The sequence below is a fragment of the Diplotaxodon limnothrissa genome, linkage group LG22 (assembly GCF_057381915.1).
Source record: "Diplotaxodon limnothrissa isolate DT_005_m linkage group LG22, D_limnothrissa_male_GT1.1, whole genome shotgun sequence".
NCBI classification, from domain to species: domain Eukaryota; kingdom Metazoa; phylum Chordata; class Actinopteri; order Cichliformes; family Cichlidae; genus Diplotaxodon; species Diplotaxodon limnothrissa.
Genome location: NC_140616.1, coordinates 10,044,297 through 10,173,189, shown reverse-complemented (window position 1 = coordinate 10,173,189; position 128,893 = coordinate 10,044,297). Strand labels below are relative to the sequence as shown.

General features: G+C 41.0%; 4 protein-coding genes across 13 annotated transcripts in view; 3 read left to right on the top strand and 1 right to left on the bottom strand.

The window, feature by feature from the left end:
- fhl3b (four and a half LIM domains 3b) overlaps positions 1 to 24,264 on the top strand; it is a 24,755-nt gene extending 491 nt beyond the window's left edge. The window contains exons 2-6 of the mRNA XM_085346721.1: positions 13,684 to 13,867; positions 17,875 to 18,049; positions 18,909 to 19,078; positions 21,061 to 21,247; positions 23,996 to 24,264. Of these exons, the coding sequence (XP_085202847.1) occupies positions 13,712 to 13,867; positions 17,875 to 18,049; positions 18,909 to 19,078; positions 21,061 to 21,247; positions 23,996 to 24,147 (840 nt within the window). The 5' untranslated portion in view covers positions 13,684 to 13,711 and the 3' untranslated portion in view covers positions 24,148 to 24,264. The remainder of the gene's footprint in view (positions 1 to 13,683; positions 13,868 to 17,874; positions 18,050 to 18,908; positions 19,079 to 21,060; positions 21,248 to 23,995) is intronic.
- Positions 24,265 to 35,927: 11,663 nt separating this feature from the next.
- On the bottom strand, positions 35,928 to 43,398 carry meaf6 (MYST/Esa1-associated factor 6). The gene is made up of 7 exons (XM_085346199.1): positions 43,301 to 43,398; positions 42,526 to 42,641; positions 42,105 to 42,192; positions 41,972 to 42,017; positions 41,683 to 41,875; positions 39,177 to 39,210; positions 35,928 to 36,000 (listed from the first exon to the last, which is right to left on the bottom strand). Exons 1-7 carry the CDS (start codon positions 43,388 to 43,390, stop codon positions 35,986 to 35,988), a joined length of 582 nt encoding a protein of 193 aa, XP_085202325.1. The 5' UTR covers positions 43,391 to 43,398; the 3' UTR covers positions 35,928 to 35,985.
- Positions 43,399 to 43,677: 279 nt separating this feature from the next.
- On the top strand, positions 43,678 to 45,983 carry stpg1 (sperm-tail PG-rich repeat containing 1). Its single transcript, XM_085346788.1, has 7 exons — positions 43,678 to 43,746; positions 43,840 to 43,941; positions 44,528 to 44,698; positions 44,789 to 44,897; positions 44,976 to 45,144; positions 45,228 to 45,418; positions 45,910 to 45,983. Exons 1-7 carry the CDS (start codon positions 43,678 to 43,680, stop codon positions 45,981 to 45,983), a joined length of 885 nt encoding a protein of 294 aa, XP_085202914.1.
- Positions 45,984 to 52,975: 6,992 nt separating this feature from the next.
- Positions 52,976 to 116,885, top strand: LOC146609422 (uncharacterized). 10 transcript variants are annotated; one of them, XM_085346805.1, is made up of 17 exons: positions 52,976 to 53,294; positions 85,168 to 85,386; positions 90,544 to 90,612; positions 93,462 to 93,625; positions 95,593 to 95,701; positions 96,490 to 96,594; positions 103,020 to 103,139; positions 105,296 to 105,447; positions 106,324 to 106,466; positions 106,955 to 107,208; positions 108,016 to 108,328; positions 108,640 to 108,820; positions 111,711 to 111,815; positions 111,926 to 111,976; positions 112,070 to 112,124; positions 113,022 to 113,300; positions 116,194 to 116,885. In XM_085346805.1, exons 1-17 carry the CDS (start codon positions 53,228 to 53,230, stop codon positions 116,202 to 116,204), a joined length of 2,397 nt encoding a protein of 798 aa, XP_085202931.1. In that variant the 5' UTR covers positions 52,976 to 53,227; the 3' UTR covers positions 116,205 to 116,885. The 10 variants fall into 10 exon arrangements, with proteins under 10 accessions (XP_085202931.1, XP_085202933.1, XP_085202930.1 ...); XM_085346807.1 differs by having other exon boundaries at positions 103,020 to 103,145; positions 105,320 to 105,447; XM_085346804.1 differs by having other exon boundaries at positions 103,020 to 103,145; positions 106,955 to 107,202.
- Positions 116,886 to 128,893: the final 12,008 nt, after the last annotated feature.

The window sequence follows — 128,893 nt, the reverse complement described above, 5'->3', positions numbered from 1 at the left end:
AAAAGTGAATAACTGCTTAGTTGAATTAAAATGTGATAATTCAATGTACTCTAAAGCTGCACTGTTATCTTTAAAATGTGCCTTATTAGAAAGTGGACTCTAAAGTTATGTGGGACCGATATAAACCAAATCTTTGAAGCCAAAGGAAGTTCTTTTAGTGTGAGGAAATAATGATGCTATTTGGGGGTTTGGGAGCCTGAACATGGTCCAAATGAGTAACTGATACTGTGAATAAGTGCTTTTGAAGTCAGATTTATGAGAAAAAGAACAAGGAGACCCTTGAGGAAACACTTCCCCCCTCAAGAGCTGAACTGGCTCAGATGCCGGAGGCACACAAAGTAATATCTGGCCAATAAAATCCCACACAAACAAACATGTTTTGCACTCTAGTCTGTTTCGTGTTAACGAGGCCCTTCGGTCCTGTTCTGTTGGAGTGATGTCATGTCTCCATCAGATTACAGATTTTGTTCTGGAGACTGAGCAAACAGCTGCCCCCCCTGCCTCCGGCACTCATAGTTTCCATCACCGCACACCATCCCCATGTTCCAATCCATTAGGTCAAATTAATACATTCATTGAAACAATCATCTCTGATTGCGCTCTCACCCTGAAGAAAAGTGTTTTTGTTTCCTGCTGAATGGAATTCCTGACCTTTGTCTTTTTTTTAGAAAACAGAGGGCAGAAGAAGAAAAATGCCTTTTTCTTTTCTTTTCTTTCCCCTTCCCTTCATGGTGGAACCACACAGTGTTGCCACGTTTTGACCACAGTCACATTCCTCTGAAATTCTTGTGTTGGGTGAAGGTTGGTTGGCTCCAGCTCAGTGGAGATAAACCCCAGACTTAGAAAATAAAGGGAAAACTGTCAGAGAGGAGATGATTTTTACGACTGTCTGCCACACGTTCAGACCGTCAGTGTCATCGTGAGTCAGTCTCACACACATGCCTGTCTTTTCCATTTCCTAGTCCTGTTGTGCAGCTTGTGATGAGTTTGTTGGAATTTCAGGAAATTCTTCTTGCATAGCTCTCCTAAAAAAAAAGGTTAAGCCAAGAGGCAGCTATCACTGTCATAATAATAAAAAACATTTAAAGTGTTTCACATAGATACATTAAAGAAGTGGACAAATCTCTCCATAAAAAAACACATTTAAGTACATGTTCATACATAAATTCATAGAAACAAGAAAGTGTGTGAAGAAGAGCCAAAAGTAAATGGTCTGGTTCTTATATAGCGCTTTTCTACTCTATTTGAGAACTCAAAGGACTTTATATAACTAACTCATTCACACAAGCACTTTTTCTAATCTGTTAGTGCGTATCTAACATTCATACACATTCACACTCCGATTGATGCATCAGAGAGCAACATGGCCAAGGATAGTTGACATGCAGACTGGGGGGAAGCCAGAAATTGAACCACCAACCTTCCGATCAGTGGATGACCGCCTGAGCTCCAGCCACCCCAAGTAAAGCGTGAATTATTTGGAAAATATTTGGTTCACCTGGACGCAGCGTTTTCAGCAGGAGGAACATTTCCTCACCCATCCACGTGACTTTTTCAGTCTCATCTAACTGCAGGCTTCACCAAACATAACTAGATCAAAACCAGCACCGTCACATACAACGTGAGCGATGAGATCAGTTTCACATTTGCTGATCAATGGCCAAGAACTGGAGGATGGATTAGCTCAATCGTTCTAAGATGGTGAAAGATACACTTTCCCTTGGTTCACTCCCATTTCTATGGCTTCACTCACTGCTGAAACCAGTGTTTGTCCACGATGTGTACAACCCCATCACTGACAGAGTGGCCCCTTGGCTGTAGGTGTAAATAGATATCTGGGGAGTCCTGACACAATCAGGCATCTTTTCAGTGTTGTCCCATTTGTTTAGCACAGAGGTGTCAAACTCATACAGCCCACTTTCACCAGACCAGTGAAGCTCCCTTGACTGTCAATGTAAAAGAGTTTTTAACTTTTTCGTTAAGTTGCTGAAGAAGAGAAAGAAGTCCAGTTTTAACATTACGTCTCAATGTTGCTGTATTAAAGAAAGAAATCTGTGAGCACATCTCTTTTGGGCTTAAATTATAAGAAACCGTTGTGTACAATAAAGCAAAAAGTATCTGTTAATTCACAGAAAATGGCCTTTTTTAAAAAATCATTTTGAAACTAAAAAAATAAATAATTTATATGGAAGATAGTAGAAAATAAAAAAAAGATTTTTACTGTCATTTAATTGTTTGTCTATTACTCTGATGCAGTATGGCCATGGGTGAGGCTTTGACAGGTGGATTCTGGTCCCTAGACCTTATGTTTGACACCCCTGGTTTAGTCAGTGGTTGCTTGATTTCTCTTTTGTATAATTCAAAGCAATTCTTCTGCCACTTAACTACACAGGTATTTAACAGTTTACTACAACAGTTGCCTCATGGCAGTTAATATCATGAGGAAAAGAGGCTAAAATATCAGAGAAGGAGCCACAAAACCTGTGAGAAAGGAACTGGTGACAGTGAGAAGGAAGAACTGGCTTTTAACAGGAAGAGGCTTCAACCAGAACCAGGCTCAGAGAGGGGCTGCTGTCTGCTGCGACCTGTTGGGCAGTGAGAGGAGAGAGAAAAGAAGAAAGGAGGGTGGCAGCATTTCAATCAGGTTCAGGACTTTGACTGGAGCTTTGTAACTTCCTAATTCTTTTCATTTTCAGCCTTTCTGTTTTGTTCCTGCTTAGGATCATTGTGCAGTAGGACGATCAAATATGAGCCAAGCTTCAGCTGTCAGACAGATGACCTCACTGTTTGTTCAGTCTTTTTCTAATTGTTCTGTAACTTTAACCTTTAACATGCTAACTGAGGCCTGCAGAGTCTGAGATGTAGATCTGACCGGCTGCTACTTATCTTCTTAATTCCTGTGGAAACAGTGAAAGTATACTGAGTTTATACTGTCCTGGCTGTATTTAGTTAAGTGATGCGTATGACATGCACTTATGCATCAATGCTGCAAACAGCTAGCTTTGAGGCTGTGAGACAGAAAAAATACTTTTGACTATAACTGTCTCTACTTATTTACTCCGCAACACAAAGATGGAGCCCTGAACAAATAAATCCAATCCGTTTTCTTTTAACTGCTCATCCATCTCAGAGTTGCAGGCGTGGCTGGAGCTTATCCCAGCTGTCAGAGGGCACAAGGAAAAGCTAGACCGTGGACCGGCTGCCAGTCCATCGGGACAAATAAATCAAACAGTAAATATGAAACAGAGACAGCAGCTTCGGCACTCTGTCAGAAAACAGTTGTTACATTAACACCCAGGACTTGAACTCGATGTCCTCTGCTCGCTGACAGCTGATGGGAAAGTGTTTACTCGTGTATTTGTGTTGGATTATAGTCTTCTGTAGACTATTTAAGATCAAGCTTACTGTTTATTTTTTTTTCAGTCTTTTTCCAAGTTAAACAACCGCGTTGCCAAAACAAACCTAGTTTTAAGAGACTCCACAGGTCCACTTGATTGTAATCTTTGTTTTGAATCCTTCTTTCTACTTTCTTTCCTTTCATCTTTATTTCAGTGTAATATTTAAATGTTTTAAGTCGATTTTGGGCCGTACTGCTCAGCTCGGGGGTTTGCAGTTTCAGTACAGACACTGATGTTTCCTGAGGGATGAATTATAATGTCTCTTTGATGATCTCCTGACTGCTGTACAGTCAGTTTTAGTTAAATATCTCACAAACTGTTCAATTAATTGTCAAGACATTTGGTACAAACATTCATTTCCTCTCAGGATGAAGATTCCTCAGCTTTCTTCCAACTCATCATTCATTGTTTTAACCGTGTATGAATATCAGAGGTTCACAGGTACTACATCAGGAACAGGTTTTGATACAGGTGAGACTGCAAGTCCTCAACAAAATGATGCGGCAATGGGAAAGGAATGTAAGCTGCACCTTTAGCAGGTGGTGCGCAGGTGGGTTGATGTAACTGGGATTGGTGAAGCCGTTTGTGGGCATTTGGTGGTGGATGAATGGGGCTGTTGAAACATCCATCCATCCATTCTCTTCTGCTTATCCTTGTCAGGGTCATGGGGAGGCTGGAGCCTATCCTAGACCCTGGACAGCTGCCAGCCTGTCACACGGCTAAACAACCATTCGCACTCAGTTTCACACCTATGGGCAATTTAGAATGACCAGTTAACCTAACCCCACTAACTGCATATCTTTGGACTGTGGGAAGAAGCCAGAGTACCTGGAGAGAATATGAAAACTCCACACAGAAAGGGCCCAGCCAGGTGGTGGAACTCAGGACCTTCTTGCTGTGAGGCAGCAGCGCTAATCACTGCACCACTGTGCTCCCCACACCATAAATGTACAGTTATTTAATCGCAGAGTCATTTAGTCCATGTGGATCCCCAGTGATCTGGAGCCTGTAGCCACTGGGTCATAAAAATAATTTGGAATAACTCATAAAAATTGTTTAATTTTATTAAATAGTGCAAAAGTCTTGCACCATCCCTAATTTCTTTATATTTTTCTTCCAATTACTTTCTTGTATTTTTGAAAGTGTTGTTGAGAAATATGTTTCTTTCTGAAGTCTTTAACACTTTTTCTTTAGACGCTGGCTGTTTTAAGTCCAGGCCGTGTATCTGACCGCTGATCCCTGACAGATGAATTATTCAAACAGAAAAAGACACCTAACACAAGGGATGAACCAGTGTGTCTGCAGTTTTAAATGATATCTTTAGGCACTTTGTTAATAGCGGCCTGATGCAAAACAACAACAACACATGTTCCCATTTCTTTAGCTTCTGTAAAAACAAAAATGTCAAAGTTAACCCATTTAGACAGGAATGAAAGAGTAATTTTGGACAGCTTGACACGATTGTGACACATCACATCATTCTGTTGTCAAATCCTTCTCAGGGTGGAAAAAAGCTTTCTTGCTGTGTAGCAGTAAAGCTCTGAGTCAATCGACAGAGACGATGATGCTAACACTTAATTGGTGTTAAGCTTTTGAGGGGGACCTTATAAGGGATCCCTGGCCACAAAAACTTTGAGAACCCTTGATTTAGTCTGGCCAGCTGTAAAATCTCCAGAGACACCAGCAGAAGGCTAAAAACAAACTGATGCATTGAACTTAAACTGCATTTTTCCACTGTTCAGCAACATTTCCAGAGTCTTGTCAGTGGTTAAAGTTTGCTTGCGTGAACTTAAAGGAACGGAGTGGAAAATGTGGCTAATTTAATTTTTTGAGTAAAATTTAATCAACAGTGCTCATAAAATAAAGCACTTTAAAGGTTAAACTGGTTAAAATCATGCAATATTTAGCTAAATAATTACAAAAGGTTTGATACAAATATATGTAATATATATAAGTATGTGTATCAAACACCTCTTAAGGAGTGCAATCCCTGGAAGCACTCGTGTGGCCGTCACAGACCAAACAGAGTCACTAAAATCTGAAGAATTAAAGCAAAGAGAGGTAAAGTAATCTTTATGAACAAGTGATTTTATGTGACTGTGAATGGCAGCATAACACTGAGTGGGCTATGACAGAGTGGGAAATATAGAGCCAGAGCCTGCACCGTCCTGCGTACGTGGACAGGACCGCTCCTTTGTGTGCGAGTCCTTCAGGTCCGAGGGTGAAACACGTTTGCAGTAGTGACTCTTTCAATTGTTTGACTGTGAAATGTTTGTCAGCTGAGTCGACAGTAGCAGCTGCGGCCCACATTGTTTCCACAGATAAACAAACAGCCAGCTGGAGACTGAAAACTAAGCTACACACATCTTTAAAAGAACTTTATTTCCTCGTGTTTTTGGATTTAATGACGCAGGCTGGGTGGCATTAATATCTAATGATGCCTAATTAAATCACAGGTTTGAATCAAACGAACCAGACAAAGTTTACCTCACAGGAAATGTAGCTCTTCAGAGTTTAGCTGGAACTAAATGTATGATCTGCAGAAAGACAGACATTTATCATCCATACCAATCGTGTCGTTTTAATGGAGTTTAACCGATTACCAAAGACACAGTCACAGTTTGTTTATAATCCCCTTGAGTCGCTGATATTGAATCTGACCTTTCAAGGATTTCACAACTGAAACTGCAGCTTTTTTCCCTTCTTCTTCTTCTTCATCTTCTTCTTTTTTTTCCATGTGCAAGTAACCAAAATACTGTAACCGATCTGCCAGCTCAGTGTCTCAAAATAACATCAGTGTTTACAGCAGCAAGGAGCAATTCATCCTGACGAGCTCTTTAATCAGAGCCAACACAAACGACAATATGTGTTCATGTTGATTTGTGTGCCTGCAGCCGAAATTGGCCATGTGATCTGCAGGAAGCCACGCCACATTGAGCGTCTTTGTACTGGAGATGAAAGGAAGCAAAGTCATCTGAGAGACCGGCCTTGTTCTTTTTCATTTTACTTTCTATCGGGCTATAGTTGAAACCAAAAGGGTGTCGCTTTGTTTCCGTGCTGCAGGGCTCTATTGTGGGTGCTGTCAATATTCTCATTCACCTCAGACAAATCCAGGTTGTGTAATGCAGCAGTCGCACAATATGAGGACTGTTTGGAGCTTTGCAGGCCGTTAAAGCGCCCTAATCCATTTCGGGGGGGAATAAACACTGAAGTGGGGTGAGGTAATTGAAAACCAACTTTGTCACACACTTTCTTATAGTCTGTGGATTTTTAAAGGGTGTTACTATACAGAAGAAAGAGGCTATTGTATTGTTAAGTTTATAAGAGGAAAAAAGGCAAACCTGATATATTTAGTGAACTTTCTTTAGGATTATGAGACAGGACTATATACACTATATTCACATGGTTAGTTGCTGGTGAGACACAAGTGTTCACAGTTAAACCACTTGTGAAACTGATGAATGTGGGGTAGGAGATCACAAAGGCGGGAAAGAGAGAAAAGCAGGAAGTAAGACCCATGAGAAAACTAAAAGGAAGTAGCCAAAAGAAAAATAAGTAAATAACACCGAGTCATAAAGAGTACAAGTGTACTCACACTTGGGCTACCTGAGCGTGTTTAACCTCTAAAATCTAAATATGGTTAAATTATCTGTTCCGTTAGGATGGCTGTGGCTCAGGAGGTACAACGAATCATCCATATTGGAAGGTTGGTAGATGTATTCCCTGGCTACTACAGTCTGCATGTCAACGTACCCTTAGGCAAGACACTGAACCCCAAGTTCCCCCAGTGCATCCATGTGAGTGTTTCTGCGACTGACAGACAAAATGCTTGGGGATAGAAAAAAGGCTCGCATTAATGTGTGTGTGTGACTGAGTGAATGAGGCTTGTAGCTTTTGAGCGCTATGTAAGAATACCAGCCCATTTACCATTTACCACTCCATTGCCTGCTTCAATAACTGGACACGAGCATTGTTCAGCTGGACTTGGGCACAGTCTGCAGGACGTAGCATGATCGCTCCAACTCTTCCTCAACTCTGGCTGCCTCTAAAAAGTTTGTCCCCACTTATCCAATCAAGTGACAGCGTGCATAAAAGCATCATAGCATAATCTTTTATATTCAGCAAAACGACTTTTCAATGTTAAGATTCTGCGGTGAGCGGAAGTGTTTTTGGGTTGTTGCAGTGCAGCTGGGTGAGGCAGTCGAGTGTGAGTACAGCCTAGCACTAAACATTATAACTCAGATAGGAAAGAAAAGATACACAAATATAACAGGGACCATGGCAGGGTCAGTTTGTTGAATTGTCCAGCAGACAAACACTGTCACCCTAATGTTAAACCAAACTCAAAGGTCAACATTATTTTGGTGCTAGAGGAAAAGGCACCCGGGTCATACTCTTTAGCTTTTTTTAAAGACCTTTTGTCTGTTTGGCACAGCCTAAAGAGGTTTATGTATGAGCCTTGATTTGAAGGGAAATATTCTTCCAGTTTCTGAAACTGTGCTTGTTTAGTGTGCGACTAAAACAGAACCTAAACGCTGGCAAACTGTTGGCTATTAAAAGGTTAAAAATTTTATGCGCATTTTAGTCTGGAACAGTTTCTCGACCATCATCGTCATCTCTGGAGCCACTAATTTAAAAAAAAATTGCCTGTTTTCTTAGCTGCTTACCAGTTTGAACTGTTGAAAGAGGCTCTGTTTTCAAATGTGGAGAAAGCGGCGACTGTAATTTAAAATAAAACACATTAAAAACATCCTTCTTTAGACACACTGGAGGGTGTGCCGGTGAGTTTCAGGTGGCTGAGGGGAAAAATACCCAAAAAAGGCTCTGAGCCTCTTTTATATGGCATGACTTAATATTTTTGTGCCTGTGACAGATTTAACACGTTCCTCATATATGCTTTGCTTGATTTTATTGCATGTGACAGTGGTTTTCATCATGGAATAATCTGGTTTGAGAACCCCAGACATAAGTCTAAATTCCTCCGCAGGGAAAGTAAACACTAACAACCAGACGAGCAGATTTCCTGGCTCCTGTCGCAAGAAACCGTCACATTGCTGAGGAGTAAAACGACAGAAGCAAGCCATGAAGGGACTTTAGACAGGAGGCTGATCCTCTACAAAGTGCCGCGAGCCGCGAGCCCGGTAAATCTCTCTCCAGGGCAGACGGCGTATCAGTGAAAAATTCAACATGTGCAATCACCGAGGTGAATTGTGGGTTTAAATGGTTTAAGCAGATGTGCTACTTGAGTGTGAGTTAGAGTACTCAGACAGGATGGATGACTGTTTGGTTTAATGTGTCATGAAGAGAACAGCGTGACATGAATTCCCGGGTGCGGTTGCAGAGGACACCTGTAAATTGATTACCTCTTAAACAAGGTAATTACTACGAAGTCAGTTGGTGTTTCAGACAGCTGAGTGTGTCAGCCTGTCTGGATGGTATGCAGATAAAGTCATTCTTGTCTGATTGGTTATTGCTACATAAGCATGGCGTTTCTGGAGGCGTTCAGAGGAATCTTGTCTCACACCTCATTCAAAATGGTTTGACATCACTCCTTATGAGATATCTACCTGCTTTCATTTTATATAGTTAATTTGTCATTTTGTGTCAATTTTGTGTCAATTTTGTGTTCAGTAAACGAGGTAAAAAAAAGAAAGAAAGATAAAGTATGTGTATATCTGTGCAAAGGCAAGAGACAAGTCTCTGCAGTTCACAAAAGAAGGGAAAGGTCTGCGCGCCCACAGCTTCCGTTTGATGACGTTGAATCCCTTTTTAAAAAGCCTTGTGAAGGCGGCATTCCAGTTCATGGGCTCTCCTTCAGGCATGGAAAATGTTATCTGTGTAAATCAAAATCCGCCTCTTAAGAAATCAAAAGTTACACAGAAAAAAAACCCTCCAGGTTTTACTTTGTGGGTTTACTTTTCTTTACTTGGCTTCTCGTTCTATTTATATATGACATATAAGGTGTACTTAATATACACTTATTTGCATTAGACTAGTGATTTGGTCACTTGGTATGTTGGTCAGCTCTGGTGCCTCATAGCAGGAAGGTCCAGGCTGGAGCCTTTCTGTGTGGTGTTTAGATCGGTTCTCTCCGGGTACTCCAGCTTCCTGCCATGGAAACCAAGACATGCAGGTTAATTCTAAATTGGCTGCAGGTCTGAATGTGAGCGTGAATGCTTCTCTATCTCTAGAGTGGCGACCTGTCCAGGGTGTACTCCGCCTCTTGCCTTATGACCACTGGGATGGGCTCCATCCCACTTTGAATTGGGTAAGTGGGAAAAAATGGATGGGTGAATGGACTAAAACGATAAGAAGTCCAAATCTCAAAGCACTGACTCTGTAATGTTGCTGATAATGGCGCTACTCAGCTCTTCAGCTCTGCAGCGTTATTGGAGACTGAAATTAAAGAAAATTAAACTTGGTGGTGTTGCTTTGCATTTATGCCTGATGCAAAATGCACTCGAACACTGAATTCAGTCTTGGTTTGCAGTTATAATCCTCTGCATTTTTCTTTGCTTTTGCTGAGATGATGGTACCAGCCATCTTTTGCATTTTGTAAAAACTTATTCCCATTATCTGCTGTTTTTATTTCACTGGTTTTTGCTTCTTTTCTGGACACATAAATATAATGGAGTGCATTTATATAGCGCTTTTCGGGGCCCTCATAGCGCTGTACAATTCCACTATTCATTCACTCTCACACACTGGTGGAGGCAGCTACAGTTGTAGCCACAGCTGCCCTGGGGCAGACTGACAGAAGCGAGGCTGCCATATCGCGCCATTGGCCCCTCTGGCCATCACCAGTAGGCGAAGTGTCTTGCCCAAGGACACAACGACCGAGACTGTCCAAGCCAGGGCTCGAACCGGCAACCTTCCGATTACAAGACAAACTGCCAACTCTTTGAGCCACTATCACCCTAAATATGTATGCAGCCATGATGATGAGCATCTCCTGTAGTTGCTAAAAATCTTGCATTTCTATAGAAGTCTACACCCTCTGCCCCTTTGATCTGTGACCTCAGTGAACACCTTCATAATGACTTTACAGGCTCAGTTTCTAGTTTCAGGACACATTGCAAAATTAATTTTATATCTTATCATCATTAGAGTGGCACCCCATGTGACTGACAAGACTGTGAGTTTCCAGTCAGGTCTGCCTCTGGCTCATCACATCTGGCCTTATGATACCAAGGCGGCGATGGTGATGGTGAAAACATTCAGGTTGAGGCTTCACTGTGGGTCACTCCAGTCACTCCAAATTATTCTGTGCCACTCTCATGTTTGTGTGTGGATCTGGAACAGAAAGATAATACATTCACTAAAGAGACCGGTTGTGATGCCCCGGCAACCACTAGTTGCTAGGGAAAGATGAGTAGTTCCACACTGACCACGTAATGCATGAAAATGTGAATTTGAGTCACTTAGCAGTTACTGGACGTCTCTAAGCCTGTGTGAGTGAGGCTTTAAATATTGTGAAATGGAAGCAAGGCAAAACATGTTTGTCTCATTCTGTATTCATAGCTTGTTTAATCCACGTTTGATGGTGTTTGACATTTCTCTTAGTAAGGAGATATGCCCTAACAGGTTAGCTTTAGGCATGTTCTAAACTTTATTTGCACATGCTCCCACTAAGCTGAACTAATCCTGCTGGTCCCACGTGCATTCACAGCCTGTCTCACCCTGTTTTCTATTGTATAGATGACAATACAGCTTGAGAGTTGTACTGTCCTACAGGAGCCATGAAATCTTGTTTCAGCAGTGATGCATTTGAACACCGGTCCCATTAGAATTCCCGACTGGAAGCCTACAGGAGAATTTGATGAAAGACAACAGCTGGAGACTACAAATGTGTTCACAGATGTTGTGGTCCAGGAAGAGAAACATGAAGCGCTAAAATGCGGAGACTATGTCCGGAAGGAAAGCTATTGTTCTATCACTGCATTCAGCGCAGACACGAACGGACGAGAATAGAAACTAAAGCCTCTTTAGACGATTTAGGAGGGAAGTTGAGCTGATTTCTCCATCCAGACAGAAATGTGACAGAAGCCAGACGTTGGGATGTAATGGTTTTTTTTTATCAGTTTGCTTTTCCTCCATGTTTTGTTGACCCGGCTTGGTGGCCTTTAAGAGGAAGCGGCGCTGTTATCTGCGAGGAGGGAAGGGGTCCTCCACGTTCCCCTCCTGGAGAAAATGTCCTGGAGGAGCGGGAGTTTCTGCTTCTGGCATCTTTGCCGACCATGACCGAGAGCAGACAGTGTTTATTCTTTTCACGTTTATCTGAAATTACTGCATCGCTGGTTATTTGAAACAAAATGTTTGATAGCGCTGGACACGAGGAATGTAAACTGCACTTCCACCATCACTCCTTAACAGACCAGATGCAAATACTTGGAGGTTACAGAGCGTGAAGCAAAAAGCTTCAGAACAACACTTAGTTCATGCCAGCCGAACACTAAAAACACTTGCGAGCGGCCTTCTTTAGTTCGCGTGAGCTCTGGGTCTTCTCATCGTTACGTCCGAGTCGGTGATGAAGAGAGGAAGAGGGGGGCTTGGCTCATTCCTTGATCCCTCGGGGAGATTTGAAAGTCTCTCAGCTGCACTGTGTTGAACCTTTCCGACTTTACAGAAACATGTCAAAGCCACTCTTCGCCCAAAATAGGTTAGGCCTCTTTAAGTGTTTTTTTTTTTACGTGCAGTGATCCTGAACACGACCATATCCCCAAACTGGAGACCTTTTCTTATCTGTGATCCTCATTCACACCGCATATATCTTTTCAAGCCCACGTCTGTCCTGTCTTAAATGTTTTCAAGAGGATATTTAAGCCTCCCGCACTTCATTTCCTCACTCATTTCCTTTTGCTGCTGCAGAAAATAAGGGTCACATGCCCTCCTAATGCCTGTCTGTGTGCTCAGTAATGACAGCGGGATGTCTGTGTGCCCGGCCTTATTTCCACCTGTTCTTCCTCTACACTACGACCTGCCACTCTAGTCATTTGTAGATTCAGCAAACGGTGAATGTAAGTTCATCATTTAGGGACTGATGCAGAGCTCAGAAAAGCCGGCTGAGCACAGCTTTAAAGTTGGAGTTGAAGTTAGAGGCTCATTCCACACAAAATCCATCTAATCTGAACAAAAATCCTGAACTGAGCCCTCCGAATAAGCCAGTTTTTTCAAAATTACAACAATTTTGGTCTATTAGATAAAGCCAGGTAGGACCTTACCTTCATACTGTGAGCATTTATCATGTTACAGACCCTCAAATTTAACTTTGGAAACTTTGAAAGCTTCATGCGGCTCCTGTGCTTATGAAGTTAGGAGGGCTCAAATGTAACACAAACTAAAAACGGTAAAATTTCAACCTCTTCAAAGGCTTGCAACTGAGGAATATTCACGCTGAATGCAAAGTTTTGCACGACTTTATTAAATATACTAAAGTTCTTGCTGATTTATAGAAGTGCCAGGTATATTTTTAACATGAGACGTGTCACATTTTCCAATGATGATTAAAGCTTGTAAAAAGATCAGATTTATTGCAGGAGTGCTGCAAACCCCACAGTTTTCATGGTTCACTAAAGAGCCAAACATAGAGCTTTGCAGTTTGCCAGTGTCTTGTCACTCATTCTTTTCTGCCTTGTGTGTATTTTCCTAGTTTCTTGCGATAGATGTTGCGTGTCCGAGTCTGCAGAAAAACAGTGTTCATGAGGAAGCTGTTGACAGAAGAAACAGACCGGACAAATGAGCTGTGTGGCCCTTGACACACAGTTCAAACGCAGATTAAAAAAAAAAGGGCTTGAGAGCCTTTGAAACTGAGAATGTCGTGTCAGTTCGCCTCCCAACAATTAATATTGTTTAGTCCCTCTTTTGTCAACGCCAAAAACGCCACAGGGGGTTTCATGCAGGAGCGAGTTGGGAGTGAGCTTTTACTCTCTGTGAGTAATGATGAAACGGGAGAAGCTTGTATATCATTACGGCAGTGAGTTACAGTATATCAACATTAACTGTGTGCTTATTCAGCCCATTCTGTGCTTATAGCAGCTGAAGCACGGAGAGGTTCCTGAGTAATGTTTAACCTCAGACTGCAGTCTAACATTTTTCAGTAGATTAGCTCTCTCCTGTTGGCCTTTATTTCCTCACTGTATATAAAAAAATGAAAACCTTCTTCCTGCTTTCTCTCTGTGGCTTCCTAATCTCACTTCTCCTCCTCCTTCCTGTGCTGCATTCTTGCTGATATTGAATCCTAAACTGCGTCTGTGAATCATCTGTTTTTTGTTTCGTTTTTTTGCAGGAGGTCGGCTTAAGGAAGAGGCATCATCATGAGTGATCGGTTCGACTGTAAAAACTGCAACGAGTCCTTGTATGGACGCAAGTACATCCTGGCGGAGGACAATCCCCACTGCATCCCCTGCTACGACCGCCTGTACGCCAACACCTGCCAGGAATGCAAAGAAATAATTGGACACAATGCAAAGGTGAGCTCGCATTATACACTGTTGAAAGATTTAAGTATATCTGCTCAACCTTGTACTGTTATTTTAACTGCAAGTTACCATCAGACATAATTTAGAAGGACTTTTATACTGCCTGACTTTACTTAGATGGAGCATTAGGCTTTTAAATGGAAAATATGAGAGTATTTTAAAAGGCAGAGCTGCAGCTAACTAAATGGATTGGTTATTTAGTCTGTTAAACTCCCATCACAGTTTCTTGGAGTCCTGGAGGAAGACTATCTGAAGAAAAAAGAAACAGGAGTTATAGCTGTGCATCTTTGTCCAAACTTTATTGGATCTATGTCACACGGTGTGGATTGGAAAGAATTTATAAGTCTGCTGAAATTGCAGAGTTTCAGGGTCTATGCACATACTCATAGAACCGAAGTTACATCCAGTAACAACTATGTTTCTTGCTGAGCTTTTGTTAGGTATATTTTCTTTTGTTAGGAATATTTTTTCCCCGTTACACTACTTCAGGTAGGCTGTGACATCATTTAAAGGCCAATGCCCATTCCATCTGATGGTTGCTTCCTGAAGTTCAAATCACCTGAAACTGATTCCATGAACATGAAAATGAATTTACCAGAGTTCACCAGATCTCAATCCAATAGAGCACCTTGGGGATGTGAACAAGAGATTCACATCAAAAGTTAAGAAAAGCAACTCAACCTGCTCTGTATGCTCCCAGTTTGGTCTATCCCTCCATCACTCCCTGCTGTTTCAACCCCCTCACCACCCCCACCATCCACCCCTAGGCTCCATCACTCATCACTCCCCAATTTACAGTGTAACATACTTGTGGGAAATGATAAGCAAACATCTCCCTGGAGCCGGCAGGCAGACGTTTGGGTGGTGGAGGAGTCATAACTCCTCAGTTTACTGTGCATCAGGTTTGTGGGAAGTGATGGAGTCTAGATGGTAAACTATAACGATGTAATGTCGCTCTAATAAATCAAGCATTTGATCTACTATTTTCAATCTGCTCTGTCATAATTAAGATGCACATAAAACCTGAATATGTACGTAAATAAAACAATTTATATATGTGAAAAAACTGTCATACTATCCAGTAAAAGTAGTTTTTACACTGTAGCGTTGCCGCTTTTACTTAAGCAAATGTTTCTTCGTCCAATAAAAATTGTGCAAGTCGGAGTCATTTACAATAATTTTTCCAGCTGCTGTGCCTGGAAAACATAACTCTAGTTACAGACCACCAAATTGTCAGTAATCCCCTTTAAGTTGTCCAAAAGCTTTAGCTGAGTGAAAATTAAAAACACTGTCCTGAAGGAAACACCCACAGACGCCACCAGGCCACCAGTGTCCTGTGAGTTATGGACTCCCTGTGAGGGAGCGCAGTAAATTACAGTCCTGCTTGCTTTGGCTGCACAACACGTAACAGCACGCATCGCTCATCCCGTTCCCTGCTGTGAAACCCCATGCCTCAAAAATACGTTTTTCACCCACCGTTCAATGGAGCCATTTATCACAGAGCTCGCGTGAACTGCATGTGAACTGGAACACAAGCAGCTGTTACGGAGAGAAAATACAAAGTGAGTTATTCTGATTTTTAAGAAAATAATGATGAAGAAAGGGGGAACGCCTCTGTTAACTCTTCTGTTTGGAGACAGCGGGGCGCTGTGGGCACATGATCTCTTGTCTTTTTATAAGAAACAAAAACAAATCAAGTCTAAACTTGTAGCCTACATTGTTTTAGTTCCCTGCTTTTGAATCAAACAGTGAAGCGGGACTACTGTATGTCCAGACAGGCTCAAGAAGTACAATTATTTTCAACTTAGCTGCTGCTGCACACTTACATCTATAAAAGAGTGCAGAAATACACTGTGTCACTTGCATTAAACAGTAAATAGTTTAGCACAGATAGTTGTAACCAAGACAAAATGACTCATACCTCCATAAAAGTATGTTTTGAGCTCTCTTGGCTATAGTGAGGCATCTTTCATCTGTCCATCCACAGTTTAAAAGAATAATTACTCCTCAGCATTTAATCAAATATGCATGCAATGATAACATAATGCAGAGGTGTCAAACGTAAGGCCTGGGGACCAGAATCGGCTCGGCAAAGGCTCCAATCGGGCCTCACTTCACAGCTGTGGAAAACGTGAAGAAAAGAGCAAATTTGAGACTTTTAACAGTATTTTCATAAGTTTTAGAGCTTTACACATTTATTTCTTACAATTTAAGAGTCAGAGTGACAGATTTCTTTTGATAACTACCACAGCATTTTGTTATGGTGTAGAAACACTGAGATGTACTGTTAAAATTGAACTTCTTTTCCTTATACAGTGGAACCCTGGCTTACGAAGACCCCATTTAACGAAAAATTCAAGTTACGAAGGCACTTAACGGCAATATTTCTGCCCATGGTACGGCAAAATGCCCGCGTAACGAAATAGATAAAATAGAAAACTAAAAAAAATTAAATTCCATAATGTTATGTACATATACACATACATATGTATGCATGCATACGTATGCTTTCTTCAACCTCCGCCACCTCCTCCTCCACCAAGAACTTTGTCTTCAGCCAGCATTGCCTCACTCAAAAGGCGATGGAAAAAGGTGCTTCGACTTACAAAAATTTTGACTTACAAATTAATTTCGGAACGAATTAATTTCGTAAGTCGGGGTTCCACTGTATTGACAAATATCAAGGATTAAATGTATAAATAACACTTCTGTACTCTGATAAAAGGGGAGTTTTGTTGGTCTTTCCAATTCAGGATCAAAGTGGGATGCATCTGGCCCATGACGTAAAGTTGTGATCGAGATCAAGTAACATTTTTAAGAATCATCCACCCCTGTCCACACGTACCTCACTGTAGATATCCAGACAAAAGTGTTGTTAAGAATCTCAAGTTGAAAAATCTCTTTTTTTCTTTCAAGACAGACCTGACCAACAGGGCTGGACAGTAAATATAACACAATATAACACATTTACAGTATCATATGCAGTATTGTGTGCAGTAACAAGAGCAAGATCAAAAGCAGTCACATTAATGAAGTGTTTTCTCACTCCTTGAAAATGGGCTCAAACTCCCTCGTCGAGGCCAGTTCTCACAGTTCCAGCTCCTTCTGTAGAATATTCCTGGGAGAAAAAGCGGAATATTTAAAAGTCTTTTTTCCTAATTCTGTTCTGACTCTGCAGACAAACATTTACAACATATTGCAAGACCGTAGGTAGTACTGGATGTGGTTTTTACACTTACAGGCACACAAATAAGCAGGAAACAACCCAAGCAGAGATTTAAATGCAAAAACCAACCAATAGGAAAGAGAGAACAGGGATGTTCATGGTTTTTACAGCCAGTAATAAAAGATAAAGCAACATGGTAAACAATATCCAGCCTCTATAGGTACTGGCCATGTTCATTCACAAAGAGCAGGTCCCTGTAATCCAATAAAGGTAAAAACACTGCAGACATGCTTCTCACAGCACCTAATTTGAGCTTTTGGGACATCCATGTGCCAGGAAATAAAAGTGGAAGCTCATTTCATGCCCAGATGCATTTCTTGCCACAATAAAAGCAACAATTTTCCCTTTGGAAGAATTCATACTGTTTATTGTGTGCAGTTCAACAAGCAAGTGAAGCTTTCTGCAGAAAGCTAAGGGCCATATCATGCATAAGAAATGATCACTGAAACTCTTTTTTTGGTATCCACTTATTTGAACTTTTCACCATCTTGTTTTAAGTAGAAATGTTCATCCATCCACCTCTGTTTATCCAACTCAGCCTATCCCAGCTACCATAGGGTGAGGCGAAGAGCAGGTTTAAACCCAGTTCATCATCTTCATCAGGTTTCATTTTAGCTTCTTATTGTGTGCCTTTTTAAGCAGATAACCAGCAGATGTGTGTGTGCCACAAGAGCAGAACAGAAGAGAACAAAACTGCATTTTCGATACCCCGAGCTTCTTTAACCAATGACACGCTTTAATCTGAAGCTTCACATCTCTCGTCTTCCCTCAGGAGCTCTTCTATGAGAACAGACATTACCACGAGCATTGCTTTCGCTGCTTCCGCTGCGACCGCTCTCTGGCAGACGAGCCCTTCACCAGCCAGGATGACGCTCTGGTGTGCAGCGACTGTTACCGCAATGAATTTTCCTCCAAGTGTGTGGCCTGCGACAAGACAGTCATGCCAGGTAGAGACAATGTAGACAGGCTGTATCACTTTTTTTCCTTTCCACTGAACCATGTTCATAAGCCGCCTCCTCTGCAACAAATCGCTCAAACTCGAACGTTCACTGCCTTTCAGAGCCGATACCGGAAAGTTCACACCCTCTCTTTGCAGTAGTTATCAGGGAGGGTGACAGCTTAGATGTGACAGCGTGATTGTTTCCTCGCTCTGCTGAAATCCTCCCAGCAGAGTTCCTGCCGCTGTGAAGAAAACACGCAAAGTATCGGTGTCAGATGACTGAAAATTACACGGGCTTGTGGGTTGTGGATGTTACACCAGTTCTCTTCTTTAGTTTCTGATCAGACTGGTGTGCCTGCCCTCTTACCCCATTTCTTACATGTGCAGCCAAGTTCATGTTCAAAACACCGTCATGCTTTTGGGCTGCCTTTCAGGTCCCAAAAGTTGTAAAACAAGCTCAGTGATTAAAGGATCTGATGTCCAGTTTCATAAGCATAAGCATGACTGGCTGCCAGCTTCTCTAAACCTCAGTGGTGAGTGATTCTGAACTAAAGGGCGCTTACAAAATGGGTAAAACTGTGCTAGAAGGCCGGGGACATGTACGCAGCGGCTACGTTACTGCTTATCACGCTGTTTTGATGCACTGGAGCTGCAGCAATTTACCAGTGCCAAAAGAGGTTCAGCCATCACACCGAATCACCACTTTTGGTTTTCACAGACTTCGTATGAATGTTATCAGATTTCATTCCAGTTTGTATTTACAGCAGAGATCAAAGAGGAGCCAAGAGTTACACATGGAAAAACAACAACAAACGATCAAAAGTTTTTTGCTTTCGGCGTTGATTTTTTTTTTTTCTCTCTTACAGGATCGAGGATGCTGGAGTACGACGGCTCCACGTGGCACGAGGACTGTTTCGCGTGTCACGGCTGTGAGAAGCCCATCGGTACAGAGGCCTTCATCCCAGACAAAAACAACTACTACTGCATGCCCTGCTACGAGGGCAGGTTTGCTCCTCAGTGCAGCCACTGCAAAAAGGTGCAAAAATAATCTTATCGTTAAAACTTTCCTTTGGAAAATACCAGAATACACCAAAATATATCACTACAGAGTCCAAAATTACATTTTTTTCTCTCTTCCTGACAATTTAAACTCCTAAAATGTATAATCTACCACAAAAAATCTAGATGATCCAGCTTCCTGAGTAATCAACGCTACACAACCACTACACAACGTGTTTACAGAGCACCTGATGTCAAAAGGTTATCTGGAATGAACCCAAAGAAGGTGGATCATACAAAATAAACAACATAAGGGAAAGCACATAGAGTCCAAAATGCAAAACAGGAGAATACGAGACAGCAGGAAGCACACAGTACAACACAACAAGTAAACACAGGCAGCCTTAAGCTACTTAATCACACACGGTAATGTGGGAAGTGGAGTCAGCTGGGACAAACTAACACAGGCGTAGGTGTTTGCAGAAACGAGATGAAGACGGGTAAAAGTAACACAAGGAAACAAACAAACGACCATCAAAATAAAGCAGGAAGTGAAACGTGATAACGGAAACACAGACAGAAATGAACCTAATACAGGGGTACTGACAAATTAGGATGAAACTAAACTCTAAAACAGAGAATGAGACTGAAAAGGAAAAAATACACGAAGAAAACAAAAACTATAACCAGGAACTAAGAAAAAGGGAAAGTAAGACGCATAGTTTAAAAGGCTGTATGTAGCGCTGTACAGCAGATCTATCAATAGAGATCAGAGGTCAAATATATGATAGTTTAAATCTTTATGCAGTCCTTTCTATATTTTCACTTTATACAGCACACTCGTAAGAATCACAGTTTCTATGCAATGCTTTTTTTGTTGACCAATAAATCATTAAGTTGACCTTGAAGACCTCAGTGAATGTCTGTCAGATTTTAATGGATTGTTAACAGGATCCCACTCTACACCTCTACAAAGTTTTATGAGAATTCATTCAAAGCTTTTTCTGCTATTGTGCTTATAGACAGAATGCATGCATGCAAACAAAGGAACATAAGAAAATATTCAAATAGACAAAACTAGAAAGTCATAACTCAAAAATACGTTGTCAGCAACACACGACGCGACCATGAAAGCGCAAAGAAGTGATTGCTTATCCTGAAAAATGTATGTAGTGTGAACAAGTTTGTTAAACAAGTTCGCTTAGATTGAATTGAACAGATAAATGCACATATGTGTACACAATACAGCTAATCTAAATCTAGCTTGTTACAGTGAAGTCAGTGGTTTACATCCACCCATCGTGGGCATGAATATCATGGTAATTTTGGGCTTTTGAATTATTTCTTTGAACTGATCTTTTTCCAGGATGGAATGATTGTACAGCTTTAATGACTTTAAAAAACAAGAATCGGTACACAAGTTTGATTTATTTTGGATTTTCTCTAAATGTTTCTCCAGGCCATACAGTTTCTCACAACTGTGTGGCCTGAGGGCCACAATCGGTCTGGCAAAGAGTCCAAACCCGGCCACTGGACGATTTTGCAGAGTATAAAAAGAAGGAAGCCAAAATTTTGGACTTTTTATTGTATTTTGCGTCACACAGTTGGAAGTTAAGAAGGAATAACATCTTGATCTGTTCTTAAGTGGTGGTCCAGACTCATTTGTTCCCAATCAGAGGTCTTAATTACGCTAAATTTTACAGCCCATTTACCGACAAAGACATTACCTCTGACGTGCCATAATACAACAGCACCCAGTGATGCATGCTGATGGGTTTCTTTAATTTACTGTAGAAGCATTTCTTTGTAATAACATTAAATGGGCTGAATGTGGAAAAACTGAGATGTATTGTTGAAATTCCACCTGTATGTAATCTTAAAAGAAGCATAAACCCAATTAAAAACAAAGCCCACAGAAAAAGTCCTGAGCTATGTGCCAAATGTGTGGCAGGATCAGGAGCTTTAGAAGCAGGATTTTAATGTGTTACATGTCTTACTGACCCAGTTTGTGTCTCTCAGGCTCTGACTAAAGGAGGGGTGACCTACAAGGACGAGGTGTGGCATAAAGAGTGCTTTTTGTGCACGGGCTGCAAAACGCCGCTAGCTGGCCAACCCTTCACCTCGCAGGGGGAGAGTCCGTACTGCGTCAAGTGTTTCAGTAACCTGTATGCTAAAAAGTGCGCCGGCTGCAACACGGCCATCACAGGTTAGTAATAAGTGCATTCCCCCAGAGCTTACACAACGAGTTGGGGACTTGCGAAACGATGTGCATGCAGTGCTCCTGGTTTCATTTCTTTCAGGTCGGAGATACCGTGCGCCTCTCCTTTATCTGTTTTTCGTGTGTCTTCATGATCTTCTGTCAATAAAGGCCTAAACAGTTATCTTTAGCAAACAGGTTTCAGCAGGTCTGGTGACTCAGGGCTTAAATTCTGAGCCTCTCTGTGTCCTCTGTGTGGATTCTCCCTGTTATTCAAACAAATTAATTCACAGTGAATGCTTTTAATGTCAGACAGCAGCAGAAAAAAAGTCCAGTTTCCATTAGAAATGATTTAAACACATTGGATATAGCTGTGGATTGGAGAGTGAACCTTCAGCAGAGATGCTGATCTAAGGCTGGATGCTCCACTGGAACGGGAATGCTGCCATTACGTAGTAAACTAAATGCTGTAAACACTTGTGATGGATATAAATGATAAAATTGTACTATAAACACCAGTAAAAACATGATTTTATTTACTTTAATCTTCAGAAACTGATTTTCTTGGCCAGTTCCACCAAGATTTGATCACATAGCATTCTTATGATGCTCATTTTGAGCTCCATGTGTTTATTCTTGGACTCTACTGGAGTAGCTTTGCATGATTGATCTTCTAAAGTAGTCCTCATTTATTCTGTGCTGAGGCCTTTTGGCCTCTGTCTAGCAAAAGCTTTTTAACTCCTCTCCCTTTCATCCAGTGTGTAACCCGTGTGCCTAAAATCACCACATTAGTAGCATCCTCTCTCTGTGACATCATACAGAGCCAAGAGTAGATAAACTGTGCAAAACTTGGCGCTTAGAGCAGTCTGAAGCCTGAACGTTTGGCTCACAGGGATTACATTCACATAAACTGAGCCATAATCACTCAGGCCTAAAGAGCAGCCCACTCTCAGCCACAGGTGACCATGGAAAACAGTGATTGGCAAGTAGTTGCTGGAAGTTGCTAGCAGGTGAAAGTGGACATAAAGAGAATGCTGCAACAAAAATTTCTTTGTGATTTCTTTGGTCACTGGAAATATGGAGCAATCATTTTCTTAGTAAAAGCTGCACCTTCTGACATGAATTGGTTTCACTTGTAAATCACACCAGTTAATGTGAAGGTGAAAAGCTTGCATCACACTCAGCGAGTACATGGCACATTCATTTTTCCTCTAGCAACAAGAGGTTGCCAGATGATCCCATTATTTGAAACTTTGACCATCTATAATATGGGCTTCCACCACTGGAACTGTATATAAAGAAGAAATAAAGAAAAGTGTCCAGACAGTTAGCAAACACTAAAGAGCATCACACACACATCTGATTTATTTTGTTTTCTCATGATTAATGTAAACAGTCATTTCCTTTAGCTCTGCTGTTGGCCACTACTAATTCATAAGGGAAATATTTCTCAGTTAATTGCAGCATTATGTTTTCTAGCTAGGCCAGCTCATGCTTTGCTCCATGTGTGCAGGAGTCTGTATATACTAAACACATAAATGCCTATTTCTTCAAACACCATCTCCACCAATGATGCCAAAATTTTCCAGAATTCCTGTGCTGTCCGAGCACATTGGTTGAGATCAAAATGCAAAAAATTATGACACAAAATTTAATGAGTCTTTGAGTTGTCTATAAAATTATGGCCAGAAAGCAAAATATTAACTGAAACTTATCATAAAGCTTGGTAAATCTAATTAAAAAGCTGCAGATTTAGGTGCTAGTTCTCTGCAGTATGAGTCAACTCATTGACTGTATTTAAGAGATGTAGCAAAGCTGTTGTGACGTCACCCACTGGTTTGAGATGTGGTATTTTGAAGCCTTACATTAGTAAATGAAGCTGTATTCAAAAGGCCTCACATTGACCTAAAGGCTCGTTTGTGACCCCCTAGCAACCTTGGGTTGTTAGGGAAAATATATATTTCCCAACCTTTTTGTGAGTGGTTGGTTGCTAGGTTAAATCAATGAAAAGAGAGTGATGGAAAAACTGCCATCACCAGTAGCTTGCATGGTAGATGCTGACTTGTCTGCAGATACTTTCAAACTAAAATGGAAATGGAGACTTTCCACCTTCAAACTAAAAGTTGAAGATGAAAAGTCGCTAGGTTGTTGTGGTTGCTAAGGGAGGTCACTGACTGGTCTCTTGGCACAGGGGAGTCTGTGAGGACTGACTCACTTTAGGAGTCAGCCCCAAGTGGCCACTAGGGGAACTGCATGTTTTTTTGGCCTCGGCTTAATTTTTCCAGCTCGGGAGCTTGCCTCTTAATTTAACCTTGGTTATGGATAATGTACACAAGCAATCCAAAAACAAGCTACTGACTGAAGCGTCTTCATTTTCTCAAAACACACATTTAAAAATAATTTTAGAGACAACCACAAAGCTAAAAAAAAACAAAACAAAAGATCTACACATGGTGGAAACAAAGTACAAGAAGACTCATTATGAACTTTATCTTTTTCCATCATTAACTAAGATGCCAGAGATAAATGAGGATTTCAATTAAATGCTCTTGACCGCAGCTATGAGCTGCAATACTTGAGGGCACACAGAGCTGGCAGTGCTTTCCTTGTAGCTGCCAGCTGCTGATGTTATCACGAATTCACGAACGTTATTTCCGCAGTTTTACGAGGCTGTTATGAAAGCCTGCTTTCCACCCCGAATGAAAGAAAAAAAATCCTTTCATTGGTTGCTCATGTGCTGCGTGTTTGTATTTGCAGGGTTTGGAGATGGGAAGTACGTTTCTTTTCAGGAGCGGCAGTGGCACCAGCCGTGCTTCAAGTGCTCGCGTTGCTCCGTGTCGCTGGTGGGCTCTGGCTTTTTCCCAGACCGAGATCTGATTCTGTGCACAGACTGCAACAACGAAGACTGACCCTGCAAGGCCACGGCGAAATATCAAAGTCTGCAGCCGCCAGCAGAAGAAAACTTCTAACCCTCAGCTATGCACATGCCGTTTCAACCATCACTCAGCCTAAAGCTGGACCAAAGCTCAGTTTTTACAACTGAAACCAGCTCTTAGCACACGGATGTGTATGTTTAGATGCAGAAAGTCTCGTGTATTACTTACTGTTTTTTTCTAAATGTTTCTGTTTTGCACATTAAAGAATTGAAAATATGCAAAAGATCTATGTAAACATCTAAATTAATGTCCCGTGCTTGGCAAAATTGTTCCTACTTTTTTACTGATTCTTTTTTAAGCAGTCTGTCTCTCACTATGTTAACACCTTTTCTTTTCAGCTTATAAAAAAGTTTTACTGCTGTACATGCAATAAGATGTCATTAAATAAACAGTGGATTGTAATTGGTCGAGTCATCTGCATGAATACACAGATAGCTTCAGACTGTAGAAAATGAAGGGCATCCTCATTCCTGCAGCTGTTTTATTCTGATCTGAACTGGCTAGTGGATAACAGGGGAAATTGTAGTAATATTTGTACTTTTCCAGGCAATTTTATTCATTTTAGGGTCCGTTGTTACAGTTTGTGTATTCTGCACGTCTGTGGTACTCTACTGCATTCCCAGAATATAAAGCATACCTATCTATGGGAAGGCATTTAGCTCTGACATGCAGCTGGTCGGTGGGTCAGACTGTAAATGAACCGTTCTGGAGTTTATTTTGAACCACACTGACACCACCTCCTCTAAAGGGTCTCAGTGCTGCTGTTTTAGACAGGAGGTGGCAGTGGCAGAGCTGAAGATGATGACATTTTCATTGGACGTCAGCAGAATAGTCAGGATGAGAAAAGAGTGTATCAGAGAGATGGGTCAGGCCAAGTTTGGATATCTGCAGAGGAGTAAAAATGGACATATTGGATAAAGGATGCTGAATATGGATCTGCATGGGCAGGAGGAAAAGATGAAGACCACAGAGAAGGTACATGGATGTAGTGACAGAGGACAAGCAGAGGGTTGGTGGTGACAGAGGAAGATGCCAGGGTGGGGTGAGATTGATGACTTGCTGTGGGAGCGGCTAAAAGAAGAACACCTGAGTTCAGTTATTATTCACATCTGCACAAACAAAGCAGTATTTTTCTATTAGTTTCCATGTTACAAGGAAAAGAAAGATTTGTCTTCATACTTAATGAAAACCATTACGTCATCCTAAAATGTCATGGCAACCCGTTTCTTAAAAAAGCACAAAACAATCACAGAATAATTTTCTTTTTGAAAACTCCACCCATTTCCCAAAGAAAGGTTCACGGGGGTCATCCCAGGAAGACTTTCCCTCACTATTACTTACATAATTTGGATAAATATTTACAGTTCTGAGCTCATCTGCTTTGATTGTGTTTATATGAATGCTATGCCAAGCTGGTGTTCATGGCAGGGGAAGCAAACACAAGACCTCCTCACCAAGCTGATTATTTCCTGCAAGGTTTTCTACCTCACCGAAACCCCTTTAACTAGAAATCTTCAGTTTTGACATTGAAAAGATAATGATCCAATTTAAAAACTCCAAAACTTAAAAATAAAAACGCAAAAAGACAAAATAAACATGTGAAGTCCGCCTTAAGAGGCAGTAATGTGAAAATCTGACTGCACTTGCCTCTCCACGCCTCTGATTTTTCTCCATAAACTGAGACATTTTAGCTGTCATCCAATGATAAATGTTCCTATCACTTCCTCCTTTTGATCATCGTTTTGTTGACTTGCTGCGTCAGATCACAAGATCAACTCCAGATGAAAATAAAAGGGCCATGCGTGCTGTTATTTGTTTCAGCTTTTCCCATGACTCTTCCTGAAATATGTTTGACCTTGTTTTCGGGGATGTAGGAGAGTCTTGTTTGGTCCCAGGAGGAGGAGGAAGGAGGCCGAAGGATGGGATTGAAGCTCCTCGGTGAATAGTCAAGATTTCACATCACCCTGCTCAGCCTCTGCTGGGACTCAGGCTCAGCTGGGATCTGCGAGCGGAGGCTGCTAAAGTAATTAAACGACGCTGCGCTGATGGATGGACCACAGAAGAAGAAAGCGGGCTACGCCTTGCGCATGATCCTAAAGTATTTTTACTGCCGACTTCTTCAAGTCATCTGAAGTCCTTGGATGACTGTTTGTGTCTACGGGGATTGATTTTTAAACGTTTGCCAGCTCAATACATTCTCTGTTTCCTCAGAATTTCCCCCGTTTGAATTGTGGGGACAATTTTAACCCTGTTGTGACATATCCAAATTAAAAATGGCTGTGGCGCCTTAACCATAAGGCATCCATAAATCTTTCTCAAAAGGAAACGTCCTCGAGTTTATTGTGAAATTATCTGAAACACAGTGGCTGAGGAATAATGTCAAATAACTATCTGTGGGTTTATAGATGTCATCCACATCAGTGCAGCAGTTGACTGACTGACTGCTGCTCGCTGAGGACGGCTCTCGACTTCACCTGCTGAATAAGCTGAGCTTGGGGGGCATCTTATGCCCTTTCAAGTCATGTGCCGAGGCAATCCTGCTCAGTGGGTCTGACTCATGAACCCTGACCGTATCACAGAGAGGGAAACTGGATGGAAACTACAACTGCATGCTTTGTCCCTTCTTAAATGCTTCCTGGAGGAGCAACACCGCCAGCATGCAGCTCAGCAGCCGCCTACAGAAGATCTCAATCGTCATCTGCGATCACTGTCTTGCTCTTCCTGGTCATGTGATGTGTCAAGAGGACATAGCTCCTGCTGTGGGAGCCAGACGCTAAGAGGAGGTGTGGTGTACCATCCCTGAGCCTCTAAAAAGACATCAAAGAGAGCTTAGGACTGCAGAATGAAGGGCTGCTGTCTGGCATGCTTAACAGAGATGTATGGAAGGATCTCATAGTCTCACCAGCTCTATAATGATTATATAGATATTGACATTTTGTGCCAGAACAATTAAATATATGATTAAACACACGCCTCTGATATGATAACAGTTATACGCAGAGTTTAAAATCATATAATCTGCAAATAATCAGCATCTGTGTAAACGTGAAAATCAGAATAAACAGTCACGGTTAGGTTGCTGTTTGTAAGATGTTTATCTCTCGTTATGCCTCGTTGACTCTAACATGTAGACGACATGACAGCTTCTAAAGAACCGAAGCCAAAATATCTTGAGCAACCCCCTGGTTGCTTTATGGGCCATGGGCTCCACCCTGTCTGTGTTAGGGGTTGGGACACGAGGCGCCTGGGATGGATGAGTGGTTAAGAAAATGGATGGACTGCAGTCTGTACTTTCAGCTATGAGATAACAAGAGTAACAGATGCTATTTTCATTTAACATGTTGAGCAGATTGACTCATGAGATTCATGAGAAGAAATATAATTTCAAAAAGTCTTTATCTTTGTTTTAAATCAAGCATAGTCTGTGAGTAGTTTTTGGTTCTGGCTGATTCATTGTAGTCAAAAACCAGTGCATGCACGTCTTCATCAGGGCCCAACTGACTGAAGCTGATCCAGGCTGGGATACTGACATGCTGGAAGCTGGCATCCATCTCTGAGCTGCTGGTGCTGGAGCCTTGCAACATCTCTGATCCCCATAGTGGAAATCTGTTCTTGTTCTCACACATTCTCCCAGCAGCATCCAACCTTGCTGTGTCAGCAGGACAGAGCCTCCCCAACACTGCCAGATTAGTGTAGACTTTTCGGGATCAGGAGTATAACCAGACACCTTTCTGGATAATATTTAGTCCCAGTATGTCTCATGTTGAACATGTCAGGGTCCTTGCAAGCATCTCCACAGCATGCTAACACAAAGCTAGCCAAGAGCCCAGAGTGATGTGTAAATGGAGTGAATGCCAACCCCAGCCCAGCGGCCAGAGCCTGAACTTCAACAGGAACAAAAGCAGTGATGAGCAGTCAGGCTACCTGTTTATGTTTGTACTCTAGAATCACTGCGGCGATCGCCTTGAAGTCTCTTCAGGCTGTTTTTCTTTCTTGCTTTATGCGTCAGCTTTGTGTTGATGCCTAAAAACTATTTCTGTCCTCATTAGGATAGGAATTTAAACTGTCAGCTGGTAATTATGTGATAATTACCAACTGCAGCCGCTTCTTTCTTCTTTCACACTTGCAGGTTTTTTTCATCATTTCCAAGCATGCACTCTTCAGGCCCAGCTGGCATTCACCCAAGCACATACCTTTGTGCAGCTTTTCACATACGTGGTTATACAAAGATTTAAATGTGATGTGTCGATAAGCCTGTGCAGTTTGAAACCTCCTCGCAATTCAACCTTCAGTTCTCAACAGACTGTATCTGCGATTACCTCATGGTTACATGAGTTTTACTTGGTGTACCAACCTTAAGAGAGCACTATTTTATTCATGGTTCTTTAAGTATGCATTCGTATCATCTAAAACTTTCTGAGTAATCCTGCAAACAAACAGAGATAAAGCAAAAATAAACAGATAAAGCGAACCAATTACATAACCTGGATGTCAGAGATAATTTTACTCCCTGTAATAATAACATACTTTATGTGGCTTTGCCTGTGAGATAACAATTTAACCCCAAAACGCAAGAAGATTTAGATGCATGTGAAGAAATGCCTAAAACTTTTAATTAAGTGTTTCACGAGTAGTTTGAACTAATGCTGTACTTTATCTGTGTCTTAACTGTGTCTGAGGCTAGTTTCCATATGGAGATGCAACCACAAGTCCATTGTTTTCACTAAGCTCTGACAGGCCGCCTTCAGGGAGCAGAAATGGAAAGACAGAAAACAACGCAGCAGATAAGAAAGGCTCGATTTCCAGCAGAGGTCAGCAAGGTTGAAATTAAGCTTCCAGCAATGCTTCACTTTCTGCTAAAGGAGATGTTATTTAACACTTGACACTTTGACAACTTGCTGGTTTATAACAGCACAACGAAATCATTCATTCAGATCTCGGAGCGGCCCAGGCAAGCCACAGTTATCCACATTTGGACACGAATCATCCCGTGTCGATCGTTTTTAGGTTCAGAGTTGTAAACCAAATCCATTTAAGCCCCAAACTGCACTCTCGTTGCTGTAAATCACTAATCTAAAAATCAAAAGTACAAGAGATTGCTGTAGAACAGCCAGGCCTGTTTTGTGTAGTAAGACCGTTATCTCTCACAATAAAAAACACCACACTGCTGAGTTTAACTTCAGGAATCCAGCTCGATCTCCAGCAGCTGAATTAATGCTTCGCCTTGGTCCGTATTTCCAAATCGTTTCCTGAAGTGACAGGAAATGAAGCTCAGATATGCTGTTAAGTGGCACAGCACACATTGCTCATTCATGCTTCATTATTCACACACACCCCAAGGTTGAACATGTGGAATGTATTCTGGTGCGAGCCTGAGTTTCCAGCCAGATCGCATTACGTACTCTGAAGTGTTTCTGGATGTGACTCTGGGCTGAGTCATGGGCTGACATGTAGCCCAGGGCCCAGACGCAGTCACTTTACTATCTATCTGTCAGACAGCTCATGTAGCTCATGAGGGAATAACACTGCTGGGAGAAACCTGCGCGCCATGTCTGCAAACTGGTGCAAAAGCATGTCATTCGTCATAAATCAGCAGCCCAGGTACGGACTGAAAAACAGGAAATGAAACACACGCCTGCAGGTATGAAGCACGGTTTATAGTAGCTGTCTAATGGTAGTGCTAAAAATAAGAGACATTCTCACTGCGTTCACTAAGAAAAGGTGAGTGAACGCAGGCACCACATTGGATGAGTGGGCGACCAATATGCCAAAGGTCAGTGTAGGGGCCACTCCAGACCCCTACCCCCACTCTCTCCCTGCCTTCCTGTACATTCACTTTAATGTTCTATGAAATAAGGGCAGAAATATCAAAAATAAATCTTCATTGTGCTGATAAAAATGTGACTAAAGGGTTATTATATGGAAATGTCTGTTTTGTTGTCTCAGGCCTTCATAGAAATATTACACTTGAAATAAACTTTGTAGATTATAAGTATATCAGTTGTCGGGAGATTTGGAGTCAACAGTATCCATGACCCACAACGTAACGTTCGATAATGTGTCATGCGCAAAAGCAGCAGTTCTTGGAGACTGTTTGGGATATAATATATCACATGTAACCCTTCTGGAGGATATCCAACAATTTTGAAGCAGAAATATTGTTTCAGTGACAAGATATAGGCGGCAATCACTTTTTGGCAGGCTGAAAATGGCATATTATCAATGTTAATGTTCCTTTAAAAGTTATTCAGCAGTTCTTGGAGAGTGTTTGGGATATAATATGTCACATGTAACCCTTCTGGATAATATCCAAAAATTTTGAAGCAGAAACATTGTTTCAGTGACAAGATATAGGTGGCAATCACTTTTTGGCAGGCTGAAAATGGCATATTATCAATGTTAATGTTCCTTTAAAAGTTATTCAGCATTTCTTAGAGACTGTTTGGGATATGATGTGCCACATATCATCCTTTTGGATGATACCCAACAGGTTTGAAGCAGAAATATTGTTTCAGTGACAAGATATAGGCCACAATCACTTTTTGGCAGGTTGAAAATTGCATATTGTCAGTTTTATTGTTCCCTTAATGGTAATTTAGCAGTTCTGAGGGACTGTTTGAGATGTAATATTTGACATATGACCCTTCTGAATGACATCCACCAAGTTTGAAGCAGAAATAGTATCTCAGTGACAAGTTATAGTCCACAATCACTTTTTGGAAGGTCGAAAATGGCATATTATGGGTATTAATGGTCCTTTAATAGTTATTCAACAGTCCTTAGAGACTGTTTGAGATATAATGTGTCACATGTAACCCTTTTGGATGATATCCAACAATTTTGAAGCAGAAATATTGTTTCAGTGACAAGATATAGGCGGCAATCACTTTTTGGCAGGTTGGAAATTGCATATTATCAGTTTTATCGTTCCCTTAATGGTTATCCAGCAGTTCTAAGGGACTGTTTGGGATATAATGTGTCACATAGGACCCTTCAGAATGACATGCAGCAAGTTTGAAGCAGAAATAGTATTTCATTAACAAGATATAGGCCACAATCACTTTTTGGCAGGCTGAAAATGGCATATTATCAAAGTTAATGTTCCTTTACAGGTTATCCAGCAGTTCTAAGGGACTGTTTGAGATATAATGTGTCACATAGGACCCTTCAGAATGACATGCAGCAAGTTTGAAGCAGAAATATTGTTTCAGTGACAAGATATAGGCCACAATCACTTTTTGGCAGCTTGAAAATGGCATATTATCAGTGTTATTGTTCCTGTACAAGTTATTCAGCAGTTCTTGGAGAGGTTTTGGGATACAATATATCACATGTAACCCTTCTGGAATATATCCAACAAGTTTGAAGCAGAAATATTGTTTCAGTGACAAGTTATAGGCCACAATCACTTTTTGGTAGCGCTAAAATGCCATGTTCTCAGTCGTTATTCTGCACAAACAAGAAAGAGTCATGGTGATACTGGCACAATAGGTCTTTATTGTTTTAACTACTATTCGACAGTCTTATAACAAATATGAACAACGAGAGTAGACATACTAAACCTGTAGGCATTAATTAATTACTCCTCACTTAATTTCCTTTCGCTGCTCAGCTCTCACACAGTGGCACAGCTATGCTCCAGTTCCTCCATATTGTGGCCAATCACATGCGAGGATATATATCATTATGTGAAAAACAGAGAGGGTGAGAGACGCGACAGTCAAGTGGAGCGTGCGTCTGTCCTCTCAGTAAGTGAGACAGTAGACAGCGGTGAGGAGGGCTGTGCGAGTGCATCGCAAAAACACATAAATATGCCTGACACCTGTAAATGAAGCAGCATCTGGCTGCAGTTTAAAGACTTTTTTGTCTCGTCTCGACTTTGTTTTGGTCTTGACTCGGTCTGTCTTGGTCTGGTCTTGGTCTCGATACCCTCTGGTCTTGGTATTGTCTTGGTCTTGGTTTAGGCGGCCTTGACTACAAGTCTACATATACGTTCCAAGATGGTGAAGATTTTTGCTGGTGTTGCTCTGTGTGTGTGGAATTTTTTTTTGACAAGATAACAATTCAAATAATACATAATGAGTTCAATAATTTGCGTTCAGTAATTTTTTTATATGTAAGAGTTAAGATATAAAGAATTACATAATTTTTACATTGCCAAATGTTCAGGTAGTGAGATTAGGGAGGAGATTCTTAGTGGGACTGAACAGGACTGACAAGATTAGAAATGAACAGATCAGAGGGACAGCTCAGGTTGAGTGGTTTGGAGACAAAGTTAAAGAGGCGAGGTTGAGATGGTTTGGAAGGATAGTGGATATATCAGACAAGGGATGTTGAATATAGAGCTCCCGGCCAGAGAGAAAAAGGAGAAGACCACAGAAACCTCTGAAAATGTGGGATTGTGCATAAAAATGGTTCTACTTCTTAAATAGTTCATGCAGGATTTTTGTAAACCTCCCTGAATCATACCGAAGGTCAATCAAGTCTTCAATCACATTTTGATTGTTCGATTTCTAATCCACTGTGGTGGTGTACAGTGTTTGGACAAAAATTATGTCTTTGTGTCAAACATAATAGAGTTTCAGCATTTTCAGTCTGAAAACCCTAAATGTCCTTTATCGAAGTGGGACTTCCTTAAATAACAAGTCGTGGGTCATCATGACTTTTCCAGGATTTATCCTCTGAGAACAGAAAGGAGTAAAAAATAATGCCAGTCCATCTGGTAGATGTTGAAGTATTTAAGTCATGAACCAAAACATTGGCTTGGCACAGACCCTGGTAAACACATTCATTTTCCATCTAGTTTTTGTTGACCAGAAAAGAAGTGTCAGCTTCACAACAGCACTGAAGAAAAAAGTCAGCCGCATAGTTTTCAGACTATACGAATGTCTCTGCAAAAAATATTGATATTCACCTAGCAGATGTTGAAATATTTCAATCTGGACCAAAGTGGTGGAACGACTGGCCATCAATAGCCGGCATCCAGAGTCCAGCTAAAAAACTGCCCGTTACAGGAACGGAGCAGTAAAAACAGTCAGTGTGTCATTTCTACCAGATGAAATGTGACTGTGGGATGGAGCTGTGGTGGAAACCGAGGAATGTATTCCAGGAATCTTCCCAGTCGGTCTCTCCATCATATGTGTTTGTCAGCAGCTCTGTTTCCTCAGAACGCCGGACTCCATCTCTCCCGTGATGTTTCAGTAAAGCATGACTAATAACATTGTCACAGCAACACTCAGGTATCCAGCTTTTGAGTTACTCATGAGGTATTTAAATGTGTGTTTTTAATCGAAATATCCATATAGGGAAGAACTGAGTGGAGGCTCGCTAAAAGAGCCTCAAAGGACCAGTTTTGTTTGGTTTCTACAACAACAAAAATCCATGACGCTGAAGGTAAAGGAGCTCAGATTTGTGCAATTCACACAGTAAAATGTAACGAATGTGGTATTAAGCATGGACTAACTCCTTCAGAGGCCCAAAATAGTCTGTTAGGCTAAAATGTTTCAGTTTTTTACTTGGGAGCAAACAAATAACATCTCAGCATTTTTACCAGAAATGCTGAGATGTTATTTAAAAGTCATACGCACCGTTTCCTGTTACATTAAGATTCCCTTTGACTGGAAGTATTTTTATTGCATTCCACATGTTATTATCATGAAATCATAGTATGTCAGTATGTCCCTGCAGTTTAATCCAATGATCATGTTCAAACAGAATCATGCTGATCCTGATGTTTTGCCTCGTCCTTAACCAAACACCTGTGAAGCACCCAAGGGGCTAAAAGATGACACCACTTAAGGGTCGTTCTAAAAGACAGTGAATCCCCTATGACTCCCATGATAAAATATATTTTCTGTAAATACCTTAGACGCTGTTAAATTGGCTCATGCCAATGAACTTCTATTTAAGCCTTCAGTCACACAGGCCTAGGACTGGTCAGCGATTCCCAGTTGCTGGGAAAACGTGTGCATTCCATGACCAGTTGCGGAGTGATTACTGAAGGTTGCTGGCAGTCACTAGTATCTAATTAGTCAATAAGAGGTATATGGGGCTGCACCCATACCTTCTTGTGATTGCTTTTGTTGCTTGCACGAAGTTGTGGTTATCAGTAGTTTGCATGGAAGACGCCAGCTTGTCTACAAACCTCTTTCCTGTCTGTAAAGGTGTGTACTTCAAAGGTGAAAATTCTCCATTGACTATTTGCATGCACTTCTTTAAGTTTCATTCCTCTTCAGAGAGTAAGTAGCAAGTGTTTGCAAGCAAGTCGGTATCTTCGATGCACACTGTGGGCGACTGCGACAGTCTGCTAGCAACCAAAGCAATCCCAGTGAGGCTTTTAATGCAGCATCCTCTTCACCTGGTGGTAACCAGGAGCCTGCATGAGAAACGCGCATTTTTCCTTAGCAACCAGAGGTCAGCAGGGAGGTCGGAGAGTAGTCTTTAGGCCTGCATGGCCTTCTGTGCATTCTGAATCTAATTATATTACAAATAATGTGGATGACACAGCCTGTATAAGTTTGTGCTTATGGATGGCCAGAATTCATATTCATAGACAGAGGAATTTGGGGACATTAACACAAACAAACATAAGAGGACGTGTGTGGAGTCTTCTAAAAAGACAACAGCATGTCGCTTTATAAAATGCTGATTAGTTGAACCGGAAAGAGAAGTGATCAATGTCAGATATTTGCATTCAGCCATCTCCCAGCAATGCATTGCTACAGCTTTAAAATATATAACAAGGTGACTTTACTTTACATTCATAAACTTAATTAGCATAACGTGAACTTGTCTGGTAAAAGTAGCAAGTGAAAGCTAATTAATGTTTAAATCCTGCCCTCAATTTCCAAAACTTTCTGACTGGTTCTGCACTGACCCCTGGATATGGAGTAATTGTACAGCATTTGCTCAGCCTGGTATGTTTATGTATAAAAGCCCAACCTTAACAGGGAAATAACCACGACAATGTCAAGTGTCACCCTCCTCCTGTCTTCTAGCACCACCCAGTGGAAAAAAGGGATGCTAGATGGTTCATCTTTCAAACATTTCACAAAATACCTTAAAAGTATTCAAGTATTTTATCAAGTAAAGCCATTCAAGTTTAGGACTAAGACAATCTGAACGACCATGTGCCCGACAACCACCAGACTGTGCTCTTGTGTACTTAAATAAACATTTTAAAACAAGCTGAGAACTGACAGACGAAAATGTGCCGGCTATTTTATGCACTAGTCACATAAACACTGTTGATATTTGCACTCATGTATGTGCTGTATGTGTGGGAATGTTAGGCTAAACGAAGCTTCCCGTCATGACATTTTAATAACAGTCGCATACCTCGATAGTTTTAAAAACCAAAACATATTCTTGAAGTATTTTATTTTTTTGTCAAACAAACAATGTCATAAAAGAATTTGGGGGATTTGAGGGTAATCCGACCATGTGATGCTTAACAAAAAAAGATTTTCTTACAATGGGAAACAAGAAAATTAGCTACACAATAAATACAGTCATTTTCTTTAAAAAACAAAAAAAGAAAACACTATACAAGATGATGTGTTACTGGCAGAGAGCGCCAGTAGGCGACAAGTAACAAGCAACACCGTATGTCTACTGAAGGTAGATCAAAAAGTGAACCCCATCCAGTGGTAGGCGGTGAGGGGAATGTTTCAACTGATGTACACAGTACAGGCTGAAATATGACGACGACAACAACAACAACAACAACAACAAAAAGTGATTTAAAAAAAAAAAAAAAAAAAAAGTCCAGAAATCTCATGTATCCTCATGTGTCCAGGTCCTCCAGGTGTTTTAAGTCGAGTAATCCTGCACATAAAAATAGGAGCCGAGTCACACTTAACAGTTATTCATCAATCAGTCGACTAAAGTAATTATTACTTAAATTAAAAGAAATACCTCTTTCAGTTATTTTTAGGGTAAGGAAGACAAAAACGTCATAGATGACAGGAATCTGGATTATTTAAGGTTTCAGGCTGTTGGTCAGATGATCGAAACTTCTGAATTTAAACGATCAGCTGCCATTTTATTAAAAGATAAAATGATTAACATCATTTTTTTTTTAAATACCCAAATTTGGAAAATTCATGTCGCAGCTGCCAAAACGATACAAACACAACCTGTAATGTCTAAAACAGTAGTTCCCAAACTACCGTACGCGTACCCTCGGGGGTACGCAAGTGGCTGTAGGGGGTACGCGTGGGTTGGGGTTGGAGTGGGGATCAAAAGTTTTAAAAGCCGAAATTTGCGCTAATGCAGTTTTTTTTGCCTGTCAAATACATGACTATATACCACCCTCTGGTGTTCAGCAAAAAAATAGCTCTGACAAAATACATGGGCGTGATTTGCCCAAATGACTGACACCTAACAGTTGAAGTTGCCTCCAAGCATTCAGTGCAGCGCGAAAATGGACAAGTGGTTAACAAGAAAAAAAGGCCCTACCACAGAGACACCGGCCACAACAACCAATAAGCTCATATCTGAAGATGCATTTTCCAGTGACCGCACAGGTGATTGTTCAACAACAATGTGTTCATCAGATTTGGATGCTAGCAGTGCTAGCAGGGATGTATCTGTGGTTACTAGCCAAGTGGCTAGCATAGCTGGAGCCAGCCATGTGGAAAGTGATGAAGTGTCTGATGCGGAGCGTCAAAGTGGGAGAAAGCATGACAGCACGGACTGTAACACAACCTCATCAAAGAAGCGCAAATATGATGACAATTATATTTCGCTGGGGTTTACGTGTATAAATATTGGTGGATTTCCCCGGCCACAGTGTGTTATTTGTGCAAAAGTATTGTCTCAGAACTCAATGAAACCTTCACTTTTGCGCAGACATTTAGAGACAAATCATCCCCATTTGAAAAATAAACCAAGGGAATATTTTGAGCGACAGCTAAAATCACTTTCAACAAGTAAAACCTGCATTCAGGTGCCAGATCTTATGAATAAAAACAGACTACAAGCATCTTACATGGTCAGTTACAGAGTGGCTAAAAACAACAAACCCCACACTATTGTGGAGGACCTCATTCTCCCTGCTGCTTTAGATATGGTAGGGACAATGTTGGGGGAAAAGGCAAAAAAGACGATACAGTCCATTCCATCATCAAACAATACTGTCTTACGGCGCATCAATGCAATGTCAGAAAATGTTTTACAGCAGCTACTTCTGCGCATACGCCACAGTGAATGTTATGCAATACAGCTAGATGAGTCCACGGATGTGGCTGGCCTGGCGCATCTTCTCGTATATGTGCGCTACATTCATGAAGGAACCATCAAGGAGGACATGCTGTTCTGTAAACCGCTGGAACAAAGGACAACTGCCGCAGATATTTTTCAAAAGCTGGACACATTCATGAACACACATGGACTCGTGTGGGACAGATGTGTTGGCATCTGTACTGATGGCGCACGGGCCATGACTGGGAGACACGGAGGTGTGGTTTCGCGTGTGCAAGCAGTCGCGCCAGATGCCTCCTGGGTACACTGCAGCATCCACCGAGAGGCTCTTGCTGCAAAGGGAATACCTGTCCGTTTGAAACATGTTTTGGACACGAGTGTAAAAATGGTTAACTTTGTGAAAGCCAGGCCGCTGAACTCCCGCTTATTTGCTGCGTTGTGCAATGAGATGGGCAGCGAGCATGAGACATTATTACTCCACACAGAGGTTCGCTGGCTATCTAGAGGGAAAGTGCTGACCCGTTTCTTTGAGTTGAGGGATGAACTTAAAGTTTTCTTCAGTAACCATCCCTTTGAGCTGTCTGAACATTTGCATGATGAAGAGTACCTTACCTGCCTGGCTTATCTGTGTGATATATTTTCTCGTCTGAACGAGCTCAATCTCGGATTACAAGGCGTTTCTGCAACTATATTCAATGTTCAAGATAAAGTTGAGGCCATGATAAAGAAGTTAAACCTTTGGAAGAACTGCTTGGATACAAACAACACTGAAGTCTTTCCTGTGCTGCATGATTTTCTGTGCTCTAATGATCTCACACTATCTAAAAGTGTAAAGCGCGAATGTAACGTGCACCTTGAGGAGCTGGCGGTGCAGTTACGCCGATACTTCCCAGAGACGGACGGCTCAAATGATTGGATACGTCACCCGTTCACCGCCGTGCCTACTTCGTTATCACCGTCTGACCAGGAGAGCCTAATTGAAATCGCCACAGATGGATCTCTAAAAGTTGAACACGCTCAAAAGAACCTGGCGGATTTCTGGATAGGGCTGCGCACTGAACAGCCCGCGCTGGCTAAGCGCGCTGTCAAGACTCTGATGCCTTTCGCCACCACATACTTATGCGAAAAGGGATTTTCTGCTTTAACAAACATGAAAACAAAATACAGAGCAAGACTTTGTGTGGAAAACGATTTAAGACTCAGCCTTTCCCAAATTGAGCCAAACATTGAAGAGCTGTGTGCCTCTGCTCAAGCACATCCATCACATTAAATAAAGTTCTGTTTAATGAAAGTTCATGGCCTTTATGCTCTCGACAAAAAAGTGAATTCTAATAAATCCTTTGATACACTGCTAGTATTAAGTAGTAAAGTTTGTTATTAAAACTCTGTCATTACTAAAAAATATTGATAAATTCATTTGGTGGTGAGAAATAATCGACTGTGCAGTATTTATCTTTATGCATGCGATATTGCAATGTATTTATAGACACTAATTAAGAGTCGTTCGTAGTAGGGGGTATGCGGCTGAGGGTGACATGTCTCAAGGGGTACGTGGCTGGAAAAAGTTTGGGAAGCACTGGTCTAAAACATATTTTATTGACCTGAACTTTCTTATTTATGTATAAATAAATAAGAAATAAAAATACAGCAAGGCATCTAGCCTCTATAAAACGAAGAGCTCTATCCAAGAGATTCAATAAAGCAAAAGTAAAGCAAAACAGTCACTACAAGTAATAGAAGCAGCAAAGTAAATGTCAAAGACATTAAAGTGTCTCAGTGTAACAGAACAGTGAACTTACAGCTCTGGGTTTCTTGTTAACCTTCATGTCAAACCTGAAACAAGAACAAAGACAGCATTAGTCATCTTACATTAAAATCCTGCTTCTGATGGGAATTATGGAGAAAAGCAGTACCACTACTGTACTATGAAGAAGCCTAAAAATGAATAAATAAATAAATAAGCCTGGTAACAATAAAACTACATGACCGCATGATCGTTCTTGCTCATACAGAACCTCCTAACCAATCCGTCATCTAACGAGCAACCCAGCAAGCGGAGCTGAAGAAGCAAAACTGAAATGAATCTGTGGGAAAACCCATCAAGAAGCAAGAAAATTTACTGACGCTCAGAGTGCTGGATGCTGGCATGCATTTAAGAAAATATGTACATATCAAAGAATGAAGTGTTGGACATGCAGTGTGACTGAGTAATAAAATAACAAGCAGGCTTCAATTCAAACTAACCGTACAGAGGGAGAAGATTAATAATTAAAGTCAAATCATGCATAAAAAAGTGAAAACGTAAAAATAAAAAGTAAAAATTGAAATGAAAAATTAAAATTAAAAAGGTTCGAAGTTCAAATAAAGCTTAATTAAAACATGCAAAAATAAGTAAAAATCAGAAATTAAATTAAAACTTAAAATAAAATAGATGTAAAAATAAAGTAAACATATGCAAAAATTGAAGAATAAAAAATTATTCAAATCAAATAAAAGAAGAAAACTTAAAAAAATAAAATAAAATAAAAAGTTGAAATCAAAATTTAAAAAAGAAAAGCAAAGATTTAGAGAAGAATATACAAATAAAAATAGTAAGAGGACATAGAGGAGAGGAAAACAGTGGATACTTTGATGATGGGCTTAGTAGCAGGCAGGATGTAAACGTGACAGGAGCAGGAAGTAAAATTCAGACTTACTCAAAGTCATAATCAAACATGGCAGAAGGACTGAGGGAGCAGCATTAGGGGAGGGAAGAGAGCAGCAGCTGTTAGTTTACCAACCTGAGCCTAAAGCCCTACGAGTATATAAAACTGCAGTCCAAACTTTAGAGAGTGAGAGCACCACCCCATCACGCTGTGTTAGGAGGAGAACCTGCTGTGTTAATATGTAGGCATGAACAGTGAGGCCCGAGTCAACAAAAAACACGTCGACATGACACGTTAAACCTAATTTGTCTTAACAAACTTATCATTTATTGACCCTCTGATCACCCACTTTGAATAAGTCTAATTTTGGTCAAGCACAGTAAATTTCTTTAAGAAAAATAAACAGACTTTTGAGTAATGTTTACTAGTGAAACCATGTACACTCCCTGTTGGGGAAAGTAACACCAAGAAGCTAAACCCAATCCTTTTTATTTTAGAAGCTCAGAAGTAAAGAAAAAACAATAACCAGGTTATTCTGAGATTGTAAAGCTTGGTGATGTGGACCAGAAATCTCTCAACATATTTTAGGCTGAATACCAAAATAATACCCTCCATTCTCTCTGAAAGCAGAAGCTCAAATGTCACAAACACTTCAATTAACCTGTTGTAAGACATCTGTGCAGTTGTCACACTGCAGACGAAAGAAAAAAAAAGAAAGAAGAAAAAGCAACTTTATCTCAGAAAACATGTTATTCATCTACTGTTGCCTCAACTGGTTAGTCTGTGCTATATCACGACTTTGGTTTTTTCTTTGCTTTATGATTGCTTTTGTCATCCATGAGAACGTCAGCACATCCAAAATGTCTTTTTTTTGGCTTGTTGTGCACTGACTAATTACGACCAACTCTCGTGTCTCCAGCACAGCTGTGTGTACTTGGGCTGGATACACAAGTGTACAAGCAGATCTGCAAGTGTCAGATAACAGAGGGAGATGCTGAAACAGGAGAAAAAAGTGATACGTTCAGTAAAAAAAACCAAAAACAAACAAGCATTCATTTCCCTGCTATTACATTTTCCGTTTTTTGATTTTTTTTGTTTTCCCCTCAACTGTGACATCTGTAATCGAGGAGAAGACTGGATTGCAAAGTGTGAATATTTCTTCACAGCTAAATCTGTCCAGGAGAATGCTCATTCATTCAACCGTGAGAAAATGTAATAGTCTACTGGAAGAGAAAATACTCCTTTTATACTGGCCTCCCCCCAAAATACCTTTAAATACCCCCCACTGTGTACACACTCACACACCAAGGCAGCAAAAAAACAACACGGGAGCTTCTGGAATCCAAGTTGCAAACTTATTCTAGCCATACTAGATCACTTTTTGTGATCTCTCTGTGAACAACGCAATTCAATGAGCTCTTGCAGGTACAGGCAGTAAAATGAGAAATAGATTCCCTGGTGTCTCTGATTGAAGCCACAGGGGTTTCCTTACTAGTAGAAACTCTGATGTATACAGAAATTTTGCGCAAACATGTTCTGTAACCTGCTTGTCAAGAGCAGTCTACATGAACGGCTATGGATGTAGCTCTGTAATCCAAAAAACGCAAGGATATTTTAACAACATGCTGATCCCACCGTGTCTCATTCCTTTATTTAATACCTGTGTCTGTTTTTGTTCTTCCTCTTCTTGTGACTCCCGTGGTGGCTGCCTGAGGAGGAGGAGGAGGCAGCCTTCTGAGGCTTCAGGTCCTGCAGTGTTGAGTCCACATCCTCCGTGTCCTCCTGGCTGGGCTCGTTTTCTTGGTTCTGGAGATCTGGAGAGGTATCGCTTTCTGTGCCGCTGCCTGCCTCACCTGAAGAAATCAAAACAACAGCATAAATGACAAAAATTACTACCAGTCCACAAAATACAAACTTTTAATGCTGCTTAGCTCAAAAGCAAAACTCACGCTTTTCATTCATGTGATCTGGTATACCACCGAGTGCACACACGGCCTGTAAAAATGTCACCGATTGAACAGTTTAGTAAATGCTTTTTGTTATTATACAGCATACCTGTTAAATAATAAGCAAAAGACTTACTGCAACCGATGTAACAGATGACTTGCTGAATAAACGCTCTGCTTCTTTGAATTTCCTATTCCGTCTGTCAGTCTTACTATTGGAGTTCCTGTTAAATTAAAACAAGCAAACAGAAATGTAAAAAATTTAAACAATGGTTTGGTCCAAAAGTGGCTCCAAATGCCCACACTGGGCCTCAGAAAAAATGGCATATTTAAAATTATTTTAAGTTTTTCCTTACGAAAAGAGAAGAAAGTTCTTCAGACTTTTTTTTGCTTCAACATCAACTAGATGTAGTTTTTTTTTTTCTTCGTAATTTTACTGGAACTTTATTTCAGCCATCGGCTGTACTCTTCCTCCTCCTGCTGGCTTGTATGTAATTAATATTAGTCAATGGCTCACTTTTCATTTAGTGTAAATGAATTTCCACAAAGCTGCTTACTTTTGGTTGGTGAGGTATCTGTCCCATCCTCTGATGATGTTGCCATACATCTGGGTGTCTTCTAGATAGCTGCCTTCAAATGCATATATTTGTCTTTCCAAGTTCACCAATGTCTCCTGTGACAGTGAAGAATGTGGAGGAAAAGAATAAAAGTTAGATATCTGAGTTTTAGTCATTACATTAATCAACCTGGCTGGTAAACTTTTAACAGACATTTATTTATATACACACAAATTAGAAGAATAAAATATGTCTCTTTTGAAGTGTTAATTATTCACTTGCATTTGCAGAAAGGATTCAGAGAGCGCGCAAAAGTGAAGATAGCGATGTCTGTCGCAATGCTGATTTATTATTCCTCATGTTAGAGAGGTAAAAATATAGGTATCTGGCTGGATGTACACAATACACATGTGACACCAACTTCTCGCGAGAACTTGGCCAAGCAGGGCGGCTGCTAAAATTTAGCTACGCTAAGTTGTTAGAATATTTTGTCAAAAGCGCTGCTGTGAAGTCGGTATACGTAAAAACACTTAAAAGAAATATTCAGAGAGCTCGAACGGAGTCTTGTTACTACTAACACTACTCCTAATCAAACGTTGTCAGCCAAACAACGCTGTCGACCCGCTAACTAAGTTAGCTGCTACCGTTAGCTCTGGCTAACATTAGTTTAGCATGTAGCGAGGCCTCAGCTAGCAACGCGCACGAGAAATTTTCCCGCGGTGAAATATTAAATGCGACTTTTATTTTTAAGGAAACCACCTTAACGTCTACTTACGGCGAGTTCTTGTTTCCTCTTTACGAGCTCAGCGAGCTCCCGGCGAGTGTCCGGGATCTGCGGCGGAGTCGCCTTCGCATGCATCGCCATGACGGATGGCCGATTAATCTGGAAACAAACAGAAGAAACTCGGTACAATAAAGAAGCCCGCCTCCATTTCACCGACAGGTGGCGCTGGAGTCTCGCGATAGATCTGTTTTCACATCACCATAGCAACTGCTTTAAAATTCCAAGGAGCTCGAATAGCGTCAGATGGCTTCGAGTGAGTCCAAAGTGGAAATCCTTATAAATTCTTAAGCTGAAAACGTGACATAATGGTTTCTTTTATCTTGTAGCTAGTAAAGGTTTGTTAAATACAAGCTAAGTACCAAATAGCGATGACAACACATCAGGAAAAGAAGGGCTTTTCCACCCAGGCTAAGAGGTTTGCTTCTCAAATCAGTCTGGTAGGAAGTTTAACTCCATCAAAATTCAAAGCATTTTAAAAGAATAATAATAACAGTACCTCATAAATAACGTGTATGGTGTTTGTGTGTCAGAGTGAAAGTCCAGGACCGGGAACCTACGACTGCTTTACCAGCACTGAAGTCAACTGTCCTTCCTTCTCAAAGAGGGGCACCACCGGCTTTGTCCCATCCAAGGTCAGGAAGTCCACTAGGTATCATCTTGAAACGCCTTTGGGCATTTATTCTGAAGTCTTGTTGATTATTTATACTTTGTTTTGTTTTGTTAAATCATACTTCTTGCCCCAATGGGGCTTTAGAAAATCCTTACTTACCCAGTAAGTTATTTTTCTACAGCATCATTGCTAGTGGATTTTGTCTGTGTGCCTTTTTATGTATTGCCTGATCCAGGATGAATTTCTCCTATGGGAGACAATAAAGTTATCTTATCATTGTTAGATTGGCGTATACACCCTGCCATTCATCCTATGTTAACAGACTTAAGTTTCACTGCAACCCTAATTTGAATAATCTGGCAGGAGTTGGCAACATTTAATGTCAAAGGATCCTTTTCTGAGCAATTTGTGATCCAAAAAAAAGAAAAAAGTATGGAGCCACAAAACATATTTGAGCCTTATAATGAAGATGACACAGAAGAAATCTTAAAATCAGTGTTAGTTATGGCTCCAGTACTTAGTTTAGATTTACCTGATTGTTTTTAGTCTAATAAATTTTAATCCCCTGCTGCTTTTAAATGTCTTCATCACTTCATCCTCTTTCCCAGGTTGACAGAAGGCCACAGAGACCCACTCCAGGCCCAAATGCATACAACCTACAGAGTTCCTTCATAAATAAATATGACTTCAACACTGGAGCCTCCAGGGTCTTCAGGCTGCCCATAGCTGTGCAGATGGATGGTCCTAAACATATAACTCCAGCTCCAAATCAGTATGATGTATGTGTGCTGATTATAAAAGCTGATTCAGGGTGTAATCTCTGAGATCCTGTTGTGTATTTTTTTGTCATTTTTTTTCTTTCTATACAGGTCATTTGTGTGAGGAGAGTAAGCGTCTCCTCAGTGGTCGGTACATCGCCTTTCCTCTCAAGAACCACACGGGATTCATTTTACCCCCCCAAAAATGTGCCATCACCAGGTCTGCATTGAAGTTTTGTCTTTTTTAGCTTCTTATTAAATTTGCACTCAAATTTTTAATATTAAAAACTTCTCAAAGGCCACTACGAGGTGAACAGCAGCTTAATCCAGCATGGTTCAAAGGCGGTCTTGTCACCCTTCAGATCAAAAACTCAAAGAATCCTTCCTCCGGCCGACCACTGTGTGCCAGGCCCGGGGGCCTACAACCCCCATCAGGCACCCACCCCAGTGAAGAAGACAATCCTTCCGTAAGTAACCATACAATGTTTAGGTTTTGCTACTTTTTTTTTATTATTATCTAAAATTTACATCCTTTTATGTGTGTTTGAAGGAGAAGATATTTTTTGGCAATAGCAGCACCTCCTCAGACTGTACCTAAGGATCCTCCTTTGCCGGGTCCTGGGCACTATGACATAGGGCAGTATGACCGGCCATCAAAGCAGTCCATACCCACTGCTGCTTTTGCATCCAGAACTCAAAGAATACCCCAAAAACCGGTGGCTGATAAGATCCCAGGACCAGGTAATAAGATAAATGAGGCAGTTTTCTCACATGCATTTGATCTCTGATTTTCTGGGACTTAAATAACACTGGTGCGCATGACAATATAGATATCCAGTTTCTTCCTGTTAAAAGGAAGCTTTTCCTCTCCACTGTCACCAAATGCTTCCTCATAGGGGGCTTGTGTGATTTTTGGTCTTTCTTTCTAATACTGTAGGGTCTTTATGTTAATATATACGTCTTGAGGCAACTACTGTTGTGATTTGGTGTTGCATAATTAAAATGGAATTGACGGAATCTGATTGAAACAAGGCGTCATTAATAAATTGGTTGCATAGCAGTTTACACATTTGCCTACTAGCACAGATCCCTGCTTTGATCTCAGGAGGAGATACAAAAAAAGATCTGCCAAACCAAACATGTAGAGCAATCCCTTATGAATAAAGGAGCAGCTAAAGTAGTTGTTATTGCATTCATGAAAGCATTAAGTAAAACTTTCTCTCTCCTTCCAGGTTTCTATAACCCACAGCTCTTGTCAAAGCATTCCTTCTTTTACAACGACTCCAGAGTCTGGGTTCCTGTGTGAAGCTTCCAGCTCAGACTGCACTGTAGATACGTACACCTTCACTCAGATGAACTGTGATTGCTGCCATTCTTAGATCGGCACTTTTAGAGTGAATTGGATGAAAATTAAATGTTTGCACCAATTTAGTCTCTAGTTCCATGTTTATGTTGGCCAATCAGACCTAGGAATGTTTGGATGTTTTCGGAAATGAATCATAATCAGTATTTATCCACTGTGGTGGTGGTCAAATGCCAGAATTCTTGAAAAGCCATATGTTTTGTCCTTGTGGATTTCCTGATGCTCTAAAGTGATATAGAAGAAAGTGTTGGCACAGTCCCCAGCAGCTGCCGGTCCAGCCAATGGTACGCCACAGTAACAGCTGAGAGCTCGAGATGACACCACTCTGCCAACTGCCAGAGGGCAGGCGAAGGGGTGGAGTGACTGTGTATGTGAGCAATGTGACTGACTGGGCATGAGGCAGGGTGGTGTTTAACCCAAAAGACAAATGGACGCATCACTCAGTTCCTGTATCACGTTGCATTGGAGCTGACTCTCTCACAATGTTTAAAAAAAATCAAATATTATTATTATGTTATTAATGCACATATGATTGTAAATGTTCTTTTTGTAAGGCCTTGTGCAGCTCTGGTCCCAGATTCTCTTGTTACTTCAATTTTTTAATAAAATTTTCCAAAACAGAAAACACAACAATATAGAAGAATTATCTTAATACCTCATATGTCGAGGTGATTTAAAAACTGTCTGACTAACCATTAATGATCTTGATCTCTGTTTGCTCATATAAGTGTTTAACTGTTGTTTTGTATGATTATGCTCACTTTTTTGTTACGTTGTTTAAAAATACAGTGTTTGTATTTGTTTGTAAACTTATTGGCTTACAAATTCCAAGCAATTTTAGGCTGCAGTCACAAAGCTAACCTAGCAAAGTAAAGACCTTCAAAATACTCCGTGATTTAAATGCCATTAAAACTCAGACTTTACATTAATGACGGTTCCCCTTGAAATAAATATGTGTCGGGCAGTTAAACGTCCAGATATTTCACGAAGCGTGGATTTGAATCAATGCACCAGGATGATTGGCTGGATGTGTTCGACCGCTATGGAGAAGATAATTGGCATTTTGGGTCAGGGGCAGGACATGCGTTGTACAATGGGCATCTTTTGTGTTGTTCAACCCTGACCTAGATTTCCACTCAGGATACTTTAACTGGTGAGTCTTTTCATTATAAACTTTCTGGTATAGCGGTGTTTTTGGAGATGGTAGAGGCTGTCAAATCAACTTATTTACAGACTGGTAAATGAAAAAAGTGTTTAGTACCTCTTTGGACTTTATTAAGGCTTGAAAGCTGGGGAGTGGCTGGTTTAACTGATATGACAAGAAAAAAACCTGCAGATAAACAGAATTAAACCAAAAGCAAAATAGCTGAAATATTTTTGCTTTAAAGTTAAGTCTTTAAAATCTTACAAAAACATGCGCATATTGTTCACAGGTGTTTGGGGGACTGCTGATTAAGTAGTGATAAAATGTTGGTATTTACTTTGACTATTTCAGGGGGTGGTTTCCAAATTGTCACACCCACTCCTACCAGCAACTTTGTCCATCCTCATAGGTGATGCTTCGTCCTTGTTCTGGATCCTTAACTCGGCATAAATATTGGAAACAATTTGAAAAGGCTTTAAAGAAATGAAGTGGCAATCAGAGATGTCTGTTTCCAGGTTTTCTGCTGAGCTAACTACATGTAGCTTCATTTTTGACATAAACATGAAGTGTTATTACTCATCTCATCTAACGCCCTGTGTTTTCCAAAGCATTCAGTCTGAGACATCCTTCCAAACTTTGACGTGGCATTTTGTGTTCAGCAGATGCAGCTGTTAATGTGAAAATTAATTTCATGGAGACAAATCTGCCCCCTGACTGACTTCGACGTGAAAAACATTTTGTCTCAGAGCTGTTATGGAAACCTCATGCTTATTTCCATCTGCACACTCAGAAGACGCGATCCACTTCAGACCTCAGTGTCATCTGCTCGCAAGGAAATCAGTTGGAGATTTTTTCCCCACCAACTGCAGACATGCTTGACACCCACATTGTGGCAGCTGTAGTTATATTCAGACTCTGACTTCAGCAGTGTGCTTTCCAAATATGTGCACTCGCCCTGTAAAACCAAAGCATTGTGTTCTTGTGGTTATACAAAGAGAAAAGCAATTTAAAACTCTGCTTTTGCTGACATGAAGGTTCTCTCCCACTCGGGTAAAATGCACAGGGAGTATCCAGACAAATGCTTAAAGTGTAACTGCAGGCACGAAGCTTGATTTGTAGCACTTTTGTGGTGTTGTCCCGGACGGGTCATTAACAACATGCCTTTGTGGGTGTATGGGACTCTCTTTGAACCTCGCCACTTCCCCATCAGGTGCAGGCGAGTGTGGACATGCATTCCCCCAAAGAAAGGCTCAGTGAGAAGGAGCATTGCTATAGAACAATGCTGCAGGCACACTGAATTTGAATTTGCTCACTGATCTTTTCTTTAGTTCATTAAGTGCACTTACCAGGTGTGTTACCTAGCAAAGCAAGCACATATATAAAGCACATTTCACCCAAAAAGCACGAGCTACCACAGAATGAGCAAAAAATCAGTAACAGACAAATGAAAACCAGTTATTAACTTAAAAAAGCAGCAAAAGAAGCAGAAATGAAATTACATAATGACTAAGATCAACAGGAGACCATTAAAAATGATGAAATCTCAGAATTAAAACCAATAGAAGAAGCAGAAATTGAATAAAATGCTAATGAAGGATCAGGAACTAGGCCACTAAAAGGCTCATCTAAACAGGAGTGTTTTTAGCTCCGTTTTAAATGCTGATTATGACGCAGCACACCTAATATGATTCAGAACAACGCTCTGGTGGCTTCAAATATTAAAGGTAAAGGTTAGATTTGGCTCTAGGAACAACGAGACAGGGTACAGCACTGCTTTCTGCACCAGAGTGAACAGCTAATTGTGTCATGTTGTGCTTATGTCTGCTGCTTGGCAGTACACCAGTGAATTGCAGGCACGTTTTGTTTTGCTGTAATTTCATGGGCCTGCGTAAAATGTTTAAAGGCACATGGTGTATTTATAGAGTTGTTCGGGATCATAACATGAGAAGACGACGGGCCTGTTAGTCCATTTTATTTAGATTTTTAGTCCCACTGGCGAGGCTTTAAGGACGACAGTTTGGGTCATTCACTCAGTCTTGTGCCACAAAATATATATATAGATATGTGTCTTTGTATATCTAAAAAAATATATATATATGAACACACAAATGCCTTAAAACTGCATTCTTCTTAAAATGGCCCCCAGGGGTTGATTCCTGAGGAAGTCTGCGGGACCTCACATGTACCATTTTGACCTTAGTTAAAAACTTTCCTGATGAATTTATAACCTCAGTCACTTATGCTGGGTCATACTGTAAAAAGTATGTACATGTTGGTTATTCCAGGAGTCACAAAAGTGTATTACCCATGGTATGATCCTTGTTTAATGACTTCTGCTGTCAAACCTGCCCCCTCTCTCTACACATCTGGTTTTAAAATGCCAAAATGGCGACAGTCAAAAATGCTCAAAACCCTGCAGCCAATATTTTATGTGTGGTTTTACTGTGACACACATGGAGTACAAACACTGAGCAGGAATGAGTGCCTAGGGTAAAAAAAAAAGAGCCTTAAACATGAGTATAACTAAACCTTTTCTGTGATGGCCAACTCTGACAAGTTAGCCCCTCCCTGCACGCTGATGGGATTTCTTCCTTAGGTTTGTTATCAGGCTTTAAACACTAAAGTCTGATGTAGCCGTGCAGGAGTGGAGAGCTGACTCATGTCAAAACAACTCCCAAAATTGATTCATACTGCGTTGGATAGGTTGTGAGATCAGCTGACCTGTGTTGTCAGCTTATCACATACATCCAAGTGGAATTTGGAAAGTGATGCAAAAGAGCAACGTCAGCTTATGCATCCAAATTATTGACCAAACCAAACAGTGATCATGGAAACCACAACATGGGCTGAGATAGAGGATTCAGAATGAAAGTGTCAGGATTTTCTTTACGTGTGTGTTTGTCTGTTGATATTACTAAAGACAGACATTTGCAGTAGTTACACAGCGCTTTAGTAATAGTTAGTGTTGCGTTTGCAATGATCAAAGCAAATCTGAGCAGCTACAACACCTCATTAATATGCTTTACTTTGATAATAGGCGAGGTGCGCTGCAGGCTCTCAAACATAGTAAGACTGCACAGATGTTTGCGGTTACCTGCTGTCCACATATAAAATGCTCAAAGTGTCTTAGTTTTAATGTTTTTATGTCCAGTATTCTCACACAGCCTTTAAACAAAAACACAACGAAGATACTTCCAAAGAACATTACATTAACCAGATAACTTAGCACATCATTTACACATCCTATGTCATCTTCCTCTTCTGTCCTCACATTTGTCATATTTTCTAGTTTAACCTGATAACATAAGAAGATAACAAGATATAACAAGGTAACCTGACTAAATACAAAATGCAGTTTTTAAATTGTGTTTTTTAGGGAAAAAAGTTTAAAAAAAACATGTAAGTATGACAAGTATGCAAAAAACTAAGAAAGCACGAAAGAGCCAAATACTTTCCCCCAGACATAAAAAGCTACACAAACTTGAGTGAATGACCTGGATATTGAGTCTGTAGCGACATCAGCAGCATCAGTGTTTAGAGTCCTGAGTGTCTTCACCTAGCTAAGTGGGTCATGCATATTTTATCTCTCCGGTAATGCTCACATACATTTGGCCCTTTAGTACGTCAGTATGTGCTCTGTCACCATGTTGGATAATGTGTCCAGCTCTGAAAAGAACCTCAGATGTGCATTAGGAGGATGTTTGTGTGTCTCTGTATTATATTTCCTATCACTTCCATCCATCATGAAGCGACATATAATGATGACCTCAATCTTAATTGTTAAGCAAAAAAAGCAAAAGGCTTTTTCTAATCAGACTTTTTAAAAAGCTCCTCTTTAAAAAATGTATGACGCTTATCTTTAGCCTCACATAAGCCAGATGGGTTCCTCTTCTGAGATGTGTTCATGTGAAAATTCCCCACATTTTCCAAACTTTTTTTTATTATACTGCTACTGCTATAATTTCGGGTTTGTTTTCTTTCTGTTTTCTTTTTTTCAGCCTGGATCACTGGCCTCCTGCAGTGACAGGGAGGTCACATTAATTGTTAATTAGCAGCAGATAAGTCCCTGTCATCTTTTAAACAGGGGAAATATGATTGAAACAGCGGGTGTGCAATATGTAGTGCTCTTCATGTTTGTAATATTTTGTATATTCATGTTTATTGGTAACTTTAAGATTACTTTGGTACTTTTTAAACCTGTTTTTAAGTGTAATCTCTATGGGATACTGTTTTCTTGCAGACATATATGCTTAAATAATACACGCTTATAAAGATATCACGATGTTTAAAGAAAATAAAGCTTTTCACTGTTACAAATGGTTAATTAACATGATGATAATTGCTGTAATTACACCGACAGTGTTGTTATGACAGCCCATCCCACAGCAAGCCGTTTTCAGCTGCTGAGGAGTCATCTGATGGGTCAAACCATTCAGCGGCTCCGACAGTTAAGGGGACACTAATGTCCTGCGTCTGCGGATAAAGCCAAAGAGAAATTATTGTAAATGTGAAGTTTGACCTTCAGAAGACTTTCGTGAAGTATTGGCTCTTCTGTGGCGTATTTTTTACACTCGCTGTATAGATGGTACAGTCCAGTTGTCCGGCATGCGGTTTTTCGCTGCCAACGAGGTTAAGCCAGAGCAATGCGAAGAGGAAATAACAGGAAATGACACAATCCTGCCTTCAAAATAACAATCTTTAAGCTTTTAGAGTTCGAAAGAGGAGATTAAATTAAATTGAAAAAAATAAATTAAACGAATTAGGACATTTTTAAAACGTCTGTTACAAACATAAATAAAAATTTAAGGGCTCAAAAAATAACTGTAGGTTTCAAAGTAATTGAAAGTGTACAACACTAATAACAATAATCGGAAAAAGAGGAATTTTAAAAATGTTTTTTAATCACTAGTTGTAAGATCCTCACTGGATTTGCCTTATTAATCATTACTTATTGTAATAATACCCTGGCTGGAAATTAAATCATAAAAATAACAACAAAAAACCCCAGTAAGAACCAAAAAAACAAAAACAAAAACAAATTAAAAATATGCAAAAGAAGCCCCGCACTAAATAATCAAAAAGTAAATAAACCCAATAACCTTTTACCTGCTGTAAGAAATGTATTTCCTGTGTTTTCATTATTGTATCTATTGTAACTAACTAACTCACTAACTAACTAACTAACTACCAACACATAACAACCCGCAGTTAGAAACACCCTCCAAATGTTTTTCTTACTCTGACTATAAAGAAGTACATAGATATTCTGAAAATGTTCTATGTATACTCATTAGACCAAAAAATAAAACGTGTTTTCTTTTTTCAGTGGCAGAAACAAGCTTCCATGGTCATCACATGTACATTACAGTTTATATAGCACTTCTCTACTTCTCTAACTTAAAGGTAATTTTACTGTAAACCTCATTCATCTACCCAGACAATCACACACATATAAAAGTGCTTGTTTCTATATCTAAGCATCTTGTCAAATATTTCAAATAGTTGCATCTGTATCTAATGTTTGCACACACACTGTAAAGGGGAATCTCGGGGTTCATTGTATAAGGATACTTCAACCTGCAGACTGGATTAGCCGGAGACCTAACCCTCTTTGATTGGTAGATGACTACTCTACCACCTAATGCGCATAATAATTAATTTTGGAAAACTGAAATGCCACTGAAGTAAAGCGTTGATCAAGGATGTTTTATTTTGAAAATCCTGACCGGAAATCTTTCCTTCCTATGTCTAACTTACCTACAGCTTTTTATTCTCACACTGTAGATTTTCCAGCAGAGACCCACAGGCTCTCCGGACGGAACCGAGTCTCTGCTTTTAAAACACACCCAGTAACATTTTATCACTTCAGAGACTCGGCGCTGTTTTTCCAGCCGGATCCGCTTTTATTTCCATAGATTTTTTGGCCACTTTTCCCTTTTGCTCGGCTTGGATTTTACAAAGGGCGTGTTTGGGAGTTTCATCTCCTGTACTTGTGCGACTCTGAGGAATGACAGCAACTGGAAAGGGTCTGCGATCCGCCTGAATGGAAACAATGGATTATAAGGACCTCGGACATAATTTCGAGGAGAAGCTGACACTAACAGACAAGAGTGAGTATTTTACAGTCAGCATAAGGAAAATGGGGGTTAGAATAACGGGTGGCAGTAGGGTGGAATCTGATTATTCATTACATTAATGTTATGTAAATAAAAAAAATGTTATTATGATTATAATTATAACCCCTGTATATGAAGCGTGGTTTCCCGTCTAAAGACATGGTTGGATAAAATGTAAACTCAACAGCTGAAGCAGTGCAGCCTATCAGATGTCTCCCTCTGACATCTTAAAAGAGGAGATGTGTTTGTCCGGCCACGCCAACAGGCGGGTCCTCACCAGCAAAGATCCGGGAAATGCTGCACTGAGCTGTGGTCTTCATTACCAAACAAGTCAGTGGCGGTGTACTGGGTGAAAAATGCCCCACGCAGATATATAGCAAAAATGTATAGTGTAGACTCACAGGAGAGAGACGGTGCAGGTGAATGCATGCAGCTCAAACAGAAAATAAATAAATAATCGAACGGGAACTCAGTGTCATGCTCAAGAGCACCCCGGATACTGGATGCTGCAGAATTTCTCACACATCTGAGCTTTTTACTGGTATATGTTTATAACAAGCAGTTGGAATTAGTGACCCCAGCTGTGTCGTTTACTGTACATTCATATTGATGCCAGTTATCAATGAACATAATCGATTAGGTTGCTTTTTTTGCTTAAAAATCCAGAAAAAAGGTATTTTAATTAGGCTTATCTCACCATGACTCTTTTGTGCTGTATTAAATGTGTTCTACACATTTTTTCAGTAGACTGAGAAGAGAGATTCAAGTTTTTGTTTTTTTTTTACTAATTTTTAGTGCAGTTTTGATTTATATATGCAACAACCCCACACACTATAAACACATGAATAATTCATCCAGCCTAAGTGCTTTTAAGATATAAAAGCACTTAGGATGAGCATCATGCTGCACACCACTATCATACATATTTGCCATTGACCAGTGCTCACTGGCAGTAGGGGACTTTCTGTTCATTGGCAGCCCACCCCCATTTTCCACTCAACGTGGAGAGCTCTAGATGGATGGAGCGAAGGAACGTCTGCCGCAGCAGCTCTTTATCACTGCAAAAGGCATGGTGCTCGCTCCCTGGATGTGTGGGTGTCTGTTTGAAGAGGAATATGAGCGACTTATTGAGCAGACATGAAAGTGGTTGTTGATTTGTTATAGTTACACTCCTGAAATCCTGGGGCCACTGTGTGTGTGCGTGTGTGTGTGTGTTTGCCATGGTTGACAACTTTTAAGTAGCTGTTTGGTGCCTTTTCTTTTGGACATCATACATGCGTTGTTTTGAACTATTGTTCTGGAGCAAATTCACCCATCAGTGTGTTATCTAAGATGGCAACACTAGATGGAAAACAAAGAGTGTTTTGGTTCCAGGCCCTTTGCAGAGACCGCCGCACGCAGCAGGGTTGACCGGCATGTGACGTTTATCAGGAATGTTAGACACCGAAAAAGGCAGGGGCGTTAGATAAACAGAAACATTCTTTCTCTCTGACTTCTGAGAGATGGGAGTCTCATTCTTGCGCAAAGAAAGAGCCAAAAGAAAGGCCTGTCGGGGATTGTTTGTTTATGGCGGCCTGGTGCGCCTGCAGGGCTGGGAGAGGGGATTGTAATCCCTTATCAAAGTGGTTTATTCAGGTCTGAGGTTGGCAGACCTTTGGTTTAGCCCCTAATGCATGTTGACCATCCAAATCCCTAAAACACACCACCCTGCACAGCCCTCCTTACCCCTCCTGACCTCATCTGCTCGTCATTCCCCATCTACAGTAAAACCAGTCAGCCAGGGACATTACGCCATATATCAGAGCCTTGTTTCTGTGCCTGCTGGTGTTTCAGAGAAAATGCTAGTTTGGGGAAAATGAATCACAGCTACCAGACTCATTTGCTTACCCAGGGAGTGCTGGAATCAAGCTAAGCCTCTCCAAGACATGACATGTTCAAAGACTCTCTGTTTGTGGCTCACAATAGGAGTGGCACCAGTTTCCTGCAACGAGTCAATTCACTTTTTGTGCAATGTCTTTCTAAAGGAGTTCACACTGTACATGCTACAACTCCTTCCTACCTAGTTTTAAACCTCTTCTTTCCTGATATCTGCAGTGCCATCACGTTGACTTTTTCACCCCCTGTTTAACAGTAGTGAGCGTCTCTGTTTGGAGTTAAATGCTCCTCTGTGGAAGTAATCATGAGACGTGGACTCCCTGTGGCACTGTGAGCTTTCCCAGTCATGCTGACGTTATGTTCTTGGAACGCTTTCAAGATCGCAGGCAGCCTGGAAATGTAGATTTCAGCCTAGAAACCTTTCACTGCCGGCTTTAGATTTGCCTCTATCCTCCATAATTTAGCAAAGAAATAACCCTTGTGTTCAATTTCCAGGTTGAAAATAAAGTGTAATTGAATGAAATTTAAATTTAGTTTTATTTATAAAGTAACCATTCTTGTCTGAAAGAGGTTTAAATTGTGAGTAAAGACATTACTTTACTACACAATCAGAAAATGAGCAGGACCTAGGAACTATGGAGGAAGAACTCCCCTTTAACAGGAGAGACCTCTTAAATGAGAGACCTCCAGTCGAGACAGGCTCAGGTAGGGGCAGCCATCTGTCTTTACTGATAGAAAAAAAAACTTAGAGAGATCACAAACAACAATCAGAACAAAACACAAACTGCAAGAGAGAGAAGACAAGCGTTAATGATATGCAGTGGTGAAAAAGACTTTTATTAGTCCAAAAATAATAAAAAATTGTGTTTGTTTTCTCTGAGCAACAAGTCAAAAAACACATTTACTATAACTACAAAATCAATAAGCTACAGAAAATCAAGGTTTTTGCAATAACCCTTTAATCTAATCAAGACCATAAACAGCTGCTGCTGTGTGGAGTGGTAAACCTTTGTCACACAGCTAACATAAGCTACAAACATTAGCCTGTTTGGCTTCCTAGCTTGCTATGATTGCTACAGTGGAACTAGATCCTACAGTATCTGAATTTAGTTTTATATAATTACCAGTGCTGTCAGTGTTAATATCGTTAAAATGACGTTAAGGCCATAACCGCATTAGCGCGGCAAATCTCAGTTAGCGCGGATCGCCCTGTGCGTGGGTCTGCACAGCGCTAACACGTTAACGAGCTAACCATGCTAACACGTTATTGATTAATAATATTTTGGGGGTAAATCTGTTATCACTGTAAAGAGTATATGCTCCATAACAATGAAGGTTTACAGGAGTAGCAGTGCAACTACGCACTCAATTTTTTTATTTGGTCCGTGTCTATTCATTACAGTTTATCTTGTTTAATATCTACATTAATACAGAGCAAAGTTATTTCACCAGGAGTAGAAAAACAACCCCAGAGGACAAAGCTCCTCTCATCTCCGGCATCCAGACGGGGCTCAAGTTCTCACAGCTCTGCCAACTGTGTCTCATTTATGTCCCGGGGGCTTGAACGCTTGTAACTGCAGGTGGGAGGGATGCGTGTGGAGGGCAACGGCTAGGATGACTCTGGGAAACTGGATTGGGAGTGTTGTTGTGGCTTGATCGTCTCCTTGAAGAAGAACGGAAGGAAGGAAGGATGGAAGGAGGAGACTAACAGGAGCGCTAACCTCTGCTGTCCACGTCAGCATCCTAGTGACCAGATGCTATAAATCACAGCCGTCACTCGGGAAAGCAGAGGAAATGCTCCTTTCTGCTGCTGACTATGAAGAAGGAGAGGGAAGCAGGTTCCTGAGAGCTTATGCACAGATTAGTCATGTTTCCATCCATATCCGGCATTCAAAAAAGCCGAATCCATGAATGGGTCATTGATATTAATAATCCGTTTTGCAGCATAATCCTTTTAGAGAACGTGTGAGGCAGGGTTAGTCATAAAGGAGGCTGTCATATCACATTTAGATTAGAGTCAACGAGGTAGCAACACCTACACTTCTGTACACATCTGAGACTATTTTAGAGATAATGTGGGAGGAAAAGAAAACATATGCTTAATTTATATGTTCTAACTTAATGTATGAGCAGTCAGATTTCTACCAGTAGTTGTTACAACTAAGAGAAATAACTGCCTAAGGCACAGCTTTGCTAGAGCAATATATAGTTAATGGCTGTGGCCAAAGTTGTATATATCTATGAGTAAACAACTGCTTTCAAACGTTTAACAGCCAACCTACCACCCATGTAGATAAATAAAACGTAAGAACCATCCCTTAGCTATGTTGCCATAGGCTCAGGCTGATGGGGGACTTCCCAAGTCTCTCTTTCCTGTCTCCCCGTGCTCTCTTTTCTCTTTGCCCTTATCCCAAAACTAGCAGCCCCGCCCTGATCCTGGAGGGGCTTGCTGTCTGATTCGAGATTCAGTTTTTTAAATATCATAGCAACAGTTGCTTAGATGAACTTCATATTGTAAGTAAAGACCTTACAATACTACAGAGAAAACCCAGCAATAAAATCAGATATTATGAGTAAGCACTTGGCAACAGTGGGAAGGAAAATCTCCGTTTTACATGAAGAAACCTCTAGCAGAACTAGGCTCAGGGAGGGGCGTCCATCTGCCCAGATACACTATGGAAGATAGTCAGAGTTTATTAATAACTAATGATAAAATGCAGAGTGGTTTATAAAAACATAGTGAGTGAAAAAGGTGAGTGAAGAAGAAATACTCCTGCATCATGGTAAGCCCCAAGCAGCCTAGGCCTATTACAGTGTAACTAAGGGTGGATTCAGGGTCACCTGACACAACCCTAACTATATGCTTTATCAAAAAAAATTAAGCCTAATCTTAAAAGTGTATGCTGCTTTCCAGATACCTCGGAACACAGATGTCAGAACGCCACTCCCCAGTTCAGAGAAAGCTATCAAAATCAGACCTTGTTTTGGTTTTTAGCAAAGTCAGAGCCATTCAGGTATCGCAGTACAGCATAATACTTATTTTTTTGCACTTAAAAAGCACATCAATAGATATATACCTGATCAGTGCTATGCATATGGCTTGATTTTTGAGTAAAAAATACACAACAGTGGCAGTACTGATTAAAAGTTTACAGTCTTACTACTGTGTGCGTTCAGTGTCCATCATGGTTTGCTAACTCAGGGTATGTTCGTCTGCTCCAACTTTAGAGTGGGAAATCCAAGTTGAGGGGGCGTTTCACAAATAACTTCCAACTGGGAACTCATGACTTCCAACTTATTCAGGAATGCACCATCAGCATAGAAAACATAACTGCTTCTGTGAATGGGTATCCATCCATCCATCCATCCATCCATCCATCCATCCATCCATCCATCCATCTTCTTACACTTATCTGGGTCTGGGTTATGGTGGCAGCAGTCTAAGGCCAGACCTCCCTCTCCCAAAGTCAGCAGAGAGGTGTGATCTCTCAGCATTCCTGCGTCTCCTCCAGGGTGTTGTCCAGTAGGACATGCCTGAAACGCCTCAACTAGGAGGTGCCATTAGCAATCCTAGCAGACGTCTCAACCATCTCAATTGGCTCCTTGAGACTTTTTTGTCTTGTCAAACAACAAAACAACACAGTGATCTGCTACCCAAGTCCAATGGATTAACCCTATGAGCCCTAAGTTATCACAGTTGGAAATCCTAACACCAACTCCATATTTTGGAAAAGAGCATTCAGAATGATTATTGTTTTGTTCTTGGATTTCAAAGCTACTAAAAAACAGTTAATTAAAATAAAAAATACACATGCTGATTGCTTAGAGGCAGAGCTAGTGCTGGAGTTGGCACAAATCATGACTTAGACCTCAGGGAGTGACACAGGGATATTGTTTTCCAACTTAGCAACATAGGACAAGGCCACAAAGTGGGCTCGTGTGGCTGGATATATGTCTGAAAAGACTTATATTTATTTTTCTGTAGATTATTGATTGTTTGTTAAAAAAATTCATGAATTTTTCTTTACTCTGCAACTCAGAAAACAATCAAAAGAGCTAAGCCAGATAATTTCACTGAACTTCACTGAAGTTTTATCAAAACTATAACTTTTTAGAAACCTCTCTTTGATGAATAACAATTTCACACATTTTTTGCTTTTTTATTTGATTTTAAATGTTGTCCAAAGATACATGGAAAATAAATAATACAGGCAAAAAAAAAACAGTCAAAATTATCATTAAAACATGGAAATGGCTTTCCAAAGAGTAGTAACTCCTTTTATATTTCTTGTTAATTTTCAAAATAAAACACTAAAGCAGTATTGAGCTTTGATACCTTACCCTAGTTTTAGTTGAAATTAGCCTTTCCTCTCAGCGCTGCTCTGCACTTCAATGTAGCCTAAATACTCTGAAGACTCCCTTTGATGTATGAGAAGGAGCCTACAGTATTGATTGTGTCCTCGGGGCCTTTTCAGTGAACTCAGACTGTCTATTAACATTTAATAAATCTGTATTAATGGAGCCAGATTCATCTCTGATGCCAAAGAGTAGTTTTTTTTAAGGGGGGGGAGGGGGGGTTATTTATATTTCGCTTCATGTGCTGCAAAGGAAACCTAATCTGCTCAATCCCTTCCTTCAAATAACATATGTCTTGTTTTTATTTTAGATAAAAATCTCATTCAGCTGTATCCTGTATTTTACCCATGCTGCTTTGCAACATATCCTGGATGCATTTGTGGATGTGTGATTTGGACCTCGGGGAAATCACTAGCAGATGCAGCTCCTCTCTCCTGCTTTGAAGTGTATGTGTGTGAGGAGATAACAGCCCTGTTGTAGCTCCGCTTCATACTCACTTTAGCAAACACGCACACATGCACATATAAACACACACGTGTCCATCACCGTGTAACGTCCCTGTGACAGGACCCACAGGCTCTAATATCAGAGTGCAGATGATGTGATGGCGCATGCTGTAAGACTGCAGATGATGATAATAAAAACACATGTATGTGGGCAGCCATCTTTGCTTTGCGATGGTCACCAGACAAAATCTTTCTTTTTGATTTTGTGAGAAGCCACGATCATGAGGTTTGTCAGATGCTTCCCTCTGTTTCTCGGGTTTTTCTGCTCTCCGCATGGTTATTTTGGAACTGCAGCGTTAAACCAGTCAAACTGCAGCTTTTTCCTGCTGCACCAGTCGATTGATTATCTCCGCAGCCTCCTACAGTTTCATAACACCGCACCGCTTCTTCCGTTACCCACTGCGAGCCCTGGCACTCCAGCTAGGAGCTCATTGTGTTTTTCTGTTCACTGAAAAGATCCTTGAAAAGCCCTTCAGTTAAGTGGAAAAGGAAGAGCTGCAGAAGGCTGCAGAAAACGAATAGCGGACGGGTTTTCTTCTAACTTTCAACTTTGAGTTTCAGCATTTTGTTTGATGTGCCTGACGCTCAGAGCTGCAGTAAATCACGTAGAGGCTTTGTGGCCTCACTGAGGCATCTTTTGTCCTCAGGCTTGTTGATTTTTCTCAGAAATCACTAAACAGCTGATGCTTTTGAAGCAAAACAGTAAAGCGTTGATGCTGCAGCACCAACTTCCTGATGATTTCATTCACTCATGTTCATGTCATTTATAAGATGAAGGATTCATTCAGTTAAGTATTGTTGGCTCATATATTACAGCAGTTGTTATGGAAGGGATGCAAAAAGTGCATTAAAAATTAAAAGATCCATGAATTATTTTTACAACCACATATGCATCCTGCTGTTTTAACTGGTTTCCATTTTTACTGATTTACAACCGTATATGTGTCAGTTTTTCATCGTTAGCTCGTCTAGCATCTTGTAGTGCAGGATTTTAAATACTCATTCATTCATTTATTATGGATTTAAAAAATGCTGAAATATACCAATTATCTTATCCCTGCAGCTCAAACCCCAAGCGTATGCAGTCTGGTTGTCTTTGAAGACTAAGAAATCCAGCTAATATTTACATTTTACACACCAGAATCACTCACACATCAGTACTCTTGCTCAAAAACTGCTGGAATTGTATTCAAACAGCTGCTTATTTAATTAAAGGGTCAATTTTAACCAATTTTAATACTTAAGGAGAAATGAAGCTCTTGTACAAATAGGTGTCCTTTGTTGACCTGCTTTTACCGGGCCAAACTCGCACCAAAAGCGGACCTCAGCTGAGATTAAACTTGGTCTGTCATCACATTCGCTGTGCTGCCAGGCCAACATGAGTCAGCCAGTCAAAGTTATGCCCTACTTTATGAGTCCAAAACAAGAGCGTGGTGGTGGGGCAGCTGGGGTCTATATATGCTTGTGTTGGGTTGATGTTTCCAACAGAGGTTTCCACAACAAAATGATTTTCTCAGCTTTGACTTTAAACTACAAACTGCAAGAAAGTTCCCAGTGAGTAGCTGAAACTCTTAGAAGAGTGCAGAGTAGGAGTGTAGTGACAGGAAAAGCTAAATAAAGAAAACTCTATGTGATATACAGACATGATATCAGCGGCCGTGTGACTCGTCGTTGATCCTGATTTGTTTCCTTCTTACTTCTGCCTTGTTTCACTTGTCTCTGTCAGAAACGACTGATTGTCTGGGATTATCTTCACTTTGATTTGGGTGTATCCCAGATTCCTTTATAACCTGTTTACACTTACACAAATGGAAGCAGTGTCCGCTTCCATGTAAATAAAACAACACAGTCAACACAAACAGTTCTGTAAAACCGCAAACAATACGACAACAACACGAAAACAACATTAGCAGCTCATAAGTGGTTAACATGCTCATCTTTAGTTGCTTGCTAGTTTTTGCATTAGCAGCGCTGTTTTTGCTTAGAGTTTGGTTTCCTCCAACTCTGGAGGTTAAAAAAAAGCTCTGTTCAGCTGCTAAATGCTCCACTGTGTTCACATCAAAGAACCATTTTATTAACCATTATTTTATTAAAACTAGTTTTAATAAAATAAATCTTTAAAGATGACCTGTTATGCTTCAGTATTTTTTTCTGGACTGCACCAGAGTCACTTTGCACAAGCCTTGAGCCAGCCCCTCAGTTCATCATTTGATTAAAAGCTTCCTGCTTTAAACCAATTTTCTTCTCATTGGCTGCACCTCACAAACAGAAGGTTTAAATAGCATGTGGGTGGGGCTACTCTGCTCCCAGCTAGGGTACAAGCCTGAGATGACCATATTAGGATATCCGCTCTCTTTTATATCATAAAGAGCGAGACTGAAGGCTGAGGTTTTGGCTCACAGGGATTACTTGTACACACACCAACCTCGTCATTTGAAACTTTATCAGTGATTAATACTGAGCATCCATCAGTTTAACAGTATATATATATATATATATATATATATATATATATATATATATATATATATATATATATATATATATATATATATATTAGGGGTGCAACGATACACAAAATTCACGGTTCGGTTCGGTTCGATACTTTGGTGTCACAGTTCGATATTTTTTCGATACAAAAAAATGTTCATGCCTTTTTAATTTGTCATTTATTAAAATTATAAATATATATTTTAACTCAAAAGTACAGTTTTTAAATTTAACCCTAACCCTTGTGTGCGGTTTTTTTTTTGACAGCGAATGCGCACCTGCGGACCACTTATGTGCAGCCCTGGTTATTTAGCTCGTCATATTGCAGCCACAGAAATTCTTTTGTCCATGAAACCATAAAGCTGCACTTTCTTTTTGCCTTATAGTCTGATTTGTCATAACTTCTCCGTTTTGTGGTAAGCTTTTATTTGGCTGTCACTTCTTCACCCTGACCTGTCTTATTTGGCTCAGCAGAACTGAAATGCTTTTACACGCACTCACATAAGCTCAGCGATTCTCTGCGCGATCAACCTCTCACATGTTTAAGCTTGCTGCGGGAGATTTCACTTGTCATGTTTGCATAGTAAGCTAACGATTAATAAGACGATGTCAGAGGAATTGGTGCACAAATTATCATCACTCACAGATCAGTGCTGTCGCTCTCTATACACAGTTCGCACGATTGCAAAGTGAAAGCAAAAAAACAAGCGCAAATTCAAACGCGACTTCAATATGTCACATATTGACAGTGGCTCACCGATGCCAATGACATAATTACCCAGCTACATTTCTGAAAGAATGCAAAAGCATTGACATATATTTTTCCTACAATAGCCCGACGGGCAGGGAAGAGATAGATTTTGGTAGCTCGACTGAAAAAATCGCTAGCTCCGGGATGTCGGGCTAGCGATATTGCAAGCCCTGTATCTGATTGAGGAATCACTCATCTTTGGAAAAGAGAGTTTATTACAGAGAAATGGCTCTTTCCAAAATAAAAGCTATACTATCCGCTTCTTCTGGGCTATATTCTCAGCAGCATAAGGAGAATCATGTGCTAACAGCTGTCTAAATGACTCGGCTAAAGTTAGTAGCATGCTTGCTTTTTTTTGTCTGCTTCCACTTGTCTTTGCACTAGGATGATGTCGGCGTAAATGTGCAGTCATATTCGTTGTGTTCCCACTAGTGCTTTCAGGTTAATCTCGTTGAAATGACCTTAACGCCACAACACGGCAAATCTCCGTTAACGAGCTACCGCCGATCACTCCGTGCATGGGGCTAGACGGCCAACACGTTAACGAGCTAACTGCGCTAACACACTAGTTCACACCAATGTAATTGAGCATTGCATGGCACATTCAACATACTGTTTTACTTTAGTCCATGACTCGCTTACCTTCAGGGTCATACGTCACATGAAAACCAAAATAATTCCAAACGCCAGATCTGAATGAGAGTGGGGGAGGTCCATGTTAAAAGGAGAGCTTAACTTCTGTCTCGCTAGCTTGCCCTGTGCTCTTCCTTCTGACTATGCTGTCTGTGTTGAGCGCTCAGTGGATCTGCGCTGGACAGTGCAGCCTAGGCGGAGTAGTCGAACGCAGATTCACTGAGCGCTCAACACAGACAGCATCGTCAGAAGGAAAATTGATAAAATAAATTACAAATGTTGTATTGTTCGATACATATGCGTACCGAACCGAAAGCACTGTATCGAACGGTTCAATATCAATATACATATATATATGACAGGAAATATGGAAACCTGTACTGTACTTTTTTTGCCTCTTGTCTTATTCCTGTCAAGACTTTTTGAACATGGACACTGTCGTAACACTACGACCGCCCCATGCTGCTCCTGCAGTCATTATTATTGCCTAATCTATATTTTTTACTGTCATTATTATTAAATTTTTGCCTTTTCATTAGCCCAAAAGCAGCCGTCACACTGCTGTTTGACCTTTCATGTCTTGAGTTTCTACATCATCACATGAAAAGTAAAAGAAGCATAGTTCAGCCACTTCAGTACACCATTGCCAAGTCTCAGTTTGACTAAGACAGAGTCTCTTTATTCATTTTCCTTCTGATTCTCTCCCCTGCTGTGTGGCTTAAAACGCTAAAGAAAAACATCTTGTGGTTGTTTACATCGTGAGCATTGCTCATCTTTGCGATGTCGTGGAAGTGATGTAATGATGAGGTCATTGCTGAGGAAGTGAAACTCCCTGACTAGAGCCTCAGGCATATCCTCTGACCGTCTCAAAGAAGAAAAAAAAAAGCTTCTCTCAGCATTAAAGGATTCAAATGTTCCTCTCCCACTTTATCCTTTTTCACTGTCTAACCTTTGACCTTCTTTTTACTTTGAACCTTGTGATGGTGAATAAAAATGCAGGGGAAAACTGAGTAATGGATGATTCATGTATGATTTATTCTTGGCTCTGTTTGAGGCTTTGTGACTGGGTAACGGACTTGTTGTGGTTAAAAGCATCTGGAGTTCGCACTGGTTTGCAGAGGACTGACATCCTGTTGCCTGCTCTCTTTAGCTCTCACACCAAAACATGTAATGGCTCTGTGGTTCTTAGTTTATACTTTTATTAGACAATTTTGCTTTGTTTTTTTCATGCACTGACTGGCAGGTAGGGTCCCAGACACTTACACTTGCTGTTAAAGTCTCTTGCGTCCCAATCAATTGCATTTTTTGTTTCTTTTGACCTACCCAGCAAACATTTCTGTGCTGTCTGGCGTCAGAGATCTAAGTTGACTGTCTGCTGGAAGCACTCAATCAATGCTTTCTGAATTTTTACCAAGAGAAGACTTGTGTTAAAAACAGTTTGCGCTTTTATTGAATAGAGGAAAATGAAACAAAACATTTGCGATTTAGAGATGGGCGAGAATGCCAAGACAAAAAAAAGCATAAACTAAGAGGCACTTGAACTCTAGTGTTGAAGCATCGTTTATATTGACATAAATAAAAAGATCCAGTAATGGTCGCAGAGCGGTGGTTGTGTTTCAGTCTGCTTTTGTTTCTATTGTGTTATTTCTTTCATGTGTTCAGTGTAGAAAAACAGATAAAGTAAAAACTGACACAATCATTTAAATTCTTTCTTGAAAAAATGTGAACAACTTGTCTTGGTTTGTAAGAGGTCCTCTGTCTGTCTGTCTGTCTGCATGTTCTGTTTTACCATCATACTGAGACAAGTTTTGCTAAGCTAACTTTCTAGATATTCGATGTCAGGGGTCAGGGAAAAAATCGCTACGTGATAGGATTGTGTGGTGATATCGTGTCGATACAGAGACACCAAATGCTGATATTTTGTTCAATAAATTAAAATACTCTAGTAGTACTACGATCCTTAGGGGTTATCTCATGCACCACCATCCAGAGATAATGTTAGCTGAACACTGGACACACAGAAATGTGAACAGATGTGCGATTTTTGGCATTTTGGCACAGATAACTGCTGTATTATCAGAAACAGATTGCATGTAATTGCTAACTGGACCCCATTCAGCTGCTGACTGACTCCGTCCCCGTCAACATTTGGCAGGTTTTAGTAACAAATTCATTTTGCAGTAAAGAAATAACTGAGATACATTTCTTCTATCTGTAAAAAAACGATATTGACAATTTGGCAGTTTAACTTTGGGGACATAATTTGGCGATCTTATAAATGACATGAAAAGGCGATAAATCAGAATATACATTACGGCAATACTCTTGCAAAAATCTTAAAAATTGCAATAATATCATGATGTGGGGTATCTGGTGATATTGAATATATTCTGCATAACTAGTATGAAAACAGGTTTAACTTTTTGTAAATATGTTTGTGAAAAAGCAAAATAATGGATTTCAGTTTGGGTGAATTACTGTTTTAATAGGTTAAAGAAGGTTAAACCATTCAAAGAATAGCGTCACCTTTACCAAACCCCAAAACACAAGAGCTCCTTGTGTTTGTAATTGCAGTCTGTAATTGAAGCCTTGCTTTAAGTTAGAGGTTTCTCCTCTTTGATCAGGGGAGGGGGGGAAGTGGCGTTTATCCACGTGTGACAGTGATTCATAGCGCTGCATTTTGTTGTCGCTTGTTGCTGCAACTTTGAACTGATTACAAGCACAGCTGTCGGTCCTCTGACCTCTCACGGCGTCGACGGGATAACCTGACGGGTTCAAAGGTTCGTGCAGTATTTGTTTGTGAGGCCTCAAGTTTTCCTGTGCTGTCAGAGCCAGTGGTACTGCTTTTTTTGTGCCACGAATATTTGATTTTAGGTCCAGTGACCTTTCACCTCACTTGGTCGTGTTGTCGGTTGTCATGAGATGAATCTAGGGAAGTGAATTTTTTAGTTTAGTGCAGTCGTTGAGAAGAAGCTCTCCTAACGCTCAGAGTGGTGATATGTTTGGAATGTGTTTCCTCTGCTTTCCCTGGGGGCACAGACCCTTGTTTTTCAAGAGTATTTCCGTTTTTTCCTTCCACAAAGGAAGAAGAGGTGGAGGCATCCGTCAAGGACTCGTGTTCTCTGTTTTTGGGTGAAATATTGAAAATTCCTAGAGTCAGTCAGTCTTGTCATGGAGGTAAATGCAGTGCGATATTATCATTGTTTCTTTGAATACACAGGGAATATTTAATCGAATCCCTCGTGGGCTTTGCAGATAATTTTATCCAGGTCCCTGCGAGCCCTCGGCACACGCAGGCCATGGAGACACATGCAGAAGACGCGCATCTGCTGTTTGGATACATGCAACGCAAATGTGAATGCCAGAGATTCCTGAGATCGGGCTGACCCAGATCTGACATGTCCCACTCATCACTAAGACACAAACACACACGCATATGTGTGTGTTCACATACTGGCTCTTTAGTTCACGTAACTAACAACAGAGTTGACCTGCTTCACACAACGCAGGGCTTTAACTTTTAAAAGAAATTTCAAATGCTTTATGTACAGTAAATGATTCTGCTATTATATAATAAAGGTTTTGCCAGAATATACACATGGATCAATGAATAATGAAAATAGAACCTTAATTCCATCCATCCATTCGCTTCCGCTTATCCTTTTCAGGGTCGCGGGGGGCGCTGGAGCCTATCCCAGCTGTCATAGGGCGAGAGGCAGGGTACACCCTGGACAGGTCGCCAGTCTGTCGCAGGGCTAACACACAAGGACAGACAACCATTCACACTCACTCGCACATTCACACCTAGTGGCAATTTGGATTATCCAATTAACCTATCCCCACAAGTCTTGCATGTCTTTGGACGGTGGGAGGAAGCCGGAGTACCCGGAGAGAACCCACGCAAACACGGGGAGAACATGCAAACTCCACACAGAAAGACCCCGGCCTGATGGTGGAATTGAACTCAGGACCTTCTTGCTGTGCGGCAACAGTGCTAACCACCGTGCCACCGTGCTGCCCTTAGAACCTTAATTATTACAGAAAACTCTATCTTTATACCACATCATGTGCTCTAGAATGAATTTTGGCTGTGCAAACTATTTTAATGTCTACCACATGTGTGGCTTTAGGTCATTAACTAACCTTATCGTTGGTCTTTGGCTGACTTGAGGCATCTGTATTTGCGCTGCAGTCGTGTTAAGCACAAAATTGGAAGCATTTGCTGTGTGAATGGTATTTACAAGTGAGAAACTGGTTATTACCAGGACTTTATTACCAACGCTTCAGAATGTGCAGCTGAACAGCAGCACCGCCTCAGACCACATCACTGTCATGCTAATGCCTGCTTACAGACCGCTCGTTAAAGCCACCAAACCGGTTCGTAAGCAGATACAAGTGTGGCCAGAAGGGTCTTCAGAGGCTTTACAGGACTGCTTTAACACCACAGACTGGAACATGTTTAAGCAGGCTGCCACCTACAACAACACCACTGACCTCCAGGAGTACGCAGAGACTGTTACAGCCTACATCAACAAGTGCATTGAGGATGTAACAGTCACGAAAACCATAACTGTCCGGGCCAATCAAAAACCATGGATGACAGGAGAGGTCTACAGGCTGCTGAAAGCTCGGAATGTTGCCTTCAGAGATGGAGACGAGGCAAGCCTGAGGACAGCTAGGGCCAACCTTTCCCGTGGCATCAGAGAGGCCAAGAGACAGTACTCCAAGAAAATATCCCATCACTTCAAAGACAGCAGAGACTCACGGAGCCTGTGGCGGGGCATTCAGACCATCACAGATTACAAGCCCCCACCGCAGACTTGTGACAGTACTATCCCCCTGCTGAACGAGCTGAACACTTTCTTTGCTCGCTTTGAAGTCCGAAACAGCACCACTGCACAGAAGACCCCACCCCCTCCTGGTGACCAGGTGATGACTCTGTCCCCGGACAGCGTGAGGAGATCCCTCAGCAGGATCAATGCACGTAAAGCTCCGGGTCCTGACAACATTCCTGGTCGTGCACTGAGAGACTGTGCAGTGGAACTCACTGATGTCTTCACAGACATCTTCAACATATCACTCATCCAGGCTGTCGTCCCCACATGTTTTAAAGCCACCACAATCATTCCGGTTCCAAAAAAGTCATCTCCCTCCTGCTTTAATGACTACCGTCCTGTTGCACTTACTCCCATCCTGATGAAGTGCTTCGAACGACTAGTCATGCAGCACATCAAGACTGTCCTGCCCCCCTCCCTGGACCCCTTCCAGTTTGCGTATCGGCCCAATCGCTCAACCGATGATGCCATCTCCACTGCACTCCACTCAGCACTCACACACCTGGACAAAAAAGATTCATATGTTCGAATGCTGTTCATAGACTTCAGTTCAGCATTCAACACTATAATCCCCCAACAGCTCACTCAAAAACTGGTCCAGCTGGGGCTCAACACCTCACTGTGCAACTGGCTGTTGGATTTCCTCACCGGAAGACCTCAAGCAGTACGGGTCGGCAGTAATACATCCAGCACCATCATTTTAAACACGGGGGCCCCGCAGGGATGTGTGCTGAGCCCCCTCCTCTTCACTCTGCTGACCCATGACTGCACTCCATCACACAGCTCCAACCTCTTCATCAAGTTTGCGGACGACACAACGGTGGTGGGTCTCATTAGCAACAGGGATGAGACCGACTACAGAAGTGAGGTGAGACGCCTGGCCATGTGGTGTGCTGACAACAATCTCTCTCTGAATGTGGAGAAGACGAAGGAGATTGTTGTGGACTTCAGGAGAATGCACACCCAACATGCTCCTCTGACCATTGACGGAGCGTCTGTGGAGAGAGTGAGCAGCACCAAGTTCTTGGGTGTGCACATCACAGAGGATCTCTCCTGGACGTACAACACCACAGCACTGGCCAAGAAATCACAGCAGCGTCTCTTCTTCCTCCGCAAACTAAGAAGAGCAGGAGCTCCAGCCCCCATCATGTACACTTTCTACAGAGGCACCATCGAGAGCATCCTGTCGAGCTGCATCACTGTGTGGTTTGGAGCCTGCAATGCGTCCTGCCATAGAACCCTCCAACGCATAGTGAGAGCTGCAGAGAGGATCATTGGTGTCTCTCTCCCCTCCCTCCAGGACATTTACAGCACCCGTCTCACTAAAAAAGCCCTTTGCATAGCGGCTGATCCCACGCACCCAATGCAAAGCTTCTTCAAGCTGCTGCCGTCAGGGAGGAGACTGCGGAGTCTCCAGGCCAGGACCAGCAGACTGAAGGACAGCTTCATCCATCAGGCTGTCAGGAAGCTAAACTCCCTCCCGATTCTGCCCCCCTCTCCCCTCTTCTCCACCACGGTCTCACTGAACTCTGTCACACACACACACACACTCACTCTCTGACGCACTCACTGGCCTGCACCAGTCACCTCGGGGAGCATTGGACTGCTTAAGCATTGGACCTCATAAGCCTTTGTTGTTACACTATCTCTTACCATACACTACTAAATCCCCATTTGCACTATTTTGCCTATTTTGCACCACTATGCCTTCTTACTTAAATATTGTATATTGTATATTACATAGCTTTTTTTGTTATACGTAAAATTGTATTGTATTTATTTAAATTTATTTAAATTTTTACTTTTTAATTATTTTATTTGCATTTTTCTAATCACTAGGGTTTGAGAGTAACGCAATTTCTATTCTGTGTATGTCCTGTACATGTGGCAGAATTGACAAATAAAGTTGACTTGACTTGACTTGACTTGACTTGACTAAAGCAAACAGGTTCACCCAACATCAGTGCATCTGTCTGCAGTGCTTTGTTTTTGCTTGCCCAGTTTGCCAGCAGCCTCAGGTAAATAAGTAGGTGCTGCTCAGATTTTCAGCCAAATGCATTGTTTTGTTTCCCTGCTGGAGGCAGGCAGTCCTGCAGTGTGAGCTAATGGCTTTCACCCGAAGACTTTTTTTTCCACCTTTTGGACATTTTTCCAGCTAGGGCTCTCCAGTGTGGGGATATTGAACACAGAATATGTTACACATCTTAAGCCCCTTTGGTTAATCTCAATTACCCAGTAAGTCTTAAAATGCACACAGAGACCATCTTTCTTGATTTGGCCATTTTATTGTTTGTCTTTGTTATGAAAAAAAAGGTAAAATCTCCAAAGTTTATTAAAGCAAGTGTCCATGCTATGTTGGTGATGGCAGACTGAATGCTAACAGACATTAAAAGCGGCATTAAACAGGTAAATAAAGAGATTTTTAATTTCTTGTACTGTAATTCGTTTTTGTGTACAGGCCACCTGGGACCCAATTTAAAGGACATTTCTAAAATAAAATAAACATGGTTACCAAAATTCCCAGTACTCTGTAGCCAGTTGGCACTGGGGGTCATTGGTGTATTTCATTGGGGTTTCCTTATTCTCCCCCCTGTACACACTTCTCTGCTGGTATAAGCAGGTGTCTATGGGGGACATTGCCAGAGATGCTGGCCGCCGCAGTATTACTGGTAAATTTCAGCTGAAATTAAATTCGGCTCCCTGTTTGTCAGGTTACCAGCACTCATTTCCGTCTTCCTTGTTTTATTCTGTTTATTCCGTTTGGGTTTTACCAGCCAGCATGTCCCACACACAAACAGTTTCCTGTTGTGTCTCTGCAGTAAATCTGACATGCCAGTCTGTGGTCACTGTGAGAGAAGCCAGCCCCTTTTATGGGCGACACTCTCAATATGGTGCTTATTGCTATTTATAAACCCAGAGTCTGTCACAGTGGCACAGAAACCTGAGACGGCGGCGGAGGAACGACGAGCCGAGGGGGTAGCGGCGGGTGAACATCATGTTGAATTTGTGTTTCTGTGTTAAATGGAGCTGGTCACATGATCGATGATCACGTGGTTTCTACCAGCCAGCATGGGCTGCACGGCAGCTGTTTCTTCAGGTGAGAGAGGCGGAAAGAGCATGGCTCGTGTGCCAGGAGAGCAAGATATCAATCCACAGCAATTTGATGCTATCCATGGACACCACCCAGCTCTCTGCTCTCTAAAAAATTAATTCTAAAGTGACATGAAAAGTGGGTAAATCTAACCTCAGTATGATGAACTGAAACCAACGATCCCTGCTGAGTGACAAGGATGTAAAGGTTTATATAACCACATGAAAACCCCAATGAACCTATCTGTGTAAAGCCCGGAAGTTTTATTTCTGAATTTCACCTGCAATCACTATTAAATGTAGCAAATGTTTAAAAACCTTAAAAATCCTACAAATTAGAAACATAAGTGTCCATATGCATGGATTTCATCTTTCTCTTATTTACATTTGAAGGATAATCATCCTGCACCAGGCGTGTTTCCTGGAATTTTTCAGTGAGGTGGCACATGGCGGGTCCAAACAAGTTGAAATTTCAATGTGGTATAAGAAGAAGAAGTCATTTTCATGTGCACAGACCCCCATAAACTAGCATTAGGACACATAGCTGTCCCACTGAAACATATAATTTAACTACAAGAGTTAGGGGAGCACCTCGGGCCCTAGTTTTAGCCACACTCCTGTCCAATACCCCATGGAAATAACCTTCACTAAAATCAGTGACCTAGAAGCTTCTACGGCAGTTTTTAGCCTTCTTTTCTCTTTTTCCATGTATGCCAAATGATCTTTTAGTGGTTACTGTTTGCGGTGTATCCATAGATGTTCAGGCAGCTATTGCAGTAAAATGTAATAATGAAGAAAACAATAAAATGTTATGATTTTTAGGCAACTTCTGAAACATTTAGAAGCATTTTCATTCTCAAACCTTTAAGCACACGTATGGTTGATGATGAGGATGAGGGATGAAGAGATCATTAGAAAGCATAAAGAAATATGATTTCCACCAATCTGCTACCATTGCTGACTACCTGACATTTACTGTATCTTTCCTTCACCCCGGTGTGGGCAGACAGCTCCATTTTATTTACCGTTTATCCAATTAAGGGTCATGGGAGGAGCTGGAGCCTGTCCCAGCTGTCACACGGTGGACACATTAGCTTGCATTTGATAAATGGTGATTCTGCAGAGCACAAAGCCTTTTCAGACACTTTGTTGAAGCTCAAATCATTTAATAATGACAAGTGAGTCATCTCTACTCTCTTTTGTCCACTGATTAAAGTCTTGTACAGATTTAGCTGGTGGCAGCTACACAAACCTTAACACTAATAAACATTGTCTAGTTTTGCAGGATTTATTACAAAAGAGGTATAAAAAAGTTCTAGAGTTAATTCTTCCCTGAGATTTCAGATGGTAGTCCCATCAGAAAGCAAAATCCAGCTCCTCTCCTTTCACTGCTGTCAGAGATATATAGAAACAGCCACACCCATGCTGCACTTAAAGTAATGAGTACTCTCAGTCAGATCTGCAGCAGAAGCCAGTCCTCTGCCATAGCTGCTCTTTGTTTTGCCATTTTTGCTGTGTAGCTTCTCGCCGTGGCACTCTGTGATAATCTACAGATGCAGTAAAATTTATTTAAGACTAGATTTTCCTCCAGAAAAAACTGGAAAATACTTTATCTGAGTTTTCCTGGAACTGTGTGTAAGAGCCCTAAAAGAAAGAGAAACAGGCATTTGATCATGAGATTAGAAAAATTGACATGTAAGTGAAGCACTCAGCTGTTTTTAGTGCTGTCCTGCATGGCTGGATTTAGTTTAGATCCTTTATAGACTTTTTAGGTAACCAGGCAATGAAAAGGATTCATGGTTGGGGTAATCCCTTGGTAACCCTGCACCAGTAGCAGTACACAATACTTTAAATAAAGATATCAGACTAATCTACTATGTGTTCTGTGCTATTTGAGTAATGTGTCCGAATAACACACATTTAGTCAGCCCAAGTTTGCAAGTGGCCCCTGCAGACGCCTCCATGTTTCATGCGTCATATAATAATAATGGATTGGATTTATATAGCGCTTTTCAAGGCACCCAAAGCGCTTTACAATACCACTATTCATTCACTCTCACATTCACACACTGGTGGAGGCAAGCTACGGTTGTAGCCACAGCTGCCCTGGGGCAGACTGACAGAAGCGAGGCTGCCATATCGTGCCAGCGGCCCCTCTGGCCAACACCAGTAGGCGGTAGGGTAAAGTGTCTTGCTCAAGGACACAACGACCAGGACAGAGAGCCCGGGGATCGAACCGGCGACCTTCCGGTTACAGATACGCTTCCCAACCCCCTGAGCCACGGTTGCCCTATCTTTGTATCTCTGTGCTGTTTTTCACACATCCTTTCACATTGGCGCTCTCTTTTGCCTTTTTCTTTGAGTCAGCGCTTCTTCTTCAGTCAGGAGGTGTTCGTTGATTTTTATGGATTTATTGATGAAAAGCGATTTTGAATTAGCAGTTTTTCACGACCCACCTGCACGTCCAACTCACTTCTGCAGTTATAGGTCCACAGAGCATTGCTCCTTGTTAGTTTGCTTCATAGTAGAGATGGTGACTTCCTTTTTTTTTTTTCTTTTTTTTTTTCTTCCAAAAAAAAAAAAAAAAAAAAAGAGATGGTGACTTCCTGTTGGCACACATGAATGAGCCTAAATAAAATAATCATTCAGCTTCCCTAGACTTTACAAGTTACTGGGACAGATGGAATAAATTCTGATCATAAAGAAAAGCTTATAACAGAAAGTAAACCATTCTCCTTTTTACAATCCTCTCCAATAACCACGTTAGGTCACACTGATACAGCAGTAGCTTACAAAGGTAACATCTAACTGTATTAAATAAGACTTAAGACTAGCAGTTGAAAAAATAGATTTACCAGGAATGTGTTTACTTGGAGTCATAGAGTGAGGAAGCAGTAGGGTTGTTTTACCTGAGACCTTTAAGTGTCTTAGGCCTCAGTCACACCGACCGGTTGTCAGTACTGAGTGTTTGAGTGGTTGCCGGAGGTAAAAGTCTTCTTGTGATTACTTTGGTGACTAAGAGATGTCTGTAGTTTACGTAGAAAATGCTGACTTCTGCAAAAACTTGCCATTTGCTTCCCTGAGTTCTGGCAAAACTTGAAAATCTGTGATGCAAAGCAGAAGAAGAGAACATTCACCTCAAGAGTAAAAGTTGTGTCTTACTGGGCTTGACGTAGAGCTGGGCGATATGAGATTTTTTTCATATCACGATATGTTTTTTTCATTTCAGGCGATAACGATATCTATCACGATATAAGCCAAATAACTATATTTGTAAGATTTAAATGTGCCGTTGCTCACAAGTAAAATGTGAAATAATCAGCAGCTTGTTTTTATTTAAATATTTATTTCCCATAATAAGTTCAACAGGGTAGATGTACTTAAGGAACATGAGACTTTTTCAGATAAATAAAGGCAAATATTGCAAACTACACAAAAGGCAGCCGCTAAAGCGTTTAAGTTTCAAAATAGAACAAACGAAACAGACTAAATTGTCAATTCCACTTAAATCTTAGTTTGTTTTACAGAAGATCAGACAAAACTGACTAACTTTTGTCAATATCAAATAAACTGAGAACTAAAAGGAAATTCTCAATCTCTCCTTGTTGTATAGCTGAGCTTTTCAAACAGTTTTAACAGTTACTTTAGTCTGACAAAAGCCGAATGACGAATCAGCGCTTCCAGTCAGAGACTGAGGCTACGTCCACACGTACACGGGTATTTTTGAAAACGGAGATTTTCCGTTTCCGTTTTAAAAAATAATCCCGTCCACACATAAAGGCAGAAATGAAGGAAAACGCTGCTATGAACATGCCAAAGCAGCAGGTGGCGCTAGATTCCTAACCGTGCAGAAATGTTGGCCAATCAGAAGTCTAGAAGCCTCGGTGGGAAAAAGTAAACAAAGCTGGGGCATAGAAGCAGAACCGAGTCGTATGTGTGGAGGGACAGTAACTGTGTGTATATGTAAGCATTTAAACACTGCAGAGTAGAATTAACAGTAACAGTATTGTAGAAATTCATTTCACCGAAACAATAACGTGGCGCACAGTGTGACGCATGCACCAGTTTATTGTATTTCCAGACTTGCTTTCGGCACAATTTACAGTGCACGCTACTCTGTTTTTTGTCAGACTTGAAATAACCGAAATACCTTCACACTACGGAACTTCTTTGGCTCTTCCGTTCGACAATCTCTCCGGCATTGGGGGTACGGATCGGGTAGTGACAGCATCTGTTCAGTCTCATCCGGGGGGACTGGGAAGATGGCGGAGTGAGCGGTTCAACTTGAGTGGGCTCCGAGGCTTTTCCTGAAAAGAACCTCCTTTATGTCTTGACCGCAATCAAGTTAACCGGAATTAGAAGCAGACTAGTTATACTTCATCTCTAAAACTCAAAAACTTCCTCCCTGTGTTTCTCTCCGTCATTCTCGGCCACCTTCTCCGAAGCGGCGAAATGGCTAACATTAACAAAGATCATGGCTACCACCTAGCGGCTCTTCGACAGGCGTGCGACGAAGAAGATATTGAATGGATGGAACAGCAGCACGACTTATCACAAGACAGACCGCAAGCTGATCGTCACCACACACCAGTTAAAAGTCCAAATCCTAAAAAAATGAAGGCTAACGAATCGCAGACGCAAAACGAAGTTTCAAACACAGTTCTCCTCAATGCTATCCAAAAACTGGTATGTAAATTTGACACCCAAAGTGAACATTTAAAGAATTATGAATTCCAGTTGCAAGAAAACACCGACGCTGTAAGAAAAGTAAAGGAGTCCGTGGATGCTAATACGGAAGCTGTTAAATCTGTGGTGGAAGATGTGAAACGTATTAAAACGCAGATGGCGACGCTGAAAAAAGAAAACGAGGCTCTTCGTGAAATGTGTCTGGAGCATGCTAGATACAAACGGAGATGGTCTTTGCTGCTAACTGGCGTTCCTGAGAAGGAGGGGGAGAACACGAGAGAAGAAATAATCAGAATTCTGACCAAGATAATTCCTGCGAACGCCGAGCAGCTGTACAACACAGTGGATACAGTGCACCGGCTGGGTCAGAAGGGACGAGTTGGTGACAAACCCAGGCTGATTGTCATACAGTTTGCCATGAGAACTGTTCGAGACCTAGTGTGGAAGATGTCCAAGGAGGCGAAGCTCTGCAAGGAGATGAAGATTCGGTTTAGAGAGGACTTTTGTAAGGAAGACAGAGAAGCCCGCAAACGTCTGTGGCCGAGGGTGGAGGAGGCAAGGAGCAGAGGGCTCAAAGCTTTCCTGAAGGACGGATATGCTGTCATCGATGGTCGTCAAATCAAAGAATGAAAGAACTTTATAACGACCTAGATAAGAAGGTATAACTGTTCAACTAAAATTAAGCCGGTAACTTGCTCAATGGTCCCTGACTTTGACTGGGTCTATTAGTTAATAGGAGGTAAAATGTTCCATTGCCTTACTCTAGTTATTACAGCACTTTCAAGCTATATTCAATGGTTCTTTCAATATTTTCTTTAAATGTTCGAGGTTTAAGAAGTAACATAAAGCGTAAAGCGATTTTTCTTTTTTGTAAGGAACAGCCTAACACGAATTGTTTTTTATTTCAAGAGACACACAGTAGTAAAGATGATCATATATTTTGGAGAAAGCAGTGGGGAAGCGGTGATATTTATTTATCTCATGGTACCTCTCATTCAGCAGGAGTGGCTATTTTTCTACATCGTTTTAATGGAAGAGTTCTTGATCATAAAGGTGATGAGGAAGGTCATTGGTTAATGGTTAACATGGAGTTGGATGATACTAAGTACATTTTAGTAAATGTTTATGGGTTCAACAATAGAGCTAAAAACAGGAAATTGATTTCTGATTTGAAAAAAATGATAGAAGAATGGAAGATCATCTATTCAACTGAAAAAGTCGTTGTTGCAGGTGACTTTAATATGGTACCAGATGAAAAACTGGATAGATTTCCAACTAAATATAACTCTTCTCATTTTAACCAAATATTAATGGATTTCTCCTGCACCCTCAACCTAATCGATATCTGGCGTAACTTAAACCCAGAAAAACTGCAATACACCTGGAATAATTCTGAGCGCTCTCAATGCTCAAGACTGGATTATTGCTTAATAACTGGTAGTCTCTTCCCCCTATCATCCAACTGTAAGATTCTTCACTCCCCTGTTACTGACCATTGTGCCATAACACTTTCAATCTCCCCGGATAATAGATTATCAGAACCGAAGAATTCTCACTGGAAGTTTAACAGTAACCTCTTACGAAGCTCGTCTTTTTGTATAAAAATTAAATCATTGATAGGAGAGGTAAAAGCAATGGAGGATTTTTCTTCTACTAGTAAATGGGAATGGTTGAAGTTTAATGTCAGAAAAATTGCTAGTGAAGAAGGAAAATTAATGGCTAATAAAAGGAGACAGAAACAGGCTGAAATTACTGCACAAATAAGTTCATTGTGCAATTTATCACATCTGACAGAGGAAAACTCTATAGAACTAAACCAGTTGCAGTACAAACTAGATGAACTTTATATAGACAAAGCAAAAGGTGCCTTCATTCGCTCAAGGGCTAAATGGATTGAGGAGGGGGAAAAGAATTCTTCTTATTTCTTTAACCTGGAGAAAACTAGACAAACAAAAAAAACTATAATGAAGTTACAAATTAATAATACCCTGACTGAAGACCAACAGACTATAAACAACTATATCACAGAGTTCTATTCAGCCCTCTACACTACAAATTATTCCAGTTCGGAGACTAATTCTTTTTTTTAGCTCTATCCATGGAAAAATTCCTCAAATTGACTCACACTTTAAAAATCTCAATGAGTCTGAAATCACTTTAGCTGAATTGGATGCTGCTGTTTCCCAAATGGCGAATGGTAAATCACCAGGTCCCGACGGAATCACGATTGAATTTTACAGATATTTCTGGAATGACATTAAAGATCTATTACTAGAGGTATTTAATGAATGTATAAATGATCAGATGCTATCTCCAACTATGAAACGAGGAATAATTTCTTTACTTCCTAAACCAAACAAGGACCCTATCCTTTTAGATAACTGGAGACCTATCACACTTCTTTGCTGTGACTACAAATTATTAGCTCATGTCTATGCCAACAGATTAAAAACAGGAATAACTCAAATAATAGATGAGACACAGTCAGCCTTTATAAAAGGGCGTCATATCCATAATCATACCCGTTTAGTATTAGATATGTTGGATTACAATCATTTAATTCCTCATGATAGCCTTATTTTATTTCTTGATTTCTTTAAAGCTTTTGATTCTTTGGAGCATAATTTTTTATTTAAAGCTCTGGAGGCTGTGGGTTTTGGTCCCAGATTTGTTAGTGTAATGAAAATGTTGTACAGAGATATAACAAGTAGTATTGCACTCAATCAGGGGTTTTCTAATAGTTTTAAAATTCATCGTGGCATTCGGCAGGGATGCCCTATTAGCCCGTTATTGTTTATTGTTGCAGCAGAAATGCTTGCCATTTATATCAAACTCTCTTCAGATCTGGAAGGCATAAACATTCTTGATAAAGAATTTAAAATTAGTCAATTTGCTGATGACACTGCCTTATTTCTAAGGAATGTAAATATGGTCTCTACTGCAATTAATAAAATCCTTTCATTCTCAAAAGCATCCGGCTTAACACTAAACCTTAAAAAATGTGAAATCTTAGCTGTACACAACTGTAATCAAAATACTATTAACAATATACCAGTAAAAGAGGAGGTAAAATACCTTGGTTTAATAATCAGTAAAAATACTAATGATCGAGAGAATAATAACATAACTCCTAGATTAAATGTAGTTAAAAAAATATTTAATCATTGGTTAACACGTGATTTATCCATATTAGGTCGTATCTTACTGTCTAAAGCAGAAGGACTTTCAAGACTCATATACCCCTGTTATTCAATTTTTACATCTCCTAAAATGATTAAACTGTCCAATTCTATTATATTCAGCTTTATCTGGAAGAATAAAACACATTATATACGCAAATCACAATTAGTTAAAGACTATGAAAATGGGGGCTTGAAAGCTTTAGACTTTGAATCTATTATTGCTGCATTCAGGCTCAGATGGATAAAAGACTGCATTTCCTGTCCTCAGTCTATGTGGTACCATATTCCAAACAAACTCTTTAATAAGGTCGGGGGGTTAGATTTTTTGCTCAGATGTGATTATGAAATATCTAAGATTCCTCTTAAGTTGTCTAGTTTCTATAAGCAAGCTTTGAATTTTGGGAAACTAATTTTCACCCACAATTTTTCACCTCACAATTCTGTGTTGTGGAATAATAGGGTTATAGTCATCAATAAGAAGTCCTTATTTAAATCAGACTGGTATGATAACGGTGTATGTTTTGTTGTTGATCTGCTTGATAGAAATGGAAACTTGCTATCTTATGAAGAATTTATTGATAAGTATAAAATAGAGATTTCATTTAATAATTATAATAAGGTTTGTAAAGCGATACCCACACCGTTGTTAAATCTTATCGTAAATACTTTAAAGTATTCATTAATAAGAACATGCTTACCTTCACTGACGATAGGTAATACCTCAATAAAGGACAAACAATTTAATAATAAGTTCATCTCTAATACCTTTAAGCAAATAGTATTCTGCAACTACAATGTCAATGTCAGACATGACCTTGATAGCATATTGAAAGACAAGTCATTTTCTTTTTACTTAAAATACCCACTTGCGCCTAAAATGAAAGAAACACACTTCAGAATCATATCAGGCATTTATCCAGTTGGAGAATTCCTGCATAAAAGGTTTAATTTTGAGGCCGACTCTTGTGCTTTCTGTTCTTCCGATCCAGAAACACTAGAGCATCTATTTTTCACTTGTCAGTATGTTAATGCTTTCTGGTTTGAAATACACTGTTGGGTTTCACTCAGAATTTCCAATGTACCTGCCTTCACATCTAAGGATATTCTTTACTTTATGGACAATCTGGATTCTGAAATCTCAGATGTTGTCAATTTTGTAATAGTGCTATGTAAGTTTTTCATTCATTTATGTAAGTGGAAGAATGCCTCTCCTATGTTTACCGTCTTCTTGAATTACTTTTGTCAATACTTTAAGTCACTTAAGCTTATTTCAAATATGAACAAAAAAACTGCTGTACTATACTGTAAAATCAAAAAATACTTGCTCTTCTAATTTTCTTGCCTGTGTCAAAAGGTCTATGTTCCTTATTTCTTTACTCTAGAAACTTTTATTTTCTCCCTGTAAAGTTATGATGACTTGCTTCACCATCTTTACAATGTAAATTGTTACAATTCTGGTCTGTTTCCTTGACTTGTTTTGTATATGGAAATTTGTTTCAATAAAAAAAAAAAAAAAAAAAAAAAAAATCTCTCCGGCATTGGAACCATCATCTGTTTTCTCTTCGGTCACGCTCGGTTGATTTTTCTAGTCGGCACACTCATTTCCTCCATTACGCGCTGGCTCCATTACCCGCTGGCTGCTTCCCAAACAAACACACGTGCGGCTTGGCACTTGTGCTGTACACAAGCCACGCGACATGACGCTGCGGCTGTGATTGGTTCGGCTCTGCGCTACTTAATTTGGATTGGCTGACCTTTTTTTTTTTTTTTTAAGAGGACAAGAGCGGCGAGGTCTATCACGATAGCTTAATTTCTCTATCGAGTAAAAGTTATATCGCGATACATATCGTTATCGTTCTATCGCCCAGCTCTATCTTGACGTATATTCCAGTTGTAATATTTGCAGAAGCATCTACTGAAATGAGTCCCCAGCTGTCTGCAGAAACTGTGAATGACCCTAGACTTACAGTGCCGTTAATGCATACAGTTATATATGCAGTATCTTTTGAAGCTCCTAGCACCTGCAGTTTAGTGTTTTTCCCATCAATATTTTAAATTCCAGGAATCCTGGCTTCTTTTTTAGCTATATAAGGCTGTTAAACTCTTTCAGTTCAAGTCAGCCACACTTATAATCTCCTCGTGGAAGGAGGAGCACTGCAATCCTCTTTTTGCCAAATCCTAATCCTTTTTTTCAACATCGAGTAGTAGCATTGCTGCCCTGTTTCAACATGATCCTGCATCCTTTTTCTTACAGTTGCTTCCTTATCTAAACACACAGGGGGCTTAATTCACATCCCATTATTCCCCCATTAGTATTCTGTGCTGTACTGTGCATTAAGGCCTTTGTTGAATACTGCGGGGATAGCTGGAGACGAGCCCAGTGTTAATCTGTGATTTATGTGGTTCGGTGAGCGTTTGGACCGGCCTGATGAGAGCGTCATGCTCCATCTGCCCATTGTTGGCTGACTTGAGTGGAGAGCTGCCCTCAAGCCTCCAGCCTCTCATCTTCCTGCTTCACTCTGTCTCAGCTCCTGTCTCATTATTCCTCTTCTCCTCAAGTCCACCTCCATTGTGACAAAAACAGCCCACTGCACTGTTTCCCATTGTCCTCCAGCTCTCCTTTCTCTATAAATCTTTCTTCTCAATCTCCACATGTCCTTGTAGAAGAGCACAAAATGTACCTTCTTCCTGCACCGCCATGCGTCACTGCCGCTCTGTGCACAGTGTCACCGATTCCTCCAGCGTGACACACAGGGAAGGAGGGACAAGCAGCTACTGAGCAGATCACAGCGACAGCATCAGCAAGCCGCCCAGTGTGGACAGTCAGAGCAGGGATTTCAACAGGATGATGGGTCAGTTATGATCTTCATGACCCGACTGAGAATATTAGTCATTTTTAGAAACAACATAAAACACTGTTTGGTTGGGTTGTAACTAGAAATATTTCTGTTTGTTTTGTTTAAATTATTGATTTTACGGAGGTGTCTATCCAGAGAGGGAGGAACGGGGAGTACAGCAGAGCCTGTAAAGCCAGTGAAAACAGCTGTATAATCACTGAGGCGTCTGACTTTGCAGACATTTAACAGGCTACACTACAAAGTGTGACGTGGAGTTTGAGAGATGTTGGTGTTGAACGGTCTGTGAGGATCTTGTGCTGCTTCTACATGGGATTGATGAGAAAACAACTAAACAAAATACCTCTCTCAGTCCATCACAGAGTCATCCGAAGGATACTTTAAATCCTTTTCATGTTATCTGCATTCCCAACGAGGTGACACTTTACATTGTCAGGTATGGATCTTGCAATTAAGATTGAAACCCAAAGATTTAGTGCTCTGCTATAAGAAGTCACTTGGTGACAGTGGGGAAGAAAAACTCCGTTCTTACAGGAAGAGATCGGCAGAACCAGGCGCAGGGAGGGGAAACCATGAGCTCGGACTGGTGAAGAGACAAAAGAAAAGCCTAGAGAGATGACGAACATCAAACAGGACAAAACTACAGAGGGAGAGGACAGAGCAGTTAATGGCTCACAAATGCATCAGAGCTCAATCTGGGACAAAGATAAAAAGATTTTTTATATTTCAAAATTCTTCAAAACATGTTTGTTTGTTTTTTCATTTTTCTTAATTTGACATAACAAATTTAAAAAAAGAAAGAAAAACTACTAATTCTGATACTAGCAGCAGAAATAGCAAATGGGCTGGTTATTATACCGCTTTTCTGCTCTGCTCGATATACAACATATACAACATGCCTTATTTACACATTCACACACATTCATACAAACAGTTTTTCTATGTCTAAGTGCTTTCAGTCTTACAGTCACACTCTGATGAAGAGCAACTCAGGTTTCAGTGTGTTGTAGAATGATGCAGCCAGGGATCAAACCTTCCTATTAGTAGAGAGACAAGGATGTTATGGTCTGCGGTGGTTGGCTGGAATTTCCATAAGGCTCCTGAACCTACCTGGGATCCGCCCCTGGGCAGGGCCACCTCCTCCAGCTCCTACACACCTGGAGCCAATGGCAGTCAATCAAGCCAGGGGGATTTAAGCCACATGTTGCTGCGCATTCACCGCCAGTTCGTCATCAACCTATTTGCTGGATTCATCTTGGCTCACGCGCTACCTCCGGACTCAGGATACAAAAGCAATCGTTTTAAAAATCACTCTGTGCCTCAACTGCCTGCCCTCCTGCAATCACACTCCATCTGAAGAACCCGGATCTCAGGTCAGCCTTGCCACGCCACTCAGCTCCCTGGATTCTCGTCACTCCCCTCTCAACACTCTGTGTCCCCTACTGCAATGTGACCGTTGCCTGCTCAGCTCCACTCTGCATCTCAGGACCCGTTCCCTCGCCCTAGCCACGTTTCCCAGGCCACGCCACGTCAGACTCTACGTCTTATTGTTTTTTGTCGTTGCTATGTTTCTAGCGCTTAAGCCTAGAAACGTAGCCTAATAAAATATTGTTAAACTATCTGCTCTCTCTCCTCTGGGTTTCTCTGGGTTTCTGCGCTCAGTTCAGTTCAGTACAGACCACTCGGTCCCGTGACAAAGGATGTGTTTCCACCTGGTTTCCTAGGTTTCCAGTCTAAATGCAAGTAACATTTAATTTCAGTGAAACAAAACCCAGAGCAGCTGTGGTTCGGGGGTAGAGCGGATCATCTGAAGGTCGGTGGTCTGCATGGTGAAGTATCCTTGCAAGAGATACTGCTACGTAAATCCAAGGACTTTTACTGCTTACTGTTGTGAAAAGCAGGGAAATAAAATGCACCTAAATTATCGCACAAACTCTTTGAACAGTAACATGTTTCTGTGTAAGCCCTGAAAGTGTATAGTTAGAAGTATTAGAGTCTCAGATGAAGTCGAGAAACTTGCCGAGCCCCAAACCGGAGTGAGATCATCGTTTTCTGTGGCTCCGTGGGGATGTTCAGCCTGATTTAGTATTAATTACTCCCGTGATTATAACTGTGCAAACATTTTCTTTATTTTAGGGAAGCAAGTTGAAGCAGACTTACACAACCATCTCTAATGTTTTCCTCTCTGTCTTAGCCTCCAAGCCTCATTATTAATGTGTGTGGTGGTGTCTTTAAAAGCTTTAATCTCCACGCTGTGGCTCACCTGCTGCTCCTGTGTTTATTAGTGTTGACAGGAGACTTTTTACCTCTTTTGCACTGAAGCCATCGGGGACTAAATGCAGGATTTTTTCTAATGAAGCTGAAGTGTTGCGTTAATGAAGCTGTCGAGGGCTTCACGGGTTCTCAGGAGCTAGATGGAAAGCTTTTACTGGAAGTCTCACCTCGGAGATTGCACAGTAATGATGACTGACATGACAGCAGGATATCACGTATTTGACAAAAAGCAGCAGTGACAGCATGAGGAGAATCATGTGCAGAGGTTTTTGGGATAATTACACGCTAATAAGCATCACAACTTTATGTTGTTTTTCTCCTTTGTGTGTTGCAGCTCTGCCCCTGCAGACAGACTCCCAGTCCATCCAGAATGGGGACAAATCTTTGGGGAAAGACCTCCTGACTCCAGAGGACTCAGCCGTCTCAGACCTTTCTCCCAAAACAGACTCCAGCTCCAAAACAGAGACCCCCGTTAAGACAGATGCCTCCTCCAAGACAGACGCTCGGCCATCCACGCCTGGCTCAAGCAGCAGCAGCCCTCAGCCCAAGAAAGGTAGACTGAGCTGTCTGGAGCCTTGTTTGTGGCAGCGAGGACAGAGAGTCAGTCTCAGTTTAGCAACTGAGGGGACTTTTATGTCTCTACACTGAAGATGTAAATGGAAAGGTCAAAGAGAGACGGGAATGATGTACAGCAAGGTGGCGGTTTTGTGGACTGTGTACAGAAAAATTTATTTTATACAAGACGACCTTCTAGTGTTACAGGCCCTGGTTTTAGTGGTTTTGGAGTATTTGAGTTCTTCTTAAGATTTTTGTAGGGGTTTGATTATATCTAGATTGAGGTTTTGTTTCTTCTTTTGATTTCATTTTCATCCTGGTAAGCTTGGCTACTATTACTCGTGCTATTTGACTATTTGAGCTGCAGTCTTTAGGAAGTATTTAGCAAGTTTTGCCTCTTTTTATTTTAATCTCTTCATTATTATAACAGTGAGTCTGATTTCTTGTATTACTGGTTTTTTTTTAAAGTTTTACTTACTTTTGGGTTTTCTGCTAATGAGTTTGTTTTGTGACCTGTGTTTTGGGTCATGTTTTCTTTATTATTTTAGTATCTCGAGTTTAGTTTATGGTTCCTGTCTAGTTTGCATAGTTTTGAAAACCTGTTATGATGGTTTATTGTTCTAGTGCTTGTGTTCTTGGTCTTTATTTAGCCAAAGACAAAGACGACAAGAGATGATAGCGACTTATGAGCCTGTTGTGAGCGGGTCCAGTGGTTTCCAGTGAGTGCTTTTTAGCCTAAAACCAATGATGTACAGATGATGTCTTTAAGTTACTTCAGAGTGGTATGAGCCCTCACAACTAACAAATATAGAAGAGCAGGCTGTAATTCTCCCTTCACAGTACATGGATAACACTTAAACTGTGAATTATCTTTAAAAAGAAGAGAGGAAGTGGTAAAAGCATATCTGTGGGGGTGATGGGATCACCACTGCTGACTACCCACTTCCTTCAAAGGAGTCAACTGAGGTGAAACACCAAAAACCACAGAAACAATTGTTTTTGGTGTGTAAACAGCTAAACAATAGTTCTAGACAGAGTCCAACAAACAAGGTAACAAAAGCCTTTTTGTATTTGTTCCAAAGTTGGATCAGACTGAAAGTTTTTCTCTTGATTAACTGTGACTTCATAAATGATGAGAGGTGGTTAAGGAAAAATTTAAGGAAAAATTGTCACTGCAAATGGGGAGGCTGCAGAGTTTGTCCTTCAGCTTCCTTAAAGTCAGAGTCTCCTGAGCTCCTGCCTCTGTGGACGTATCGTTGCTTGTTTGTTTTAGACATAAAGGGGAATTCCAGTGATTTTACACATCAAAGGTGGTTTTCGGGTCTTCTGAGAGCGCTGCTGCTCATGTGAAAAAAAGTTGTTTAAAGCGTTTTGTGTCTCCTGAGGGAGCTGCATGAAGTCTGCCTCTGAAGCTGGTGTTGTACAGGCACAAAGAAGGGAGACCTCTGTAGTCTGCTGCATTAGCTGCTTGTGGCATAAATCAAAGGCTGCCAGGTCTGTAAAGCTGTTGTCCCACGTGCACTTTGGCTCTTAATTTTTCAAGAACTTACCTGAAAGATGGTGAGAACAGAAATGTCCAATGGACTGAGATCGCACGTTATCTGGTCTTTAATCTGCTCTAACCAGATCCCTCACTCACAGTTAATCTATATGTCAGAATATTACAAAGTAAGAAGTGTTGACTTCTGTTTACTGCAAAACCACGCAGTATTTGAAGTACCGCAACCACCATTGAAGCAGACAGCTTCCTGCTAATTTGAGTTGTGAAAAATATATTTGCCTTTTCAAGAAATTGTGTGCATGTGCACACAATTGTGTGCTAAGGGGCAATCAAAAATAGCCCAGTACTTAGAGGCGATATCAAAAGAGCAACAGAGGACATTTCAGAGTGTTTATGTGTTCATGTAGAGTCAGTTTTGTAGGACTTGGATGTAAATAAATTCTTTCATTTTAAATATATGAGACATATATTATTGGAGATGCATGAATATCTACAATTTAGACTTTAAAATGAAAGTCTCATGCAGTCTGTCCATGCAGTGGACCTGCCAACCCTGCCTGACACATCTGACCCTGTTCATGTCGCATGGTGAGTAATGTACGACGAGATAATGTGTCTCGCTTTGCAGCCCACTGAGAGTCAGATGGTTTTGCGCCTTCTGTTTTTCACATGAAGATCGTTGCTGGAGTATTTTTAGCCCATCCCACACACGTTGAACAGTTAATGCGAGAACTATTGTGCTTCTTTACAAAGTACAACCAAGATCTGGGATTAACGCTCTTTTCTCCAGCCCTTTCCGTGTTTCCTTCTGTCTCGGTATAAAAAATAAGCTGTACCACTCCAGCTGCATATAAACAGTCACAGTAATACTCTGCTTCTGATTGCTGGTGAATTCAGGAGAATCCACAGTCTGTGGGAGAAACTCAGCTCACAGGCTTTCAGGACACAGCATCAAGCAAATAGGACATTATGACCATTTAGTACAGTTTATACTCGCTATGAAGCCTCTGCAGATCCACCTTTACCCCTCAAAGCACACTTGCACATGCTCCTTACACAGTTTCAAGGTGAATGTCATTGATCTGTGGAAAAACAGGCTGCATTTGGGGTGCTTATTATTACAGTCGAACCCCAATTTCAGGCAGTGCCATTTAAGTGCGAGGTCAGAACTGCTTTAATATAGTGTTAAAATGACAAATAAAAATGAGTTAGAGCTTCAGCATTAGCAGAACTGAACCCTTTTCTTCGCCTGCTGTGAGGCTTTTATTAGTTGTTAAAACAGGAGTCAGCATTTTCTCTCTGCGTCGGCTGTGGGGTTCATTTGTTTTCTGATCGAGACCGGCTCTTCGTGTTCATCATTCACTGCAGAGAGTGGACTATTCATGCTATCCGTTTTTCTCATGTGTGGACATTCACATGCTTTCTATTGTAATGGAAGTTTCACTCTGTTAGTGAGCCATTCCCACAGGACAGCTGGTCGTGGATGAAAGCCGAGTTGTTATTTGTTGTGGGGATGTGGAGTACAGTATGGGGTGGAGGTGGCGATGCATTAAGTGACGTCTCGGCGATACGAGACCTGCAGGCTCACTCTGGAGATTCGCTCTTCTCTGTTCTTATTACGCCTGCATACAGCTATGTAGGATGCTCTCTGCAAGGTAGTGTTGGGGGGGGGGGTTGCCATGGAGATGGGCTGAAGTGGTGCTAGGTCCTCTGTGATTGGTTTAGAAGACGTAGCATACATATTGCATAGCACAGAGAAGAACCACAAAAGGAGACGGGATCGGCGAGCACCCCAGGAGTCCCGTTTTTTTTCCAGCAGCTCTTCAGTCACGGCCTCTCGGAGTCAGAGAGAGCTACGCAAATCCTCACGTTACACCAAAGTGTATCAAGATTCAGGCTAATTACTGCTTCAGATGAGCGTGTCTGAACAGCAAATCACACACGGGAGTTTAAATGTTGACCTTGAAACTGAATCACCTCCTTTTTAGATGTTAAATATTCCCAACATTGTTCAGAATTCATTCTAAAAATCATTATACAGCACAAGATTGAGAGAAACTGCTCTTAAATCTGGTGTTACTGCAGGGGATAGTCATGGATCACTTGGCATACTGCAGCAGGTTGAAGACGCTGTATCTGGGGCAGTTATTGTTTTTGGGCTCTGTACAGAAACCTTATCTCATCTATTTCACTGACCCTCAGTAGATCTGTGTCCGGGATATTCTGGGCATATTCTTTTATAGAGATGCTATAAAAAGAGGAGCTGCGGCAGTCAAAGCATCCTGAGCTTAAATCTGTTCTGAAACAGCAAACTTGGAGGGAAATGCGTAACTTTTAGGGAAAAATAAGATTTTTAAAACCTAATTTCTGTCAGATTTGACTGGTTCAGCAGTTCAACAGGAGTGATTATGTCTGAGTGATCAATGAAATTAAAGTTAAATGAGATAATGCTTCATAAAAGCTTCCTAAATGCTTTTCAAGATGAGTGATGAGACTTGTTTTGGTTTGACTTTCTATTTTTCTGGTTAGAATGCTTTCTAGAATAAATTTCAGATTTTCATAGATTTTCATAGTGGAGAAGTATGACACAACAACAATCAAGCTCTTTCCTTCTTTGACAGTAAGGCCTGAATTATGCTTCAGCTTTAAATCTATATTGTAACTAAGGGCAACACTGTAACCTTCCACTTAACCTGACCTGCACCTCCTGAGAAATGTAACCACATGTCAGGTCTGCACGACTTTAATAGCGTGGAAGGTTGTGGTGTAAGGTCAAGAGGGGTTTCCAGTTCTGTCATAAGTTTGGACAGAAAGTCTAAATTAAGCTTTACCGTAGGTTGTTCTCTGCTCTCCACACCAGAGGATTGTTGATTCACTCTCAGTATCAGCTCCTATCATTTGAAACTGGGCCACTGCTTGATTAATTGATCAATTGATTGGTTAATTTTTCTACATGTCTTGGGTGTACTGCGTGAACAGGAGTAGCCTGAGCACAAAATCCTGAGGGACTCCAGTGCTGAACATCGAGTGGAGGAAGCGTGACATCCAAACTATTTCTTTATCTTATAAATCTGTAACATAGTAAGAGAAAGCGCATTAAAATAAGTAAATACATGTTTCTTTTGGTGTTGTTTTAAAAATAAGTTGCGTTTTTTATATCACAATCATCATTACGACTCTCAGGATGGCTTTTTAGAAAACAGGTTTCTCATATACTCAAATAAAGTCCATGAGTTGCAAGAATTGTGCCATTTAGTGTGGGTCTGCTTGGGGTTAATAACTCATGACTTTCTTCACACAGTAGGCCAAATGCTGTTTTCTGGGATTCAGATTTTAGCCATTTCAAAGCTGAGACTCCGTAGCAGTAATCAGCTTTTTTCACTATAGCTCTGCCTCTGAAGCTGATGTATATATAGTACTGTAGTATTATACACACAAAATCATAGTAATACTACAATTTTTAGTATGTAGGAAACCAGAAATGTTTTCCTGCTCTCTTAAGTCTTGAGTCTACTTCTCACATACCAGAAAATGATCAATAACTCTGCAATCTTTTAGCTTATTGTTTATAAGTTTAGTGAAGATGAGATGATAAATACAACTTGATGTGAAAATATGCATGTGTTTGTGAAGTAATTCTTTTCTCCCTTACAGACTCAGTGAGCTCGGAGCAAAGACAGAAGCTTGCAAAGGAGCGGAGGGAGGAAAGAGCCAGATACATCGGTAAGAAATGAGAAAGCGGATATAAAACACGATGGACTCAGCTGTCAGCTCCAGAAACCACTGCTACTGGATGCATGAAGCAGGGATTTCTTGTAACCAACTTAATGTGTCGACATCTTTTATCTTTTGTATCCCTCTTTGTGAATCTGTCACTCTGCTCTGAAGTGACTGACGGTTATTGACGTCTCTTATTGTTTCTTCCTGCATGGCGCTCAGAACAGCAAACTCAGCTGCAAGGTAAGGGGCTTCACTAAAAGCTTTCGCAGCAGTCATGCCATGTGGGAGTAATCAGCATCATTATGTGGATCCTTTTTCCTTTCTGCCGTGCCCGTTCTTCTCCCCCCCATCACCGATCGCTTTGGTTATCTGTCGCCACTCGGTGGAAACTTTTGAACTCCGTGATCGGTCTGCAGCCTCATTTTTGGTTTAAATGTATCTGCTCCTATCCTGTTTGAATCTATTTTGGCTTTTGTGTTTTGCATTCCCACCCAGCGTGCATGCTCCACACCTATAATTAGAGTTTTACTTTGTGGCTGCAGAATGAAACTTCTCCTTATAAAAACACAGAGGCTGGTCCAAACACATGAGAAGCTGAGGACGTCTCCGAAGCGCAGGCGGCCAATCGGACCAGAGCTTAGTGGGCGTTTCCCAGCAGAGACGTCCCATAGAGCCCAAGGCAGTCGGCGTAAAAAATGAGCAGTCATTACCATAAACTGAGACCAGGCCTCGCAGACAGATTAGATTTAATTACTGCTTCCATTAGTATCAGTTATGTGGTCATGCTGCAGCAGTTAAAGTTAAACGTCGCTGCCTTTTTATCGAGAATATCCCAGGTTCAGATACTCGGAGCTAAGTTTCGTTTTCAGCCGTCTGCCCCTGCGCGTAATTATGTGGCAGTGTTAAGCCTTTCTTCAGTGTAGAGCCTGCAGTTTGTTGCACACAGTATGCAGGTGATGCCTTATATATGACAGCTTGTTATGTAACTGCAACTGTGCTCTAGATATTTCGTGCAGAGATGAGCATGTGAAAGCAAGTTCCGAAGCGTTAACCTGACACATATTTTTCAGTCCTGCTATGGATAATTAGATTTTTTCAGGAATGGGATTTAAGGAGGAGTGAAGACGTCTTTCTCGCTGTTGATGAAGTGCAGACGTGTGCGTGTCGTTGGCTCATTAGCGAAGATGAGCCGCAGAAAACCGAACTAAATATAAAACACGTATTTGTGTCAGACCATTGCTGCATCCTTGCATAGCTTAGTGCTGTTTTCCTGTTGCTGGTTAACTCATAAACAAAGACATTTCATGCCGTTCCTTCAGCTGGATCCAGCCTGTAACCCTCCCGCATCTTCACCCATACTTACCCGTCCATCTTTTTTTCATTCTTTTCATATAAAGTATGATATGGAAGCTGATTGAAGACGAGTAAATGCTGCGTAAGATGAAGGCTCTTAAATTGAGAAACGATTGATTGCAGTCTGATCGTTACCCGGAGAAATGAGCCACAGCAGTGTGTGTGTGCACAGAAAAACTGGCATATGCTGGAGGGTGCTGTAAAAGACAGCAGGGAACTTCAGCTTATTTACTGTTATCAGGATTAAAGTGTAATGAACACAGTGTCTTCCGTCTGTTTTACCCGTTTTGTTTGGGTGCTGCTGTTAGAGGCCTTTAAAGATCTTTAGCTGATTATATGCTATTACAAATAAAGAACTGACTTTCAATAACAGGCATAAATTACATTTTCTTTTCCAAAATAACATTTGAAATAATATATTAATGATACGCTGGCGTCTAATGCTTATGCTTTAGCCAGGCATGAGGCACAGCTCCAGGGATTTTGGTCCAGACTGAAATATTATGACAACAGATGGATGGATTGCCATGATATTATCTCCCAGAGAATACCTTTTATAATTGTGGTGATTCCCCTCTTCTCCCTCTTGCACCAAACGCAGACAAATCTTTCAGGTTACTGGTAAAACATCTCCACAGAGTTTGTATACAGAAATCTGTGGCTCCCGAAGGATGAGCTATTCCTCAGGATGAACTTTAATAACTTTATCAAGCTTTTTATCTGGCACCCTCACAGCTTCAGACGCCTGTAGAATTAATCAGTCTTAGCTCTATTTCATGTTAAGCACAAAGCAGTAAAAATTAGCATTCTAACCCACCAAATAACAAACATACGATAATCAATGGTAAAATGCATTATCCATAAATGTTCTGAAAGAGTTAAAATCACTGTAAACCCACAAAGCACCTTTTTAAAGTGGACTTCTTATGCTTTTCCTTATTTTCTGTCATATAAAGTTATACTGATGGAGTGTTGGATGCTCATATTAATCATGGCCGAAGATTCAAATAATGAGGTCAGCATATGTAGAAGGAGCCCAAAGCTCAAGCTTAAGACAGTTTTTCTAGTCTTGGCTGTGTTTGATGTCAGTGAGAGCACTTTTTCTTTAGCCCCACCCACATACTGTCCAAAACGTCAGCTTATGAGGGGCAGCCAATCAGAAGAAAGCTGGCTTAAAACTCGAGGAGCTAGCGCAGTTTGTTTCAGACAGATTATGAACAGAGGGTTTGAACCAAGACTCAAAAAATTATACATTTTGACTATTTTTAAACTGTAATTAATGCAGAACTACTTGAGTCCAAGAGTAAAAAAGATTAAGCCATAAAAGGTCATAGTAGCTCCCCTTTAAGGTGCCAAATAAGGAAAAGGGAGTCATTTGTTTATATAGCAGTAATTCACAGCATTGCAAAAGCAGCTAACACGTGAGACCTAAATAAACTGTTTCAAACTGATATTGTTTTTTGTAAACAATTCTCTTTCTTTCTGTGGTGACCCTGCAGCTGCAAAGAAGGCTCAGTGGCTGCAGAAGGAGGAGAAGGCCCGGCGTCTGAGGGAGAATCAGCTGGAGGAGCGCAGGAGGAAGCTGGAAGAGCAGCGGCTGAAGGCGGAGAAACGTCGAGCGCTGCTGGAGGAGAAACAGAGACAGAAGCTAGAAAAGAACAAGGTGAAAAAGTCAAGCTTCCCATTTATCTGTTTGGTTCTTAAAGTTGACATCTGAATCGTCCAAAACTAGACTCTGTAACAAACACTGCATATTTGAACCCTTTCATGTTATTTTATAGGTTGATTTTGATGATTATCACTCAGCTGTTGGAAGAAGCAACCAATACTCAAAAATAATATTTATGTCCAGTCACAGAATACATTTCTGCTCTGCTTAAATTGAGCGCTAAGTAGGGTAAGGGAGTGTTTATGTAACTAAAACACTCTGCTGTACACAGTTTTTAGTATTCGGTGATTTCCCCAGGGACTTCAGATTGATAAATTTTACTATCTGACTGTGGAAAAACTGCTTTGTTGGATAACAGCATCATACAGCAGTAACTAGTCGTGTTGCCATCACAGAGAGGATGCCAAGCATTCAGCAAACAAGCTGCACATAAGTGTTGGGTGGACAAATTAATTGCTGACATCATAAAAATATTCCCATTATGTAACTAATGAGCTTCAGGGCCTTTTTGCACTCGATCCAGTTAGGTTTGGCTTCACATTGCAATTATGCAAGTGCACTAAGGAACCCTACGTGACATCTAAGCCTCCTGTCTTCCTTGCATATGTTGGCTGCATCTCATTATACTTTTGTGACCTCATTTACCATGCTTTTGCATGCTGTCATTTTGAATAGATTAAAATAAATGAAGAGATTCACTTTTTACAGGTTTACACACTGCTGCTGTGATTTAGCCTCTTTCATTCTACCTGAAAATCCCTGTTAGGGGATCCTACTACACTCATTTAAAGCTCCTTATTACTTTCAGAGTGGCTTTGTGTGACTCAAAATTCAAAATGATCCTTATTTACTTTACACTGGCCCTAGTTGTAACTCCCAATTACATTCACTGTCTAAAACAAGCAGTTTAAGCTATATTTCCCCTGCCTTTAAACCAGGTTTATTTTGATTGGCTGCTGCTGCCAAATGGAAGGTTTTAACATCAGGTGGGTGGGGCTTCTGGGCTCACACTCAAAGTGCAAGAGATTATCATATTAAAGATATCTACTCTAACTGACGTCACATCGGGCCAAGAGTAGAAAGAAACAGTGATTAGCTCGTAGTTTTAACCTTTGGGCATGTTTTAAAAGACTGTGCAGCATTAGTATAGTATACAGACAAGTGACCAATAGCCACGTGACATTAACTTGTCCACTCTTTTGGACATGTGACAATCATGGTGACAATATAGGAGGATCAAGTGAATAAGACCCCAGCCTCACAGACATACAGACCAGTCAGTAACCCCATTGTACCCGCCTGCTGCTAGTGGAAAATTGTTGGCAAAAAACATTGTGATTAGCTTGGTTGTTAGCATTTTGCTGCAATCATAGCTTGAATTGAACTCATGGACTTGCTGAACTGAAAAGTGTGATACAAACTGGAAATGGAGACCGTTTGCCTTCAAAGTAAAAGTTTAAAACATGTTGGCCACAGGGGTGAGGCACAGCTTTTACTTTGAAGGAGAACCTTATCCACTTCCAGTTTCCTTTGCACTTTTCTCAAGTTGTACTTATGCTGGGCTAGTAATTACCTATTAATTCTTACCAGCAGCTGTCAGACTCTATAACACAGTTAAACATCCTTTTGGTTATCGAACACATCAGCTTGTTTGTTCACTGCACATTTTATACATGTCTCCGTACAATATTTCTATACATATTTCTGTACATTGTTACCTGTATATACGAACTTAGGTTGCTTATGTATATAGGACCACCTTGTGTCTTCCTTTTATATTTTATATTCCCCTTGCTATAAGAGCTGTGTAAAACCCAAATTTCTCATCTGTGGCATAATAAAGGTCTATTCTATTCTATTCTATTCTATTCTAATAATTAAGCTGTTAAGCTGTCATTTCCGGTGCATATTTACTATAAAGATGTCATAGTTTAACACTGACTGTGTGTTTCTTCATGTAGGAGAGATATGAGGCAGCTATCAAGAGATCGACCAAGAAGACTTGGGCCGAGATCCGCCAGCAGAGGTGGTCCTGGGCAGGCGGACTAAACCAGACCTCCCGCAGAGAGAGTGAGTTTCAGATGAACCTAAACTATAATTATAATGATAATAATAATAGTAATACAAGCACATATGTATGATTTTCTCTCTGTTAACTCAAGTCTTTGTGCTGCACAGACTTGTGACTCACTGCTTCAGCTGATGCAACTCAAGGAAATAGCTCATGAAGGGTTTGCTGTCACAAGGGTGGGGTACCAGAGGCAGATGACCTACTCAGTAATTTATGATTATACCACTCGTAATTCCTCACTGTTGTTTGGGCAAAAATCAGTCCTGAGCGTCACAGTTGTTCATTTAAACTCAGAAGGACGAGCTTGAAGGTAGCCGTCACGCTCACGTTTCATTAGATCAGAAGTGTGAAGTGTGTTTTTTCAGGGAGCTGTGAACTTATTTCCCCGTTTTCAAACTTCTGTTAATGCTGTGTGACGGGGTGGTGCTGAGGGCAGCACAGTTACCTCTCCTCCAAAGTGTGAAAGGCCCTGATTGTGTGTGGAAACGTGAGTGATATTTTAGTTTTGGTAGCAGGAAGAAAGCTCGAGGTATTTACTCTGAAATGTGACTTCTAACTACACCCCCCCCTCCCACGCTTTCCCCCAAATTTCCTCCCCATTTCCCTCCAAATCTGACTCCAGATTAGATGATAGTGAGTCTAATCTCAGAAAACGGTGAGTCCCTGTTCACAGCTGCATGTTCCAACCAAAGCAGCCCCGTCTCTTGTCAGCCCTCAGCTGGGGCCGCCACCTGCACCCCGGCCGCCTTGTGAACAGTTGTTGTCTGTTGCGTTCTCTCCGGTGCAGGCAGATGCTCGGCCTCCACGGTCAACTTGCCGAGACAGGTGGACCCTGTCATTAACAACAGGCTGTCCAAGTCCTCTGCCACGCTCTGGAACTCCCCCAACAGAAGTAAGGACGACCCGACGTCAGTGTCCACCAGGCTTCCTCTTCCCTCTCCCTTTCCCTTCCAGTTCATCCCCCTCCTTTTCCACCTTCCCCTTCTCCTCTTACCCTAATCTGGTTTTGTTTTATTATAACTGTCGTCTCTGGTGGCCTGCCTGCCTGCCTGTGCTTGGTGACTGGTCATTTACCACCTACTCCCTCCTCTTAATCACGCTCTCGGTCTCGTGTGCATCGTGTTTTTGTTTTTTTTACTTTTTTCTTTAATTTCAGTTGGTGGCTTGTCATTGATTTGAGTCTCCTCTGCATTTTTGATCAGCCTCCCTTTCACCTTGACATCACTGAGCCATATTTTGTGGTATATTTTGGTGTTTCATAGGCTTATAAGTTCACATCTTGTCACCTCCTTTTTGGTTGTCCCCTCCACTGTACTGTTGGTGGTTGGCTGTGCTGGTGGTGGTGGTGATGGTGATGGTATAGGTGGAAGGTATAGTGTGATTGTTGCAAGTGAATCAAGTTTAGCAACTAAATGCAAATATATATTTTTATGCTGCCTTAAACTATACAATATTGGATTGTTTCCTTTGGTTTTACATGTTTATCGATGTAATGGCTCAGTCACACTAGAGTAAAAAAGGACAGAAACTTCATCGCGACTAAGAAACATCAGTAGTGGTCCAGGGAATCTGCAAGTAGTTTTGATCTCAAGGGTTTGACAGTAATAAACACAGACAGATTGCCAAAACATTGCAATCAATCTGTGCTGATGAGTGCTAATTAGCTGGGATGCATCTCTTTGAAATAGAGGGCGTTACTCAACTGGTTGTATTCTGATTATATGAGTGTAAACAAGCAAGGTTGCTGTGCACCCATGTCATTTAAATCGCCATCCAGCAGCAACAACTATTTGTAGAGGAACTTCTGTTTCAAGCCTGTAAGGTTATGGCTGGACTCTCACCATAAGTAGATACTTTGAATTTCTGTGTATGCTGACAGCAACAGCTTTGCAGCTAATGGCAACAGATTTGTTCATAATCACTGAATTGTTACAAATAGATTGCACATAACTGCTAGCTTGACTCTATTCAATCACAAGCTGGTAGGAGACTAATATCAGACTGACGCTGTTTTATTTGTTTTATCGCACCAAAAGCCACTTTAATGATGGCATCTGACTGCAAGACTAAAGCAAATGTTTCAAAGGCAACAAGCTCACAGGGTTAATAGTTTTGGTCATGCCACAGTCTCCGGCCATTATTTTCCCTGCACAATCTGATATCCCTGTGTTGGTGTTATTCGTTTATCATCATAATAATATTGATCCAGGATCAACATTGCCATGACCACTGATGATGTCTGAGCATTTAGTTTAGCATTAGCCAAAATTTTTGAATGACCAAAATGAACTAAAACCAAGCTGAACGTTTGTTTTAGAAGAGTTTTATATAGACAAATGCATTTTTCCCTTTTCCCCACATTGAAAAGCTATGACATCACCAATGTGATTAATCTGTTATAATTTTGATCCTGGACAGACGTTATTATAACGATGCAGCTACAACACCAGCACGCAGATATCAGATACAGTTTTTTGACTGTAGTATAAGACATTTTCTTACTTTTAGGTTTATGTAAAGATACTTTTCAAGTATATATTACATCATTCCTCTTGTTCAAACAGTGCATAAAATTAAGCAACAAGCCCTACAGTTAAAATAAGAAACTCATCATGAAACTGTGCGAGCTAGCTCTGTAAGGTTCAACAACAAGTTGAAAGTTTTTCCTCCAAGATCGTGTTTATGCTTAGAAGTGGATTTTCTAATTTCCTGAATTGTTGGTATAACTTAAATAGGCGTTAGCACGATTATTTCTACACCGTGTGTGGACTGTGCACATAAGTCAAGCTAAACAGCAACATCAGCATGCTAACATGCTCCCAATGCTAACACGCAGACTTTTAGCATATATAAAATTCCCTTAGTTTACTGTGTTAGCATGCTGGCATGTTTTTATTAGTACTTAACACAAGGTTTTGCTTCAGAGGGAAAATGATCAAATGGAGTACTTGGAAGCATAGCCATCAACCTGAGTTAGTATGACAGTTTCACTGTAGCTCATCAGTAACATGAAAAAGCTACTCAAATATTTCTGTCATTGCTGTTAATTACATTGTTGTTGTCACGCACAACTTGACAGATCTAGGTTTGCTATATATATATTTATATAAAGCTCTTGCATATTGTCTCAGACTTATATCCGTTATATGTGTACTCAGCTGAGATTTCAGAGACCTTTTACTATAAACAAGCCACATTCACGCCGCCGCCAACCCCTCCAGCATCAAAATGCAAACTTTTTTCACTCTTTAAAAGCAAAAAATAATCATAGACACAAAGTAGTAAATTGAAACAAATTGCCACCAGAATTTGATGAAAATGCACAACAGATTTGGATTTTTCTTTTTTTGCTTTTATCCATTTGTTAAATTTGAAACATTGCTGTAGGTAATATTTTTTCATTCCATTAAAATAATATTTCAAATATCTGAAACTTTTGTTTGAGGTTGTAGAAAAGTATAAGATGATTTTAGCATGCCACGTAACAAATATATAAAAATATTTCACTAAAAATTCTTCTAAAAACTGGATTTTCAGGCCAATTGTAATTGTCTTTCGATTATTTAAGGAGTTAGTTAATAATAACAAGAAATGTTATTTTACAAGAACTGAATAATTTCAGGTAAATGCTGACAATTAGACATTTAATCATAATAATAAATAGAAGTAGTCGCTTTAAGATATTTTTCAGCTTGTAACAAACTGAGCAGTTGTCTTTTTGTCAGCAGTACAATAGTATGTCTAAATTGCTCTATCAGACTTCTTTTATCAATCTCCCGAGTTCCCACATACACACACTTAAGCGACACTGTCTTCATCTCATTTCGTCACGCCTCATGACGTGTTATTATTGATCGTATCACCCACGGTGCAATCACCAGCTCGGTTATCGGCTCGCTCGCGAACACAATACAGATTCAGATTTTGTGCTTGATCATCACTAATACAGACACTCCGATACTGCAGGCACATGAAAGGACGGTCGATAGCAGAGCTGCTGTCTCTGGGCCAGTTTGCAGAGGGTGGCGGGATGGTGACGTTTACAGATGCAGGTACCTCGAGGTGAACAGTCGATCAGCAGGCGGCAGCTCAGCCTCCCTTTGCCGCATTGGAGAAGGAAGAGGAGGGAAAACACTGTTGCTTAGCAACAGGAGGTAGTCGGGTTATCAGTTTGTCATAAAACATGCTGTGAGAAGGATCTGTCCTGTGTGCAGCAGAGGTGACTGCCTTTACGGTGGAGGTTTAAGAGTGGCGGCATCTCGAATGAGTCGTAGCAGCTCTGATCACACTGACCCTTGTGTACATGTGGTGTTTGTCTGTAGGTGAGGTGTCTCACACTCTGGCTGGTGTGTGTCGTTAAAACAGAGGAATGAAAAGAATCTGAACTTCATCGTCACACATGGACGCTTCTATAAAAAGCATGTTGTTGGTTAAAATTACCGGACAACAGACAGGAAGTCGCCAAAAACCCGACCGGCTGTCGTAAATTGACAGACGTCACAGTGAGACTCTGTCTGGCTGTGGGGTTTTGGACCAAACAGTGAAAGCAAGACTGTCAAACTCATTTTAGATCCTGGGTGTGATGTGCAGCCTAATTTCATCTCGAGTGGACCAAACCTAAAAGCGTTTGCTTAAATCTTTAATTTTTTCCCAGTTTTTGTAACAGTAGCCAAAAAAGCTTAAATTAAAGTTACCACTTTTTACATTTAAACAACTGACAACAGAAAGTATTTCACCCAGCTTTTCTCATTTAATAATGAACCACAACAACAACTTCTCTATATCTAAAAATACTTTTAACCTTTCAGACATTTCCACTGTTGAGTATTCGGGTTGGCATCACCACAAAAGGCTTACCATGTTTTTGTACTTTTGTTTTTTACCATTATTGAAAAGTAACAGTAACTAAGGGGTTTACTCCAGTTTTCACACTTAAATGATACAGTTTGCTGAGCTGTTTTTGGCCCCCAGTCTGCATGTTTGACACCAGTACGTGATGTTATTGAGACAATAACAATATCGAATTACCAAGTGATGCTGGTAGAAGTGAAAGTACGAGTTCTGCTTTCTTCTGTCATTTGTTAAATGTGGCATCATGTTTTTAAGGCTGTGGTTTTACTTCAGTTTCTTTTAGTTTAATAATACTATTCACAGAAAGTTCTCTGGAAAAACAGCTGAGTTTAAGCCAGGGAAAATACAGAGTATATTCATCTTTTATTTATTGTGGAAAAACTACTTAAAGCTTAGCTCCAGGAAAAACAGATACATTTACCACACTCGTGGCAAACGAGCACAAGCTTCATGCTTCGTCCTGCTTCTTTACATTTCTCACCTGACCCTGATGAGAGTCTAGTTTCCTCTCAGACCTCTTTAATTAGCAGCAGTATGCTGAAAAAATAAATGTTCTAGAGTTCTACATATTGTTACAGTGTAATAATATGTGTTAGTCATTTAGATAAATACTAAAAATACATTGTTTTTCTTACAATATGCTGCATGGATTAGAAAGAAAACCATCTAAGAAGCAAGGAGGGCTAAATGTTAAAATGTTAACATTAATAGTAGAAATTGTCATTATGTAACTGATTAGATATTTAGATTGTTGTTATTGGTGCTTTAACGCCACACTGTTTACTGCTTTAAATATTGTAAATCATCATTATCTATAATCTATAAATCATTAAAAATGTTGTATTCAATGTTTGCTGTTTTAGTTTCAGCATATACATACACCGCCCAGTTTTACTTTGTTCTGTATGTATTAAAATGCACACCCAGTTATCTGTATACGTCTTTATCGTCAAACCTTGACTCAAACCACGTGTACGTGCGCTCCTGTGAGTGCCATTTATTCTTTCTTTCTCCCACCCTTTATTACAATCTGTTGGATTATATCCTCCTGTTGTTGCACGCTGACCCTTTATCACATGAGACTCGCTAAAGAAGCACGCAGAGCCATGTTCAGGTCGGAGGAGTGCGTCTGTGCTTGCAGGACAAACAGCACAGAACCCAGAAAACTCTGAGGGCCCTTAGCAGTTAGTGTGGGGTCGTGTAAATGGCCAAAGTGGGTCTTACCTTTGTTTTTGAGTGGTAAGTCGTAAAAATGAACTGGGGACACTCCTCTGTGTGTGTGGGTTTTGTTTTTTTTAATATTTGATGTCTTTGTGCACAACATGTTCAGGCGTTCATCCTGTACGACTTCTCTTCAGTGTTGAGTCTCATCATGTCTGAAAGGCAGGCTGGAGTTTGACCAAACATTTCTCAGCAGCAGTAAGACTCACTGGATGAGTTAAACCTCAGCGGTCAGAGCTAAAGAAGCACTGAGCTCAGGAGTCTGGGGATTTCCTATTTTTCCTATTGTTCACAAATCCCATGAATAAACTGCTTTATGGGGCTCCATTGTTGCTCAAAATCTCCGTGACATGCAGGTTTTTTTTACCGTCAGAGTGCTGCCACAAACTATTCCCTCCAGAACACCAAATGAGTATTAATCCGCTGTTGAAAATAGTTCCTACAGTTGCTCTATTTCTTCCTGTTGAAGTTTTACCTTTAAATCATATATTAATTCTTAGGCCTCCAGTTTATCCATTATTATCTACTCTTTGGAGAACGTTCTCTGATTGGCTGCCTGTTGCAAACCAAAGGTTTGAACAGCAGGTGGGTGGGGCTTCTGCACTCGCTTATAGGTGTGTGTGCAGGTGATCGTGTAAATAATATGCCTGTTTGATATCATACAGAGCTTTTGACTCACAGGATGCTGGGAACCAAACCCCAACAAAAAGAACAGATTTTATTGTACAAAGCGATTTGGAATAAAGTATTTATAAATCAAATAAAAATTGAATTTTAATCATATTTAATTTCTTGGTTCCACCTGCTGATATTCGAATCAACCAGTGAGCGTTGATGCTTCCCAGAAATGTTTCCGTAGCTGAGCTTGCATTCAGGTGCAGGTGGAAACTCGTGTAAAATCCTGTGGACTAATCTGCATTTTATTCCTGTCTGAGAATTCAAACCCTGAAGACACAAACACATTGACGGTCTGAGGGTTTGTCTGGCTAAATAAACACACGATGAAGGTGTTTATTTACAGGTGTTTACATCATAACCAGGTAACATTTCCTCATCCGGCTTCATGTGTGTGTTTTCGTGAGGTTTTCAGCAGCACACGAATGCAGCATAAAAACTCCACTCTGCATCGGATGTAGAGAGGGTGTGTGAGTGTGCGTGAAAGTGTAAAGTGGGAGGTTTTTTAGTGTGTAAGAGGAGTATCTGCTGTAACACTAACTCGACACTGACAGCGCCCTCTCGTGTCAGCCCGCAGCCTGCGCCTCAGCCCGTGGGAGAGCCGGATCGTGGAGCGGCTCATGACGCCGACGCTGTCCTTCCTGGCCCGCAGCCGCAGCGCCGCCACCCTCCTCAACAACAGCGACTCTCGTGAGTGTAAGACACCTGCTATACCTTTCTACCCTTACTCTGCTTAACCTCTGCTCCTGTGCACACACGTCTTATTGTCTGTAGTGATTTTTTTCATTCCTTTCATAAAAGGGAAAGAGTTTGTTTGCTGTGAATCAAACAAAACGGAATAAGATCCTAATCTTCCCCCGTTCTTTTTATCCTTTGTGGAGCATGTGGTATGTTTGTCCTAAACTGTGCCTTGGTTTACTTCGTGGCACATTTATGCCGAGTTCTACACAATATCATCACAAAAACTTCTCAGTCTGAATGATACAGACAGAAAAATGAACGATGATGAGGTCGTAAATCCCTTCATGTCAACCAGTGCCAACAAAACACAAAGCTGTTAGATTGTTTTTAATCCTTGCCATAGCTTGGAGTGTGAGCTGCTCCTGCCGAAACATACAAATCCAAAAGTGGTAACATCTGTTGGAGGCCTTGTACTGTTGTCATGGATGTAAGCAGTCCATGACACATTTGGAATGACGGTGTGCTGGAGTGAACACAGCAAGCAACAAGATCACTGACAGTCTCTGGGACACATCGACAGGCAGAACTATTTTCCAGGCAACAATGTTACTTCAGACTTTTGAATAATATCAGCAGATTTTACAACAGAGATACTAGAGCACTATCTGATGAGCTTGCTCCCATCAGGGATGTATGGGAAAGATGTGTGCAGCTCATTTCACGGAAGGTCAACCCAGAGCCTGAGGTGACAGTGGGTGAAGATTTTGCCCCAAGGAAAATGCTCCTTATGGCGATACATGTCCAGCAATCCAAGCAAATACTACATAATCTGATTTGATATGAATACGAGCTATGCATGGAATTGAAAACATGGGTCAAGATTGACCCGTAACACCACAAATGTAACCATACAGTAGTTCATGATATTAAAGTAAAAAATAAATAGAACAAATTTATTTTAGAGAGCTCTATTCTGATACTTCTCAGTAAAAAGAAGTTAACATAACAACTTTTTATAGATCTTTTAGATAATTCCTGTGAGATTCCAATTACCATTTTGTTAGATTGAGAACGAGAGGTATGCTGTAAAGAAGGCAAAAGAAAAATACTAAAAGCAGCCTTTTCATGGATAAAAGACCCGTTAAAAATCAACCCATTAACATAAGAGATAGTAATAGTTTTGTAAGTAGGTACTTAAACAAAGTGAAGTAAAAAGCAAACTCGCCTCTCTTGCGATATTTTTTTGACTGCCAGTATCTGTCACTTGTTGCATAATTGTTTATTTAGTTTGTTTGTCCCTTTTTTTTCTGCCCAGTAACATGACATGAGAGCCAAGCTACGATTGGTTGGAGATCAACATTAATTTATGATGTAACATTCACCTAATCGGACACAGTGACAGAAAAGATATATTCTGTGATCTGAACCTGACATTTATTGTTTTCTTTCTGGAGCTTTTGGTCACACAGTTTGGTCCACAGGGTTTTGGACAGAGACAGTTTGTAATTTCCCCTCTGTACACCACCGAAGTCAAACAACCAGGATATGATCCTTCTATTTAAACATAAGTGAGTTTTTCTACGTACTTTTGAACCTCTGGAAATGAAGGACTACTTATAAAAATGGCAGTAATTGCTTGACAGTTAGTTTTACTAAATGTCTTTAATTAAAGCTGAAAGTCTGCACTTGGCTCACATCTGGGTTGGTTGATTTAAAGTCCACTGACTTGGTGTACAGATGCAAAACTACCAAACATGTGTCATTGTCCAAAACCTTCTGGAAGACATGAGCTTTAAGACATGGCCTCCATCATCTGTGCATTTCTATTACTTTTTCAGAATTTTGTTCTATTTTTAAGTAAAACTCATATTCAGTGTTGATGAGGCGAAATGTAGCTCGAGCTAGTGTTGTCTCATAAAGTGCAAAGATGCTTTAATTAAATATAAAGCTACAATGGAAAGCAATAAAATTTGATTGTGTTTTGAGTGTGATCAATCCGTCACCTTCAGCTCGGCTTCCGTCACTTTGTCGGTCAGCAGGGTCAGCATGTCGTGTTCGCCGTGTGGCCTCACCGTGGGGTTTTTACCACCCTGCATGGTGTGTGTTTGTATGTGTGTGTGACCTCGGCCCTGCTGCCGCTCTCTGCATGTTTGTTTGTAACTCAGACTCTCACCACTGCTCCCGTTCAGCCTCGGCCAGCCCGCTGAACGCCTGCTCCCATCATCACCCGCACCAGAACACCGCAGAGCGCTGGAGGGTCTCCTCGGCCAGCACGCCGGACATCACCCAGCGCCAACGCCGCCGAAACTCCACCCCGGTAGGAGAGCGTGATTAGGATTAAACAGTTTTTGAGTATATTATCATTTTCACTAAGTAGCCCTGATATCCTGCTATGGTAACAGAAATCTGCATCAGGATTAATTATATTCTAATCAATACTTCATATAAATAATTGTTGTGTGTTGTTCATCGTAACAAAACTGTCATAATGGACCAAAGTTTCAGATCAGGTCAGAGGTCACTAGTCATCATCTTCAGACAGAATTTTCCACTCTAGGATTCGAATGATGAGTGACAGGAGTGACAGCCCTATTATGGTCATCTCAGCCATAGAGGCCACACCCACCATCTGCTTAAACCTACTTGTGAGGGGCAGCCAGTCAGAAGGCAGTTGGCTTAAAGGGGGAGGAGCTAAAATAGCTTGTACAGAGTACACAGAGTAGTAAAAGTTTTAGTTAGTTTTCAGTGGAGTAAAATTAATTTTAACGCTCCAGTTAATGCCATAAAAACAACAGCTAACGAGACATTTTTTGTCCAGGAGGTGATTCGATGAACATGGATGGTAAATGAAGCCCAGAAATAACAAAACTTCCTTTTATAAAAACATCACTGGATGGTGTCAAACATTACATGCAGAGAAAACCTTGAATAACAAATCCAACTTAACAAATAACGAACAAACCCAAACAGGGGAAAGCAAATTGGAAAAAGGTGACTGAGTCTATTGTTGAGTCTTTCTACAGCACACAGCATGAATCACACACAAACCTTATGAAAAGTATTATACCTAATAACATTCAGAAGACTGCAGCTATAATGAACTGGGTTTCATTTTCCAGCTCCAGCAGGATTTAAATTACACGATTATATAATAAGGTAAAAACTGGTTATTTGTCTCATCTCTTCCTTCAAGGTGGATAAAAAGAAGAAAGAGAAGAAGGACAAAGAGCGAGAGAATGAAAAAGAGAAGAGCGCTCTCACAAAAGAGAAAGTGCAGAAGAAAAGACAGACGGCATCGCCTACGACCACGATCCAGAGATCCAGGCCAGAGACCAGGTATCGCAGCAGATTACCTGCTTTACATCAGATAAATATGTCCAAAAACTGTGGTTTATTAAGCAAACGGTTAATTAACTCTGTGTTAATTTAGGCGAGAAGCTGGGAGATAGACTGCTTTAGCCTTGGAGCAGATTAATGTGTGGCAGATGGTCGAAGGTGGAGTAACCTAACGTTTAAAAGAGACGCTGCTGGACTCTAGCAGCAGGTCTGTTAGAGTGAGACTTGCAGTTCTCAGACAGAATCGGGTTTTCCTCCTGAATGATCACAGGAGGAAATGACGGCTCTCTGCAGAGATTCATGACGGCTGAATGTGGAGTTTCACATTGAGTCACTCCCAACTTCCACATGACCTAGTTTTGTTTTTTTATGTAGAGCGCTGGGAACCTTTTTACCTTTTCCTGCACTGATCTGAAATGTCGTTTCTCCCCTCTCTCTCATCTCTGGTACTCGTTCTGCTCATATTTCACCTCCTGTCTGCTCCTCAGCACCCTGAGGCCCAAAAACAGACCTCCGTCACCTGCCGCCCCCAAAAGTCGCCCCCTGTCCCCACTGGTGCCAGCAACAGGTGCCGCGAAGACCGCCTCGGGCAAGAAAACGCCTCCTCCTCCTGGCATCAAGACCCGACCGAAACGGGCCCAGACGCCTGCCAGAGTGCAGCCCCAGGCGGTTTCTGCTGTCACCGTGGAAACGGGCCATGAACCCCAGCAGCCCGACACTTCAGAGGAGAAAAAGAGTGAGTGTGGGTATCACGCTGATGATGTCTGTGGCTTCAAGGTGACCTGGAGGTTTTGGCTGACATTCACCATGCAGTAATCTGTGTGTGTGTGTGTGTGTGTGTGTGTGTGTGTGTGTGTGTGTGTGTGTGTGTGTGTGTGTGTGTGTGTGTGTGTGTGTAAGCTCAGCTTACAGTGACCTGAATGCATCAGGAACTGAACTTGACGATTAATTTAGTGACAGTTTTGTGACTCTTCCGTGAAACGTGCAAAAATAAAACCACAATCCTCACCCTAGAGTGTTCACCGATGTCCTGTCGAAATCAAATGCTCAAGCCTGCATCCAGGAGGATGTTAATAAGAAGTTTTAACGTGCATTTCTGATTGAAGCATCCAAGTCATGCTCAATTTGTAGGCAAATCTATAATTCCTTCATTCCCGATTGCATCTATTCAGTGAAAACGATAAAGAAAACAGAAGCTGAAACATGCAGCCATCTTTAAATTCAGCTTTAGTTTTGTGATAGAACGTGATTCAGCTTTGTGGTGACAAATAAGATGTGTGTAAATCACAGAAACAACCATAGATCTAGAAAATGTCTGGAGAGGACTGTCAGTACGCCGTCATGTTGAAGCTGCTCTTTTGTTTAAAGAGGAGGAAAGTGGTGAGGCGTGATTGACGTACTCGCTCATGGTGTCTGACAAAATGTCTTTTCACGCTGTCGCTGTGATCTGCGCTGTGTGGCTTCCTTTATAACACTGGAAGCTTTAAAATTGATTAAATGCTAAATCAGACCTTACTGTTAAAACGTCTCTTTCTCGCCTCTCTATCAGCCCCGGGTAACGTTCCTGCCATCGTGGTGTCCTCCGCACCGGCCACTCCTCTTTCTCCCAGCCCGCCGGTCGTATCAGCAGCGTCTCCAACTGTACCGAGCGTAGAACCTGCGGCGACCACCGTCAGCAATCCCGCTCCTTCTCCTGCACCTGCTGCCGCCTCCACCCCGGCCGCACCGGCCAGCAGCAGGCCGTCGGCAGGCACTAACGACCCAGAGGAGGCCGCTCGCGTCCTCGCAGAGAAACGCAGACAAGCCCGAGAGCAACGGGAGAGAGAGGAGCAGGAGCGTCTGGAGCAGGAGCAAAAGAAGAAGTGAGACCTGCTGTCCACACAGACTGTGTGCCTCATAAAATATGATAACACAATGCATGACAGACCATGTTTTCCTGAGTTTGTAAGGCAGATTTTGGATAAACACTTAACATTGTGCTGTGATCTAAACCCAAATAGACACTCACTAGTAAACAAAACATTAAAGCAACACAGTTGCTTTAATGTCAGCAAACCTACAACATAATAAAATGCATCATCTCAGGCACACGTTCAAAAAAGATATTATTTAGGAGAGGGCGCCACAGACCGCTGATGCGAATGCAGCTTGTAACGCAGAACCTTCTCCTCAGGATCCTGCAGGAGGAGGCAAGGGCCCGGGAGGCAGAGGAGAGGAAGCGCAGGGAGGAGGAGGCTCGCTTCATGGCCGAGCAGCAGCGCCTGAGAGACGAAGCCAGGAGAGCTCAGGAGGAGAAGGAGGCGCAGGAGAGAGCGAAGGTCGAGCAGGAGGAGAACGAGAGGCTGCAGAGACAGGTGGGTGATGACAGGAGTTATTAAGATGCTGCAGATTATGTCATTCCAACTTGAATAAGACCAGTGCATACGTGAGTCCAGGAGGTAGGAACGCTGGGTTTAATGGTGGTTTAGTCCCGGGCTTTAAGCTAAGTCAGTAAAAAAATTAATAGATTCTGGTATAAATATGCTTCAGTACATTTCATTTAGTCCACACAAAGGCTTCAGGAGGGGAACAATGATTCGAGTTGCCTTCCATCACACCATGATAACCGTAATATGATAAAATGCACACATGGGCCAAAGTTTACCACTTCTCTTGAGGTCTCTTGTCTGCCTTCAGCATTGAGCTGTTTCTTCATACTTTGAAGGGTGCAAAGGATCCACTTGTGCATCCTCGATTATGGCTCCTCCTGCAAGCCTCCTCTCCCCTCTGTCCTCCACATACATTCAAGGATTTCAAGACATCCTTTCTGAGATTGATTTTCAGGTCACAGGCAGTAGGGCAAAGGAAATGAGAAGGTGCGACTTAATGAAAAAGGAAAAAGCCAGAGGACATGAGGAGAGAAGGCAGGGATGTGCGAGTTAGGTGCAGAACAAAGCTTTAACATGATGGGCAAAAAATAAAGTGTTAGGTGGGGTGTTCATGAGGAAATAAGCATCACAGTGCAAAAAGAGAAACTTAGAAGCTGATCAAAAAGCAATAAGGCAATAAATTAAAAAATCTCAGTGCTGTGCTGTCTGATTGAGAGCTCTTCTCTCCCTAAATTTAAATGCTCAGAGGCATAATTACTGAGAAAAGTCAAAGGGGAAAGTATGGAAGTCTACTGGATGTATGGAAGCTTGTTTCCAAAGGTTTCGGAGTAATAACTCAAAATTTCAAGTTATTGTGTCAGTTGAAATTTTGAGATCACTGGTTGAAACGAGCTTCCATGGACTTGGGCCATAATGTTCTGAAACATCAGAACATTTTTATAGTATACATCCAGAGTGACCCACAGAGCTACAATGGACACATTAGTGGGAAATACACTTCGTTGAAATAAACCAGAATTATCCTTTAACCCCTTCGGCGTGTTTGTGGTAATCCAGTGAGAATCAGACACCCGTTCCTGACAGATCATCAACTCCACTGTAAATACCCTTTGCTGTGAAACCCCACTTTAATTTTCCATTAACCACCATGAATCCCAGTGATCCCCACATGCAGTAAGCCCATTTACCATCTGGGCAGATTAATGTGCAGGAAACTGTGCTGCTGTGAGCCCAAACATCAGCCTCTGTGACTGTCTGGCATCTGGGCAGATTAAAGAGTATGAGTATGTGTTGCTGTCACTCATGAGCACTAACAGTCAGAGGGCCCTTGTCTGCTGTGGGCACATTCCAGCTGGTGACCTCCATAATGGCGATGAGGGAGCCATTGTGATGGTGGAGGGTAGCGACGGGCCTGTGCTGCCTCTGTCTCGGTCGCCCGGCTCTGGATAAGCAGCGTCAGTGCGCACCATGCCTGAAGCACTCAGCTCGTCTCGACTCCCCTGCTCCACTCAATCAGGCCATTGTTCCACCCTGACAGCGAGCTTGCTTCACAGTGGAGTGGCCTCATATTTTTTTAGAGGTCATTTCGCTCAAGTGTTCAGCTAAATGGTCTGAAAATGCGCAGGGCTTGGGGAAGATGCAGGCAAGATTTAAAAAACAGCTGGCTGCACCTCACGACACCTTGTGTTGTTTTCACTGCTGCATTTTAAACATATGTGTGTTTAAATATCCAGTCAAGTATGTAATGGGGGTTAAATAATATGAGGTCAGACCTGAAGGCTGCAGACCTGCAGACCACGCTGAGCAGGTGCTGCCCCCTGGTGGTCAGTTGGTTTCATTTGCATGTTTTTTAATGGTGTAAGGAGCCCCATCTCACTCAACATATGATTGCTGATTGCAGCACACATGACAAGTGTCAGATGGTTATAAGAAGTCAGTCTCATAAATATTTTTGAAGCAATTATTGACTCAAAACTGAAATATTTTAGCAAAATGTAAAGATGTGTGCAAGAAAGGGCCTCAAGCATTATCTGTCATGCTCGAAGAAGCTTTTTTCTTTCTTTTTTTAATTGTCTACATATGCAACAGGTGGCTGGTTTAATATTATTTGACAGCTCACAGCCTTTGCAGAGGGAGTTTCTTTCTTCTGGATGAAAGCCTCAAAGTGCCGAAGAGTCGGGTTAAAAAACAGCTTTGTTACAGCCACAATCACCCAGATAAACCGCAGCGTTTATAGCACAAATGAGCTTGTTTGCTTATTTAATTTGCTATTTTCATTATGTTGCATGGTGGCACGGTGGTTAGCACTGTTGCCTCACAGCAAAAATGTCTGAGTTCAGGTCCACCATCAGGCTGGCGTGAGTTTTTGTGGAGTTTGTATGGGTTCTCTCTGGGTACTCTGGCTTTTGCTTTGGCTTTGAAAATGTCCTTTCTCATGGCTGTCTTCAGAAAGTGGGGATCTTACTGGCCCAGTAGGCACTGCCAGTCCTCTCCGAGGCCCTCCCCAAACTGCAGCCGTATTATCACAGCTTATTCCAGCTGTAGTCACATCAAAAAGTCATAGTGCATTGTTTTGTAAATACAAGAAAATATGTTTCATATATAGCCTCTCTTTTATTTCTACCTGTATGTTACTTTATTAGGTACATTTAAACTAAAGTTTTCTTATTAAATCTACCTTTACACTACCTATAATATGTTGTACAGCTGTGTGGACAGTGTTAGGCTAATATCCCGTTCCCTTTTGAACCCTCGGTCACCTTTAACTTTTACTTGGTAAGATTTAGAGCAGGAGGGACGCTTATTCTTCTTTTTCTTTAGTTTTACTGTGAAAAACGTTTAAACTTGCTTCATATTTGTATCTTCTTTATTTCAGAGGGAGGAAGCTGAAGCAAAAGCCCGCGAGGAGGCCGAGCGTCAGCGCATAGAGAGGGAGAAGCACTTCCAGAAAGAAGAGCAGGAGCGCCTGGAGAGGAAGAAGGTGAGGCCAAAGAGAGAAAAATATCATCTGTAGAGAGTTCAGAAAGTCACAGACAGTTCACAGTCGAGCTGAAAAACAAGAGCACTGATCTCTCTGTCTGATCTGCACAGCGCCTCGAGGAGATCATGAAGAGGACTCGGAAGAGCGATGCGGGAGATAAGGTCGGTGTGATTCATTCGAAACAGGCTCCCGACTGAACACTTGCTCGCCTTTGTGGAATAACACGAGTCTTGTTCTGCTCTTTGCAATCACAGAGGGATGTCAAAGCGTCTCCTCAGGTCAACGGAAAGGACGCAGAGCCGAGTAAAGGTAACCGTCACCCCTCGTCAACCTTTAAATCAGTCACAAAAGAACACATGTACTCATTCACACGTTTCTACTTTGGCTTTTTCAAAGATTATATCCACCTTTGTGAGATTGTCACCTGGGGCTTTTCCAACCCAAAGGTCTATTACTAACCCAGGAAATATACTGTATATAATAAATGGGCATTCTTTCTTTGGCTTTGAGGTTCCACCAGACAATGGAGTGCTAATATAATGCTAGTGCATGCCACCACAGTAGGTTAGTGTGGTGAAACCTGAGATGACCTTATAAAAAGGCAGTTTATTCCTTCTGTTGTGACACGGGAGGGTGTGCTGTTGTTTCGGCTTGTCGTGTACCTCCTCTTTGTTGTAACCGGACACAAAACACAGACATTGGCAGATTTCCCTGCAGGAGATTCCTGCAGATATATACTTTGATAAAACCTCCGGTATCTGTTTCCTGCATCAGCTTCTTCCCTTCCTGTTCCAGGACTGGACTTTTGTCTAAGCTGCGACACCTTAGGCATGAGCAGAAATGTTTTGTGGGCGGTATGTCCACCAGTATGTCCAACCTAACTGGATCATTAGGGAAAACTACTTTTACTGACCCAAAGAAATCATAAAGAGCCAAAAGTAGAAAAAAACTCTCTAAACTTGACCTCTTAATGCAAAAGGAAGCATGAAGTTTTGTCTCAAAGCGATTAGCTGCACATACAATAATCTTGTTATTTGAGATTTTGGTAGATCTTGGCTATTTTAACAGTTTACATATGACAGAGACTAAAGAATATTAAAGAAAAGGCTGCATTTAATAAGTAGATGTGTCCAAATGTTAGACTGATTCTGTAAACATCTGAAAAGGTTGTTAATGTCCTTTACTTGTCCACGAATTTCTCTGCAGCTCCTGGAAACCTGCAGGCCCCCAGTGCATCGGTGCTCAACCCAGCACAAAACGTTTCCAGCCCTGTTGTTGTAAACGGCGTCCAGCCCTCCGTGCACCAAAACGGCGTCTCAGCCAACGGCACTGACTTCGAGGAGATCATTCAACTGAACAACAGCGGCGGCAGCGGTAACCCCAGCCAGCAGCAGAGCGGGCTGGTGAGTGAGCCGATCATGGCGTTCGAGGGAGGAGAGCCCTTCTTGATGAAAACAGGCCCCATGAAGCCTCAGCATGTCGCAGGTACAGAAACACAACATCAAACAGGAATGTGAGCAACAGGGTGGCTGCTTATCAGTCCTGCCCATCTACTCTAAGACATATGGTAAACATTAGCATGCTAATGTAACAAGGCTACAATTCTGTATCTGCCCAACAACACTGTGTTATTGTTGCAGGAGTAGGTTTACTTTTACAAATCAGCTGCACAAGAATGTTTCTCATGGTAACAGCAGCTCCATTATTAGCTAAACTTTACAAGAAAACACGCCACCCTCGGATAAGAATCGAGGACCAAACCCAGTGTGGCAGAAGTGAGACATAAAACCACTGCTAGCTTAAGAACATTAGAATATTAGAATATAGAAGGAGTTTAATATGAGGTACGGAATTCTCTGAACGTGATGCACATCATCTGCACAAGCGTCCGGATCTATTTTTGAGGAATTCCTGGATGACAGTCGCCTCTGATGAACATGTTGGGCCAGCATGTGCCAGAGGAAATTAAATTGAGGTTAAGTTAAAGAAGAGTAGAAAAGAAGACTGAGGTTGGGCAAGAGAAACATTCAAATGACATTAATAAATCATATTTACACATAAATCTAAGAAGCAGCTGCACAGAATTGTGTGTGAAGGGTGAGTTCACCTGTCGCAGAAAGAAGAATTATTGTTCAGTTATATGGAGAACAGGAGGAATGATTTCCTGAAGCAGTGTGGAGTGGAGTGGGTGTGTCTTAGTTAGCAGAGGTGTGGACTCGAGTCACATGACTTGGACTCGAGTCAGACTTGAGTCATTAATTTTATGACTTTAGACTTGACTTGAAAAAATGTTCTAAGACTTGTGACTTGACTTGGACTTTTACACCAATGACTTGGGACTTGAATTGGACTTGAACCGGTTTACTTGAAAAGACTTGATATTTTACCCCAAATATAAAATTTAACACGCATATTATATAGAGATTGAAAATGTAACGTCATTCACGGGTAGAACCGCAAAGGATTCTGGGAACTCGTGGCAAGCGGTACTAGCGCACGCAGGCTTTCAATTAAAATCAGTTATACAGCGATAAAAAAGAAACACAAAAATGTCAAGAAGCTGTTGTATTATTAACTGCAATAGCCGGTCGCATGACAGCCACGGGAAGCCGACGGGTAAAGAGATCGGTTGTTATCGGATTACCTCGTTGAAGAGAAATTGTTCGAGCCATGTTTCCGAAGTAACAAAGAGGCGACGGGTGGCCTGGATTGCAGCCATTCAAAGGTCAAATATAACGTCCCAGAACCCTCCAGCTCACAGGTTAGTCTGCTCCAAGCATTTACACAAAGGTCAGTGTTTTTTAGTAGTTAATACGTCACTTTCATAACATAATTGGTGATATAGGTTACAAGCAAGTCTGGCGCTGAACAGAAATTGTCGCGCTATGCTCCTTTATTTATTGTGTTTATTGTGCATAAATAGTGAATTGTCCTGACACAATATTGCGTTTCGCCTCTGTTATTATGGCACATTGACAAAAACATATACTTTTATTCACAGGATAAAACAGGTTTTTTGTATCACTAATTGTCCAGTACGATTACAGCATACAATATTATTGTCACTGCTACATTTCTGTGATGCTACCAGAAATTATTTCCACTACTAATTAATTACCGTTGAGCTCAAAGGTTATATTAATAAACGGTTAACGAATGTGTATTTATGACGACGATTTGTGAGACTGGTAAACTTATGATACGTACGATGGTCTTTACTTTCTACACGGTGCATTTCAAGGTCCTGCACCCATCCGTCGGTAAACTGTACCTGGGCTTGTTGCAGTGACCTGAAGTTACTAAACTTCATGAGTGTATGCACTCACTCCAAGAACCGTATAATTATAAATATGCATATAAATATGCTACGATGAGATAGCTGACTTCATCTAACTAGCAAATGTTTTCCAGGCTACGTTGGTGATACAGTTTTTTTTAATGTGTATGATATTTTTGTCATGCGATTTTAAAGCCGGTCCTACAACCGCATCCAAGAATAACATGCAGCTTATCTCAGAACTGTCGGTGAAAATTATTCTTGGAGCTAGGTTTAATTGAGCTGCATTTTAAAGAGGTGCAATTTCACAATTTGTGTATATTTTCTAAGTTCACTATTTTGTCATGTGTTGAGAAAAACACAGATTTTAAAATTACATGGTCTAATATTTACATTTAGCATAACTGCAACATTATTTTTTCGTTGTTTTTTTTTTTTAAAGACTCGAAAGGACTTGAAATTCAAAGTTTCAGACTTGTGACTTGACTCGGACTTTTACACCAGTGACTTGAGACTCGACTCTGACTTGCCTGACATTACTTGAGACTTGACTTGAGACTTGAGGATAAAGACTTGAGACTTACTTGAGACTTGCAAAACAATGACTTGGTCCCACCTCTGTTAGTTAGGGTCCTTTAGGCAGCATCGTCCTGCTGAAACCTGCCACAGGGCCAGAGGTGCTGGGATAAGTGCAGGCTGGAGCACGTCATCTCAGCACCTCTGTTCAGCCAGGTTTCCACCAAGAACGATCAAGTCAGAGATGAGCGTGCAAGGCTGCAGCAATAGCTCAGTCTCAGGCGACTTCAGTGGCACTAATGAAGATTTCAATAAGCAGAGATCATTTGGAGGACTGACCATGATTTATTGAGATAGAGAAATTCATTAATTTGACGATTAAGCTCCTGTGATCGATGATGGCAGAACAGAATCCCAGGATTTAGGACCTAAAACCTATTTTTCAATCTTTGAAAACTTGTCCCCTCATCCGAAATCAATCTGGCACCCTTCAACAACGAGTCTCATTTTCATCGAACATATTAAACATAAAACGAACGATACTCACACTCAGGCTTCTGGTTTTGTTCTTTTCCTCCTCCGCAGAGGTCCTGTGAGTCGCCACACATCCACGAAGACGCGCCTTTCGTCTCTGCCTGAGCTATGAGATTCATGCCACACCACAGCGGCTTATAAAACAGCGTGCCAAACAAAACAACCAGCGTTCACCTGCGCTGATTCCACATCCACGGTATCCACAGCGGTGGGACAGCAAGGAGGAGCAGAACTGGCTGGAAAAAAACAAACAAACAAACTCATCTGAAACATTTAAAAAAAAAAAACATAAAAAGCTTAAGTATTCTCTGTCTTCACCGCGTGTTCTGGTGCAGCATTTTTGTCAAGTTTTACCGAAACGTCACATGCAGATTTTATGGTGCACCTTAAAGATGACTGACTGTGTAACAAATTTTAGAAAATGCAGTATAAAATCCTGGAAATACATAATATTTGACAATGGTTGTTATTATTACCATCGCTATGATATTGTTATTGTTACCTTAAGTTGAGCATTGTGTGTGTGCGTGTGTGTTTTGCTGTTTTTTGTCTTGAATTACTGAGTTATTTAACACGGGGAGCATCGGTAAGGACTGGCCACAGTGTATGTAAATGAATAATGAGCCCGGCTGCCTCGGCCTCCTGTTACGGGGGATCTGTGAAATAAAGCTTTATGAAAGGGAGCGAGGTCTCCGTGTGTTTGTGTGCGTCTGTCGGCGATACACAAACGCTCGTCTAACAGACATTTACAGCCCTCGCCACACTGGACTTGAACTTAACTTTTTTGTCTTTCTTTCTGGAGCAAGTGGAAGGGAAAACCTTTGCAATGACTTTATCATTTGTTTAAAAGTGCTGACTTATGGCAGAAACAACCCTTCATAGGTTTGGGTTTTACTATTTTTATGTTCTTTAAGTGACAGGACTAATACAATTTGTGAGAGCAAGATAGCATCCTTTCTAAGCTGACAACTGGGCAGTTAACACCCAGAGACTTGGACTGCAACTGCTATGGTAAAAGTTTAGAGTTTAGAGCTGAATGAAATTAGATTTGCTTACAGAGAGGCCAAAGAAAAACCTGCAGTGATGAGATGATCCTGGATCCTTTCAGTGAGACCTGTAAATATGGATGAAGAAATCTAAACTGTTCTCCCACAGTCCCACATGCATGTTCAATTAAGTGGTGTGAATGTTTGGCTCTTTTGAAATGTAGCTTTATTAGAAGCTGATAAGCCGGAGTCTGAAAGACCAACATTAACTGAAAGTTAGCAAGGAATCAGACTGCTAAGGAACTCTCCTTCGACCGCTGCTCCATCCTACAAGCACCTCCAGACCCATTTATTTGTTCCTTCAGGAGGTGATGGGAAGACAGGGGGGTGGTGGACACGTAGCTGATTCAGGCAATGAGCACTTTTTCTCCACCAGGCCAGGCTGCAGGGTGGGACTCCAGTGTTCCTGCTCCAGGTGAGATCACTTGGATCCAAGATTTCCTCTTGAACAGGATCATCTGAATCTGGCTCCTCACCCAGGACCTGTGACCAGAGGCAAATTGTCCGAGAAAACATAACTCCTGGGATCGCTAAGGCACAAACCCCCTCCACCATGGAGAGGACTAACATACTAAAAAACATGACACATTTCACTTCAAACTAAAACAGGAAATACTCAAAAGGCAAACAACCAACACAGATATGAAGTCTAAAAATGATAACACAGAAGGCAGGAGAAGAAATTAAAACAAAAGACTGAGTAAGAACTCAAATACAGCGCAGGGGTGATTACACAGCAAACGTCACTGTGACCCCAGTCACTGACTTAAAGGTGAAGAAGGTCTGAGCGAGGAATTTGAACCATCACACATTTGTTTAGTGCATTTTGGTGACATTTTATCCTCCAGTTTTCACCTTTTCAGCATCAGTTACTGGTAGAGATGTCTTCATATGGCACAAGATTCACGAATTTAGATAGAAGACGCAGCAGACTTGTGGTAAATACAGTTTGGTGGTGATTCACATTCAGCTCCAGATGGGGGCAGCATTGAGCCTGAACCACAACTGTGATGATTCTCTTATTATCATCATCATCATCATCATCAGAGGCTGATTTTCTGCTAAGTCTAAAATCCATTTCCGGGTTTGGCCTTGCCCTCAAAAGGAAAAAATCACCAGTATCATAGTAAAAAGGTTTGTTTTTTTTAATGTGAGGTGTTAATTATCTATGTTTTTCTCAAATGGCTAGATCTGGCTGCTTTTGTTAGTCAAGGAAAGACATCCGTGGGGACCAATTCTGGTTAAGTGTATTGTCACAGACTAATTCTTCTGAACACAAGCATTGACTCAGATGCACATCTTAAACTTGAGAAACTAGACTTACTGTATGCAGCTTCTCTGATACATCTGAGAAAATCTGAAAACTCACTACAGTAAAACCAGGCTCCAACTATCACTATCCCACTGTTTATTATATTTCTGTCCCAGCTCGGGAATCTGTCTCGATAAGATTAGATAATAATAATTGTCATTTTTCTCTGTATTTGATGCAGGCTGGGATTCAGGAAGTCAGTTAAGCCTTTATGAAACTGAACATAGAAAAATTTTAAAACAATTTCAACTCAAAAAATTTAATAAGCTAGAATATTTTAGTGAACACACGAGGACCCACACCAGATTCAGATTGTATTTTTTGTTGTTTATTATAGTGTATACAGTGGTTTTAATGTTCCTCAGCTCTCCAGCTCACTTCCCCCCATCACTAAAAGAAGGAAAAACCCTCATTAGAGTAAATATCTCCACCTGCTCCATCCACCCTCCGGGCACTGTGCCCCTTGAGTCCTCCGCACCACCCCTCCCCTGCAGTGGAGCCAAAGACAACACCCCTGCCACAATTCTCTTCATTTTTTGCAGGATAGAAAGAGCTAAAAGAGCTTTTGGACATAAAGTATTTCGTGTTTGTTATCTCCTCCTTCAGATAATAAAAACTCTGATATGGGATATGTCACGTGATCAGTCCGCAAAGCGCAATAAAGGTGCTGCACAGCTGGCAACTACAGAGAAACTACAGAGAAATATGTGATTCAGTCCTCTGTGTCAGGTGATGTTAAACCCAAACCAGTTAAAATACTTTTAAAATGATCAGAAAGTCCTTGGAAGATTTCCCCCCTGGCTGTAAAAAGTCAGACAACCCAAATAGAGGTAAAAGATAAAACTATGATGTCTGCGCCTGAAATATTTATCAGTCCTGAATTATTTTAGGATCCAAACAAATCCATGAATTCAAGGCTTTTTTTTTGGAGTAGCGTTTTACCCTTTGTGCTTTAATTTGATAGCCAGCAGACCTTTTTCAGTCAGGTTTCTGGGAAAACTGGATTTTCGAGTGGGTGTTCAGTAGCAGCTCATTCGTTTGGCTGTGGCTTGAGGTTGCACAGAAGGGAGAAGTGGCCGCAGACGTTTCTGAGGTGTAGACCAGCCACAGGATCAAAGCTGTTCACATGAGGCTTGCTGCCCACCTGCTATAATGCACTATAGCAACCAAATATTAGAGACCTTGTGGCTGGAGTTTAGGCAACTTTGTTCTCAAACAGCATCCTTATTCTTGCAGCAGTCGTACAGTTTGATCACAGTGCATCTGTCGATGTATCAAATGTCTAAGTAAACACACTGGACCTTGTTACGCTGTGACCACACTGCCATTTGGCTCAGAGATGTGAATCTGTACAGAGAATCAGGGCGAGGACACTCTGTCTCCTCTGGCCTGGTCATGATTTTATAATTAGAAGGATTACTCACCAGATAACACAGCCCTGCATACAAAAGACTGTGATTAACGGGACTCTGTTTAGTGCAACTCGTAGTTCTTTGTGTTTTACTGTCAGCCTCATTGGTGGATTAAGTTGTTTACTTATTGGTGGTGATGTCTGATGAAGCAGATTGAAGCTAGGATTTCTAAACATCTACTGAATGAATCTACTGCTGTTGAAAGTCTGTAACACAGAGATGATAAGCCTGAGCCACAGGGGAAATTTTAAATGTAATTCATTATATGCAAATGCCAGAAATAAGGTGGAAACAATCTGTGTCCTAATCACAAAACAGGAGATTCAGCATACAGTGTGTTCAGCACCAGGGATTGCTGCGCTACAGACTGGCTCATTCTTACTCCATGTTGTTTCAGAGCCATCATTTTTTGGGGGACAGTGGTGTAAAAAAGCAAAGCATCATCCCGCGATCTGTAGAGACAGCTGAGAAACATCCATCAGTCTGGAAAAGCATTTTCTAAAGCTTTGGGACTCCAGTGAACTATAGCGACAGTAAACTTTTACACAAAAGGAGAGGAGTGGTGAAAACTAACACAGGATTTCAGCAGAAAGACGTTTGCAGAGACAAAACCTACCTGTGTTTAACTTGAACTGTTCCCAGATCAGTGTAAAACCCCTGCCTTTCCTCTTTCCTCCTCTCCACTCCTGTTGTGTTTAAATGCCACCATTACACACCTTACATTTTTTTCTTCTCCTGTCCATGATCTGTTTATCCTCCATGTTCATTTCTCTCTGTTCTTTCCCCTGACCTCCCAACTGGTCATGGCCAATGTCTGCCCCTCCCTGAGCCTGCTTCTGCTGGAGGTCTCTTCCTGTTAAAAGAGAGTTCTTCCTCTCCACTTTCACCAGTATTTTAGGATCTTCCCTAACAATATAAATTACCTTCAGGCCACTGTTGTTGTGAATTGGTGATGTATAAATGAAACTGAACTGGTTTGAACTCAGTCAACACGAAGGTGAGGCGGGGGTATCCTCTTACACTTTGTCAAGGCGAGGACCCAAATAAAATGAAAGGGCATTCAACTAAAGGAGATCGAACTGCTAAGAAGACAAAGCAAAAGTCCAACCAACAGGTTTACTGATAAAACCAGTAGGAAACACGAGAGGCATGAATAGAAGTGGGAGAAAAAACAAAGTGTCAAAAAAGTTGTTTTCACTAATGCACTGCAGAGCCGACAGAGGTCTGTTTGAGAGCGTAAAGACCCAACATAGTCAGACTGGACACGTGTGCTTCCTCCTCTGCTCTCACCTTCTAATTTCTGTATATATAGATTGTTTCCTGTTATTTTCTACATATGAATAAGGGGAACTGAGCAAAAAATACTGATGTATGAGTGAAAATGGCTTCAGACACTAACTGATCAGGGCAAAGCCAGAAAGTAAAATCACAGAAAGCCAGATGAAGATAAATAAACAAAGATAGGAATGAGGGACATAGAATAAAGTCACAAATACCAACATGAAGATAGACCAGTAGGTAAAAGCACAGGAAACTGTGAATACTGAGGGAAAAAAGGGGAGGAGAACAGAGTCAGCGACTTGGATCATCCCCTCACCTCGTAAACCTCCCAGCTACAACCTGGTAACAGGAGTAAGAGTAAAGAAAATGGCAGTGTTTGACTAGAGTCGCAGATAAGGTGTGTCATCACTGCAGAAGCATGAGGAAGGAGTGATGCAAATGCTGATGTGGATAGTCAAAGCATGGCTAAAAAAACCTGCCGCACACCCGGCTCTGGAGTTATTAAGAAGATCGACTCTGAGAAAAATGTTGCTTCTATTAAACTAAATAACTTTTTTATGCTAAAGTCTTAAACTAAAACTCCTGGCTTTGATATGGGATAGACTGGCATTTACAGAGCACCTTTTCGGTCTTACTGAACACTCAAAATGCTTCACACTACCAGCCACATTTTCTTTTTTACACATTTCAACTCAGAATTCTATTCTGTGCATTTATGTGCATAATTGATCCACACAGGGAGGCCCAAAGCGAGATATTTGAACCAAGAGACAAACATACTTTTGTCTATTTTAACCCTTTGAGATCACAGTCACAGCTGGTACACTAACATGACCGATACGCTGAAGAATGTAAATAGTTTTTGATCCGTATTAGTTAGAATTATTATTTTATTTGCTCCCTGATTGCCTTGGGATTCTCTGGGGGTCGCTACAGCATGCAGCCCTGCATTGAGAACAAATTAACAAAAGCAGTAAACTGCATATTCTGACTACCCAGGTTCAGCATTCGGCCTTTCTGGTATTTTCCGTATTTGTGAGTCGACTATGATCCGCTTGGTCCTGAGTGATGCAAATGTTGTAATCAGGTGGCGAGTGCGAGGGCCTAAGCAGATGTCTGTGTGTCTGCCGGTTTTTCAATCATCAGTGGAGACTCCATTATGGTCCATTTGTGCTCACCACATTGGTCATTTTGTGTGTTAGGTGATGTCATCATCACACAGCCACATCAATTTATGCATTTTATGCCACTTTGTGTCCACAGCAGAGTTTCATCAAGGCTTTAGTGTTAGGATTGGGTCATCACTGATAATAATGGGATTTATACTTCTCAGATAAATCTATGTCACAGCTACACTGTAAGCCTTTGGTGCAGCTTGTGCCGTAACCTGATTTCGATGTAACCCCCACAGGTATAAATTCTGCAAACAGTGAACACGCAGCTAGAAATGGCTCACCAACAGGATCCAATCTAGCCTACTGGACGCTTTGGCAGATAGAAAAGGGATAGAAAATGAGATTTTTTGTTTTCAAAATAATTTAACAGGAAGTGTTGTGTAGCAATTGCTTATTTCACAACAGGAGATTATCATCTTTAACCTTCTCATTGAGAGAGACTGTTGTAGTCCGCCATAACACAGTGAAGTTCATCTTTGATTAAGGTGAGGATTTTCTCTGATTTATCAGAGTAGCGTTTAAATTTGAATAACAGCAGATTGGCTGGATGTGGAAAAGCTGATTTTCTGAAGAAATTTCAGGCTGTTTATCATAAATTTTGTCGGTGAATCATCTATTAAGTGTGAGTGTTTTCAGGAAGGAAATGGACACTCTTGTCTTAAACTGATAATGCACTTCATAGCTGCTAGACATGAGCATGCTAGCATTTATATCAAAGTGACTCAGTGCCTGAGTGCAGCCTCCCAGAGCTGCTGCCTTTCCGTGAACTCTTTCTCCTGTTAAAGCTCATTTTTGTCAAGATTTCCACCTTTAGGTAAATAAAGCGTCCATCAACGCCCTTCTCAGGAATATTTAAATATAGGATGTAACTCGGAGAATAGAGTCATAATAATAATGTGCAAATGCTTTTCCTCCTAATGCTCCAGGACAGTTTGATTTTTGCATAACCACTTGGCGACTGTGATATGAAAAGCATCACGGTCTGTCCAGGTTTGTGTGCTCGCTGTCAGTTTGTTATCTCCGGTGCCACACAGACCCATGTCTTTACGGCCCAAACACTCTGTGAGCTGAGATAAAAGACGGACGCTTCTATCTAAATACGGGGATAAAATACGACCACTAGCTGCTCCGTCATGAGGCAAAACCTTAAACACAAGTCATCTACTATCTGCAGCTCAGTGACTCACCCAACTTAGCTTTCACATGAAAAATAAAGTGATATCATTATCATGTTTATGTGATGATGACCATTTGATCCATAAGTGTGCTCACTGAAAACAACACATGCAATTACATTTGCCTTTTTTCAAGGTTTTAACACGCCATCAGGCTCCGCAGGAAGATTTAATGTGTGCCGGCAGAGGGTGAAAATCATCATAAGCTGCAGAAAACATTTTTGAAAACTCTTTCAGAGGATGAACTATTTATAATTCAGATGCGATTTCTCCAAGTGGCTGTCAGACGGTCACAGGTTGTTGGAGTCTGTGCACGTTTCACTGAGGTTTCTTCTTCAAGCAAGGATACACAGATGTCTCCCGCTTGTCTGTTTTAAGCAACTTTCACTCTTCGCTGCAAGGTGAGCCCTTTTTCTTTCTCCATCTTTATTTTTTCATGCCTGAATGAATTAAGATGTATTGAAGACCCGCTGCTGTTGTCTCTGGTTGATGCACAAAAACAAACTAACCCTCTTGTGAAGAAAAAGTAAGAAAATTCAAATGAGTGATTTCATGTGTGTTTTTAAGTTTTCCTGCTGCTTGAGTTCCTCTGTTTTGGAAAATGACACAAATGCTCCAGCGGGTAAACAAATCCCTATAATCTCACTGACTTTACATGAATTTCATGAGCTCACTGGTCAAAGGTGTCCTCTGTCCGTTGGAATTTAAACCTCGACCGACACCATAAACAGCTCGTAACAGACGGTGACAGACAAGGAGCGTCGTGTGGTCTCACATTGTGGCCGAAGCAGAGATTTGTCAGGTTTAAATTTAAGTCTGACACATATAAATGTCCAGCACCTGTGCTGCAAAGGAAAATGACAGTGATTAGGACGTGTTTGCATACCTTTGTGGAAGGTCAACGAGGGGTAAAGGGATCTCAGCGTGCCAAACTGAGCTGTAAAAATTCAAACCAGGTTCTTTGTGCATGTCGAAAGACACACAGTTGGCTTTGAGGATCAGAAGTTCATAAGACTTTGATAAGACCGCAGTTAGATCAGCGATATAATCCTTATTTAAATTGTGTTATCTGTGTTTAAACTTTGTTTGTTTACTGAATTGTTATTTTGTTTTTCCTTTTCTCCCCTCTCCGTATTTCCTTTCTTGGACTCTATTAGAGTAGCTTTGCATGATTCACAGTTCAACATAATCCTTGTCTAAAACAAGCTGTATTATTAACTCCTCTTCCTTTAAGTCACCTTTCTTCTCACTGGCTACCCTCACAAATTGATAATGTTGCAGGTGGGTGTGGCTTTTGTGTTCAGAGCCATATTAGTATACCTGCTCTTTTTGACATCATTCAGAGCCAAAAATAGGAAAACTGCCTGGAACTGAGTATTTAGAGCAGTCTGAAGCCTGAGCTCATAGAGATTATTGCCAGATGCACCAATTATGCACCTCATTATGTGAGTTTTTGGCCATATTTAATATGACCAGCCACCATTATAACAGATTATAAATGACAGAAAGGAAGGAAAAGCTTGAAATGGGCCATTTAGAGCCACGTGTTGCTTTTGAGAATGTGTGGAAGAATTCTTAAAGAACAGTTTTAAATAATTTAAATACAATAGATGGTAAACAGCAAGTGTCATCAGATAAAAGTGATGGTTTAACAGTCACAGCATTGACATCCACATCAGAATCAGCTCAAAGACCCAAACTTTGGATCAATACTGTTCATAGTTACAGAATAATTCAGCAAATGCTTTTTTTTTATTCTGTTATGATGTACCTAATGTTGATGCAATTCAGTTATCCATTTGCAGAAATGCATTTTTAGGAAAAAGTAACAAAGATACAAAATATGCAAGAAAAAAAAGACAGAAATAAAAAAAATAAATGCAAAAATTCAATTATACACAATGACAAAATGAATACTGTCACAAATGTACAATAACACTGTATTTTGCCAGACCTATTACCATATTATATTCCTGATCCAATTGCTTTTTCAACCCATCCACCCATTCATCCATCAATTTTCTTAACTGATTATCCAGTTCAGAGCTGCACCATCTATCCCTAGTGCCAAAGATGGGCTACACCCTGGATAGGCTGCCAGTCTGTCACAGGGCTAACACAGAAAAACATTCACTCAAATGTTGTCTGAATCACTAATTAACCAAACATCCAGCATAACTTTGGACTGTGGGACCAACCCACGCTGTCTCAGGGAGAACATGCAAACTCCACACAGAAAGGCTGATGGCAGGTTTGAAAATAAGAGCCTTTGTGTTGTGAGGTGACAGTGCTCAGCACTGCCCCACTGTGCCACCTAAACCCATAAATAATAAATTAATGGACTTTTCTTGTTGTCACCACCTGATATTTCAAGTCCAGCAGGTCACAAATGGTCCAACAAGAACATCAGGATCAGCACTGCTCAGTCCACAAAATCAAATATGATTACTTTAGACACAGTTTTAACCAAAGAGCTTAAAACTGACCTCAGAATAGAAAATTGTTGTTCTTTAACAGAAAAGACTTTAAAAATCAGAAGTAAACTGTTATTCAATAAGTGCTAAAAACATCTTATTATCTCAGCAACTTTATATCTTTTTTTTCATGGTGCTTTTGATTAGCTGTGACGCCGTGATATTTAACATGCACACTTCAAAGATATAAGAGCCATTTTTATTTGAAAATTATTACTATTATTGTCAATGCTTATATCCCATACAGTGATGTCATGCAGTATTCCTGCACTAGCAATGAGGTTTTGTTGTGTGTTTTCTCATGTTTGGATTTTGGTCTTGAGTTTATTATTCTAGCGTTCCTTCTCCCACTATCTCTCGGATTATTTCCTGTTTCACTGTGATAGTTAGTTGTCTCTGATGTTTTGACTCATTGCTCCAATTACCCCATTGTGTATAAATAGTCCTGTGTTTCCAGAATCTCTCTTGATCTTGTGCTTGCATTTTAAGCTTTGCTTGCACTTTACATCACCCGTGTCCTGTACTTGAGTCCTCCCTCCTGTACTCCACACACACAGGGACGCTGTTAGTGTTGCTTAAATTAAAGTTTCTCCAATTATTATTGATGCATGCAACGGATTCTTAAAGACACCTGAACACACTGCAGTTGTAAACATTACATGAACATTTCAAAATTTGTGAAATTAAGGTCAATAAGGTTCATCCATCCATCCACTTTCAGAAAATGGCAACTCCACTTTCTTCCATACTCCACTATCCCAGCTTGAGCTGACTGCAGTTCCAACTTCAGTACCATCAACCCAGACTTCCTGGTTTGGGACTTTCACATCCTTTCTGTCACTGGAGAAAAGACTTTCAACTAACCACCCCCACGTGGTTAGGTTATGCTCCTGCCTCTCTCCCTTCCTAAACGTTGTGTGCTGAGTCCCTTTTTTTATGTTCTCCATACCTAAAACTGTGTCCCTTCTATGCTATCAGTTACAGCATCGTCTACTGAGAAGAACCTTGGACCGAACGCCACCAAAACAAAATAACTCACAATACATTTATTAAGATCACAACCCAAAACACATCAATGTTTTTGGGCATGTTGCATATTATCAGTCCTGATCCACTAAGCTTACAGTGGTAGTTAAGAGGGCACAACAGAGACTCCACTTCATGAGGTTTCTCCAGAGAAGCTCATGGTGTCTTTATATTGCTGCTCCATTGAGCACGTTGTCAGACTGCATCTCTACGAGGTATGCCAGCAGCTCCGTGGCAGACAGGATAGCCCTTTAGAGGGTCATAAAACTCTGCCCAGAAAATCACTGGCTGCACACTGCTGTGTTTGGAGGAACCTTTCAGTTCTCACTGCCTCAACGGAGCTGCAAGAATCACAAAAGATCGTCCCAAACCCATGGTTCACTACCAACTCTGACATCTCCAGCAGAAAGGACACAAGAGAGAATCTAACTTTACTGAATGTATTTGTGGAAAGAGGCTAATGGTCCACCAGCAGCTGCTAGCTGTCTTTATGTGGCTCACTCTGATAAAAATAGAGCACAATCTGCAACCAGTGTTTACTTCACTGATATAAACATGAACCAGTGGAAATGCAAAACTGATTCATTTTCATCACCTCATTGTTTTTAATTCATCGTTTTGGTCGCTCAGTTGTCATCGTCTGAAATAAAGTTAATCAGATTTTCAGTCTTACTTTTTATTTTCATATTTGATGGTTTGATTATATTTTGTCATCATTTGTTTATTTACATTCAGGAAGAATAGCTACTCCTACTCAGTATTAATCAGAACTTAGTCAAAGTTGCAAACAATTATTGTATTTTTAACAGCCAATTTCCCATTTTTAATGAAATTAGATTCATTTGTCCTGGATCTAATTATTTGTGAACCTCGATGACTACTTGGTGGATTTAAATGCTAATTTCTTTGTGCAGTGAAGCCAAATAGCGACAACAGAACTTCTCACTTACTGTACTATTACATCAGCGATGTTCGCTTTTTTAATGTTTATTTTCAATCTTGTTGTAAATCATGTTTGATGTTTGTTCTTCAGATCAGCTACAGTTTGTTGTTGCTGTTGCTTCCATGGTAGCACTCGTTTTGTGCAAGACTTCATGCTTCCACCAATTTAAAATGTTTAACCAATGTTTTAGTGCGTGTGAATTTTAACTTTATTGCATGTGGACTGTTAGTGTTAATTTACTTTAGTTTCCCCCGTATCCTCAATGTGCATAGAGTATATTTTATAAATGCAGTTTACAAGTTTAGGTGAGGTAAATGTGTAAAGGATTATGCTGCTAATAAATGTTTAATAAGGTTTTTATCTGAAGCACCAAATAAAATGATGCAGCGAGATCATGACTTTTGATTGAGTCCTTTATAAGGTCTTTATGTAGGGGGTTCATGAGCACTTTGGCCTTTGGTTCTTTGCGCTTCTCTCTTGCCTGTCTTCTGGTAAGTGTCAGGCGTTTTGGTTACTGTGAAAGGTTTTACATATTTGAGTTTCATGAGATGCAATTTCATGCTACATGTACAGGCAGGTAAACACAGTGGGCTCAAACTCTGCTACAGAGAAGCAGACACATGGACTTAAACAGACACACAAATCTAGTAGACATGTTTTCCATCTATTTGTTTTCATTTTCATCTCTTTTTCCTTTGACCAAAGTTTTTTTTAATTAATTAATTAATTCATTCATTCATTCATTCATATTTTTAGTGATTTTGCAACTTTCTGGTGGTTTTATGTGTCTTTGTAGTCCTCTTATGTAATTTTGTGTTAACTTCACATGTCTTTTGTGTTGCTTTGCATCTTAGTCATGTTTGTCTTTGTGTCTTCATGCAGTTGTTTTGCCTTTCATTTGCATGCA

Excerpts from the sequence above, each read along its gene's own strand:
- meaf6 (XM_085346199.1), bottom strand. The coding sequence starts at position 43,390 with ATGGCGATGCATGCGAAGGCGACTCCGCCGCAGATCCCGGACACTCGC. Across the intron at positions 42,193-42,525 it reads AGATACCTCACCAACCAAAA|GAACTCCAATAGTAAGACTG; the intron begins GTAAGCAGCTTT and ends TTAATTTAACAG. Across the intron at positions 39,211-41,682 it reads AAGAACAAAAACAGACACAG|GTTTGACATGAAGGTTAACA; the intron begins GTATTAAATAAA and ends TTCTTGTTTCAG.
- stpg1 (XM_085346788.1), top strand. The coding sequence starts at position 43,678 with ATGACAACACATCAGGAAAAGAAGGGCTTTTCCACCCAGGCTAAGAGG. Across the intron at positions 43,942-44,527 it reads CCGGCTTTGTCCCATCCAAG|GTTGACAGAAGGCCACAGAG; the intron begins GTCAGGAAGTCC and ends CCTCTTTCCCAG. Across the intron at positions 45,419-45,909 it reads TGATAAGATCCCAGGACCAG|GTTTCTATAACCCACAGCTC; the intron begins GTAATAAGATAA and ends CTCTCCTTCCAG.
- LOC146609422 (XM_085346803.1), top strand. The coding sequence starts at position 53,228 with ATGGAAACAATGGATTATAAGGACCTCGGACATAATTTCGAGGAGAAG. Across the intron at positions 93,626-95,592 it reads AGAAGCTAGAAAAGAACAAG|GAGAGATATGAGGCAGCTAT; the intron begins GTGAAAAAGTCA and ends TTCTTCATGTAG. Across the intron at positions 103,146-105,295 it reads CAACAGCGACTCTCGTGAGT|ACTCTCACCACTGCTCCCGT; the intron begins GTAAGACACCTG and ends TTTGTAACTCAG.